Consider the following 140,576-nt stretch of genomic DNA (forward strand, 5'->3'; position numbering starts at 1 on the left):
TGATCAAATTAAAAGGTTTAGAATTAAGGTGGCATTCGAACAATAGGATTATGACTTTTTTGGTAATTATTCCTCAAATCAATGTATAGACAAATGAGGAAGTCTTCAAAAGCTTATACGTATGGTGATAAGTAAATGCTATTTGTGTAAGTTCTATCCTGCCATATGTTTAAGGATAGGGATCCTCTACATTTTGGAGGGATAAATCTTTATGAACTTCCCTTATTTAAAGGAGAACACGCACATTAAGTATCCAATGTCCACCACCACACTGTAATAGCTTCACACCTTCGTCATCATCACCTCTATCATTTGCCGCCGTGTCCTCCGGTGGTGGCTTTGATGGGCATGCCAACGACGGAGCTGTGGTGGTCAATGGAGCTAGCTATTTAAAGGTAAAGAGGAAGAGAGACAAGAGAAAAGTGAGAGAAATGGTATAGACATTTTTCATTAATGTGACCATATTTTGATGAATTTAGGGTATTTTTTGTGATATGGGTTAGTGATGTCTCGATCACTAGGTGAAAGTATATTTAAGATGTAGATATAGTCACTAAATCTAGAGCGTTGTAATCTTTGATGTTGGAGTTGGCGAATATTTTGGGGACCTTTATTTTTCATATCGGACACACCCATGTGAGCTTCGAAAAACTGAAGTATAAACCGACGACATATGACCTATGCGCATGGAATGCGAGGGTTCTGGGATCCCGCTGCCTGGTCATCGAGCGGGGGTTTGGGGGCAGCGCTCCCGAAACAACAACGGGTTTGGGCTGTGTTTAAGTTGGTCCGTTTGTTGTGGGATCAAAGGGATTTGGATAAGCTTAGGTTTTAGATCCATTTTTTAGGTCTTATATATTGTGCCTGTATAAAAGATCATTGTAACGAGTTGTGCGGCTGTAAACCTAAATCATAATGAAATCTCTTTGCGGGACGTAACCCTGTTCCGGGGTGAACCTGGATAAATAGTGCATTATCTATTTTTCTATTATCTGTGTGATTGTTTTGATTCAGATTAGGATACAACCCATCATTTTATAAGCGGTTCTTCTTTAAAGAAAAGCTTTTGCGTAATCTTAAGCAGCAAACTATATCTACTCATGTTTTGTGGTGAATACTATTGTTTCCAAACTCTAAAGTTAAGATGTCATTTCGATTTTGGCCTCTATTTTCCTCCATTTCTAATTGAATGAAATTTTCTCTAACCACGCCTCTGATTATTGCTTATGAAATCCAGACATCACTCTCGTGCAAATATAACTAAATCCAAAAGTGTATGACAGTCCAAAATTTGTAATTCACCCGTCAGAAGGGTGGTTTTAAGGTGCCTCCACGTGCATTACCAGTGATCTGTTGACCAGGTTGTGAGTGTTCAATTCCAAATGGAACATCATCACCAGAGAAACTTTCAAGAAGAGTCATGAGAAGATGCAGGAATCCTAGTGCAATCATAACGTGTCATGATAGCCATATTGAAGGGAATGGCGTTCCGAATAGGGAATATTCTAATTAGCGGAGCGAATGATGTCTTATTTGTTGGTCCTTAATTGAGGATGTGAGGGCAGATCTTTCGAAAAAGCTAAAGTGTTGCTTTGACTGAATGCCCGCTCTTTTGTCAAGTCTCATTGTTTGTTCTTTTCAACAGTCAATAGCTTTTTCAGATCGTGGAAAGCGCCGACTTTGATGTCTAAGTATGCGTTGCTCTCTTGTTGATTTGGCATTAAAATGAGAGCACAATTGATGGATCACATCAAGCCATCAGCTTGAACAAAAGGAGCTAGTTTGGAGAGCGAAGAGGAGGTGATCGGACCATCTCTTCTAAGCTTATTACGGGGACTCCACACACCCTTAACAAAATGTTCGACTTACAAGTCTACCAAATCCGGCATCCTGTTATCCCCAACTGGGACGTCGTGCATCATAGTCATGGAATGAACTCTCGAGAGATCTATTTGAGATGTGACCTCCGACCATACGAAGGGAAACCACTAGAAAGTAATTCTTTGTCCATGGTTGACTTTTAAGTTATGTACTTTCAAATAGGGTTAATACCACGAAAAACCCCAAACTGGCACACATGTGATAAATTTACCCAAAATTAATTTTTGATCACTAAAAACTCTAAACAAATACACCTATGACAAATTTACCTTTTGTTAGTTTCTATTAATTTTTTTTGTCAAATTGCAGAGTTTGATGACTCGTGGTAATTGATTGCTACACCAATTTGGGGTTCTTACCCTCCATTTGTCTCATGTATAGAAATTTGAAATCTTTCGTGGTATCAACCCAATTTAACGAAAACTAACGGAGGGTAAATTTATTACAAGTGTACCATTTTAAAGTTTTTAGTGGTAAAAATTAGTTTTAAGATAAATTTATTGCAAGTGTGTCGGTTTGGGGGGTTTTATGTGGTTAAAAAAAATTAGTTTAAGATAAATTTGTCTAAAAAATTGATAAAAAAAGTCATAAACCTATTGCACTTTTGACAATTCAGTCCTAAACCTTTTGCATTTGTGCCAATTCAGTTCTAAACCTTTTGTATTTTTGTCAATTCAGTCCATCCAGCCAACTTTGATTGATCGACGCCGACAAGGCAATGGTTTAATAATATTTTAATATTTTAAAAATATTTTTATCTATTTTTTTATTCATTTTTCTTTTTCTGGTTCATCTTCTTCCTCCAGCAAGCGAGGGTTGACCTTGCCGGCCATTGGCGTCGTCGACATTGGGTGAGCTTGGCCTCGCCCAACCATGGCATCGTCGTCGTTGGCCGGGGCTAAGCTTGCCTAAATTTGGCAACGTTATGGCTGGGCGAGGCTAAAGCTCGCCTAGACATGTTGTCCCCCTTGTTGGGAGATTGCTGTTGCCGGGCGATGTCAAGCTCTCCCGATGATGGCGACGTGATTCCATGGATGGGCGAGGCCGCGTTCGTCCAGGGGCGGCGGCGCTAGTGGCCGGCGAGATCGAGCCTCCGCGGCCCCCGCCTCAAGCCGATTGCTACGGCAACCGGTTAGAGGAAGAAGATGGACAAAAAGAAAAAGAAATAAATAAATAAATAAAATATTATAATATTATAAAAAAATTTACCGTCAACGCCGGCCGGTCAGAGTTGGCTAGATGGACTAAATTGGCACAAATCCAAAATGTTTAGGATTGAATTGACACAAATGCAAAAAGTTTTGACTGAATTTGACAAAATTAAAAGCTTTATAATTGAATTGACAAAAGTGCAATAGATTTAGAACTTTTTAAACAATTTTTCTTAAATTAGTTATAGGTATACCAATTTGAAATTTTTTGTGGTATTAATTTTTTCTAAATATCCATCATCTAAAAGTAATTATGCAGTAAACTTTTGTGTGTCATGGCTCCATATTCAGAGTCCCACGTGATTTCTGGTATGTTACCAACTTCTCTGATGGGGGAACGAAAGGGAAAAACTTAGCCCAAGAGTTGAAAACCCGAACGAGCCGTCGGCGGGGCTCAACTATTGAGCGGTCAAAGTTCAATGGCGGAACGCAATCAGCCATCCTTTTCCAAAGGCGATGGATGGGATGGTTGGATCCTCAGGGTAGGGGAAGTTTCGCGGTGGACGTCGCCATCCGACCGAAGATCGCAAAGTCAGACGCAATGTGGAAAGCAGATCCCTTTCTGGGTTGGGGCGGTGGGATGCCAAAAGTTAAAAAAATAAAAATAAAACACTACCAGCGGTGCAGAATGGCGCCGAAATTCGTTCGGACAAGGGGCGTGGAGCGCGTTCTTGAGAGCCGTCGAATCGTAAGCAGTTGAAAGAAGGGGGGTAAAAAGAAAAGTTGGATTCCGCCAAACCGGAAAAAGGGTTTGGTATCTTGAGGAATCTTCGAGTGCAGCCTCTCAGCCTGGCACGGCACAAACGCAGACACAGTTGGCAATCTTCAAGGCTGGGATTCATTCCTGTGCGTTTAGGCAATATTCCACAATGTGCCTCCTCTCTCTCTCTCTCTCTCTCTCTCTCTCTCTCTCTCTCTCTCTCTCTCAGTTTCAGCACTTTAAGAAACGAGGTCGCTCATCTTTCTGGGTCTCTCCCGTTTTTTATGGCACTGGGAGTCCTCATCTTTCCAAGTTAGAAATGTTCCGCTTACGAGTGCGATTCGAGTCGCCGTTCGAGAGTACGGGGAGGAGTACGGGGAGGGTTTTGTAAGAGAAACCTTAACTCGGCACGAGCAAGAGGCACAATTATATCTCGAAACTTTTGTGAATCGATATGGTTTTTGTTGGGAAAAAAAGTAATATATGAAGGTGCAATATTTCTTGAAATACAAACACACGTCAACGTATTGGAAAAACATATGAGACCGTTTGTTGTTTAATAATAATAATAATAATAATAATAATAATACTAATAATAATAATAGCTCATGAGATAACTATGTAAATAAAGATCATGTAAATGAGTAAGCCTTTCAAATGATTCTTCGATACAAGTGAAGAATACACCAATGCTACAATCAAAATAGACTAATAAAGACAGCCATGAAATTGTAACAAATTAAACAGGAGGTGAGGTACGACTAATCAAATCTCCTTAAGGCGGTTGGTTCCCGCCAATGGTACTGGGCAGCTTCGCAAACTATGCCTCCTAAGATGCAACACCTCGAACCCCGTTCGTATTAGCTCTATACAAACAAGACTCAATTGAACACTTCTCGACACCGGCACACTTAGAGGAATGACTTTCTAAAGAAGAATTGTCATTCAATATGACTTGATCTATCAAGAACTACTTTTCGATAATTTCTCTAAGAAATAATCCCCAAAGAATTGAATAGACACGTCCATCTCTTAATACCAATAACACTTCTTATCGTGAACTCAAGAGCATCTATTAATGCATCCATTAATGTTGCTACGCATGAATTGAAGAAGAGCCGTATCCGTGAACTGAAGAATCATTATTAGATCTTTAGTGTTTAGCTAAAGAGAAGTAACTGCTGCACGAAGGCTGAAGAAATGCGTCAATCAACACGCCCATCAGCTCGTAAATGTGTCTGTAAACTGCTCCATTGAAGCTGCTTCACGTGAATCGAAGAGACATAGTTTCTGCAGAAACTGAAGGTACATTATGGGCCATGAACACCCATAACTGCAACAATGACTGTTCGTTTTGCTGTAGGAACTGAAGAGACGTGAATGAAGTAACGTCTCACTTATGTTATGCCATTAACACCCATAATTACAACAATCCCTCACATAATGGCTCAACAAAACATTTTTTACGCGAAGAATTCTAAGTGTGCCTAAGGAAATCTACTGAATCAAGATAGGTAGCTTTCGTTTTGACCATTCTTTAGTGAAAGCCTATCGGATATACTTAACCGGTCGGTGAACTTAGCATTGAATCGCTAGTTGTTGATCTAAGCCTAGATAATAGACCTCACACAAAGTATCTCCAAGTAAAGATTGGATCTCAATTGTGTTCATTTTTTCAGCCTTGAACCTCTCGGGATTCATGCGTGCTATAGAAAATCTAGCCTTAAAGATTTTCATAGAGTCGGTCAACTTCGCACATATAAGTGCATTCCTATTAAAAGTATCCTATCATACCTCATTAGGATATTAAAATCCAAGTTATATGAATCATTAAACGCATAGCATACCCTTAAAAAGATGTAGGAAGCACTGTTGCATCATAGGAATGGAAGACAGTGCGTACTTTAGAGTTTCCAAAATTTGCATTGTCCTATTAAACCTAGCCCATGGGATCTCCAATTGCATAGGTTAGGTTTTTACCATGGAAGCTCATTATTGGGTTAAGGGTTTTAATCCCATTCCCCACAATGCGCAGTTTAGTTGCTCTCTCAACAAACCTTAGCGGATCCGTAATGTTTTCCTTTGACTTTACAAAGTCTAAAGAAATTATTCCATTCGAGAGCAACTGCCTTACGGTATTATGTCTACGACGAATGTGTCTAAACTTACCATTATACATCACATTCTATGCTCTTGCAATTGCTGCTTGATTGTCACGGTGATCGCATACCGCGAGCACAGGTTTTGGCCACGGAGGAACCGTGACATCCCGAATTTTCACTATACTAGAAATAATTAGAAAGTAAAATAAATCTTATTGACATATTTTTTAAGGAACTTTTAGAAAAGGTAATTCCTAGCTTGTCAAGAAAGTTATTTCGATATTTCTCGGGAAAGTTATTATTTGAATTATTTGTGAAGTTTTCTGGAAAATTCTACAAGAAAATATGATACAAGAAATAGTTCTTGAATTATACTTATAAATCAAGTAGAATAGGGAAGTCAATTAAGTCTTTCTAAAGAATAAGAATAATTTCATTTTCAAGATATGATAAGAATAATGTCGCTTTCGATAGTAAAGTCAAAGAAATATAATTGCGACATCCACGATTTTAGCAATTCATAGATCGTATAGAGATTGTATTTCTGATTAGCTATGATTAATAACATATTATAAGATGAGTAAGGATGAGACGGATCGGGGCGAGGACCGCTAACTTCGCCCGGTTTAGCAAGGTGATACTGGTGTCACGCCCCACACCCTTCAGCACGTCAACATCCCTACCCGGTCGTTAAGTTGTGACCACCCGGGACGCATCACCGACCCATTTAGAATTTTATGTTTTAATTAAAAGCGCGCGGAAGCGACTCACTTCCCCAGACAAAACTAACAATAGGGATAAACAGCAGGACATCACATCAACATCGAAAAAAAAATCACTTTTATTTATTTATATCATTAATCCTGGGAAATATATATATACACAAGCCCTATCTCAAGGCCACTTCCTACCACCACACATAATAATCCAGTTTAGGATCGGGGTTAACACTACTCCAAGCTACTCCAAAAAGAGATCCACATCCTTCTCACAACCATAACTGCTTTTCCAAGCTAAGGATATGAAATTTGGTTAATAACAACGGGCGAGATATAAAATCTCAGCAAGTTAAAGGCCTAAGCCTCGATTAGGAGGTCAACTCGGCTTGGATGCATTTAGAACCTGCAATGCAATACTATATATATATATATGCACAAATATGATATCACATAATCATAGGCAACGTTACTTGCCTTGGCACGCGCCTTGCACGTTATAATCCAGTATACACAATTCAATGCAATTAATTCAATAATGCAAACAGAACACATGTCAACTTTCTCGTGCACGGTGCGCTCAAGCATACTCTCATCATTATGGCCACTTATGGCACGCCCGTTCTCACACGGGGGCCTTTCGATCATGCTAGCATCCGTTCGTTCGATCAATTACAGCCGATCGAGGGAACACTTGTTTTTCTATAGGGTTCTTCCATAGGAATTTATCTAGTCTATCAATTATGGCCGATCGAGGGCACGCCCATCTTTCTGCGAGGGTCTTTCGGGTTATTCGAAAATATTTTCAGTCAATCAATTATGGCCGATCGAGGGCACGCTCGTCTTCATACTAGGGTCTTCTAACTCATTCGAGTATTTATCCTTTCGATCAATTACGAACGATCGAGGGCATCCCGTCTTCATACGGGGGATTTTCCGACTCATTTGGGTATTTATCCTTTTGATCAATTACAACCAATCGAGGGCACGCCCGTCTTCATACGGGGGTCTTCCGACTCATTCGGGTATTTATCCTTTTGATCAATTACGGCCAATTGAGGGCACGCCCGTCTTGTACGGGGGTCTTCCGGCTTATTCGAGAATTCTCGAATTAATGCAACTGTCATGTCGTGTATGCAGTAAATAAATTGCACTTGATCACATACACACAATTCAATCACCAATTTAGCATACTTTCCTATGCTTACATCACCGAGAATTGTCAATTAATTAATTACATAAGCCAATTTATATGGCTATTCCCAATATTGATATCTCCAAGAGCATATTAATAAATAAAATGTCTAATTGCTGAAAGTTAAATTACTTAATTAGAGAATAATATTAATCAAAATAATTCGATAGCTTATTATAAAATATTTGATAGCTTTATCATAAAAATACCGATAGCTTATCGTAAAATACTTGATAGCTTATCATAATAACATCGATAGTTTATCGTAAAATACTTGATAGCTTATCGCCAAAACCTCGATAACTTATCACCAAAATATCGATAGCTTATCGCCAAAACCTCGATAATGTATCGTCCAAACCTCGAAAGCCTATCATCAAAATCTCAATAGCTTATCACCAAAATCTGGATACCTTATCGTCCAAACCTCGATAGCTTATCGTCCAAACCTCGATAGCTTATCGTCAAAACCTTGATCGCTTATCGTATAAAATACAGATAGCTTATCATAAAAATAGGTGATAGCTTATCATTAAAATAGCAATAGCTTATCAACTAAGGCTAACTAACCCAACCATGGTTAACAAAAGTAACTATGGTTAATTAACATAACCAAGGTTAAATAACTCAATCATGATCAACTAACTCAATTATGGTCAATTAAATTAGTACTAAGCATATTTAGACTAATCTAAACACATCGTAATCAAGTTTAACATACTAATCAAGGGATTAGAGCGATAACTCACCCGATCACAAATCCGAGGACATCGGCGGCGAGGGCTACGTGTGGCTTGGCCCGAAATCAACACAGAACCACCGAGGATAACCGACCAACAGCTAACAGAATCGGATGGGCTATTTTTAGCTTGATGATGCTCGAATCGGCACAAAAACGACTCAAACGAAGTTCGTATGGTAACGGGAGATCACAATGGCTCTTGGGGGTGATTCTAATAAGCAAAACAATAGCAAAAGAGGGTGATATGGTGCTGGTATGAGGGCTGGACATGAGCAACAAGGGAGGGGGAGTGTTTGGTTAAAAAAAAAAGAGAGAGAGAGAGAGAGAGAGAGAGAGAGAGAGAGAGAGTTATCACAAGAAGGCTTCTTGAACAAGCTTATCCAAGATAGAATCCCCTTCATTAATGCCAAGCCTCAAAAGTCTTCACCATCATAAAAGTTTCTTGTCTTTTGCTAATAAAGCAAAAAAGGTATTTTGGTCATTTCACAAGGCAAGGGTATTTTGGTAATTTCACAAAGTGTAGTATGAAGTACTATACGCGTATAAGAGCTAATATTTTGTACAAATTTGTATAAATTAGAATTGGGCTTAAAAGAGTAGAGTTTGGGCTTTAGAATGACTTAATGGGCTTTAGAATGCTTAATAGGCTTTAGTAAGCCCACTTAGCTTGCTCTTGGACCTAGATGGCCGAAACACACTTGGGCTTGAGGTCCAATTTGTCCTTGTTCAGCCCGCTCCTTCATAGGCTCCAAATCTCGACTCGTCGATCCTTAAACCGAGAGTCTTGAGAAAATCAATAAATACGTAGCTCAATGAGGCGACGTCCAAAAGTTTGGTTGTGAGATTATCCAAGATTTGATACCCCTATTTGGATTATAATCCATGTTCAATCATCAATTGATTGCAACTATAGTTCATCTCGAGCTAACGGGTGACTTCCGGGAGTTACGCGTACTCAACCCGTAGTTGATTTGATATCAATCTAAATTTAAGCTTTCTCAAACTATGGACGACCTCGGTTATCATGTAATTGTGAGAGGTCAATCACTAGTTCCAATTTACTCGATCATCAAGAATTGGTTTAGGATCATTCGTAATCCGTACAATGGTTAGGTGGAACCACCCGTGATTCGATTGTATACTATTGTCAAAATGTTCTATGGCCGTTCCTTGATCGATCTTTAATGGTACAAAACTATCCCTCATCAATCCTTATGGTCGAACCGTCGGTTCATGGTTGAGTTCTCGGGTCGAGCATACTTATATCCTTAATAGCCTCTCTTTTTGGTTAGCTTCTCATGAGTGATCAATTCAGAGCGAAAATTACTAATAGTGCATCGATTAAAATCGTCACCTCATTACATCCAGAATAAGATCGAATTTGAGGATGTCACAACCGGGGCACACGCTCGCCCAGCGGTTGCCATGCCTAGTCGACATGGTGGCGGATTGTTTCGTTTGGCACCTCCCGACCGTCCGCCCACTTGGCCGACGCCGACTGCCTGGTTGTACCTCCAAGGTTTCGTCTCCGTGCCGATACTCTATAGTCAAAAGTCATTGGTTTAAAAATAAGCCAATGCATATGTCAATTGATAAATTAGTATTCAATTCAATGCAAAATTAATTAGATAAGAACAAGATTAGTGTCATTTTCAAACATTAAATGTTAGGATAATATCAATGTCATTTTCAAGCATTAAATGTAGAGATAATGATCAATATTAACCATACAAGTGGACCAATCAAGTAAGGATAAGTGGTTACTCTAAGATCTAAAATGACTAGCTTAAACAAGTAGACCAATCAAATAAGGATAAATGGCTATTCTAAGACCTAAGATAGCTAGCTTAAACAAGTGAACTAATGAGAAGTAAGCTCATTAATGAAATTTGAAAAAGAAGTTAGAAAAAAGTCAAGATGAATTAAATGCATTTCACATTAGAAAACTTTGGGAGCAAGCTAGAAAATCACTATAACTAAGGGTAAGTTCTCTTCAATTTTTCCATAAGCTCATTCCCTCTTTCTTTTCCTCTTCCCCTCTAGCTCTCATGCCTCTCCCTCTTTCCCTCACACTCTCTAGTTTTCATGCCTAGCCTCCTTATCTCTCTTGTGTTCTTGCTTGTTCGGCCATGATCACACTCATCCTCATGTGTTCTTGGATAGTTTCTACATCAAAAAGGTAGGAGATTACTAGTTTTGACATAGGGATGTTAGTTTAATTTTTGATTGATGTAGATGCATAGTTATTCTTTATGAATGAGATGAAATGCATGTCGAAACGTTTCTATAAAACTTGCTAAAGATAGTGATGTGGACATCGAGCCCTATCGAGGAGGAGGTGCTAGGGACCCATTATCCTATCTGCTAGACCCCATCACTCGAGCCAAAGCAAAGGAATTCAAGCAAGCTGTCGGCGTCATGGTTCAAGATCTTTGGAATAGAGACAATATGGATTCGAGACTTAAAGATTCTGAAGCTACTTGGCGCAACAATATCACTTTTTGGTTACAATGACTTCGAGACGCTTGGAAACGAGCCACTAATCAATACTTACTACTTTAGTAGTGATTGACGATGTTTTTTAGCGTTTCGGAATCATTTAGATGGACTTTTAGGCATTTTTCTATTTTTAGGCAAATTTTCATTAATTAAGGATATTTTTGTAATTTTGCCTTATTAGGGTTAGCACACTATATAAGGGAGCTTATAGGTTTCTGATAACGCAACTTTGATTCACAATATTATACGGAGAGGTTTTCTTCTTTGAGTTCTCTTGAAGACTAGATCTTATCAAGATTTCCTTGTGGCGATCGAATTCAACTTATCGAGCAAGATTGCGAATTCTCTTGTTCGTGGCGTTATAGCGTTGATTGGTTGACACATGTTCGTCAACAGGTCGCGTTCATACCGAGATTACCAATCACGGGTTCGATTGGGGGTTGAGATTAGCAAATTCGCAACTCCTAGATCTTCGTAGAACGATCAACTTCCACAACGATTTCCATCATTTGGTATCGTAGCTGGTTCTACAAGGTCAAGTTATCTTACTTTTACTGCTTTTTGTTCAGCAAACTAGGGTTTATAGAATTAGGGATTCGTTGTTAATCGAATCAGAGTTTTGAATCTATTCTTGCTGCATTTTCAATTTTTTTTGAATTAGGGTTTTCGGTCCTAAGGTTTCGTATTGTATTTGAGTTCGTAAAAAAAAAAATCGGCAAAAAAAAAAAAAAAACAACAAGGTCGAACCAAAAAAAAAAGTTTCGGTAAAAAAAAAAGTCGAAAAAAAAAAATCAAGACGGCGACTCGTTTGTTAGTTGGACCGAATTGAAGTTTCACGAGCAGAAATTGAGTTTGAGATTTGAAAATTAGCGAAAGTTGTTGGATTGCTGAATTGAGCGGTATATTGCCGGATTGATTTCTGATCTTGCTTGGTGGTTTAGTTGACCATTGTGAAGAGCTTGAAAAACTGGATCTAGTATGATAAAGAGCTTGTGAAAAAGAAACGAGAGGTAAAAGGCAAGAGTGTGTGAGCTTAATTGAGGGAAGAAAAAGCCGAAATTGAGTTAAGCACGAGAGGAGTGACAAACACCTTCAGCGAAACACGTGAGGGAGTGTTTGGTGAGGTTTCTTTATCTCTAACGTTTTCTTGCGGGTTTAAGTTATGGCGAGTGATCAAGAAAGCGTGAACCGTAATGAGGATGGTTCCAAACAAAGGGATGATGTGATTTTAGCGGGCATCCAACAGTTGAGCTTACAACTTGAAGCACTTAGCAATCGAGTTGTGAGGTGTGAGACGAAGCTCGATGGAGATCGAGAGCCACCACGAGGGAGGCCACAAAATCAGCGAGATGAGCCTAGGGAACAACCTAGATGGCAGCGGCAATTTGAAGATGAATATGTGTCGATATAGAAGATGATCGAGATGGCGGGTTTGGGAGGAGGAATAGACGCCGAGGGTTTAGAAATCGAGAAGATAATGAACTTGGTAACATCAAGATGAAGATTCCATCTTTCCAAGGAAAGAATGATCTTGATGCATATCTAGATTGGGAAAAACGAATGGAGATGGTATTTGACCGCCAACGATATTCGGAGCTCAAGAAGGTAAAAATTGCAGCTGTTGAATTCACCGATTATGCTATAATATGGTGGGATCAACTTGTGACTAGCATGAGACGTAATGGTGAGGCGCCGGTAGAAACGTGGGATGAGATGAGAGCGGTGATGAAGAGGCGCTTTATACCAAGTCATTACCACCAAGACTTGTTCCACAAGCTGCAGAATCTCACACAAGGCAATAGGAGCGTGAAAGAGTATCATAAAGACATGGAGATTGCCATAATCTGTGCTAATGTGGTAGAGGATCGTGAGGCTACAATGTCACGATTCTTGAGTGGTTTGAGCCCGGTGATTGGGTCCGGGTTCATATGCGCACAGAGCGTTTTCCCGAACAACGACGTTCTAAGTTGTTACCGCGAGGGGATGGACCATTCATGGTGTTGGAGAGAGTCAACGATAATGCCTACAAGCTTGATCTTCCAGGTGAGTATGATATTAGTGTTACTTTCAATATTTCTGACTTGACTCTTTTTGATGCGAGCAATGATTTGAGGGCAAATCCTTTGCACGGGGGAGGGAATGATGTGGACATCGAGCCCTATTGAGGAGGAGGTGCTAGGGACCCATTATCCTATCTGCTAGGCCCCATCACTCGAGCCAAAGCAAAGGAATTCAAGCAAGTCGTCGACGTCATGGTTCAAGATCTTTGAAATAGAGACAATATGGATTCGAGACTTAAAGATTCTCAAGCTCCTTGACACAACAATATCACTTTTTAGTTACAATGACTTCGGGATGCTCGGAAACGAGCCACCGATCAATACTCACTACTTTAGTAGTGATTGACGATGTTTTTTAGCGTTTCGGAATCATTTATATGGACTTTTAGGCATTTTTCTATTTTTAGGCGAATTTTCATTAATTAAGGATATTTTTGTAATTTTTCCTTATTAGGGTTAACACCCTATATAAGGGAGCTTATAGGTTTCTGATAATGCAACTTTGATTCAGAATATTATACAGAGAGATTTTCTTCTTTGAGTTCTCTTGAAGACTAGATCTTATCAAGATTTCCTTGTGGCGATCGAATTCAACTTATCGAGCAAGATTGTGAATTTTCTTGTTCGTGGCGTTATAGCGTTGATTGGTTGACACGGGTTCGTCAACAGGTCGCGTTCATACCGAGATTACCAATCACGAGTTCAATTGGGGGTTGAGGTTATCAATTTCGCAACTCCTAGATCTTCGTAGAACGATCAACTTCCGCAACGATTTACATCAGATAGGTTGAGAAATCAAGCCATTCTCGTGTGTAAAAGTAGATATTGCATGCAGTATAGGATTTTTTTTAGAATGTGTGGATGGTGTGATGATCATAATCAAAGATAATAAAAGGATCATGCGTGTGTAAGCTTGTGTATGGCATTAAAAGACGATGAGTGCCTTTGTTAGCTCGAAAAGCTACGGAGTAGGGGCTTGGGGGTAAACGACATATTTTAAAGTGGTCGTTGCTAGGGACAACGGAAGTGAGTACTGTCATTTGTCAAAAGTTTATTTTAGGCGATGGCATGGACGTCGTTTATCAAGTGATTAAACTAAAGTGCCATCGTACACGTGTAGTGATGACGTAGTTCGGTACCGGAAGTCCCTTTATAACCTCAAGAAAAGGATGCCCAAAAAGTGAAAAGAGAAAAATACATATTGTTTTTTATTGATTGATGCTTGGCATTTTATTCGATGTTGGACAAGATTGGTTTGGAAAATAAAAATCCGAAATTGAAAAGAAAAGTTTATATCAATTATTAAGTGTATGATGTTATGACTAATGTCGTGCTTGATGAATTTGAGTAAATGGATCACATGATAGCTTTGTGGTTCACGACATCAAGTGTTATAACTACTATTCTATCTCGAAACTAGTGCTTTTTCCTACTGGGCTGTGTGCTCATCCCTTCATTTTTCAAGAAATTGATAGGTTTATCACGAGCTCATCTGTTCGGCCAGCCTACCCATATGCATATGTAACTTCATGACATTGTGGGAATGGAGATTTGTGATGTGCATGTGGAGTCGTGTAATGTGGAGATAGTAGGCGAGAGAATACGAAAGCGAGTAAGTAGCTACCTTTGAATTTTGTTTGTAAAAGAGTGAACGGGAGGTCGTACGTGATGTAAGAAATAATAATGTGTATGTATGTATGTATGTATGTATGTATGTATGTATTATATATATAGAGGATTACGTGTGTTAATGTTTGTCTTGAAAGTTGTTATGTCTACTATTACCACATGAACCCAACGATGCGTTTTCGCAATATAAAGGTAAAGGAAATCTAGTTTAAAAATTAGAGAAAAGATTTAGGTCCCAATTAGATAGAACATCTTACTTTAAGTATCCCTTGAAATTAGTCTAATGAGGGTTGTTAGAAAGTTTATAAAAGAGGAAGACCATTTGAGAAATAATTAAACGATTTAGATAAGGAAAAGAAAAGAATAGAGGGGTCAAGTCTTGGGGTCGTTATAGAAACATCTTCTAAAAATTGTCGAAGTTATTCTGCTTCTTTAGCAGCTTTATCCAAAGCAATAAACTCGGATTCCATCATGGAGCGCACCATTAAAATTTGCTTTGAAGATTTCCATGATATTGTGGCACCTCCGAGCATGAACACATACCCGCTAGTCGATTTCGATTCATTAGAGTCAGAAATCCAATTGGCATCACTATAGCCTTCCAATACAGCTGGATATTGACCATATTGTAAAATATGGTTTTTGGTATTTTTCAAATACCCTAATACTCTCGAGAAAGCATTCCAATGCTTGTGACCAGGATTGCTTGTTTATATGCTCGGTTTTCTTACCGAATATGCAATATCCGGTCTAGTGCAATTCATGATGTACATGAGACCGCCAATTACTTGAGAGTATTCCAACCGTCTGACACCTCTTCTAGTATTCTTTTTTAAAGTTAGGTATGGTAGAAAATAATTATTCACATCTTTAATGCCGAATCCTTTAAATCTCTCAATTACCTTTTCAATGTAATGAGATTGTGTTAAACCTAAGCTATTCAAATTCCTTGGAATTTTGATGATGAGTATAACATCCGCAACGCCTAAGTCTTTCATTTCAAAGTTCTTCTTGAGAACATTCTTGGTGATTTTAATAACCTCAGCGTTATCTCCAAGAATAAGCAAGTCATCGACATATAGACAAATAAGTACACATCCAGTGGACAAAGATTTGATACACACACATTTGTCACATTGATTGATTCTATATCCATTTTGGATCATCACACGATCAAACTTCTCATGCCATTGTTTAGAAGCTTGTTTAAGTCCATACAATAATTTGACAAGTCTACACACTTTGTGTTATTGTCCTTTGACCTTGAATTCTTTAGGTTGTTCCTTATAAATTTCCTTGTCGAGATCGCCATTCAAGAACGCAGTTTTCACATCTATCCGGTGCATCCGCAAATTGTGTAGCGAAGATATAAAAATCAACAACCTAACTGATGTTATTCTTGTTACAGGTAAATAAGTATCAAAGTAGTTTAGACTCTCTTATCAATGAAACCATCAGCTTTACGCTTTTTCTTGAATATCCATTTGCATCCAATTGGTTTATTTCCATATGGAAGATCAACCAATTCCCAAGTATGGTTGCTTAGAATAAAATCATTTTCATTGTTGATAGCTTCTTTCCGTAAAGGGGTATCTAGAGTTGACATTGCCTCTTTGAACGTTTGAGGCTCACCTTCTAACATGTACGATAGAAAATCAAGTCCAAAAGATTTTGCAATATGTGACCTCTTGCTCCTTCGAAGCTCGGCGTCCTCAGCCTCAACTTCATCATTATCATATTTTGAATTTCCAAATCACTTATGGAAAGGTTTACCCTCATTTTTCTTTCGCAGGATATATATCCTCAAATAATTTAGCATCCCTTGATTTGAGGATAGTATTGGCATAGATTTCCGCATTTGCAGATTTGTGAACCAAAAATCTGTATGCTTTGTTATTTTGAGCATAACAAATGAATATGCAATCCACCGTTTTAGGTCCTAACCAAGTTTGTTTAGGAGGAGAAATCGTCACCTTGGCTAGGCACCCCCACACTTTCAAAAAAATTGTATGATGGTAGCATTCCATTCCATAACTCATATGGAGTCTTACCCATTTTCTTGTGGGGTATTTTATTAAGAATCTAGTTCGCGAGTTAAAACGCCTCTCTCCACAAGTTCTAAGGTAAACCGTAACTTAAGAGCATGGCGTTAGCCAATTCCTTCAAAGTTCTGTTTTTTTGTTCAGCAATTTCATTTTGCTGCGGAGTATAAGGTGCAGTTGTTTAGAGAATTATCCCTAAACTAGCACACAACTCTTTTAAATCAGAAGAACTATACTCTCCCCCTCCGTCAGACCTAAGCATTTTGATTTGTCTATCAAGTTGGTTCTCGACCTCAATTTTGTAATTGATAAACATGCTCATAGCCTCGTCTTTGCTAGTTAAAAAATAAACATAGCAAAATTGAGTATAATCATCAATAAAAGTAATGGAGTTTCACCTCTACTTTCTATGAACTTTAAATCACATAGATCACTATAGATTAGTTGTAGAGGATCACTCATTCTTTCAATGGATTTGAAAGATTTCTTAGCAAACTTAGCATCAACACAAGTTTCACACTTATAATAGGCATAACCCCCAATTTTTTTTTTTTTTTGGTCGAAATGAGCCCCAAGTTTGCTATTTTCTTTATTGTATCATTAATCTACCATGCCATAGATAAGGAGACACAACAGTGTAAAGAGAAGACTTCTCTTTTTAATAATCTACCATCTTCATTTTTCTATCTTGTTTGGAGTTGGAAAACTCAACAATGTTGGCCTTTGGTTTCATAGGAGGGTTTTCACTCCTCATGTTGTCATCCTTGATTCTGAGGTGCAAAATGAGATATTCAAGGCTCATTTCTTTTCGTTTGTGCTTCAAATAATTTATGAACTCCGACCAGCCCGTAGATAACTTCTCAGCCAAAACTACCACTTGGAATGATTCACTAAGTATCATTCCCTCAGCAAAGATGTCGTTCAAAATTATTTGCAATTCATGAACTTGATTTATGACAGATTTAGGATTCACCATCTTGAAGTCTAGGAATTTGGCAACCACGAATTTCTTGGTACTTGCGTCCTCAGTCTTGTATTTCTTGTCTAAGGACTCGCATAACTGTTCGGCATTTTCAATGTTACAATAAACATTATATAGGGAATTTACCAAACAATTAAGGATATAATTCTAGCATAGGAAATTCCCGTGCTTCCAAGCCTCCAATGCCCCAAGCATTGTAATATCTTGCTCATCTAGACTAATTATCGAGCACGCCTTTGATAAATACTTGACCAAATTCAGTTTGTTAAGATGGAAGAACATCTTTTTCTGCCACTGTTTAAAGCCGACACTAGTAAATTTTTTTGGTTTCTCATTCGGTGTATGAGATGGTATCATCAAGGAAAGCAAACCCGTTGAGAAATAGTCGTACCACCATAGGTGGTCACAGCTCAAAGGCTCGCAGCATTCGTTGCCACGACACCAGGCCTCGAGGTATGAACCTCTCCACCAACAATGGTCGGATTGACCATAGGAGTGTTTCTGGACATTATTGAGTAGTTGATCATTATCAGCCATCTCGTTTTTCTAATAAACCAACAAACAAGGAGGATAATTGCCTTAAGACTGTTGGGAAAAAAAGTAATGTATAAACGTGCAATATTATTTGGAATACAAACACACGTAAATGTATTGGAGAAACACGTGACATTGTTTGTTGTTTTATAATAATAATAATAATAATAATAATAGTACACAAAATAACTGTGTAAATAAAGATCATGTAAATGAGTAAGTCTTTTGAATGATTCTTCAATACAAGTGAAGAATACACCAATGTCACAATCAAAATAGACTAATAAAGATAGCCATAAAATTGTAACAAATTAAACAGGAGGTGAGGTACGGCTAATCGAATCTCCTTAAGGCAATTAGTTCCTGCCAATGGTGTTGAGCAGCTTCAAGAACTATGCTTCTTTAGATACAACATCTCGAACCCATTTGTACTAGCACTATACAAACAGGACTCAATCGAACACTTCTCGACACTGGCACACTTAGAAGAATGACTTTCTAAAGCAGAATTGTCATTCAATATGACTTGATCCGTCAAAAACTACTTTTCGATATTTTCTCTAAGAAACAATCCCCAAAGACTTGAATAGACACGTCCATCTCTTAATACCAATAACACTTCTTCTTTCTTCTTGTGAACTTGGGAGCATCCATTAATGCGTCCATTAATGTTGCTGCACATGAGCTGAAGAAGAGACGTATCCGTGAACTGAAGAATCATTGTTTGGTCTTTAGTGCTTAGCTAATGAGAAGTAACTGTTGCACGAAGGCTGAAGAAATACGTCAATCGACGCATCCATCAGCTCATCAATAATGTGTCCATTAAAGCTGCTTCACGTGAATCGTAGAGACATAGCTTCTGCAGAAACTGAAGGTACATTATGGGCCATTAACACCCGTAACTGCAACAATGACTGTTCATTTTGCTGTAGGAATTGAATAGACGTGAATGAAATAACGTCTTACTTATGTTGTGCCATTAACACCCATAATTACAACAGTTTTATCTAACTTTGATCTAACATTAGGTATTAGAGAGAAATGAGAACATGCAACTATAACAAAGGATATGGGTCTATGTGCTTATTTGAAATGATCATATGCTCTAAGCTCTGTTTCTCAAAGACTAATGATAGATTCCTACCTCAACATGGTATTAAAAAACGCAGGACAAATTTCATGATAAAGGAAATATTCTTCATGAAATTTAATTTTCATATGTTTGATGATTTACGGAAAGTGATTTCCTTTTTACCGGAAAAGAAAGTAGTTTGCTCTTAACCTAAATTTGTTATTTTTTATCTTTAAAATATGTTTTCAATAAAAGGGTTCATACTACAAAAAAACCTCAAATTGGTGCACATGTGATAAATTTAAGTCGGACTATTTTTTTTTACTACAAAAAATTTCAAACTAGTATACTTGTGACAAATTTACCCCAATTATTTTTTTGACCATCAAAAACTCTAAACTGATGCATCCGTGACAAATTTACCCCAAACTGGTATACCTGTGACAAATTTACCCCAAACCGGTATATATGTGATAGATTTACCCTATTTTAGTTTTCTGTTAAATTTTACCATCAAATTATCGAGTTGGATAACATATGACAGTTGACGAGTAGCCCAGTTTGGGGTTTTTGCCCTTAATTTGTCATAGATGTGTCGGTTTGGGATTTTTTATGGATGGATAAATTTGTCACATGAATATCAGTTTGAATTTTTGATGGTAAAAAAGTTTAGTTTGAGGTAAATTTATTGCATGTGTACCAGTTTAGAGTTTATTATAGTCAAAAAAATAATTTATGATAAATTTATCATATGTGTACCAATTTAATTTTTTTGTGATAAAAATAATTTAGGGATAAATTTGTCACATATTTTACCAATTTTGGATTTTACATAATATTAACCTCAATAAAATGATTAGTTTTCTATTATCCAAACACTGAAGAGGAGTTCGACCAAGAAAAAAGAACACTGAAGAGTAAGTAAACAATTTTGCGAAAACAAATTTCCTTCAAAAAAGTGACCTGAGTTTCAAAGCTAAGGTACTATAACAAACCTTCATGAGAGTTCACAAGCCCCGATTCCAAAATTCCCTGAAACATTTACAACGGCCAGTAGGGTATATAGCGTCATTTTAATGGAGTTGCTTACATTACGTCAATGACAGAGTGGCTGTTCCTTGAAGAACCTACGGTGATGCTCTCTTGCGAATGTACTATTGGCAAGAAAAATCAAAGTAATAGCCGTCACAGAGAGAGAGAGAGAGAGAGAGAGACGATGACGTTTGATGCTAAAATTAGATCCTGCAGAAATAAATCTAGGTCCGATACCCCGCCCAGCAAATACTCGATCAACCTGACCGCTACCCGGAAGTATTTTGGGGTGGGGTTTTTTCATTTACTATCAGAAACATTTCAGTCTACTCTCAAATGAATTACATCTCGGTGTTTTACGACTCAGATTACACTTTACAGATCAGCTCATTGTTGCTAACTAATTCTCCTGTCAAGGGAACTAACTAACCCACATATAGCAGCTTGTGCATTTTTTCAATTGAACGGCCCCGCATCCGTCCTTGCCCGATCTTTGGATTACTGCCTTGAAGTCTTCATCCGATCTGGGACTAGCAATCCGAATCCCATACATCATCAACCTTGTTTGAAGCGACATATGAGGATTTCTTTGACTTTTCCTTTGTGTTTGAATCATAGTTGGAAATCTGGAATAGTCTCAAGTACACCATATATTCAACTTATAAGCCAAGCAACATGTAATATCCTCAAGAAACATAAAATCTGTATACTTTCCTATAATAAACAGGTGAATAAGTACAGTTTTCAAGAACGCTCGACCTACTAAGACTCGTCTACTAAATTTGCTTGGTAAGCAACTTGAAAGATTCATTTTAGGTATTTAATGGGTCTACTAGCTCAAACAGTTATTTATAGATTGTCACATCATCTAGTATGCTAAATTTTTTTTTTTGGTCGGATCTCATATGCTAATTTACTAGAAGAATATTAATATCTCTAGCATTGCTCATATAATTTAAAGGTTGGAGTGAGGTCACTAACCCATCTCGACTATGAATGATCTCTTTCTTTTTCTTTTTGGCTTTAATCATAGTAGGAAATTTGGAACAATCAAAATTAGAAGATATTCAAGAATAAATGGTAAGAACTTCTCTAATCCTTCATTACACCTGCTCTGCAAATTGCATCCAGTCACAGGTTCCTCTGGTTAATCATACATGAGATGGAACTCCCATACTGAAAGCCCCAAAAGTGAAACACTATTTGGCGAAGAGAGGTCAACAAATGATTTTACGGAAGAACTAACAAATGCTCCTCGAGAAGGCAGCAACAGAGGAATACATCTGATGGGGACATGAAGAAATTAGGCTAGCCCATCAGAAAAAAATGGAACCATTCGTTTGTTTCAAATCGTATACCCTTTCAATCCATTGATGCATAAGCACGTGCTACTCAGTTGTGTCATGGTATGAGAAAGTTGCAAAACTTTATACGACCATTCTCTTTTGAACTTGATTGAACTTTTATTGGCCAGAACAAACATTGAAACAGTGAGCAACAGCTAACGGCTGTGTCATATGTAATGAATTAATATTATAGCGAAAACAAAGACTTCTTACCTCAGTAGCAATTCTTAGTCAACATCAAAAGGCTGAAATTTGGGATGGCGTTTCTCTTTACGAGATGATCAACCTCACAATTTGTCCCATATAACGAAAGGATTTTGTTGCTTCTCTCAAGCATTTATTTTTCTCATCACGAGACCAGTGCTGCGTCAGTATCAGCAAAAACATGCAATACATTATTGAGAGGCAACTGACGTTTGATTAAAAGAAAATGTGGCTGTCTAGGCATTTACCTCTCCAAGCATGTTAAGCTTCTCTCGAACACCTTTCAGCGATTCATGCACATCTCCCTCCCATCGACAGAATTCCAAATGCCTTCCTTCAAGTATCTTCTGAGAGACCTAAGACGTCATATATATTTAAGAAAGTTGGATCTTGGTTAAGCAGTGTAAAATTCAGTTTTAGGGAGCTCAAATTTTTCAACACATGCAACATGCAAAATACTTTCCATCTGAAAAAACAAAATGGGAATATCATACATGAAACCTTATTGAAACAAGATGCTACAACCTTTATTATTACATGAAGAAAGTACCAGAAGGAAAAACAACATATAAAGAATGGAAATCCAAAGGACAAAAGGACTAATATGATGTAAAGAAGAGCCAGGGTGTGAACAGTAACCATGAAAGAGATTAAGAAAATGGCATTCGTATAACCTGCACTCTGGCTCGTTATTCAAAATCATCAATATGCTTTTATTTGGTTGAAGATAATCCTTGTACTTTCTAAAAAGAACATTGTTAGTCACTCCGCCAAGTTCTTCACTAGAGAGCCGCCGTCAAAATTGCTAATTTGGATAAAAGGACATTTGACAATTTCTGATTCCATCAATTTCAGGGACACGACAAAAACAAGACAACATGTTCAACGTTCATCGAAACAACATAGAAAAGCAATATGACATACTTTAAAATGCCTTGCCAAAAGCATCACAATTCGTTAACTTTTCTTTTTTCCCTTTTTCAAAATCTCCAGGTGCTCTATGTAAAGTTAAAGCTTGGAAGATGAGATCAGTTTTGGGTAGCACCTACATGGAATGATTCGCGAAGTAGATTTCCAAGATGAACTTGCACTCTGCACAGGACTATATAGTGGCATATGGAGTCATTTAAGAGAGCAAAAGTAATGCCATGATGTCATTTTGGTCTGTTTAGAAGCCATCAATAGTTTTTCATAGCCACGACGGAGAAAAAGTAATAAAAAATGCCATGACAAATTTTCCATTTACTTAAAACTAATGGACCTAACGGAGATGATTGATTGCATAAAATCTAAAAAGTATTAGGACTTGATTGCATAACTAAGAGTTTTAAAACCAGATTTCATTATGAGTATAAGTGTTAGAACTTCTAGTGCGCTTATTCCTAGGATTTTCCCTTAAAAATGAGTTGATTCATTGCACAAAACACTAGATGCACTTCACCACTTCATCCATACTGCTTGTATTCCATATAGTAGTTCTCGTCATTTTCCGTCATTTTTGCAGAATTAAAGGAAGATATCACAACTCTAGAAGTTTCTAGGACTTCCTGGTCTCCAAATGCCACCATCCTGTAACTTCTACGTTTTACTGAACTTTCACTCTACATACTCTTATATTGGACCAACTTACATGAAACCCTGGAAAACCAAATTTCCCTCCAGAGATAGAGTTTCTCAATAACTCCAGTTACATTTGCAAAGGTATGCATCAAGGAACATCATCTTAATAATGTCCCTCAAACATCGCCCATCACCATTTATAGTGCAAAATAAAAAGGACTATGGTGGAGCCCCCTGAAGTATTTTGCTAAGTATCATTTATATGACAAACAAGCGTGCACTATATCGAGGATCTCATCAGCTAAAAGAATCATACAAAAAGATAAGACTGTCCGAAACGTAGAAGGGTCCAGTGAGTAAAAATCATCTGCAAACACTCAACTAAAAACTCATAAAGGCATCCTTCTTTCCACCTTGAACAATCTGAATTCAATTTATGAATGACTGGAGAATTTGCAGACCTCTGGTCACGGACAACTTCACATCTACTCCCCACTGACAATAATCATTCTGTAAAATTTCAGGAAATACTGAAAACTCAACTCTGCTGCTTCATTTTTCAAACAGGTGGAATTAATTCCGGAGAACCTAACTGATTCAGGACTAATGCTCTTATACTTATAAAGCCAAAATTTATGATTTAGGAAATTATAAAAACAGCAAAAGAGAGGACGTACATGCCAAGATTGATTCATTGTTTGGACAACATGGAATATCAACATTCCATGAGCAATATACAGCACAAACTTAGATTTTCATAATACGTACTATATAAGTATTTCAATATCAGTCTTGTCACGCTAAGCCAAAACTTACCTGGTTCACAATCAATTGACCACCTGCTATGTGGGAGAAGTATATGTTGTAAAAATGAGAAAGGAACAAAGGGGCACTTTTTTCTGCAAGCTCCTCTAAATACTTGGAATATGAAATCCCTGCATTGCTAGGTTCGGGCATTTCAACATTCTTCTGGGAAAGCCATTCTAGATCTTTTGAAAGGCCTTCCGAACGTTCCAATCCAGTTTTCGTGAAGTAGGCATCTGCAAGTACAGGAAACCATAATGTTGAGCAACTATCAAGAGGAACTGCTTCACTAAAAAAAATATGGTTTTCAATACGTTGTGCAAGTAAGATGCTGCTTTATGACATGATTCACTACAGTCGGAGATCTAGATGGGTGCTGTAAAAACTATGATAAGAAGACACAACGGTCTCATAGATTATGGACTATACATGCTTGCAACTCACATCTAAGCTGCTCCAGCTTCATGACAAAACAGCTTTCGTATGCGAATTTTCAAAATGGCATAGGCATTGCTTGGAGCAATGCCCTTATATGAGAACCTCTCAAACAACACTTGAACTCGGTCCAAATCAGAGGGGCAACATACCAATTACATCTACATAAGTCTAATTTTCTCGACTTTACAGTAACTCCGAATTCCGGCAAAGTACATAGTTATTAAGCCACCACAATCCACGACGTCAAGCAGCCCAGAGTAATTATCGATACAGAAGCCTATAACAAGGTCCACAAAATGGAACCCGTGACATACAGAAAAGCAACCAATTAGTCAATTACTAAACTAGAATGCTAATAGTGACAGAATCAATAACTTCAGAAAACAATAAATCGGGAAGCTTAAAGGAAGGGCCATGTCATGTGAAAAGGGCAAAAGAATTACTCACAAGCAACATCGCTCGATTCATCGACGATTCTCTCGACGGTGTCGAAAACCAGCTTGCTATCAACCAAATACTTGACGAAGCCTTCCAAGCTAGGGATCCACGTCTCCCCACTCTCACCGCCATCCGACGGCAATCCACCTTGCACGTCCTCTTCTTCTTCTTCTTCTTCTTCTTCGCCGCTCTCTACATCCCCAACCTCGCATCCGCTGCCACCATCGCTTCCGCCGTTTCCACTACTATTGCCACTCCTTTTGACCTTGTGCGTGTATCTGCCGCCGACGTTGCGGAGCCTCATGGCGACGAACCTCATCTCCTCGGTGATGCCCTCGGTCTCCCCCGGATAGAGCTTCCGGTACCTCTTCCTCTTCTTCACCACCGGCGGATTGGTGGCGACGCTCGGTGAGGCGGGGGAGCAGCGAGGAGTGAAGGAGAGCTTGGTTGTCGCTCGCTTCGTGTCGCTGAGAAGCGGAATGGAGCATGGCCTGGAAAATGAGAAACGACAGAGGAGAGGTGGTGGAGCTGATTTGTACGGCGGTGGGGAGGTCGAAGGTGGTGGTGGTGGTGGTGGTGGTGACCACAAAGGCATTGCGGCGGGCTGAGGAGTCGGAGGTGGAGGGAAGGTGGGGGATGAAACTGCAGCGCCTCGGCCCGCTTTCCCCAACAGCCAAACAGTAAGAGTAAAGATAGATGAAAGTGAGTCGAAGTTTGAAAAGTGCATTTTTTAAAAGACAAATATTTATATTGTTTTTTTTTAAAACTAGTTCACAGATGTTTTTTTCATAATTTTCTGGATAATAAAAATATTTTTTATTTATTCATTTAATAAGTAATATAAGCTATCATATTGAAAAAAATATTTTTTAAAATTTATTTATCTTATACCAAACCGAAGAAAATCATAATTTTTTTTTTGCTTGATTGCATCGGTGTGACATTCGCTTTTTTAACTTAAAATTTTTTTTGGCATAAAGTTAACAATTTAAAGAAAATATTCATACATAGATTGTCAGCGACACTTTAACTTTGTGAATGGAGCTCTCAATTACAATCAAATTGCATCAATTTCTAATTTCAGAAATGCCATCGTCAAATGAAAAAAATGTACCTAATAAAAAGGTCCGAAACAACAATAAACACCCATCATATGATCATTGTTTAGCACATTGCACAAACACAACTTATGAACAGAATCAAATCTTTCCATTTCCTTATCCTCTCTTACAAAGTTAATGTACAAAGATTACATGCTGCGTATTAGCTTCTCCCGAAAATGAGATGGCTATTGCTAGAACATCACAGGAAGCAGAAAACTTCTGATACCTAACACATGTACAGCATGGGAGGAGTACAAAAGGGATCCAGACTTTTCAAGTTGCCCCTCGGTGCAACTCCGGTGGACACGAATATCTCGGCACGGCAACTTTGCCGAGCTTGACAAAGGAATCATGTCCTGCAAAGCGCAAAACATGGAGACGCTGATCGACTTCGTGTGTTCCCTCACTAAAGATGCACCGTTGAGAACAAAAGAATTTGGCCTTGTTATGTACAAGATCACCGTCAGCTTCTCTCGGAGCAGCCGGAAATCATCAGATCCCCCGAAATTCAATAACTATGATCATTTATGTGTATTGGGCTTTCAGCTTGCGCAGAAAATCCAATGTCTCTGTATATGAAGGATCAGAGCGGTTAACCGGTTTGCATGAATTTATATGATCTGTTGACTCCAGTACCTGTAACAAAAATTCAAGGCAAATCATCAAGCTGCAAATTTGACTTAGACACTCAACCAGAGTTCTGTCAGGACAGGGAGTCCCAGTCAAATGCTCCAGATAGTAGCACTTAGACATGAGAACAGATCTATTTGGGCAAACATCTGCTGTCAAAAGAAGCTAACAAGATCCAGAGCTGACAAGAGGTACACCATGTAGAGCACGCACTAACACAAACACAGAAATCCCAATATTTTCAGACTCCAATAACTAGCATAAATTGCCTTGAGGTCCATGTATGTAAGCAGTACTTACAACAAGTTCACCAAATCCAGGATATGCCGACTCGATTGACACAATTTCCATCCGGAAGGCCCATCCTCCATAACCTTCTACAATTGGAGTTACCTTCGTCTGCAAGACAGTGCTATTTACCATACAAGAGATGTCTACACATGAGGAAGCATTTGCACGTCAAAACTCAAAAAGCTGACCTCACAGAAACTCAACACATCTAGCAGTCCCTTCTTGTTCCGCTGACGAATGAAGTCGTTTAACTCTATTAATCTTGGAGACCCACTTCTTAGCTCTCCTATCTATTGTCAGCAAAAGAGAGATGCTTTTAGGAGCCACAAGCTCAGTGATGAATTAAACTACAAAGAGCTGGCTGCATCAAGAAGTATAAGAACAATCTCCTTGATAATATTAAAAATGATATACTAACAGTTGGGGCTGGGCGAAGCACAAGACCCATTCGCCAAGGCATGTCCGCAAGTTTGCTTCCAAAGTGTGGACAGCTGTAGAACACCTGATCAAGCGACATGAAATTTTTTTCAGTGAATCTAAATATTCTACAATGGGAAGCCAAAGTTATATGAGAGAAAAGTTAAACAAAATAAAATGAGATTCAAAAGCATAGTTCGATGTACAGAAAAACATACAACTCCAACAGTATTCTTCACCAGGTTGTCAATATTTTCTGCCATTGCTTTGTGGAGCATCTGCTTGACAACTAGGCCACCCATGCTGCCAAAAAAGATGAAGGATTTCGTGATGTATGATCAATCAACTTTCAAAGAATATAATACTGTTTTCCCCCTTTGTTTTCGCTTTCCATTTGGTGCATGTGGTGGAATGCAACGAGGGCGATAGGGCTACGTGAAGAGATACTCTTATGAGGTGGTTAAAATAAAAAAACAAGTGAGCTACTGTCTGAATCTATCTGAAAAGAAAAATAGCAGTAGAAACTCTTCAGCCCCTCATTTTCTGATCTTCATATGCGTAATGATAGTATCTAAAAATGGTAGTTTCTCATCATAATGAAAACTTTGAAACTACAAAGCATGTTCTAAACTTAGCCATCAGAAACTGAAACAGCCCAAACAAGCAGAAGATCAGGAGGAAAAAAAAGGGATTTCACATTAGAGCTTCAAGAACAGATACAAATGCCAAGTCGATAAGGAAAAAGGGCCAATGCCTAAAAGAAACATACCTGTGAGTTATGAACACAACAGGACGATCCCCAATACCGGCAGCAACAAGCTTTTGCAAAAGCATGGAGCTCACTTCCTGCTCATAAAAAGCAAGAACATCAGACAGATGCTGCATTAGCTCCAGTTGATAGCATTTATGCATACAGAAACCAACAGGAGTATTTAAAAACTGAAAAATGATGACGATAGAAAATTTAGCTCCACGAGTAATTCAGGATTAACGTAGCTTTACTTTGATAGCAGATACTTTCTTTGATTTTATTATACCCCTCAGAATAAATATAAGCTATGCCACGCTACAGATGCTAGAAAAAAATTCACATACACTGCCTAGCGGACAAACAAAAATATATGATAATAGACATGATTAAATGAGCTGAGGTATTCGAATATAGCTCATAATATCATTGCACTATTGTAATCCATGCTTTCTAGACCTAAGCAAGTCCTTAAAAGGTTCAAGGAGAGACAAGGGAGGGAACTCCACAGTAGAGTAGAGGGATCTCCCTGTAAGTTCTTTCCGTATTCCCTCTCTTCGAGGAAAAAAAAGATTCGAAGGGAACTTAGGGGCCTTTGGTAGGGGAAGGTAGACCCCTGCTCAACTTCCCTTGGCGACCACTGGGTAGGCAGGTATAGTAGCCTCCCGCGCCTGGAGTCACAAAAGCAAAGTTTCGGCCTCTTCCTAGGTGGACCCATGCTTCTCACGGTGTCTGTAACCGACTTTGTCCACCTAGTATCAGTATTTTTTTGGGGCTATTCGAAGAAGCAGTGGACATGGTGGTAGAGAAGAATATCATTGCACACTTGTAATCCATGCTTTCAAAGCACGTAATGGGCAATTAGTGCTGTGGTTTTGGGATACAGAAAAACCACACCCTGCTGACTTCTCCTTATTTAGTATTGGATATGATGGAGGACCCTCCTTTAAATTTTCAACCAGAACCAATATACCGATAGAAAGAAACAATACATCAAGTATATTAAGACTGTTTTACAAAATTGGTACACTAAGTAATGTAATTGTTTGCTGGGTATTATAAATAGCGCACTCGTTTGTTTGCCCTTGCAGTCTGCCACATCACTTAGAATACAGATACTGTAAACTAACGTTAGTATACTTAGCATTAGTCAAAAAGAATAATGAATAGTAGAAATCTTCCTTTAATACCTTATAAAAATTGTCCTTTCTTGCTCATTTAAAAAGAAGACAAAAGAACAATTCGAGAACGAGGAAAAGTTCCTTCCTTACTCAAAGAGTGAAAAGTAAAAGACCCACCAAAATGAAGATGCTCTTAGTTAAGGGACAGACCTGAAGAGGGAGGGTAGCTCCAGACCACTGGGTAAGATTTGTCTGCACATAATATTCGAGTGTGGAGTTATATATCACAGAAATTTTGCAAGTTGATAGGGACCTTCAGAACTATTCGTTAAGAGAGAGAGAGATCTAGGATGAAGCTTAACAAAAGTACCCCGATAAAATGGAAAGCTAGAAAGCATTAGCTATTTCTATATCTAGCACAAACCTTGTATTTGAGAGTATAGAGACGTGCTTCAGGGAAATCAGTAGAAAGCCATTCACCTGGCCAGAACGTTCCTTGCTTCCCTGCTTCCTGATCAATCCTCTCGACCAAGCCAGACTTTGTTGAAGTTTTGTCATCTGCTATGCGCCATGACTTGAAAGGCCCTCCTTGCAAGCCATGAACAAAAATAACATCAAATGGAGGTAGCTCTGAGTTTAAGCCACTGTGAGATACATCACCAGATCTTGACAGGGTCTCCTCCTCGGAAGCCCTTTTCCCAGGTGAGTCCTCGAAATTCTCAGAATTAGGACCAGCCACAGATGAGTTACTATCAGGAACAGCATCTCTACCTATCCTTTTCGAACACTGCCAGTGAGGCAGTTCAGGATTGATTAGAAATATCATGTCACTGTAACGAGGACATATGCTGCTTCCACCTGCATTGCCAGAGCCACTCGAAGAGTCTTTATCCACCTCGTCATTGCAAAGCACATTCAATAGTGTTGCCCTAGCATAGCTCTGTAATTTAAGGTCATTGCAACCTGGAATTTTCCCATTGGCACAATCTTCAAGCCATCTACACCAAGTATCATCCTTTGCAATGACCTCCCGGACTTTTGGCAGAAGTGAAAGGAAGGTTAAAAAACGAGCTGCATGCTTCCGAATGTGACCAGTAGGTGGTACTCGAGCATTAGAAGGTTCATTATTTTCTGGAAGTGATGATTCTGCAGGAGCATCTGAGATCCTCTGCGCAATTTGTGTGGCTCTTGATGCATCATCATATGCTTCAATAGCGGCTAGTTTCTCATAATCATCACATAAAAGAAAGCGCCTTAACAAATGTAATACACCGTATTCTGTTACTCTGTCCTGGGAGGAGACATCTTCTACACATAATTCAGTAAGTGCTTTAATCCCTTTAAGGGTTGCCAACGCAGAATCTGCAGCACTAATTCGAGGGCGAGCATCTTTCTTGAAATTTTTAGATGGTCCAACAAAAGGTTCAATAGACAGGAGATCTGCCAATGGAAGTGTGTCAAGAGACTCGGTAGCCGCTTCCAACTGATTTCCAGCTAAACCAACAACAGCACCTGCCAATTGATTAGCTATTTGTCCAGCAGAAACCATATTCGACTGATCTATTTGATTCTGCAAAATAATAGATTCTAATTGTAACAAACACTCCACCAACCCGGTAGGCAAAGAAATTATCTCAACCAAGAGCTAGAAACACAAATATTCCAGGGAACGGATTTGTTCAAGGTGATTAACACTCTTAGGTTTAAAACATGTCCTCATACATCATCCTGAAAAGATCAAATTACTTCAGTAAATTAAAAAATGCAACGTAACTTCGGAATGGAATACAAACAAAGAAGAGCATCACCGAACCTTCACTTTGTCGCTCTTGGGTTGAGCCTTTCCTTTTACAGATGATGCTTTGCTGAAACCCAGAATTTCAGATAACAGGATAGCTAACCAGCCTTGTGAAATTGGCACAGAATATGGTCCATAGTCTTCCAGAATGCGTGAAAGGACCTTTGTCGCTGAAGATCGAACCATATCAGACGAACCTCTCCCACATACCCACTGAAGCAATATCGCAGACCATCTTTGACTCTCTTCAAGAGATAAATGAGTATTCCCTGTAGAAAGCAAATCCAATGCCTTTGCCAGTGCTTCTTGCACTTGTTTGTGCTTAGCTGTCCTCTTAACTATATCTCTCAACAGATGGAGCCCTTTCTCCATGACGACTCTTTGTGCCTCAGAGCTTCTTTCAACAGAAACGAGAAATGCAGATAATGCCACCAGAGCAAGCGGAATGTCTTCATTTTTGCTTGCCTGATATATGGTGGAAAGGAGGCTTGAACTCCATTCAGGAACAGAATCATTTAGAGGCAAATTACGATCCTCCAGTAGCAAACAAGCCACCAGACTCCCATGCCATTTGACCGATCGCTCAGGAGCTCCCAAAGCAGTCATGACAGCATGCCCATCTTGATCCAGCTCTTGAATATGCCATCTATTCTCCTCAGATGCCAATGCCCAATTTGCTAGAGCCCATGCAGCAAAAGGTACAGCAACATGTTCACAATGCAGATCATCCCAAAGTCCAGGGACAACAGCGGATGACAAATTGCCTGCTACTGAATTATCAAAGGTATGCTGCAAAGTCAACTTTTTGGGTGCAAGCCCTGCTCCTTCACTATGGCCAACATCTAAATGCTCCAGATTTGTTGGTTCACTAGTTCTAGCAAGTCCTAAAACTGTAGTGCCTTCTAGGATCTTGATCCCAATTCCTTTCATACTATCATCACCATTGTCATCATCATCATCCTCATTTCCATCCATATGCAGTGCACCTTCCTCAATAACCTCAATGGCAGCAGCGATATCTCTCATTTCCGCATTTTTTGGCAAGGTAGACTTAACTGATTTCTTATCCAAATCATCGCAGTTAGACGTAACAATGTCCATTATTGCAGCAACTAGCATGCTCCTACCTTTCAAAGAATCAGAAATATCGAATGAACTACGTCTCGTGTGCTGCTCGCAGAAAATGCGATATATCAATGGCAAAGCATAAATTAAAGGCATCAAGAAGCTCAAGAGAAAATGCCAGAATGCAAAGAGAAAACGATTCAAAACATATAAAAGACAGAAACTGACAGAAACCATTATGGTAGGTTTCACCTCATAATTCCAAGCCAAGATTGGTTGCTGCAATGATACATTTATCCCATAGAAATAGACCGGGAAGGCATGTTGAAGCATCAAATTAACACTCGCTATATCTAACATATTCTTCTTAAAAAATGACTAATTGAACTGCAACGGGCCAGATGTTTTCTTGTAAATGTCAACTCATAAAAGTTCTTCATTTGTTGTCCTTCTACAAAAGCTTCAAGGGACCCTCTGATCTCGCCTCTAGCCAATTTCGAGAAAATGTAAAGTACATAAAGGTATGCAGAAGCAGAATAGGCTAAGGTTACTTTGACATTGCCTAGATCCCCAAATTTTACCTCTACAAAAAGCCCAAAAATTTCAGAGGAAGGAAAAAAGAGCCTTATTTCTATCTACGATGCCAAAAACCTGTATAGGTATTGCAACATGCTTCAGTGTTCAAAATTTGAATTTTCCACAAAAGCCTCGAACAAACATGAAGCAATTGACAGATTGGCACATTATCTTCAATTATTAGACGTTACTAATAGACAGCCTTGTGCAAACAATAAACTCGATTACTCAATCAGGATAACGACTTCCACAATATAGCCATGCGTGATATCAACACTGCTGGGTCCGATACTCACAACTGCAAACAAAGGTGACTCACCTTCTTGGACCGCTGAGGATGGCATGAAAAAATAAACCTCAGCAGATTAGGCACAGCTCGAGGCCTTCCCAAAACAGCCTCACAGACATTCGGATCCGCAATCAAGTAAGCGAGCGCCCTTGCAGACTCAGCCTGCGTCCCAACCCCCACCCCAGGGGTCGCCACCGTCTCCAGCAACCAATCCACCACCTTGCCGCCCCCAGCGCCGACAATCGCAGCCCTCCTCCCAGCATTCGCAGCCGCAATGTCGGCGAGCAGTGCAGCCACCCGGAGCTCGAATCCCACCCGGACCTCGTGGTTCGCCGAGGAGAGCACCGACCTCAGGGACTGCCACAGCACGGAGGCGGCGACCCCGGTCTGCCTGATGTGGTGATAAATCCTCCTCACGGAGTCGCTCGATCTGTGAACCGCGCTCTCAGCCGCCGAGTACAGCGGGTTAGAGCTACGCTCGCGGGCCGAATCGGGATATCCGGCGGCCAAGGAGGCGACGATGGCGGCGAGGAGCGTGGCGGAGAGCGCGAGCGCGGAGTTGCGGGCGAGATGGGATGAGGAGGGGGAGGCGGGGAGAGGGGAGAGAGGTGGGGGCGGGTGGAGGACCGGCGAGGGAGGCGCGTTGTGCAGTCGCCGAGGATCGAGCGGCTCGTCGATCGGATCCTTGGGCGGAGCCGAGGAAGAAGAGGAGGAAGAGCAGGAGCGAGGGCGAGGGGAGCGGAAGCAGCGGCGAGTCCGGTGGAGACACAGGCGAAGCATGATGGAGATTTCCACAGAGAGAGAGAGCGAAGATCGAGATTTGGCGGTGGATTTCGGTGGCGTGTTTGAGTTTAGAGAGTTGAATTGAAGAAGATGAAGATGAAGATGATTTCGATTTCGTGCAGCAGGGGGAAGAGTGGCGGGAGGAGGAGAATTCGCGACTTGTGAGGAGAGACGGACACTAGAGAGAGAGAGAGAGAGAGGGATTATCTCGGTGAAGATGCGAATCGTTTGGTTTTTATTTTATTTGTTTATTTTTATTCGGGAGATTGTAAATTGTAATTTTTTTTATTTTTTTATTTTTATCTTCGGACATTGTAGATTCCTGTCGGATGGCTGTTCCGGCTGTAAGGTTTTGGTCGGGCAAGAGGGGAGGATAGGCACTTTGATTGAAGAAATCTAGAATGCCAATAAATTTTTAGAGAATTTCTTTCCATTATATACCACTTTAAATTTGTTTAAAATAACTTCTAAAAACTGGTTATTTTGATGTGAGGTTTTGCTTGGAGCAATTTATAAAAAATTCGAAGTATGTTAGTCAAATATGTCTATTATTACTTTCGAAAGCGACTTAATGTCAAAGAGGTTATTTCCCCTACAGCGATGGTGTTCTCTTGTATTGTTAATATTTTTTATCTTGCAGCTCGATTAATCTTCAGATACACACGAATCGCCGCGCTCCCGTTTACCATGGCCTTTCACTCCCTTGAAGTTCACCGTGGTAATGGTTAAACCCATCGGCAGCTCCCTTCCTCTACTGACTTTATTTCTCCTTTTGGACACCAAGTTTCATGCATGAAAGTTGTGCGCAATGTTCATTACAATTTTATGCTTATTTTTCATGTGAATAGCGTCCAATTATGAATTTCGACGACGCAAATTCAAATGTAATATAATGCGGGGACAAGATTTTTGAACTTATATTTTTGCATATCATTCATTTTGGGGACCTTTATACATAACTAGCAAAATCCAGGGGTTGGTTAAAAACATTGTTGTAGGACAAGTTGACATTAACCCAAAATTAAATGGGAGCAATAGTTCCTTAGCTCATATAAAAGTCAGAAAAAAAAAATCAATGCTAGATACCTAGTTTCTAGTATTTGGGAAACCGATTCTCTCTTCAATGGTCAATTCGCTTAGGCATGCTTTTAGAGCGATCATTTTGAGAAAAGATGTCACGTTCGTAAAAGTAGAAGCACACCTGAGCAATGATCTTTAGCCCCGATACTTGAGTTGATCCATATATATAGCACGAAGCATCAATATGTTTCTAGACTATTCATGTGACATCGGAAATTTTCTAAGTTTAGTAATGAAAAGAATTATTCATCTTGGAATTTTCTGATTGCATGTAGGTCGTTAATCTTGTCCAGTGTGGAGGTGCGCGGGACGATTTTCCGCGCCCATAATCATCCCCAATCCAATGTGGTGGAATTAAATCGACAAGTGTTGGACATATACGATGATGGTGCAGATTGATGTTAAATTAATTTACCGGCATATTAGTTGTCGATTAGGACGGACATTCTTCGGATTATATATGTTTAGTGATTTTTCAAGTTTTAAATTTACCGAATTAAGATTTTTTTTTAACATCCGATATTGCTTACCGATAATTTTAGGGGATTCAAAATATTTTTCCGACTTATCGGTGCTTAAGATGGACATTGATTTTCTTGTTCACGTGGTAATTTTCCAGATATCTTGGTGACTTGACAAAATTTTCAAGTTGGAATGAGTCATTGGTCTCTGTTTAATATATGTACTCACCTCTCTTCGTTTTCCTATCAAGTATTTTAACTCGTACGATCTTGATTTGAGACATGAAATTTGGCCGACAATGATGTCGTGGGTTGCACTATCTATTTTAACCTTAGTTAATCGATATTAACGATGACTTATATTCACTTACTTGGCTGAAGGAGAAAAGTTCGCGCTCTCTCTCTCAACACACACACACACACAAAATTATCACCTTCAACTGTTCTAATTAGGTTAAACGAATTTTTGCTCCAGAAACACTTCTAGAGCAAAAATTGTAATTTAGAAGTGCTGTCGTGCGCGCCTTTAACTCCAAATCATCACTTTTTAACCTTGGTTGGTTATTCTTCTCTTGTAATAACTCTTGAATAATATTCTAAAATCATTTTGCCTTGGCTGTATAATTCATTTTATATCTTTAAGCTTCAAAAGGATTTCGATTTGTTCTTGTAAAGAAAAAGGAGACCCCCCCGACACTTTCCCTCTACTATTCCCATTTTATGATCCATAGATTGAAAAGCAAGATTCCATCTTTCAAGAGTTACAAGGCAGTGAAAAGCTCGGGTTATTCAAGTTTTGTTCGAAGTAAGTTAGGTTGATCTACTTAATATTCTTGATTTGGTTGGTTGATGTTTGTTAATTTTAGTCTTTTTCGAATACGATGCTAAGTGTGAACAAGTCTCAGCAGTGTATGTCGAGATATTGTGATGATTTGACTTGTTTGGATGAGCTCTTACATGCCTAAAGGTGTTTGCTTTATTTACATGAAGTGTGATCGCAACTAGGCTTGGAAGTGTTATTTTCATAAATTTTGATTTTTAGTATACCCAATTGCCGATTTCCGAAACATGTCACTGTGGCTTGCACGAGAAATAAAAAGAGGTAAGCTTGTCACAGTCATTACCCACAAAAGTGATCATTAAAAAATTCCGCTACCCACAGTATAAGTGGTGACGATACCCCGTATGTCGAGATGCCCAATGAGTTGGGATAGAATGTTCAGGATGACTCAAAGTTGAGATATCCTGTGAGTTGGGATGCCTCGAGAGTGTCCAGATGAGAAGAAGTAGCGAATATGACGCATGTTCATGTGTATGCATGTGTATGTTCACATGTTTTTTTTTTTTTTTTTTTTTTTGGGGGGGGGGGGGTCGGAATAATAAACTTTCATTGCTAAGAAATACCGAACAAACCAAGCTTTTCGACATCAAGACATAAAATAAGCAAAAGGGGTTCGGGGATGGAATAAAGCCAAGTAGAGAGAAGAGTGTCGGATAAGCGGGTTTTAGCGATCCAATCAGCGGCCCTGTTAGGATCGCGGGGAGCCGAAGGAGATTTCGATGTTTCTTCAGCTGGGCCAATAATCTGCAGCAATCCTCGACAATCGTCCGCACAGCCCACTGGCTTTCCTTCAGGCCCGATACAACCTCAACCACCGATAGGCTATCACGAGACAAGTCAATGGGCAGATCAATCATCAGTAGGAGACTTTAGATCTGAACTAACTTCGTTCTCGAGCATTCTTCATTCTTCAACCAAGAGAGAGCTTCTCACGGGCCTTGGGGCTTCTGTAATAAGAGGTGAAGAGGCATGAATCAACTTCGCAGAGCCATCAACGATGATTCGATGTCAAACAACTTACAGATAGCCCGTGTCGCCAGAAATATCCGGGACGAAAGATATTTCGCCGATTTTCGATGTCAAACAGAGTCATATAGTCGATTCGATTTCTAAGTTCCGGCTATTGCAATCAAAGGCTACTCGAACACCATCCCTCTGAGAGCATAAGCTTCAGCCTGAATCGTAATGGGGACAGTCCCGCTTGGATTGGATGCAATGGACCGGCGATAAGGCAGGAACATGGGCATTCCGACTTGGAGGTGCCACCACTTACAGAGTGGATCGTAGGAATGTTGCCGGCGATTATGATGTTTTGCGAAAACGAAGGATGCAAGTGAATGCACTCAGCTCGGTAGTGCGGCACGAGCACCGGGCAAGGCATCATCAAAGACGTGCACCATTTGCCATCCTCGTACTACCATTGAGATCACAGGAGGAGGGGAGCTTTTCCCAATCCCTTCACCTAATTTTCCTCACCTAACATTCTCAGCAATTTTCTGGCTAAAACCAACGATCCTCAGATATTTTTTGGTGCTCTCCAGCGTAGGCCAAATTCGTCAAGAGGGAAATGAAAAGGCATGGCTCGACTGGACAAGCATTTGGTCCCATGACAATGTCTCTGATTGCTCCAGGAATGACCACACTTTAGGACCGTAATTACTGTTGCATCACCAGTATATATAACGACGCTCGACCGGTGCTAGAATTAGCCTCCTGTCTTCGATCCTCATACTTTTCTCGCTGAAATGGAGTACGAGAAATTGACCCTGAAACCTCCGACTTATGGGAACCTTATTACTGTTCTCAGCATCGACGGAGGCGGCATAAGGGGAATGATTCCAGGAGTCATCCTAGCTTGCCTGGAATCTGAGTTACAGGTCATAATGCCCCATGGCATGACACTTTTTATTACTTTTGAGGAATGTGTCCTGTGAAACTTGGACCGGTAATTGGTTTTCCCAATTTCTAAAATGGCTAAATTGAGGATCACATCGAAACAAAGGGAAGAAGGAAATTGTTTCCCTAACACTTCCTGATGAGCACCGCAGGTTCTTATTCGACAAAATTGAAGTTTCCTCTTCATTCTGGTCATGTGTTCTCTTTCTATGATGCAGAAGTTGGACGGCGAGGATGCAAGGATCGCGGATTACTTCGACGTCATAGCAGGAACAAGCACCGGTGGACTTCTGGCTGCCATGCTGACAGCACCAAACGGCAAAAACCGTCCCCTGTTCGCCGCCAACGACATCAAATCCTTTTATTTAGACAATGGCCCCAAAATATTCCCACAAAAAAGGTGCAGGCGCTGTCGGAGATCATCTTTTCTTTGTTTAACCTTAAAATTGCGATCTAGTTCCATCTTTCTCTTCAGTAAACATTCCTAACTGTCCTATTTTTCTGTTGCATTTCATTTCTGAAATAGCTGCTTGTTTTCCTCCATTATGCAATCGGCAAAGCTTGTGTTTGGGCCAAAATATGACGGCAAGTATCTGCACAACCTTCTGAGGGCAAAGCTTGGAAATCTGCGGCTACATCAGACTTTGACCAATGTTGTTATTCCGACCTTCGATGTTAAGCAGCTCCAGCCTGTCATCTTCTCCAGCTTTGAGGTGTACTTTCATTTTCTGCTAGAATAATTATGCGAAAAGCGACCCTTTACCATAGATTGTAAGGCAATTGACACTGCTTTTGTGTGTTCAGGTGAAAAGGAGGACAAGACTCAATGCTATAATTTCAGATATCTGCATCGGTACTTCAGCAGCGCCGACTTACTTGCCGGCCCACTTCTTTCAAACTTCAGACTCTACAGGTGCGCGGAGGGACTTCAATCTCATCGACGGCGGTATGGCGGCTAATAATCCGGTGCGCTGAAAGTCCTCAAGCCCAAGCCTTTCAACTTCATCTCAACCCATTGTTCTTCTTGACATGTCTTCTGTTTTCCTTCCAATTAGACTCTGATTGCTGTCAGCGAAGTGACAAAAGAGATCACCAGGGGATCCCCGGCTTTCAACTCCATAAATGCATCGGAATTTGGCCGGTTTTTGGTGATATCCTTGGGAACTGGATCGGCGAAGGTCGAGGAGAAGTATGAGGCCAAGTCAGTGGCCAGATGGGGTGTCTTTAATTGGTTGATGGGAGGCAATTCGGTTCCTTTAGTGGATGTGTTCATGCAAGGAAGCGCGGACATGGTTGATTTTCACCTTTCTGTGGTTTTCAAATCCCTTAATTGCGAAAGTAACTATCTCAGGATTCAGGTGATACATGATAGGCTTAAACTTCAGATATCTCAATAATAAAAATTAGTTCTTGCTCCTCTTCTTTTTCTGAGTTTCATGTGGAACATCTAGGCTATTAAATAGAAGAAATGTACATCCCTAGCTAATCATAGTTCTAGCTGCTGCCGAAGTATAACTGGGGATTTGCAGGATGACACATTGAGAGGGACGGTATCGACAGTCGACACTTCTACAAAGGAGAATCTGAACAATCTTGTCAAGGTCGGCGAGGAGTTGTTGAAGAAGCCGGTTTCGAAGGTGAACCTGGAGACCGGTAACTTGGAGCCTTCAAAACTGGAGACTAATGAACAGGCTCTGAAAAGGTACAAGTAGAAGGTCCTTTTTTCCATAACTCAAAGCCATATGTGGTCCTCTGACCATGCCAATTTTATAGGTTCGCAAAGCTGCTTGTGGAAGAGAAGCGCGGCCGTCACGCCAATCATTCCAAAACTCTGTCAAGCAAAGCATAGTATAAAGCTTCAAAGCAGCTCCTACATCACGTAGAACGTCGTCCACAATGTGTGAAATCAGGGAAATCCCTGCCCTATGAATAAGAACCTGGTCGGTCTGAAAGAATTTGCAGTGATTTTGTGAAAGAACAATGATCGATCCTAGTCGTTTAGTATTAAGAGTCAGCAATTGCCCTTTTCCCTGTTTTCTCTCCTTTTTCCTGTTTTGGCCGTATCGCATTCGGATGTGGTATTGGTCTTCTCTGGCCAGTTCATTACTCCTTATCGTTGGTGTTATTTACTGATGATCGAGCAGGATTTCTTTTACGCTGTCAATAGAGCTAATCAACATTCCACAAGTAAAGCTGGGCATTGTAAGTCCAAACTTTGGAGATGGGCTTTAGAAAAGTATGCTTCCCCACTCCAAGACTTATCTAAAACCAAGTAGTTATACGACGCAGTTTGACTATGCCTATCAACAATGTGTTGAATTCGATGTGTTGAATGGATATAGAGCTCGGTGTTAAGTACGGTTATCACTCGATACATTTGGCTTAAGTGTTGAACAAAGCGAAGATGCCAATGAAAAATGAAGATGCCAATCGATGGATAGTTAGGTCCAATGGCGACTGAGGAGTTGCAATCGCTTGTGGATAAGCTGGACGTGTGACGATGGAGCCTAAAGTTATAAAGATGCGGTTGTAATCATCAATTTGAATATTAACTGCTTATATGTGGTTAACACTTCGTATTATGCTCTATCAATTTTATCAGTTTCCCGTACTTGCATTTACTTCCTTCTAGATTTAATGTTCTCCGTCCTTGTTACGCAAATTCTATTTATGTTCGAATCGCCACTGAGCCGATTCAACAAAAACCAAAGATCAATTTTTGGTGAAATGTACTTTGCTAGTTCCTTGCAAACCAAGATAGTAAGAAAGTGTACTCATCTCCTTCTGGTTCGGTTCCAATCTTCTTGGAAATACCCCCAGAACAAAGTTATGAATGCACCAGTAGTCTCAAGTGACAGAGTGCACTCTTAAGATTGTAAGATGACGGGGGTTAGTCCAAATGATCATATATGCTTAATTATGTATTGGTAAATTATCGGGTATACAATTCAAACATGTGTTGAGAATTTTTGAGTTTTTCGCTATTTTTATTTTAAAAAGTCGCAATCTTTTTAGTTAAGTCTCTTTAATAACGGTAGAATGTCTTGAACTCTCCGAACATTCAACTAATCAATAAACGGTTTCTTTTTTTCCGGTCTAACATGTCTTCTCCGGTTGATTAGCCCAATCTTGACCAGCAAAATATAGCAGGTTCAGTTTCATCTGATAAGACCATGCGATCGATCGAAAATTTGATCTGTCGAAAGGCATTTTTTTTATTGGTCAAGAAACTACACATCTCTGCATAGTGGAAAGATGGAATTGTAGGGTAAGTACCTATAACTTCAAAACGAATGAACATAGAAAAACATTGTTGTACACCAAATCTTCTGTGACGAATTTCAAAGCTGTGTACAGAATGAATGTAAATTTGTAGCATATATAAGGCGTCATCATATAGTTCCTAGAGGCGACAATTTTCCTCGGCGGAGCTGCTTCTCCTTGGACAGCTTTTCAGCTAGTCTGTGTACAGAAGGTAACAAGAAACAGAAAAAGAGATCAGCAGATATTCAATTGATTATCGATGGAAAAAATCAATTGTGTCACTAGGAATTCTTTGACAAATTGAATTAGGTAGCCATCTCAACAAATACCTCTTGAGAGCCTCTTCATTTGAACCCTGATTTAAAGGCTCAAAGACCCCATTGTCCAAGTTCACCCTGGACAATGGCTTCTTCAACAATGCCTCTCCAACCTTCACAACATTCTCCAAGTTCTCCCTTGTGGCCGTGTCCACCGAAGCCACATCTCCCGTCAATGTATCATCCTGCATCATTTTTCACTTGTCGTTTTCAGATTACACTTAATGAATGTCATACATTAATATAAAAAAGTTCATTTTCAAGGTGGTTTCTTTTTTTCTTTTTATCGGTATAATATTGCAATTCAGTGTACCGGTGTTAGTATGATACTGCTCTTTTTGAAAATCAGACAGTGTTTTACCTGAATGCGGAGGTAATTTTCGCATTTAAGAGACTGGAATACAGTGGAGAGATGAATATCCACCATGTCGGCAGTTGCTTGTGTGTAGACATCAACTAAAGGAGTCGAACCACCATTCGTGAGCCAGCCGAGCACACCCCATTTAGATGCTTTCTTGGCACTGTACTTTTTCTCAGATTTCGATGAACCGGTGCCCAGGGACAGAACCAGGAACCTGGTATAGTCTGTTGGCTTCATATCAGGAAGATCAAAATCCGAGTTCGCATTGATTATTTCTTTGGTCACCTCACTTACAGCCACTAGAGCCTGTGATGCATGAATAATAAGAGAAGCAGTTCAAATTATCACGGCATGCTGTTCTAATTCCACGAAAATCAAAATGGATTTCGATGTCTGCATTGTCATGAACGGGTTCATTTATTTTACTCCTCCACCCAAGTACTTACTCCTCAACGAGAATGGGGATAACTAGTAACATTAAAAACATACATATAGAGATGTAGTTATTGTTATTTGGGAGGCTAACTGCAGTGCTCGTCCTGATGCTTTTGCGAACATGGGCAAGGATTTAGAGGACAAGTTTGTTGTTTTTGATGAGACTCCTTCTGGTCTCGATGACTTTAACTCGAATTGTGGTAATGACTTATGTAGTACGTGAACAATGATACTAGTGGAGGGTATGCCCCCTATTTTGGATATGTAATGTTCAGCTAATTTTAACAAAGTCTTAGGTTTGCCAAAAAAAAATTGGTAGGTTCAAGAATACTTGCTAGGTTCTACTTTAACCAACTCAAAATTGGTGAAGTTCTCTACATATATGTGCCTTATAGTGCAAAAGTTTTCTGATACGAATGAGCCTACCGGATTATTTGCCGCGACGCCACCATCAATAAGATTGAATTCCCTGGCTGATCCATTAGGGTTCTTGGTGCTAAAATAGTGGGCTGGAAGGTAAGTTGGTGCAGCCGAAGTTCCGATGCATATGTCTGAGACTAAAGCATCCAAGCTAGGGTTCTTCTTCACCTGAAACTCGCACAACACGGTTAGATAATCAATTAAAACAGTCACAGGGCAACTCATCTTGCTATCCTTCTTTGTTTTTCACCTAATGCTACTTTTTTGGGGGTTTTGTAAGGTTTTTGTACTAATATTGAGTCAACCTGGAAGCTGGAGAAGATAGTAGGCTGCAATTCCTTGATGTCAAATGTTGGAATAATCACATTAGTCAGTGTTTGGTGCAATCTGGTATCTCCCAATTTCTCCTTAACAAGTCTGTGCAGATATTTCCCTCTGTATTTCGGTCCAGCCACGGCTTTGATCATCCTTACAGCGTTGACAATTTTGCTCGGACATCTGATCCATGAAAGAAGCTGAGAGTCATATGTTGGTCAAATAAAATGATACATTGGTCTCTGAAATTTATTAGTAATCTCATCGTAAGATGCGATATAATTACATATTATTTGCCACTGAATTATCAAGACCTGGGCTGAGGGAAGATCTTAGGGCAGTGATCCAAATAGAAGGCCTTGATATCCTTGCCGCCGTATAGAGGGCGGTTCTTCTTGTCCGGCGCCGCCAGCATCGCGGCGATGAGGCCGCCCGTGCTGGTTCCGGCAATAACGTCGAAGTAGTCTGCGATTCTCGCGTCCTCTCCATCCAGCTTCTGCATTGTGCCATAACAAAAAGGCTTGTTTCAGTCTTTCAGGGGGGTAAATGACCAGACCCTAACATAACCAACTTGTCAAACTTTTTCTTGGGCGCGACGGGTCGGGTGGCATCCGCGGCCAGCTTGAGCATGCTATTCAACCCAAAGTTCAATGATGATGTGCACGATTTAAGTGAACATATAGTTAGCTAGTAGGACTATAGATGCATTCAGAGAAGGACATTTTCAGGATGACCTAATCCTTTGCCAAAGATGCAAGGTGCTATCTTAAATGGTTGACATGACAAAAATCATAACAACAAATTGTAGCTACCTGAAGCTCGGACTCTAGGAAACCCAGAATTACACCGGGAATAATTCCCCTAATCCCACCACCATCAATGCTTAGGATGGTGATCAACTTCCCATTAGCAGGAGGCTGCATTGATGACATGATACCTAAAGATGGAGAAATGAAGCTGAAGAAATTGAACTCTTTTGAGAGGCTTTGTGAGAAGAGATTGAAATTCTTGGATGAAGTGGTTAATCCTATGCGTTGAGCAGTCCATTTATAGATGACCTGATTAATCCTACTGCGATTCAATCCCTCTGACAATTTAATCAATTTGGAGTGTTTTTCAAAGTTTATGCTATGTTGGTCTCACATTTCCCTCTGATTAAAATATATTCTTTTGCCTAACGTTGTTGTTGTCTTTGTCTGTTTGACATGAGGATTGACATGGACGGCCAATCCTTGTCGTCGGAGCCACTTCTCAGCGTACACGTTCTTTAGGCATGAAAGAGATGGAACATTAATCCTTGTAAGAAGAAGCTAGGAAAGACTGATTGTTCTTCTTCTTTTTTTAAATATTGGACAAGATATGGTGATGATACATTAACCTTCGAGTCCCCTCCCGGATTGAACCGGCCCGATTGCTCACATTCGAGTTCAACGAAAAGGGCGATTCTTCCTAAGTCCAAACTCCTCCTTTTGTTCTCGATATATTCCGAATCCGTAATTTACAAGAATTCTTTTGTTTCCCAAATAAAAGACGAGACAATGCGCAGCGTCGAGGGAATGGAAGTTGCACAACCCTTGGGGTCGACATTCAGCTGGAGAATTGTAAGTCTGACCGAGAGAATTTAGGTCAACCTATGCATGGGAGCGAGGTCACGTTGAACAGGCTGATTTATTAACAAATCACCCCACGAGGCCAAATTCTATTAAAGTATTAACCAAATTAAAGCCGTGGTAAACAAGCACTCAGTAAAATATATGTAGTTCGGTTTCCACCGGCGGTCTCTTTGTAAACCCGTTTTATAAATACATAATCCGATAAAATAAGGTATCATAAGCAATGACGAGATGAAGCTGCAGAAAGTCATTGAAATAAAAACTTCGTACTTCTTGAAAGGCGACTCGACAAATACGGTTTGTCGTGTTTATGGTTACGTGAATTGCTTAAACAACTCCAATCAGCCCCTTCATGCAGGCGAGTTGCAGCCTACAATCCGAACCGAGGACGGGTTTTTGGAGTTAGCTCACCCTCGCAAGATCTCGACCCGGAACCTTTTCTTACGTATCTGCATAAACTCACTTTGCAAAAGCTTGCACGACTTTAGATCTAATTCCCTAATTAAAACCAAAAAACTCAAACTTTAGGTCCAATCTCAAATTTACCGCAATTTTTTTTTTGTCTAAAAAAAACTCCAAACTCTAGGTATAGTCCTCAATATGGCCCAAACTTTTTTCCGTTTCAGAAAAAACCCTAAACTTTAGATCCATTCCCGAATTTACCTCGAACTTTTTTTGTCTAAGAAAAAAATCACTAATTTTTACTCTACTATCAAATTTTCCCTCATTAGCCCTTTGTCCAAAATAACCACTCATCGTCCCTAATTTTCATATCTTAGAATAGTTGTATTTTGAAGAATTTCAACAATGTTTATTGGGGTGGAGTTGTTATCCACATAAATTTGCCACGTCAGGCCGTACATATCATCCCATTACTTTGTTGATGTCGTTTTTTTATCGACGTGAAAATGTCACGTCAAGTTGAGAGGGGAACACAATGTAGATTTGAGAATAGATTGAAAGCTTGTGATTTTTTTAGACAAAAAAAAAAAGTTTGGGGTAGATTTGGGACTAAACATATAGTTTTGGATTTTTTAGAGACAAAAAAAAGTTCGGGGCAATTGGAATTGGACCTAAAATTGAGAGATTTTTCTGAGATAAAAAAAAAAGTTCGGGGTAAATTTGATATTGGATCTAAAGTTTGGGGTTTTTTTAGGGAATCTGACCCCCACACTTTATGAAGTTGTCCTGATTCTTTGTAAAAACAATTTTGACACCCAACAAATTTTAAATGGCAATCTCAATCTCTCTTTCCTCGTTTCACCTCTACGCAACATTGCCGCCTCTGCCGATCACAATTGCTTGCGATCGCTGCTGCCAATCACAATAGCAAAACATACAATAACCTGGACACTTGCTCGCATGAAGGTGCTCCCCTCATGCTTCAACATACTTGAAGCCTTAGGACGTGCGGGATCTTCGGTACGTATGGACTCCATTTTTCCTGATTTGAAAGCTTTTCTCTGATGAATCGATGGCATTGAACCTTTTTTTTAAATAAATCAAAGGCCTTATCAAACTAATTAAAAGTTCGAGAGCAATATTGTACATTAAACAAAAATTTAGGAATCTAATAGCAGAAATTGAAAGTCGGGGATGATATTTAATATCATACGAAAGATAAGAGACTAACGTTGTCATTGCTCAAGAAAGAATTGTTCATTACTACCGTTGGATTTCTTCCGAGATCAGGGTCCAGATTTTTTGTGGGACCTATGGAGCTTTGCTTGCACGCAAATCTTCTTTTAAGATTTTCCTAGTCCCTTCTAAAAAGATCGAAATGTCGTAGGTGGTCCCTGTACTTTTGCTCAAAAATTCAAAATCATCCTCGTCCTTAATTTTTGCCAATCAATTTTTGCTGAGTGGAACCGTTGAATTGCTGGAATGGAGGTCGGAGTATACGTGTCATGTTGAGGTTCACTCAAAATTATTACGTGGCGCAACATCAAAAACCATGAAACCTAAAAGAGGATCAATTGAGAGAGAGTGTGTGTGGATCCACCATTCGTGCGATGGTGCAAGAGTTGCAGGTGCAATGGTGATGCAACTGTGTACGTACGCGTGCGCTGCTTTTTGTATTTGCATGGGGTTGATGAGATTTTCAATCGATCTTCGTCCCTCGCAGCTGGGATCGAGCTCTAAGCCTGTTGCCAATGCCGCCCAAGCTCGAGGCCGTGTGGCCAGATATGGAGCTCACCAAATCTCAAGCTCACGGCCGTGGCAACTCGAGCTCGACCAACTCGGCGGCATGGCCAAGCCCGCGAGATTTGAAGCTTGTAGCTCTCAAGCTCGCAGCTGCCATGGTTGCAAGATCTGGGGCTTGCAGAACTGGGGCTCGCAGCAAGGGCCGCTCGAGCTTTGAGCTCACGGCGAGGGGCGCAAATGGTGATTATGAGTGGGGTATTCACGAATCATAGTTTTTTACATTGTTGCAAGGTACTCTAGTTGTGGATTTCTGGTCGAGTTTGGTGGGATTTGAAGGAGGAGGATTCTGCAGTTTTGAGAGCGATTCTGCGGCACTATTATTACAAAGTGGAGAGAAGCTTTCAAATAGAAAAGAAGAGGACCGATTTGAATTTGAGACAAAAAATAGATGGGAAGCTAGGGACATTATGCCTCCTGAAAAGGGTAGCTTAATTTTCCCCAATACGTGGCTATTTCTGTTCTTCTGCTCCTTAAGTATGTGCAAAAACTTTTGAATTAAAGTTTCAAATGGAAAATGAAGTTATTTCGGGAGTTATGTTAATAGGAATGTTCGAACATACTTGTTGAGAAAACTTCCTATGGAATTTTGAAAATGACAAAACAATCAAATGCTACCGGCATGTGTATTTGAGTAGTGGTGACCACGGGCCAATTTGAGCCCCGAACCGGCCCGTTAATCGGGCCCGCCGGTTCTAAATCGGAACCGGCCCAGCCCATATTGGCCGGTTACGGTTCCTATAAATTTGGAACCGGCTCATAGCGATTGGGCCTGGCCCAACAGCTAAAAAAAAATAATAATAAAATTCAAGAAAGAGCCGCTTTCTCGACTGTTGCAAGCAACGGCTCCCCCCTCCCCCTTTTATTTTATTTTTCTTATTTTTCTTGATTTATTAAAACTATCCTAAATCTTTATAAATACCTCTTTCCATCTTTCATGTTTTCTCATAATTGCTCTCAAATTCTCTCCATTCTCTCAATCCGCTTAAATTTCTCAATTCTCTTAATCCCGGCTCAATTATTTTAATTTTTTGAATCTGCTTTCCACTCAATTCTCTCAAAAAATGGCAAGTGAAAGCAGAGTTGGTGATAAGAGAAAGAGCTCGATTCGGATGGGGGAATCCGATTATCTTCATGAATATGATCCTCGTGATTTTGCATATTTGGTAGAAAAGGATGATAATATCAACATTATTCCCAACGTTGAGCACGTCCCAACGCAAGAAAGTCTCCATCCTCCTACCAATGTTGAAGAAATTTCAATAACAAAAGAGCCGGAACGGGATGGTACATCTAACATATGGGAATACTTTACGAAGGAACATCTAGGCTAAAATAAGTATCGGGTAAAATATAACTATTATGGGGTAACATATAAATTTACAGGTGGAGGCAGCTATGGAACATTTAAATCGCATCTGAGGTCGAAACATGCAACGCAAGTAAGGATCGACACCCGCCAACAACAAATTTCCAAGCACGCTAATCTTAACACTTCTCCTTTATTGCGTTACAATGAAAAAGTTTGTAAAGAAGAATTAGCTAGATTTGCTACCATTGAAAGTTTACCGTTTAATTTTGGTGAAAATTTTGGTTTTAATTATTTTATAAACACTGCATGTACTCCGCAAGCACAACTTGTTCCTAGAAATACGCTTAAACCCCAACTTATTGGGCTTTATAAAAAGGGAAAAAAAGATTCGAAAAACTTTTTTATGAATTTTGATGGTCGTGTACATATAAGTAGCGACATTTAGAGTGATCATTAGCAAACTCATTTTTATATGGGTATCACGTGTCATTGAATAGGTAACGATTGGAACATTCAAAAAAAAGTTATTGCATTTCGAGTTTTTGATGATAGACATACGACCAATAATACTTATAGAGTAATTAGGCAAGTTTTAGAAGAATATGATTTAATTAATAAAAAAATTTCAGTTGGTTTTGATAATGCGGTGACAAATACCGCTTCAATTCTCGATTTAAAAAAGATTTGTAAGCCCACTTTTGGTGGACAATTTTTTCACATTAGATGTGTTTGCCATGTTTTAAATTTATGTGTACAATATGGTTTATGAACTTTTGATACTTTTCTGAATCCAATAAAGAGAGCAATTCAATTTTTATGGAAACATCCCCAAATTATGAGAGAATGGGACAGATTTTGTAAAGCAAATAAAAGAAAACCAAAAAAATTTCCACAAGATGTTCCGACTCTTTAGAATTCTACGTATGAGTTGCTTAATCAATCTTTTGCATATAAAGATTTATTATGTACATTTATTTCGAATAATGTTTTTGAAATTAATTTATTCCCACAAGAGTGGGATATTTGCAAAAAAAAATTTACATTTTTTAAAAGTTTTTAACGATGCAACTTATACTTTATCCGGTGTTTATTATCCTATTATGCATTTATTTTTAATAGAGTGCTAATATTGCTGGTGTTTTTGAAAAATATGAAAAGATTATCAATTAACTTCGACTATTATAGCAATGTGAACAAAATGGCTGCATTATTATACTCACATTCCTCTTATTTATTTGGTTGCTTTTGTTTTTGATCCACGTATTAAATTAGATGGTTCAAGTGATTATCTGAATATGTATTATGAATGTTTACATTTGAATGCAGTGGTAAATGTTAGAAATATACAAGCAGCGGTTAAAGACGCAATAGTAGATTGTATAATGAATTTTGTAGCAGATATAATCTAGTAGGTAATAATGGATTTTTCCAATATAGTGACGTACAAAGCGAGGACCTAGGTAGAATTAATAAAGGGTACAAAATGCTGATGAGTAGGCAAAAAAGATAAAATGGAGCAACATGTAATATTTCTAAAATAGAGACCTATTTAACCATTTCTTTCGAGTTTGGTGATTTCGAAAGTGGCACAGATTTCAAAATTATAGAGTAGTGGAAGAGGCATTCAACCTAATTCTCAATTCTCGCTCTCATCGTAAGACAGGTTTTAGCAACTCTTTATTTAACCGTTGCGGTTGAACAAGCATTTAATGCTGGAGGCAACATTTTGGAAGACCGACGTTCAAGATTACATCAGGATTAGTGGAGACTCAAGCTTGATTGGACAAAGGCTAAACATCGACAACAAAAGATGGATCGCAATAATGAAGCCGATTTCTTTAATAATGATAGAGATATTACCGCCACGGATACTAAAACAGGTAGTGACGATTGACGATGAGATAAGTTGGGGTTATGAAAGGTAAAAGAACTACATGAGTTTTGATTTTTCTATCCCCAAGAAGATATGTAAATGCTTAATTATAACTCATTAAGTGCAAGCTCCTTCCCCATCTCTTTTTTTCCTCCCAAATTTGATTACAATGTATAATTTGATTACAATTTATATTTGATAATTTATTGTTTCATAATTTCATAATTTTTTTATTTCATAATTCATTATTTAAAAATTAAATTTAAAAATTGAAAATCGGAACTTGAATTGGCGGTTCCATTTTCGATTTTGAACCAAAATCGACCCTTGAACCGGTCCGGAATCGCCGGTTCAAAATTGAAACCGGAACTGCCCCTTAAGGTTACGGTTCCGGTTCACAGGTGGCCATGAATCGGAATTGTCGGTTTATGAATCGGAATCGGCCGGTTCCAAACCGTGGCCACCACTATTTGAGTGTGAAGAAAATTTAGGAAATTCTAGGCTAACTAACTTAATTCGAGCTCTCCCAAGCCCTACCAAATCGCAAATTAAAGATTTAATTCGGAGTCGCCACTAATCTATGTAGTGTAAGTCGATTAGACACTTAAGTAAATTAGCGAAAGAACTAAATTACTATTACGAACCGGAGATATAAAGTCTGGAAACTTGATTACCCTAGATTACTCTAACGCCCTTTGGATACCATTTTATTTCATGAAAAAATTTTGTTAGGCAACATTAATTGATTTTAACCTAAGTTGCTAATAAAGGTTATCATGTGGGTGCACAATCAATTTATTAAACATCCAGAAATCATTATAGACAAGGGAGCATGCGCCACACGAAGAATTTATCCTTTATTTTCGATTTTTTTATATGAATGCATGAACCTATTCTAAATGATGCAATGTCTTGAATTAAGTACAAGACTAAGCTAACATGCTACCTAATATGACATGGCAAGAATGATGACGTGGCAAGGATGACATGGCATTGATGAAGTGGCAAATATGACATGGCATGGATGACATGGCAAAGATGATTTTTTTTAAAAAATTTCGGATGAATTAATTACCTAAAATAGAACTATGCCAAAACAATGTTTATCTTGCATATTTTAGAGTTCAAATTTACCTAAACCCTAATATATTAAAGATAAATTATTTTAAACATAAGATTCTATTTTAACATGCAATTTCTATCCTAAAATGCGATCTAACCTAAATATTTTACAAAAAAGATTAAATATGCAATTATCTACATAATGGAATCTTTAAAAGATATGCAATTTTCAAATATGGGAAGTGAATGAATGCAAATCTTTTATTTAAAATTTTCGAGATTACATCATGCGACCGATATATTCAAAAAAAAAAATACAACAATCAAGCAATTCGATCAAATGAGGAAAGTGAATATGCCCATCAATGTCAATCAAGAAAGTGAATATATCAATCAATTTTTGAAAGTATTTCACAAATATGTGAATCCAATCTTTAATTCGTAATCCTACGATTAACGATTGAACCTAAATCAATGCCTCATCGAACATTCCATCAATAATCCTAAAAATGGACTTCCTCAATTATATGGCAAGCTGCGGATTAGGAAAGGAAATTTTCCTAATCAACCCGTATTTTTAAAAGATATCCACTTTGATGAAAATATGCAAGATATGATAGGATATACAATATATGCTTCGAGATTTGCAAAATATTTCAAATAAGGCAATTGAATTATTTGGAATCCATTAAGATGAGAAATATTACCTTATCCGATGAATATTCTCTTTCCGAAGTTTGAGCTTCGGACCTGTCGCGATGGTCTCGGGATGGACTTGCGGACAATGCACGTTGTTCGCAGGATCGCTTATTCACGGACAAGTTTTCGAATTGCTCTCGGTGAGTATTCGTGAAAGGTGATGACACAGCAAACTTGAAACCTTCTCCTCACCAATCAATTCTCACTTTTACCTTGACCGTGCATCTCACTACTGGAAGTAGCGCAAGACTGAGCAAGGAAGTCAAAGAGCATATGTGGCTTCGTCGCTTAAGAGGATTTCTAGTCGGAGATAGCGGCTCGATCAGCAACGTCTTGGCTCGGGCCTTCTTCTTTGTCGAATGGCGAAGAGATGGCTGCGAGGTGCAGCGACGGGGTGAGGCACCAGCGACGGACGGCAGCGGCTAAGGCTCAACTGTGGGCACGAGGGGCAACAAGGAAAAACGATGCTTCGATGATGGTGCGATCGGGTCGGTCACGCCTCGGTGGTCAACTGGCGGCTCGCGGTGGATGCTGGGATTCTGCACAGAATTGAGGACGTGATGATGAAGAAGAGGCCACTAAGCTTCCATCATCGCAAGTCAACCCCAATGGGTGTATCACAGAAGTCTTCTCTCTCCCTCAATCTCACATATTTTTTGGTCCAACCAATCTCCTTTTCCTTACGAGGCTGAATTCAGATTTTTGTCCAATTTTGTCCTGATTACAGAACATTTCGTGCACTAATTTCCGATCACCATGGGCTTGGTACAATTAATCAAATTTAGAATCATCGTCTTGCATTCGTCCGCCACCGGTCCGATTAATGCAAAATGAAATGTATGAATCCTAGAAATCGACCTATATGATACCTAAAACTTCGCGAAAATCAATTAATATTTTTGGTAGGGACTAAGGTTAGTCCCTGATTTTTTATGCAAAAATTAACGACTAAAAAATTTAGTCAAAATTTAAGTATCAACAATATAGATGAATCGGACGCAACATAATGTTGAAGACAAGACATCCAAAGCACGAAAAAGGCTTTGCCGCGGCTAAAGGGAGAACAAGCTATTCTTTGCGGGGAAATGTGTCTAAGGACCTTGGCCAAAGCTTTGGATGAAGGTGAATAACCTACCGAACGCGGAAATGTCAATTTGTTTAGAAGAACCTATTGGAAGAAGGTCTGAATACATCGTATCGCGGAAATTCGCGAGAAGTCTCGAATGACCATCTTGGAGAAGTAACATTTGAAGCAGATGGCTTCATATACAAGCCTCTATGATCTTAGCGGGAAGACATTTGTAATCTAGAAATAGCGCGACATATAGTTGTGAAAAGAGCTATAGTTTGTAAAGGCAACTCCTGAAATTCCGAGGAGCTGCTGCACCTCGTACAAAACTGTAAAATTTCAACAGTTACATGGTGGATTCCAATCTTAATGAGACTGTTAGAGCTAGAAGAGTGGAACGGGCCAAGTACAAAGCTTGACCATTATAAATTTGATTTGCGTCTCTTTATTGATTAAACTCTTTCAATTTTTTATTCGATTGAGACTAGGTACACCTACTACATGTTGTTCATCACATTCTACGAGAAAAAAAAATTCTTAATGTGGGATTTGAGAAAGAGAGAGAATAAAATTTGATCAAAAACACGGTTGAGTTGGGGAAGACACGGGCAAAAATGTATAGGATGTAAATTATTAAGAAGAGGTTAATATTGCGAAAAACTTTAAATTGGTACATTTGTGATAAATTTACTCTAAATTAATTTTTTGATTACCGTAAATCTCAAATTGATACACTTATGATAAATTTATCCTCAAAATCTCAAACTATTACAACCGTGACAAATTTACTACTCGTTAGTTTTATTATCACGAAAAACTTTAAACTAATATATCTATAACAAATGGAGGATAAGAACCCAAAATTGATAGATTCGTCAACCGTTACGTGTCATCCAACTCAGCAATTTGAATATAAAATTTAATGATTGTCACAAGTGTATCAGTGGTCAAAAAGTTAATTTGAAATACAAATTTCACAAATATGTTAATTAAAATTTTTTTGTCTAAATTAATTATTTAGAAAACTATATTCTGGTTTGCCTTTTTATGGAACGCTAGGAGCATTGACTTCAAGTTTGCGGGAGTGAAGAATGAAGATCCTGTTGACCGGCGCGACCGGATTCCTCGGCGGGAAGCTGTGCGACGCTCTCTTGACCGACGGCCACTCCGTGCGCGCCCTCGTGCGTCCCACCAGCGACCTCTCCTCCCTCCCTCCCCCCGCCACACACGGCGGCGCCCTCGACCTCGCGTATGGCGACGTCACCGACTACCGCTCCGTCCTCGACGCCGCCTCCGGCTGCCACGTCATCTTCCACGCAGCCGCCCTTGTCGAGCCTTGGCTTCCCGATCCTTCCAAGTTCATGTCGGTGAGCAAAAAGAATTCGAATCAGCATAGTCTTTCACTGGGTTCCGCGAATTTTTGTTAGAATGAAGTGAAAAGCTGAAACTGAACGGATATGAGTTGTGGAATTTTGCTAGGTCAACGTCGGAGGCTTGAAGAATGTATTGCAAGCGGCGAGAGAGACGAGGTCCGTCGAGAAGATCGTCTACACGTCGTCGTTCTTCGCGCTTGGACCGACTGACGGACACGTCGCCGATGAGAGTCAAGTATTGCGCCTCTTCGATTCGATTGGATTGGATTCTGCGATCTAGGTTTTCTGGTCGTGCCTATTTTGTTTAACCTAATCGGCGATTTGGTAGCATCAGAGCTTGGGTTTGCGATGGCAGGTCCATCACGAGAAGTTCTTCTGCACGGAGTACGAGAAATCGAAGCTCGTCGCGGATAAAATCGCCCGGCAAGCGGCGTCTGAGGGGTTGCCAATAGTGATACTTTATCCGGGAGTCATTTATGGCCCCGGCAAGCTCACGGCCGGCAATGTCGTCGCACAATTGGTAGAACAAAACATCTTTGGCCTCATCTCTGTGTCATGTGAAAAGTTGAACTGGCTGTGCCATTTGATTTTGGTCCATAGTAATTGATGATAAATGGAGTATTTTGTCAAAGTTTTAGGTCCCGAAGCTGGTTAGCTATCGTTCTTCGAATTCGGTTGCTGAATTGACCAAATGTCACTGTGTGATTATGCTTTGTTGTGGGGAAGAGAATATAGTTCTTGGCAGGCTTTATAGTTATTCTGATATAGCTTCGTTAGCCGATGATATTAATCTGGTCTTCGTACTTGCTTGCCATCGCTGAAGTGTATGAATCTACAGTTAGTTGCGAAACCATTGTTCCTTTCCACTTTACCTCCTGATTATGGTTTTCATGACTCAAACTCACCCAATATGACATCGGTGATTTGAGCGCTCTTAAGATAATAATTCATCCTAATTGATATTTGATCCCCGGTGTTCTCCTTGTTCAGTTGATTGAACGCTTCAGTGGGAGGCTCCCTGGTTACGTGGGCTATGGTAGTGATAAGTATTCTTTCAGTCATGTTGAAGATGTCGTACAAGGGCACGTTGCAGCAATGCACCGAGGTCGGCCTGGTGAAAGATATCTACTCACAGGAGAAAATGCTTCGTTCATGCATGTTTTTGACCTGGCTGCCATTATAACTGGAACAAAGAGGCCGAGTTTTAATATCCCATTATGGATGGTTAACATGTATGGATGGGTGTTAGTTTTCTACTCCAGGATTACAGGAAAGCTTCCACTAATTAGCCCTCCGGTAAGCTCCATCACTTGTACCAGATCTGCTTAAACTGAAGTCTTAACTTTGTTTGGCTGTGTGTGACTTTTTTGGGAGTTTCTTGCTGAGAGTTTTAGAGTGTTGCATTAGAGAAATCCTATGTGTTGTAAGAGCTCTCATAAAATCTGTTAACAGATTATCAGGGGCAATCATTGTATCCTCTGTGCAAGCAAAACTAAATATCTTGTTTTTGGCTTCCTCGTATGAAGATATGATTTAACTCTCAAACAAGCAATGATATCTGCATTTCCAAGTGATATAGTAAGCAACTCTCATTGAGGATTTAGTGCGTATACCATTGCTTGTCACATTAAGTCTCTCGGTCATCTTTAACATTCCTGCTTGATGTCTCGATGCATAGTTCCAAGTCTTTTATCCTAGCCTCATCTCTATTTTGTTGATGTTCTACTGTTGTGTTGTGGCCGGGTAAGCCACAACACTTTGTAAATCAGTCTTATATCTAGCATTATTCTCTGTGAGGAGTGTTCTTAAAAGTGTGTTTCCTTTTGCAGACTGTTCAAGTGTTGAGACATCAATGGGCATATTCTTGCAACAAGGCCAAAGTTGAGCTTGATTATAAGCCCAGAAACCTGAGAGAAGGGCTTGAAGAGATGCTTCCTTGGTTAAAGAGCCTGAGTTTAATAAAATACTGAAAAACGGGGGACTTCCATGTGAAGAACAACAAAGTTGCTTGCCATTGTTTTGGCTGATAGAGATGGCAAACACTCGAAGGCTTCTTGTGCAGCCTTCCTGAAAGGCTGAATCTCTGCTGTAATCTTTGCCTCTTAGATAATTAATAGCGCATATTGAACATGCACATACAATTGAAGAGGTTAAGAGGCGTACTGGACATTCTGGTCCACGTCTTTGCAAGAAAGAGATGGGTCGTGAATAGTGAAACTCAGTCTTAGAAAATCCATCATGTCCTGGTTGACAGCCACTGGGATTGAGGTGGGAAAAGATGGTTCAGTGGCATGTTATTCTTGTGATCTCGTAACTGAGCCAGTGGAGTTCATGCTTCATGCCGAGGATGCGTATTTTCCAGCAGCAAGAAGATGTTTTCCATATCATGTAAGGCTATCTTTTAGTATTCTGATAATATGAGACAATCTTGGACTCTAAGTCGACGTAAAGAATGCTTGTTTTGTTGGAAGCAATGAACTTAATATGAGATAAGAGAGCTATAACGAGATCTGTTGATAGATGGACAAAATTAAAATGTTAAAGACATGGAATCCCCTTGGTAATATCATTTATTTGGGAAAGAAATTGTCTGGAACCAAATTTTGCAAATTTTAGACAAAAATTTTCTTTAGGTAAAAGTTATATAGTTTTTGGCTCAGGAGATTGATATACTCAATTGACTTGTGACTTTTAAGGTTCATGTATTGTCAATTCTTACTGTCAAGCTCGTTGAGAAGAGTCCTATATAATCTCGACTGCCGCATCTAATTGAGAACAATGACATCAATGGTCCTTGGACTTTAGCTCAGTGTATAATATCATCCTTGAACTTTTAATTTGAAACTTTAGCTCAATATATAATATGGTCTTTGAAGTTTTAATATGTTCAATGTAGTCCATAAACTTTTAGTACATGTTCAATTTAGTTCTTGGACCTATGAAAATATTCAATGCTCTCCTTATACTAAGTCAAGTTAACGGAATATGATGATTTGATTTCCAATCCTTTATGTTTGAAGGGTGGACAAAAAAGGAAAGTTACATGTGCATTATTCACATAAGAATTCAACTCATATTAAAATATAATGATTTTTTTAATTTGTTCAATTTGGAAAAAATGATTATCCATGTGATTTGATCATGTGCATTATTGTATCATGATTTGAGTTGAATATCTTACTTATATTTTTTTGTGCACTATACAAACTTAACGGATTGAAAACCAAATATGTAAGTTTCATTAACTTGAATTGATGGGAATATAATATTTGATATTTTCACATAATCTAGGGACTAGATTGAACATTACGAAAAGCTCGATGACTACGTTGAATAAATTATATATTTAGAGACGACATTGCATATCGGATTAAAGTTAAGAGGCTACATTAGAATAAATTAAAAGTTTCGGGACGGTATTATATAGTGGGCCAAAGTTCAAGAACTACGTATATTCAATTACCGGTCATTCTCATGAAATGACGGGTCTCTTTGCTTCGGTGTCACTAATAGCTAAAATTGCCTTTTCATAGATCGTGGAACTTTTGTTTAATTTGGATTTAAAAAGTCCAAATGCTTGATCGGCAAGATTTTAATCAAAGTTAAGGTAAAAGTAGCCTACAAGTGACCATAATTCCTTTTTGATTATGGAAGAAACTATCGTTGTTGTGCATAACGACATTTTAATACCGAATTACTAGAAAAAGAGCACAGGAGTGGCATGCGGAGAGAATGGAAGGAAAAAAAAAAAATGAAGTAAGGCTCCGTTAGATTGACAGAAAATGATGTGTTTCTGATTTTTTCTTTTTTCAGAAAGTCATTTTTCTGTGTTCGGCTGAAATCTGAAAATGAATTAGAAAATATTTTTCGCTTTTCAATATTAAAAATGGTTCCTCCATTGCACTGTTTTTTAATTTATTTTTTTCTTTTTATTTTTATTCTTTTTCTTTTATTATATATATTTTTTGTCTTTTCCCTTCTTCTTCGATCGCAGGCCCCGGCAAGTTCAAGGCTCACCAACTAGCGCCTTGGCTAGCGCTTGGCCAAGAAGAAGGAAAAAAGAAAAATAAATAAATATAAAATATAAAATTATTTTAAAATAAAAAAGAATTATTTAAAATTTGGAATTTTTTTAAGAAGAATTAAAAAGAAAATGAATGTGAAAGTGTGGAGGGATGAAAGATGAAGGAACACGTTTCCCTTTCCTCAAAAAAAGCAAATCATTTTTCCCAATTTTAAAGTTATTTTTCCATGGCTGAAAAATATATTTTTCTCATTCATTTTTCGTAGGGAAAAATCCAAAAAAGGGTCCGAAGTCCTCTTGTTTTTTCAAATAAGGGCTCCAAGTGAACTATATTTCAAATAAGAATCCAAAGTGACATAGTATGTTTCAATTACGGGCCCGAAGTGGCCATAATGTTTCAAAACAGGGTTTGGCTTGAAGGGCGTTTTCGTCATTTTACATTTTAATTTTCTTATTAATTTTTTTTTCTTTTCCCCGATTTAAAAAAAAGTCACACATAGGCGGGAGGGCTGCCCCTCCCGCCTGTGGCCATCGGCCCACCGCTGGCCCTCGCCAAAACCGGGAGAGGGTTGGGCCCTCTCCCGGATCTGGGTGAGGGCCGGCGGTCCCCGCCCAGATCGGGGGCCGTCGGCCGTTGCCTGGGACCGGTCAAGGCGACCCCCCACCAGCGACGGAGTGACGGCCGGTGGCCCCCGATCCGGGCGGGGACCGCCGACCCTCACCCGGATCCGGGAGAGGGCCCAACCCTCTCTTGATTTTGGCAAGGTCGCCGGCGCTCCGCCGAGGCGCCGGCCTTCGCCGCCCCTGCCTACCACCCCCCGGCCGGAGGGCGGTGGCCACGAGCGAGAGGGTTGCCCCTCCCGCCTGTGAACGTCCACTTTCTCTCTTCTTTTTTTTTTTTGGTTGAGAAAACAGATAACAAAAAGTATAATAAAAAAAAAAAAAAATCAAATAAGTAAAAAGACTAAAATGCCTTTGAAATCATGCCTTTTTTTGAGATTTTATGGTCATTTCAAGCCCTTATTTGAAACAATGTTCACTTCAGGCCTTATTTGAGAAAATGATGGCATTTCAAGTCTTTATTTGAAACGGGGTTCACTTAGGGCCCTTATTTGAGAAAACATGAGGACTTCGGGCCCTTTTTTGGATTTTTCCCTTTTTCTTAAATGGCATGCCGGAAAATACTGTCCTAAAGGTTATTTTCTGCGAAATGAACGGAGCCTCCAGTAGTCAATTATTGGTCGGATACCTCTAACTTGTTATAATAGGTTCTTTTGCAAACACAACTATTCGTTCAAAACTTAGGGTAGATCTCCAATTAGAAAACCTAGAAGATCGCACGATACTCGAATTGCACAAAATAAAGATAAACGATCATAAGAATGCGAAATCTAAGAACCTTAAAAGCGAGCGGTTCAGCTTGAAATGGTGGCCGGTTCCTAAAATATTAGGGTATGATTAATTTCGTTTGTCATTCGCAATCGTTATGTATATCCTACTAGCAACTTTTTCTGGCCAAAAATAAAAAACAAAGAAGGGGAATGTGATAGTCCTTAAATCTTGGAATAATATGCAATGTCATCGTTGAATTTTAATTTCTTTAATGTGATTCTTGAACTATTTCTTACTATTTATTATAATTCTTAAAATTTCAATTTGTTCAATCTAGCCCTTCAACTTTCCATAACAGAATAAAATCACTATTCACAAGCTTTCAGAATTACACCGTTGCCTAGATTTTAATATCTTTTCATTGGGATAATTATCCAAAAAGTGTTAAATATATTGTACGACCGTCAATTCAGACATAAACTTTTCAATTAAGCCAAATTTAGTCTTAGACTTTTTGATTATTTGTTCGTGTAGACAATCGGATCAATTTTGGCCAAAAATCGCATAAGTAGATGGCTGTCGTCCTATATGGCACAATGACACGGACGTGGATGATTTTGCAATTTTATGTAAAATATTCTGATTTTTCCTTTTTTCCAATGGACAAGCGGATATGAAAAGGAGTGACATGTGTTGAGAATGATTCCTTAACCAAAGTAAGAGTGATCATTCGTGGAATGAGAAGGTATCGGCCATCGTTCATTGAACACTCGACCCCGCAGAAGGATTTCTACAGCTCATTGGGTAAAATCGCAACAGCGTTTTTCCATTCATCACCGTCTCCTTTTCCATGTAAGCACATTGACAACACTAACAAGTTCTCAATTTGTGAACAATAGTCACTGTACGCCAGGGGTGAGCAGTTCCAAAGTCGGTCCGGGTTCCACCTTGAGCCTACTCGTCTGAAGCGATTTTATAATTTTTGAAACTTGAAATCTACTTGCATACCTTGAAACCCGGGTTCCAACGTCAGTCCCGAGTCTATCCAAGTTTCACATATATTCTTAATTGAACGATTATAATGAATCATCACTTCTGAAAACCACTATGCGTTGTTATAATCCACTGACATAACTCATATTTAGAAACAAGAATAATATGATACATTAACAAAGTAAAAGTCTTAATAATGAATATTGCCGGAAACGGAAGCTTAGACTGGTGTCTCTAGAATACACACTCATCACTAAACCCGTGGAATATCGCAGGACTGCACGAAAACATAGAGCAAGATAAACATAAAGACTTGTTCTAGGTTCTAGATTGACTGTCAGAACCGATTCCTCGATATTTAGATCTTGGAACAGGCTCTGCATACCTAAGAACCTAAAATCGGATCGGTAATTCTTCATTCTATCTTGGTACTATGCTCACTCCCGCTGCGCAGCTGTTACTCTCACTTGATCAACGAATAGTTCTCCTGAAGGTGGAAAGAAGTTGCTCCGAAACAACGTGTCCATTGGAATGAAGAGAAACGGGAAGAGGAACTGGAAGATTGAAGTCAACTGATGCCCACGAAGTCCTGAAGTCCCCTACTTTGGAAAAGAAAGTGGAAGACTGATGATCCAGCGTGATCTCTGGGATGGATGATGGAACACATCTAGAGGGCTTTCCAGCCGTTGACTTGAAGTCAAGTCATGCTCCCAAAGTCATAAAGTAACCCCACTTTGCAAAATACAGTGGAAGGCTGATGATCAAGCGTGATTGGTTAGCGGGTCATCGTCATTAACGATTGTCACTTGACTAACAACAGCTTAGCCAATCAGAATCATCTCACATCTGATGGACGAACTTTTCAATTTGGCCGGCCAGATTTAGTCCCAGGCTTTTTAACGATTTGTTCGTGTGGCCAATCGGATCAATTTTGGCCAAAAATCGTAAACCTATATGTCTGTCGACCTATATGGCACGATGGCACGGACGTAGACGATTTTGCAATTTTATGTAAATTATTCTCATTTTTCCTTTTTTTTTTCCCTTTTTTCCTGACCGGCAGAGGGAAACAGAAAAAAAAAATAAAAAAAAAAAAAAGAAAGAAAAAATTGAAAAAACCAATAAATGTAAGAAAAATTCCAAACAACATCCATGTTAGCACTGGATGTACCATGTAGGATAGCTGATAATGATTGGACTGCCACGCAAATGATTTTCAATCAAAATTAATCAAAAGGATTACAATGATAAATCGTTAAAAGGTTTTGGCTAAATTGGCCAAAATGAAAATTTAGAACTTAATTGACCGTAGTACAACAGTTAATGACTTTTTGGACATTTTTTCTTCATTTCATTTCATTTACTAAATCAACATAAAAGATGACATATTTTTATTACCTTTCTATTCATTACAAATATCAATATAATTTCACTAAAGTATGTTGTAGCTTATGATTTCTACAACAGTTAGAGCTATATCGTGTTGATATTCCACAAACAGGACTAATCTATGTAGAAAATAATGGTACTTATATGAATATAAAAGCATGATTAATTTATCTGGTTATATCATTCTAATGTTATTCCTAATTATATATATATGAAAAATTTCTCGTGTTTCGAGATCGTTAAATATGTAAGATAAGAATTTAAAATTGCAGGAAAGCAGATACAACTCTAAATAAATTCTATTTTCACTATTATAAAGATCATAAGCTAGAATAGATTTAAATGGAACTATATATTTATTTGCTAATGTAGGAAATCAATTGAAACGAAAGTACATTCTAATATGAGCAATAATGTAGCTATGGGAACTCGTGGATAGTACCAAAGACTAATTTGACTTTGTTATTGAAAAGTAGAGGATTAAATTAAAGAAATCGAAAGTTTAGGGATTAAATTGAATATTTAGAAATAGTTTAAGAACCACATTGAACAAATTAAAAGTCTTAATATGACATTGCACATTGAACTAATGTTTGGGCATTGTTAGTGTCATTTTTCCATATGTAAACATCACCTATTGTCAAATTCCAAGTTGAGTTAGGTTGAGAGAACAGAAAAAGGAGAAAAATAAATAAATAAAAGTAGACTCTTCCAGTTTTAACTCCAAATGCAATTCTATTTCTCTCTCCCTCTTTTTAAACGTTAGTAACTTAAATCACATTTACTTAATGTAAATCTCGAAGAAAAATGTGACCTTTCCTCACGCAACGAACGTGACATTGTGTAAGCACTTGTTACAATTGAAAACACAAATTCAACATTAGAAAAGTTGAGGTTTGTAATAAAAGAGGATGAACATGGGGGGTTATATCTCAATAAGAGTTTTTTAGCATCTTCAAGATGGTTAAAATATTATATTTTCACACCAAAGGCATTATGCGAGTCTTCTACTAGAACTAAACTCAAGTGGATCATGTCGAAAAATATGCAAAAGATTATATATAAAAATCTAGACTTCACGCATCATTGAGTAGGACATAATTAATGAACATTGCTGTTAGATGTATACCCTAAAACAATCATGTAATAGTTACATGAGAGGAATTTTAGTTGTACTTTCAAATTTAAATTGGCAAAGACATGTTCATTCATCTATCCAATCATTTGGATGAGTGATTCCATAAGATTAGTTGTGACTGAACATATTCTTGAGATGTCAAAAATATGTGTGACAGATTCACATTTAGACCAAATCTTTAAATTGTTCATGATCAATGAATCATTGAGTGGATATTAATGATCCCGTTGAGACCGGTGTGTTTGTAGCTTCGCCATTAAGTATTGGATACTTAAGGGATGACAAGTGACAAGTCATTGGGTATTGTGATATCCGAGTTAGAACACAAGTGTTTGTACTGAACAAGATCACCGAACGTGAATGATTAGCCACATGGAAGCTTCGAGTGTGGACAATGTCTAATCATTCATGCTTTGGTCTCGTGTAAATAATCTTTAGACTTGAGGCACAATGTTGACTTGTGTGTTGGATGGCTAGGGTTCACAAGTACGCATATTGGCGATTCATTAATCCGTCTCTATACTTGATGGTCATAGTTCATTCACATACGAAATTACATGTGTGCACAAAATAGAATCTGTCTCATTGTTAATTGTAAGATATGATAATGATGTCCTATGTGATCTAATCGTGACATCGCATTGAAAATCCTCGGTCGAGGCTGTAATTGAGAATGAAGGGTTCATGTCTCTTATAAATGCATGTCAATTAGATTTTTGCATATAATCGAATTGTTGGCTTGACAAATATTTCATGGCCTTTGTTCGATCGGGACATGATAAGACAGATGGATTGAATTACATCGTAGTTAAAGCCGACAAGTTCATGATATGCTTAAAGTATTCATATTGTCTACATAGCCATGACATATTAAAGATGGATGGATTCATATTGTTTGTTCGATCGGGACATGATAAGACAGATGAATTAAATTACATTGTAGTTAAAGTCGACAAGTTCATGATATGCTGAAGCATTCATATTGTCTGCATAACCATGACATATTGCTAGATGTCACCCATGACTTGTAGGACCTAAAAGTTGATCATGACAGTCAATTCTCTTGGAAATACTAATGTATTAGTGCATGTCTTAATGTCGGTTCGGTAATAAATTTAAGGATGTCACACACCATAACCAATACATGATAACGTTGAATGTGAAAGATGATATTGTAAATGTGTTTGTGATCACGACTATCAAATTAGTCGTACTAAAATTAAATTAATTCTTATTTTTTATCATGAACATATGTGCATACGATGCACAGATACGCTCGAAATAAACACATACTGATATGCCTGATCCACCTGAATTGAGCATTGCGGACTACGTTGGTCAGCAGCGTACTGACCAAGCGGTCAGCAACGTGGTCAAACCAACGTGGTCAGCAAGGCTGACCGAGCGGGTCCCCTCTTGGTCAGCGAAAAATACATTGACCCGACCACGTGCGTTGACCTTGACCGGGTTTAACTAATCGACCGACCATTCCCACGCTTCTCCTTCTCTCTTTATCTTTCCTTCTTTTGCATCTCAACAGCGAAAAGTACATTACTTTAAGTAATTAGCGTTCTCTGCCATTGCTCAACCGATGCCCGGAGATCAACTCCTTGTTGTTGTTGTTCTTCTTCTTCTACATCGGTCTTTTAGCATCGCTGTCAAAAAAAATCAGTGCACCATCTCTTGTGGCGAGATCACGTACATAAGCCACCCATTTCGTCTTAAGGGTGACCCACAGGGCTGTGGTGACCCTAGCTATGAGCTAGCCTGTACAAATAACCACACCGTTCTAGATTTGTACACGGGCAAGTACTATGTACGGTACATTGACTATATCAACTTCAGGATTAGGATCGCCGATGTCGGGCTACAAAAGGGCAATTGCTCGTCCCTTCCTCTCCGCCCTTTCACCCATTGCTACGTCAACCATCTGGGATGGTACAGATGCGAGGAACACACGTCCAGAAATCCCAAGTTATCCAAGACCGTGGCAATTGTGGGCTGCGCGAAGGACGTTGATTCTCGGCTTTACATCGATGCTTCGCCGTGCCTCGATGGGGTTGAATATTCGAATTCCTCCAGCACCAGAAGGCGATCATACGCCATAGTAGATGCGGAAGCCTCGGATGTGGAAGCTACATGCACTGTAGAGTTTATGGCACGGATACCAGGGTGGGTTGATGGCAATGATCTTCGTTCTTATGCGCAAGTTCATGAACAGATGGTTTATGGGTTTGAGCTTCCATGGCTTCGAATTGCGTGCGAGATCAATTGCAGACAATATTATGGGTGCGACATCCGCGACAAGCGCCAAAATCGGTGCATGCTCAGAGAAGGTAAGGATGGTCAAAGAGTGTGAAATTTCATTTAAACGTGTAATTGAGCTCGATCATCGTGTATATCTTTTCGGCTTTCTCTTTTCACATATCAATTTCTTTTGCAGAACCTACTATAGCTGGTGAGCTCATCGACTTCTATCTTGTGGTTCTCCTCATCTATGGAATCGGTACATTACCATAATCTTCTTATTGAGAAATCGTTTTGATGTTTCTAAATTAACACATCCACAACTTTCTTGCGTTTCCCCCAATACACAGTGCCTTTCATGGCTGTGAAATTCATCTTGGGAGCCCCATGGGTGATGATGTTTCTAATAAAGCAATGGAGGAGAAGACACTTAGCAATGGATCAACAAGTGGAAGAATTTCTACAATCTAACAATAACTTCTTGCCAATAAGGTACTCCTACTCAAACATCAAGAAAATCACAAGCGGTCTCAAGGAGAAACTAGGTGAGGGGGGGTACGGTTCCGTGTTCAAAGGAAGACTTCGAAGCGGCCGTATGGTAGCGGTAAAGATTCTGAAGAAAGGGAAAGCGAATGGGCAGGACTTCATTAGTGAAGTGTCTACCATCGGAAGAATTCATCATGTTAATGTGGTTGGGCTCATTGGTTTTTGCTTTGAAGGTTCAAAACAAGCTCTTGTCTACGATTTCATGCGCAATGGGTCTTTGGATAAGCACATTTTCTCACAAGGACAAGGGAGTTCTCTCGATTGCAAGGAAGTGTATGAGATTGCTCTCGGAGTAGCTAGAGGGATCGAGTATCTTCATCGAGGATGCAATATGCAAATTCTACACTTTGACATCAAGCCTCACAACATTCTTCTTGACGAGGATTTCACCCCTAAAGTTTCCGACTTTGGGCTCGCGAGATTGTATCCCACGAACTACAACACCGTGTCTTTGACAGCCGCGAGAGGAACTTTAGGATACATGGCACCGGAGCTGGTCTACAAGAACCTTGGGAGCATCTCTTATAAAGCCGATGTCTATAGTTTCGGCAAATTGCTAATGGAAATGGCCAGTGGGAGGAAGAATGTGGACGGGGTTGCAGAGTGTTCCGGTCAGATTTACTTTCCTTCATGGATTCATGACCAGCTTAGTGCGGGACTCGACGTCCCGGTGGAACAAGTTAGCGAGGAGGATAGGAGAATAGTGAAGAAGATTATTATAGTTGCTCTTTGGTGCATTCAATTGAATCCTAGCGATCGCCCTTCGATGCGCAAAGTCTTGAAAATGCTTGAAGGAGGACTAGAGGGTCTACAAGTACCTCCCAAGCCACTCTTTTATCCAACAGAAATGTCAACAGGGGATGATGGAACTTGGACCGACGAAGGCAATCATACCATATCCACTTCATCAACTAGTGCAGTAACTCTTGAAGATTCTCATATCGTATATGTAAGTAGTAGTATTACACAAGCATAGACACATAGTAATACCATATGTTACCATGACATAAGTGGCAATTAGAAGCTGGATAGTAATTATGATGTTTTATGTGTACCTCCTTTTATTGTCTATGCCTATGACAATACCAATGTGTCTTCATTACGACTGTATCATCTTTAGCGTTATCATATTAAGGATATCATCAATCATAATTTAGACTTTCGGATTCATTGGAAAACTTAAAGGTGGTAATACGAGTCACCAACCCATTTTTTAACTCATTTATAGTGGGCCAGCTTGAATATGGGCTATTGAGATTTAAAAAAAAGGTCAAAAATGAGTTTGAGACGTTGAAGCCTAACTTTATGCGGGTCTAATATGGATTTGTATCAGACCCATATTCAACCCGTTTGAGATATTAGCTTTAACCCAAATATGACTCGGTGAAATGAACTCTAACGGGGCTTGTGAAGCTCCCGGCAAGATACTCCGGTTGCCGATGTTGCTTGTTTCTCGAGAACCGCCATCATTCCCGTCCGTCGACGCTCGCACATCATCCCCGTTGCTCGTTGCTCACATCGTCACGTTTCGCCATCGCTCATTGCTGCCATTGCCCATCCCTTCAGCACCGCGGCCACTGCCGGTGCTTAGATCTCTCTCCCAGACTCAAAATCTCTCAGATTTGATTTTGGCAAAAGGTTCGCGACCATGGATTAGAGGTCTTAGACCTCCAGGTCAGCGAAGATGGAGGTTCACGACCTCCGATTTGAGGTCAAGGACCTCCGCCGGCTTCAAATACGACGCCGTGGACCTCCACCTGCTTCGGCTGTGGCGTTGAGCTCGGTTTTCCGAGAGTCCTTGAACTCAGGTTGAAAAAAGACGACGGCCTGAGGAGGGTGGCAGCGCGATAAGGGTGGTCTTGGCGTGACAGTGTGACCAAGACTATGCGGAAGAGGTGGCGTGTATCTCCTAGTTGAGGAAGAAGACGACACTCTGCAACAGCCAAGCCGTGCAGTTTTTTTTCTTGTGTTTCAGAAATCTTTTTTTATTTTCATTTATTCTAAAAAAATTAGATTTTAAACTTTCATGTTTTTATTTAGTATTCAGTATTTTCTTTTGCCACTTGAGCGCATGGGACTAAGAAAAAGGTAATTTCGATAAATAAATAAAAAAACTTTACTTTACAAATTCATTAGACTAGCAAACTTCATGTTCGTAGCCGAGCGTCGAACTCGTGAGGTCTTGCTCCACCAACAAGTGATCTGACAGCCACAATTTAGTAGTGGTGACAGCTTGCTTGTGGTCGGCGAGAGTCGGTCGGCCATCGCCAAATTTAGAAGGAAAAACGAGAAAGAAAGAAAAAAAATAAACAAAATACAAATGTATAAAAAAGACATATTTTTTAAAATTTATCAAAAATATCAACTACATTTGAATTGCATAAATTTTCTTTTACAACACAATTTAAAACAAAATAGCAAATAAGTTTTCCTAAATTGAATTAAATTTAAAAATATTAAAGTAAAACGAGTCGGGTATGGATTGAATATGGGTTGGGGTCGGGTATAGGTCATTAAATTTGCACTATATAAAAATAGATCAAAACTGGTTAAATGGGTCGGAGGATATTCAACCCGATCCACCCATTTGACACCTTTAGGAAAACTTAGTGACAACTTTCAAGGTAGTGTTACGAGGTGTGAGTTTGGGTTTCCGAATCTTTACTTAAACTGCGCAATCCACGTTACGCGGGGCTTCACGCCCACTTTGGATGCCTAAGCACCTTCTTACAACGGCCAAGTTGGCATAAGTTCTGCTGACTTAGCATAATTTTTGCTTAGAGCCACATATTGTCGCTGAACAAATGAATCACTTCATTAAAAGCTAAGAAGTACCGACATTGACATACGACATGACACGACTCATCGACACGTCATTTCTAAAAAACAGAAAATTTCAACATATTAAAACACGTTACATATTAAATAAATATTTTTATGTATACACAATAAATTATCATGTTTGTATAAAGATATCCATGGTGAGTTTATTTTCTTTTGTTAGGGATTCACGATTATTTTTTTTTTTGCTGGCTAAGTATATTAATTATGGGGTGGTTGGGTATATAACTTAAGTATATATATATTTTTATAAATTTACATCTTGACTCCTAATTTTTTAAAAATACTTAAAATTGACCCCTGTGTGTTAAAATAGCATGTTGAGATGCTAGACTTGGGTGTCTAGAGTGCTTAACATGTGCCGGTCGTATGTTAGTGAGTGTCGAAAAGTGTCGGATTGTCGAAAAGTGTCAAACATGAAGGCCCTTGGAGAGTGCCAATGCTTCCTAGATTAAAAGCACATGACATGAAAATTTGGTTAGCGCAAGTATTAAATTAATCTGTATTTGGGGATTTCAGGTACTTGATCGTATAAAAAAAAGGTTTACTTACTTGATTGGAAAATGAGTCAAAATTCGTTTTCAATATTCGATTTTTACTTCTAGACAAAAACTGAGATTAGTCTTGATCATAATATTTGCATTTCGCCATGGATTTGTCTCATATGCCTGACCAATTAGTTTATTGTCTCTATGCATTTATGTCTATGCACGTAAATAGTTGGACCAAAATAGTCTACCCATACGTTGCACAAAACTGTTTCCCAATAAATGCTACTCCCAAATAAAACACAAGGTCAAACATAATGGTTTTTAACTTTGGTGGTAAATATATGCTATTATGATAAAATTTCAATCTATTGCTTAACCACATGGTCTGCAAATTATACTACTTTGACAAAAAATGAAAAATTTACGAACTTATGTGCACGTTTGGTACTAATGGTTTTTAACTTTGGTCCAATATACAATGTCATCCTTGGAGCTTCAATTTTTCCAACGTTGTCCTTGAATTATTCCTAGATATTCAATCCATTACCTAAATCAACAAATAGAAAAAAAAATGTTATCTTTTTATAATTTTCTCACATTTCATGTCTCTACAAATATTACAACAATTCCATTTAAGTATATTTTAGTTTATGATTTTCAAAACAGTAAAAGAGAAGCCTTATTTAAAGTTATATCAGGTTGATGTTTCTGTCGTTTTACGGATAAGTGTTTTTCGTAAATATAGTTAAAAATTATATTAGTTTACACGTAGATATTATATTTACATAATGTAGACCTTGTTCCTAGTTCTTTAGATTGAGGAAATTAAAACAGCAGAATATCAATGCGATACTACTCTAAACGAGATTCTACATGTACTACGATAGACGCCATAAGCTACAATGTACTCAAACAGAGCCAACCGTAATATTTATAAACGCCAAAAATGCCAAAAGGCAATAAAAGGATTGCGTAATTTTTTGTTGATTTAGATAATTGATTGAAATTAAAAAGGTACTAAAAAATGGAGATAGTGAGATTACGAAAATTCGTGAATAAAATCAAAAGATGACATTTAACATTTTAGTAACATTTGAAGCATTACATTGAACAAATTAAATATTAAGGGATTGTATTAAATGTACAAGAATTGTTCAAACTTAGAGATTGTTATTGTTAATTTTACATGATTCAATGACCACTAAATGGAATCGGAAAAGCAAAAAAAAAAAAAAAAAAAGGCAGAGAGAGAATGTGAAGATGTTGTTCCGACAACATTGGATTTTATTCTAGTCCTAACCGAAGAGAAGGATTAATACAAGATTTATTAGTGGCCACCCAACGGTCGACTGACTCAACTCTCGATTTCTGCACTCCACCCTCATCACGTCGAGTCCTTTTCCCTTCTTTCTTCTTCTTCTTGTTTTGCTGCTTCCTGTTCTTCTTCGTTTCGCATCCTCAAACCTCTCTCACTGAACTGAGAAAAGGGAAGGACGAAAATGGTGGCTACTAAGCCGAAGATATCCTTCGAGGAATGCCGTCGCAAGAGGCTGGAGGAGAACAAGAAGCGGATGGAGGCTCTCAATCTCCCTCAGCTCTCTCAATCTCTCCGAAACTCCTCCTCTCCCAACTCCACCCCTGTAATACTCTCTCTCTTCTCTCTCTCTGTCTCTCTCTCTCTCTCTCTCTCTCTCTCTCTCTGCTATTTATGTTTCTGTTTCGTGTCACACTGTTCAGATGAAGCAGTCCAAGCCACGCACAGTAGAGAAGCAGATGGTGGTGGTGAGGAGGTCCAGTCGCGTCGCGAACATGCCCGCTCCTGTTTATAGAGAGGTCGCTCCATTGGACTCTGCTTCTTTTGCCCAACTCTTGTTTCTTGGACGGGTCCTCGGACATTGGAAAGGAAACAGAGAAAAATCTTCAATTTTGGCGCAATGTATAGCGGGGTCTCTAAAATATTAATTTATTCACGTGCTCTCTCGACTTTACCCTAACGTGCAATGCGGTCCAAAGGACAATATTGATCAATTTCATATAGTTCAGGGATTAAATCGATTATTGTCCTAAAGAAGAAAGAATTCAAATCAGAAGTTCAGTTTTGCATTTTGTTTCATGGAAGAAGATCACTCGATCGTATCAGACTTAGATAAGGATTGCTTGCTGCGGTTTCTAGCCAGTATTGACCATAAAGTTTCAAACTTTGTTCTTGGGTTCAGGTGGTGGTTGATCGGGTGGCAGTGCCCAGAAGGTATTTTATCATTGCCTTCATATTTTTTTTCTTTATACTTTTGCGAAATGTTTTCTAAGATATTAAAAAGTCGTCATGTTTCGCTACTGAAAATTACCAAATTGTTTATGAAAATCGATAGGATTTATAAGAGGAGGGATCCGATCAACCTGGTGTATGCCTCTGCTGAGGCCAGGGAATATGCAATAGAGAAGGCAGAGCAATTGCAGTCCACTCTAGAACCTCACTATCCCACCTTAGTCAAATCCATGCTCCCATCTCATGTCTCTGGTTGTTTTTGGCTGGTAACAAAGTTTAATTCATTTGCCACTAAGATTTGGTTGATTTCGATTCCCTTTGCTCGATTTGTCCCGATACATGTGGTGTCCTGGAATTTTGAGAAGGGATTGTGCGACATTGATCGACAATCTGGTTTTCTCTTTTCTCATGTCATTTTATCTGCAGGGCCTTCCTGTCCACTTTTGCAAGACAAGCCTTCCTAAGAATGACGGGGTCATGACGTTGGTCAACGAAGATGGTAAAGAATTCCCGACAATATATTTGGCGCGGAAGACAGGACTCAGCGGAGGGTGGAAAGGGTTCTCTGTGGCTCATGAGCTAACTGATGGAGATGCTGTAGTTTTCCAGTTAATTAAACCAACCGCAATGAAGGTAGTAATGAGACTGTATTTGAGACTTGAAAGTCATTTTTCTTGCTTCCAAACCTTTTCGTAGGATTCATAAAGGCTTAAGAAGACCACGGATAGAGATTTAAGGGGAGATGATGTGTCTTTGGCATTCCATAGTACAAACGGCCATCACCATATGCTGTTATAAACACAAGCTTAAATGTGAATAGCACATGTATCATTTCCTATGATATTCTACTTCCTCTTGAATGGTGCTATATCATTTGGCTTCCTTGTAAGTGAAGCGCCGTTTACATTCTCGTTTTCAGGTTTACATCGTACGAGCGGATGGCTTCGACAAGAGTGAGGAGCCCTAAGTAGATTAGTAACATGGTTGCTCTGCAATCCCATTTTGGATATAACCATGGTAGGTAGCGAGTTTACTTACATGCCTATAGGGTAAATCAGTACTGTGCTTGTAGTCATTCTTTGGATGTTCCCCTGTAGTTAAGTGACCAATCTCCGATCGTTAGCCGCAAATAGACAGATCTTCTTTTGGTTATGTTTTAGCATCTCCAAAATAGACTTCACTCATGTGTATTCACTTTCTCTTGAAAAAAAGGAAAAATCAGTTTAGACAAGCAGAAGCAATGTTTGTAAAGCAAAAGCCTCTTACAGTGTTTTGAACCTCAGAGTGCTGATTTCTTTCAAACATGAAATTCATTCCATTGAAGTTCCTCCATAAAGTGTCTTTCCTATCTGGGATAGTGACGGCAAGGATGGATAGTTCTCGTGTCTGAACTGACTCGACTTGTGAGCTTTTTCTAATGCTTTTACTTGTTTTAAAAGATCGCTAAGGAGGATCTGATCATTTTTGGTCTATGATCAGTCGATTACCGACTAAAGTTGACCTGAGACTAGACCCCATGACACCAGATTGATCCCACCTTTGCGGGAAATCAAGCAAACAACCACCCCCCCAGGTAGTTGTGAATTTGGGGGCTCTATATATGTTGCAATGGAGTTTAGCCGCAGCTGCTTAGAACTTCAATTTATATTCTTTTTTACGTCTGAAGTCGTGTTCCCAGACTGAACTTGTTGCATTTTGAATTGCTCTCTTCCTGGCAATGTTGTCACTGTTGGCCTGACTTGATGACACTCGTTATCAATTTCTTAACACTTCAGCAAACCATTGACCTGAGTAGAAAAGGTTTCATTTTCTTTAACAAAAAGAAACGAAGAAGGAACAATCTCTCACTGTCAATATGTGTTTGCTCTGATGCAGGTTGCACGTTGCATTGTAAGGTCGTCCTGCTACGAGATTTTGCCGTTGGGTTGGTCCTGAATTCGGTCACAGGAGGCGAAATGTAACTTAATCTAGAGATAAGGCACCAAGCGGTTAAATCAGCTAGTCAATTCGTTGTGCAGTAGGTCTGTTTTTTGGCTTGTAAATTGAGCATACTATTAGTATTGCTCTGCTCGGCGGTTGTGTAGTCTAAAGTTTCGCAACTCAGCAGGACATTGTCCAAGAATTCAATTGCAATTCCCAGAAACAGTCAACCCCTCAATGCAGCAGCAGTATGGCATCTCCCTCGTTTGTTTTTTTTTTTTTTGTGAATTTGCAAATTTGCCTCCATCTGGAGTTGCTAGCTCGAGAATTGGTCAGATTCGCAGGCGCCGCACCACGACGCGAGGCTGTTCGACAGTCTAGATAGATCTCGCTAGAGTCTGAACATATGCAATAGACAAGAACACCTGCGTTTGACTGCTTTCATCTGCTTGTTCCTGCCTGAGAATGCGGAGAGTTTGTGGTGGTGGTGGGGGTGGGGGGGGGGGAGGGAAACAGGCTGTTTCGATAGCTCCACCTAGCTTTGTCAAATGGCAGGCTCCGTTCACTTTTCCAGCTAAGGGACGGAGAACGTGCGTGCTCGCCACCAATCTTTGTGCGCTTCACGCTAATGCCCATTAAAAAAATACATTAGGAAAAATGGACCGATGTTAGAAAGATTGGACGTGTTGAAATGTATCAAAACTTATATTTAAACAAACAAAAAAAAAAACTGTTTGGACCCATCAATGATGTCGTGAATTAGACGTAAGTACGGTCTGGATTTTGCATTCGCCACTCGTATCGGGCTAATTTGCATGCAAATAATCACGTGGGTCGATTCGGGTCGATTCGAATGTGACCAATTGCGACAAGCAAGACAGCAACGTCTGCGCAATTGTCCCCCAGGTTACACAAAAGCTGGGAATGAAATGTAATGGAAAGGCAAAAAGGAGCGAGCGGAGCAAAGTAACATGAGATGAATGAACCGAGGGACATCTCTCTCTCTCTCTCTCTCTCTCTCTCTCTCTCTGTCCCAGCGCGAGAGGTTTGGTCTCGTCTTACCTGGCACTCTTGGTGGGGTCCACGCGGATTTCCAGCCCCGCGTGAACTACTAGCGTCTAATCGCCCTTCGCAAAGAAATATCAACTCTCACGCGCGCCCTGAGAGTTAATAATAAATATACACTTTTCGGTCACGTAATTTAGTGAATAATATGTCGACGGCGAGAAAAAAATTCTAGTGACGACACATAAAATTCGATAGCATCACGTGAAAAATTCAAATAAACGGACATGTTTATTCCGATTCGGCAGAAAAAAGATGGCACAATTTGCTCGGGTGATTGTCTTATGATGAGAATTGATAAGTAGTAATGAATTTAAGAAGCGTGAAGTCTCGAGTTCCGTTTCCCGCTTAGTGGAGCCGTTTGATATTAAGAAATGAACAACTCCTTAACATGATTGATCCATAGTCTGATTGGATCTAGAAGGTGGACTAAGTCTAGCATACGAACAAAATGTTCAATATTTTAAAAAGGATGTGTCAAATGTTATGTGGTATAAACAAGCAAGGAGTATGTTATTCTCTTGATTTCTTATTACATAGTAGGAAGTAGAGAAAAAAAAATTGGTCGAAAGAAATAGAGAAAATTTAAGAAGCGGTGAAATCTCAAGTTCAAGTCCTATTCGATATGACTATTCGGATTTGAATAATCCATCGAAAAGTAATTTTCTTCTAGATCTTCCGGTCACGAGCATTGATGACATGTATTTGATTGGACCGAGGAGGCAAACTTAATCTAGTACGTCTAAAATGCCATTCGATCGTCACAGGAAAGAGAGAGAGTGAGAGAGTGAGAGAAGTTTCAGTTACTAGACACCGACATTATATTTTTGCCCATTTTTTAAAAATTTGTATTGAAATGACAAAGTGCGCAATTTACAATTGTTCAATTTAGGCCTAATCTCTTCCACATTTTTCGGGACAAAAGACGACGAGAATCCGTTCGTGCCCGATATCGCGTGATTCCGTCTCGACGGATTACTTCGTCTATATCGCTTAAGGTCTGGATCGGAGGTCGGAGCCACCGAAGTCCATCTAATGACGTCGACGGTTGCTTCCTCCGTGGTGACCACGCGCGGGGGGATGGTCGTGGGCCAGGAATGCCATTCGGCGTGGGGTACGGTCCTTTGCACGGTCTGATTGGCGCCGTTGATTTCGGGGTTCCTGGTGCCCCGGGGGTCAAGGGGATTTGTTAGTCCGTCCTATGAAGGGGAGGAGACCGGGCAATGTGGGGCCTCCGACGTGCAATCTCAAAAGCCCGACATTATCCAATTTTAATTGTTCTTTTCCACCTTAAGTAAAATACCCCATTCTTTTATGCCCCCTTAAAAAAGGGGGGATGAATCGATTGGGAATTCGCACCTCGATTTACACGAGATCTCGAATCCGATCCCTCTTTCAACCTCTCTCGATCGAGAGTGTCCGTGAAGGATTTGCTTGAATGGGTGAGTCGAGGCCGTGGTCGAGGCCAAATTTACTCCCCCACTCCATCTATTTCCATGCGTACCCACTTTTATGGCATCTCAGCCAGGCTTGTCGACAATGTAGAAACAATTTCCCCAAGCCTGCTAAGCATGTCTTCGTCCTCAAATAGGTATGATTGATATATATATATATGTTGAGGTAAACTGTATGTAAATCTCCTAACGTTGACTTGCTTCCGAATTGAAAAGGAGGACACAGCCTGATGTGCAAGAAGCTCACGTAAAATAATAAATCTTAGCTCGCCGCAACAATAAAGATGATGTAAAGATTTTTTTTTTTTTTAATTAGGTCTATTGACGGAGAAAGTAGACAAAATTGTACACGGTCGCTCTTTGGTTTACCTGATCTTTTAATGAGCGACGTGTACTCTAGAGAGCTTTAGAGAGAGTGTCTGGACGCAGATTTGTCTTAGGCAAGTGAGCGTGGAGTGGATGGAGATTTTTTTGCTCATTACTTTTACTAAATCCATCCATTGACTTTGAGCGATAAAAATGACATCTTTTCGTGAGGAACATCACTAAAAAAAAAAAAAATTCAAATAAGATTTACGTAGTCAATTGGGACTAGCACTTCTTGCAAAAAAAAAAAAAAAAACCCACTTACCAAATCACCAATCGGATGTTCGACCAAAAAAAAAAATTACATCAACCGGAACATCCAATCAGGCCGATATCACTAGCGTGTTAATTGGTGATGAAGAGGTCATTTGTCCCCACGAAAGCACGAGTTCGATTTCGTGTTGCGAGTAAATTGCTAAGTGTCTCGTTTTACATTTCTAACCGCAACCTAGCTCATATAAAGAAACTTTTTGGCTACTAACATTTTGATAGGGGTAGGGGCGACACACCCATAGATATCGAACTTTCGGGTCATCGATAGTGTTAAGGTAACCACGATTTAAACGAACATTCCGCAGCGAGTGTGGGATTATTACGTTAACTTCTAGAGGTCGCACCTCCCACGCTTTCAACTATAAGATTGGTAATAATGGTACCTAAAAAAGAAAAAGGTGATAACAAGTTCTAACTTTCGCGACGTAAATAGTCATAAAATAAATTGGCGCACGATGATTCTCACGAAAGAAAAACTTAGGTCATCGGTCACAGCATGCGAAAGCATCCTCGTAGCGTAGTCGACGTGACGCACTGTTCGGTGTCTTCGGTCGATGATAACGTGTAGCTTAGTCGACGTGACGCACTGTTCTGAACACAGCCACAAGATTTTTCAGCTGTCACTCACCCATGCAAAAAAAAAAACAATAATTTATTTTTCTGGGTACGATGTCTTTGTCAGCGCAATACAACAAGAAAACAAAATTGGTGTTTTTTTTTTTTGGGGGTCAGAACAAAATTGGTATTCAAGAAGTGGCAATTAATTATTATTATTGTTATTGTCATGATTATTATTTAAGATTAAACTTTACTATCATAATAATTTTTGGGTGACCGTGAAAAATATGAATATATTATAGGCCATAAATTTTTAAAAAAGTGAACTCTAAGATAATTTTTAAATTTTAATTTTTTATGGCCTAAATCAAACTATTAACACGACGGTCGTCCGAAAATTATATTTTCATTGGGACTTGCTTGTCCAATTCTTTTGTACGATGAGGCGGTCGTGATTGACTGAGTTCCCTTGTCGTCGCGCACTTTGCACTTGGCCCTTCTCCAGTTGACCGGCGCCAGCCTGTGATTTTAGAAAAAATATAGATTATTATGTTTTAAGATATACATTTTTTTTTTCTGTATATAAAAAAAAAGATTATTTGGACGTCCACTAAAAAACCCAATCACAGCTGTTCCTTGATTGGCTGATTGAGTCGGCTTTTTCAAGATATGGCGTGGTGGGGTCCATCCCGTGTTGTGACCCCACTTTGCTTGATTGACTCTTCTCTTCATTTTCTTTTTTTTCTTTTTTTGCCCCCAATGGAAATAGTTATTTGCATTTGCAATATCATCATTACGTCATTGGGGAATAATGGTGCAATCTATATGCTATATTTACAGACACATAGATATGTATATATATGAAATGAAGATTTGATCGATCGTATGCATGCATAAGTTTAAATTTATATTTATATTTCGAGCTTATGCAAGACGGGCGATATTGATTTATACAATCTGATATTTATACAAATGAGGTGCAAGCGGAAAAGCTTAGTCGTGTAAAAAAAGGGCATCATCAATTTCTTAATTATCCTTGTTAATTTTTTTTTCCTTAATTATTGAACCCCAAAAAAAAAAAAAACCAAATATTGCAGGCTCATGGTAGTCATCATGAGGCCGCAATCATGCACACCTTTTTCCCCCTCAACTTCCATTTTCTCCCAAAAAACATGTCAAAAGCGTCCACAAAGGGAACGGAAAGGAAAGCAGCTCAGCGCCTCCGCTGCTCTGACCCCGTAAGGAAAACGGAAAACGGCCCGAACGAAAACGACCGCGTTTTCGGGCCCCGCCACGTCATCGGACCGGCTCGTGAAAGACATAATGAGAGCAAAAACGACCACAGCACAGCAGCTCCTGCCTTCTATTGCGCTTTGTATGCAATCCAGCTTTCTCTCTCTCTCTCTCTCCTCTCTCTCTCTCTCTCTAAAAAAGATGGAATATTTGCAGCTCGCCGGGATCCGCGTTTCTCGATCACAGCGACGACCAATCCGCTTCGCAATCGTCTCCCTCGCCGTCCGCGCTTGATCGCCGAGTGAAAATTCCTTGGTCTCTTCTCCCTCTCCCTCTCCCTGTTCTTCTTTGTTTCTTCCGTACGCCGTTCTTTTGATCTTTGATTTCCTCGCTCTCGTCCTCCGCCATTGGCGGATTCGCCCCGGTTTCCGCCAATTCCGTTCGCGTCGCGCGTCCGGCTAATCCGTTCTTCGCGTGCATTGGCTTTGATTTTAATGTCCGGGGCGGTTTCTTCCTCTCGTTCGGGTACATTCTTGTTGTTGCTCGTGGGGATGGTTAATATGCCGTTTTGCTAATCGTTCCGTCTAAGTTTTGATCGCCGAATTGGGAGGTCGTGTGTGGTTCCTTGTCATTGTTTCTTTGAGATCTCGGAATGGCATTCTCGGAAATCCCGAGGTCCTTTGGCAATCTGATAGATCGCTGCTCATTCGGCGAGGAGCCGCGCGTGCCAGCTGTTTGATCGCTGTGTTTTGTTTTTGGTGTTGTAGGAGCTGCTTTGGGTGGAGAATAACAAAATTTGAGGAGCTGGTGGATGTTATCGCGCCCGACCGTCCGAGACTTCTGAGGAGAAACGAGACAATGTCGACTAGGAGTGACCATCAGACGGTGCCACTCTCAGTGTTGCTCAAGCGTGAATTAGCCAACGAAAAGATTGACAGACCGGAGATTGTGCATGGGCAGGCTAGCCAGAGCAAGAAAGGGGAGGACTACACGCTGCTCAAGACCGAGTGCCAAAGAATTGTTGGAGATGGGGTCACTACTTATTCTGTTTTTGCTGTATGTATTTCTTTATCATCCTTGTGCATTTGAGACGATACACTTTTCCGATGCTTTTAGTCTGTGTCCGTGATCTAAAAGTGCTGTATTAGTGCTTTTATTTTATAGGTAAAAAACTACTATATTAGTCATTATTCTTGTAAAAACATGCATGAGTCTGTTAATAGCAGCAGTAATAAATAGGAAGATAAGCAGGTAGGACCAAAGGGTTGTCAATTGGAAGATGATACTCTCTGTCCTCCCCGGGAGTCCTGCTTGATAGACAACTGAATTTAGCCGCAGCCCTATGCAGGTGTTGTCAAAATTTTCTCTTTTAGTCCGTGATTTTGGCTTCATATGTGAGGTTCATTGTTAGGTAACAACTATGGATGACAACCAAAATGGACTTCAAGAGGGAATCCAATTTCTGAGATGTTCTACTCCATACCTGCTTCGTTCTTTCCACGTGCTCTTATTTTCGTAGGCAGATATGACCTGAAAGCCATGAAACTGCTTTTTATTTTTTTGAACTTTTCATCTCGGCTGATATGTTTTTAATTTGCATGCTTTTGTTTTGGGATTGGTATTCAGGGTCCATATAGATTACTGGATTCTTCTTTTATTTGTAGAAACCTGGGAATAACCTAATTTCCAGCAGCTGCTCTAGATGAACAACCATCATGTTGCTGATTAACATATCGTTTTGACTTCTCATTTTGCAGCTATTTGATGGACATAATGGGTCTGCAGCTGCTGTGTATTCGAAGGAAAATCTCCTCAATAATGTTTTAGCAGCGATGCCATCAGATCTTAATAGAGATGAATGGGTAACTGCTCTGCCGAGAGCCCTTGTGGCAGGCTTTGTTAAGACAGACAAAGACTTGCAAGAGAAAGGTAGGAGTTTCTTTGATAGTAAATTTGAGTGTTCAACAATCTGTAGAGCTGTGGTTCAATTTGCAAATATACTCTTATATCTTCACAATTCGGTATCTGTCACAAGGTTTCATCTTACAGCTATTAGGTACTGTAGGGTTTTGCTGAGGTGTTATTTCACGATCCATGATCTGTTTGGACATGCAGAGTGCTGTTTCTTTTTGCTTTTTGTTCGAGAGATACAATGATGGGTCTTTTACTTTTCGTCCTTACCTTGCAGCACAAACTTCAGGAACTACTGTCACCTTTCTAATAATTGAAGGGTGGTTTATAACCGTTGCCTCCGTTGGTGATTCTCGTTGTATACTTGAATCTGCTGATGGATCTATCTACTATTTGTCAGCAGACCATCGGCTTGAGTGCAATGAAGAGGAGTACGTTTAGACGCAACTTTATAATTTTTTAACTGTCATTCATGCTGCTGGGATAATGTATCTATCTTTGCCTGATCTCTGCCTCTTCCATCTAATTTTAATATTGATGGTATCTAGGAGGAATCGCATTACTGCAAGCGGAGGTGAGGTGGGTCGGCTTAACACTGGAGGCGGTGCTGAGGTAAGATCTCTTCAGTCTTTGTCATTCTTTATTGTGATTGCGCAATTACCATAAGCAGGAAATGGAATGCAAGCGTGTCTTTGCATGTCTTGCTAATATGAAGGTGGCCCGCTGATTGGAACTGTAATTATGCAGCGTCGAATTTGGTGTAAATAGAGATTTTCGTCTTTAAGATTAAACTTGCATATAACCGTTGCACACAAGATTGTGTCATTGAAAAATTATGCAGATCCGGGTTCCCCTTGTGGACTACGTAGCGTGCATCACCTTGAAAGACTCTCTCTGGTTAATTTGACTAACCTCATGTACTTCTTCCGTAGATTGGTCCTTTGAGATGTTGGCCTGGTGGCTTGTGTCTTTCACGATCTATAGGAGATATGGATGTGGGCGAGTTCATTGTTCCTGTTCCTTATGTAAAGCAAGTGAAGGTTTGTTTTAAATTTTTCTTTTTTACTTTTTCAGTTTTAGGTGTTCCACTACTACTTTAGCTCTGTGCTCAATGTTTATTGCCTTTGCTCAGTGCACATGGGTTGTCCTAATTTAGCTATTAGATAGAAATTCTGAGGATTTTTTTGAAGAATTTTTTATTTATTTGAAGTGTTGTTGATTCTGCTATATTTCCATTCTAATATAAATAGTCATACGTGTTCGATGCGTAAGTGGTTGAATTGACTCCACATTGTTGGATCATCAGACATATCTGCTGGGAAGGTGGGTAACTCATTCATAGAAGACTTGAGTTAAAAGAATGCTTTCTTGGAGGATTTAACTTATCCATATGAAAGAGATTTAACTCGTGTTTCATCTATATAATGCAAACAGTTATTCTACAATTGTTCGAGTCCGATATAAGTATAAAGTTGAGCTAAGACTAAAAGTTAGATTTGTGAAAACACTACTTGAGGCTCCAACAAATCCTACTGTCGGCAACTTATATCTATCACCTATAAGGATTGGCTGAAGATTTAAGTTTCCATTAGCATAGGAATCACTAAACAGAATCTCTCACTGTTACCCCTCTCCCTCATAGTTGTGGGATGAAGAGATGAAGCATCTAACTGTGAGGCTGTCGTATGTACATAATGTCTTCTGTGGATTGATTGGCTTTGCCTCCATTTCATCATGCTTATAATCAATGAGTTTGATAACACTTTCACCTATATTTGTTTTGCCTAAAAGACAATATTACCTCATTTTTCGGGGAAAGGTATTTCACTGAGTTGCTATCGTGATGGAACTATTGTATTTTGTAGCCTATTAATTTCTTGATGCCATCATTATTGTCTATTTGCATCACCTTTGCTTTATTTAGAATCCTCTTGTGGACTGAATATGTAATTCTTGGGGCTTTCATTTTCAAGCCGTCCTCTTTCCCATTTACTTCCAGTAAACTGTACTATAGAGCATGCTTGGCCTTCTAATTGACCATTATAAAGTATGCGCCATGCATTTTTTGTGGCGGTTTTTCATTTCCTTTCCGTTCAAATGATTTTTGCAGCTATCTACTGCTGGAGGTAGGATAATCATGTCCAGTGACGGCGTTTGGGATGCTTTAAGTGCAGAGGCGGCACTTGGTTGTTGTCGTGGGATGGCGCCAGATGTTGCCGCTCCGCAGATTGTCAAAGTATGATTGCAGTCCAACTTCTGCCAATTTTATTTATTTATTTATTCATTTATTCTTGTTTGGATTGATAAAAGCTACGTATTAAACAATGCTAAGTGCTATGTGCCTGCAAAAATGATCTTTATCAGCTGATGCCTCCAGTTTCTACTTACCACACATTTCCGAGGAAAACGTAACTTTTAGTAATCCGTACTGCAAAATGATAGCCAGAAGTCAGAATCTGCAACAATTTTTCACGCTGCATGCAAAGCCTTTGCATTGATGTAGCTTAAACATGAGAAGATTCCATGTAGCTAACATGTGATGCCTTTCGAACCATGAAGGGAAGGGCTTCTGGTCAGAATTTAAAATTATCATATTTTCTGTCTGAAACTGGTTCAAAGTAATGTACTTCTGGTTTAGTGGCAACATGGTCTGGGTACATGATTGCAAATAAGTGTAAATGCAGTCTACACGTACTGCAATATGTACTCTGAAGAGTTCCTCAATATACTCTTGTAATAAGGTTCTTTTTATGCCAAGCCAGTGACTATATTGCTAAAGTACAATAATTGTAGATATGTATTACCTTTTCTTTTTTGTTTTGATTCCTCAATGGGCACTCTACTTTTTATCAAATTTTTGGTAGGGTCAATTGCAAATACTACCTGGACCTTTGGTGTTAGTTGCAATGTCGACCCATCTTCTTAATTTTTCGACGGTAAATGTCACATGACAAGGTTTAGACATTTGAATGGGAAGCCTTTGGATGCTCTAGTGAGGAGATGTGGCTATGAGATGTAGACGCAGGTTAAATGTGAAAAGGAAAGACATAAAAAGACATGGGAGGAGATGATAAGAAAAGATAGGGATCACTTAGATCTTACGGAAGTCTTGATACATAAGTAAGTGCAATAGCATTGGAGGAATTCATATGGCTAACCCTACTTAAGAGGATAACGGTTAGTTTGTTTGTGGTAAATGTTGTGTGGTGAAATTGTTTTTGGCATGTGACATAGACATGGAAGATGATGATAGAAAAGATAGGGATCACTTAGATCTTACGGAAGTCTTGATACAAACGTAAGTGCAATAGCACAGGAACAATTCATATGGATAACCCTACTTAATGGGATAACGGTTAATTTGTTTGTGGTAAATGTTGTGCGATGAAATTGTATTTGGCATGTGAGATTGCCTCACAGCCTCTTCTATTACAGGAATCTTTACGGGAAAAAGGACTTCGAGATGATACAACATGCATTGTCATCGATATATTACCACAAGAGAAAACAATGGCTCCTTTGCCACCACCGAAGAAGCCAGGAAAAGGAGTATTCAAGTCTATGTTTCGTAGAAGGTCATCTGAATCATCTTCTCAGATTGATCAAGAATATATTGAGCCAGATGTAGTGGAGGAGTTATATGAGGACGGATCAGCGATGCTCTCAGAAAGGTCTACACTGTGAACTACAATTTCAGTGACGACAATAGATCTTTTTTTCAGTGGACCACTCTTGTATGCCTAACTGTGATTGAGTGATGTAAAAGTATTTCTTTGACAGTTAAATGGCCGATGTGACAATGACTGAGAAATGTCTGTAAATGCAGGCTAGATACAAAATACCCCATATGCAACATGTTTAGGCTGTTCATGTGTGCCGTATGTCAAGTAGAGCTAAAGCCGGGAGAGGGTATATCCATACATGCTGGTTCATCAAATCCCAGAAAAGTGAGACCATGGGATGGACCTTTTCTTTGCTTGAGTTGCCAAGAGAAAAGAGAAGCCATGGAAGGGACAAGACCATTTGGAGGTGCTCTCTCCTTTGTGCTTCTAGCACCAGTTCTACTTTTCTGACAAGTTGCTTGATAGAAATAATGAATCCCTTTTACATCACGTTTTCTTTGAACTTGCTTTCAGATGGGTCATCTAGACATAGTAGTGGAAGTGATGAGTGAACCCTTTGACTATGCAAGTGACTGACAGATGTCCGGAAGTGTATGCCAAATGGGAGATGAGCTAACTTCCTTCAGTATCACTTTGAGCATTCACCTGGTGAATTTTGGATTTCACTTCCGAGCTCATTGGGAGCTCAATGTAAGGTTCCAAGGACCGAATCAGAAGATCAGGAGTGTTGATAGTTTCTTGAATATCCAGTTTCTGACTTCAAAACTGAGAGATGAACTATACCAGCCTCTTTGCAGGGTTTGTGGACAGCTATCATAAGTTTGGCTGTCCTAATGACACGTCAGAGGTAATTAATTTTTTTATTATTTTGAATTTACTCCGCTGTACACTGTTTCTTCCAATTTTAGAGCTAACGTTCGAGTTTACCCAATCTCCACTGTAATACCGTCGTATAGTGGGCTTGATGAGGGGTCATATGTCCAATCGGCTTCCTGAATGATTGGTGCTTTATTCTTCCTTTTGAGAAGTAGGGAAGTCAGTTTGTGGAATAGATATGGGGAATTGATAATTCCTGGCAAGAGGCGCATCTGTATGTACTTATGTTGGGTAGTGACATTTTTTCATCAATAGAAATCAGGCTGTTGAAGCTCTCTCGTCCATTCTACTAATGCTGCTTCTGTTGCTTGGTCCGTTAGTCTATAGCTTGAGGTTATGGGCATCTAAATTCATGAAATTTGTTTTGCATTGTTCAATCAAATCTGGTGAACTCGATTCCATCAAAGCACTTTTATCATCTGTTATTTTCCCCTTTTTACTGTCATCTCTTAATGTAACATAGTTTATCTCAATCTGGGAAGAGCATTTATCGAACACTATTAGTAATGTTGGACGTCGTGTAGCATCTGTATCCTATCTGTATCCTTTGCGTGTCTGATAATGGAGGATGTCAGAGTGACATTTCCAATGACAACAATAAGGAAGGCTCAAAATCGAGTAACATTTACATATGCTATTCACTAGTGCGTACTTGGATTTGTTGGTAATACATCCAGTTCAAAAGATTTGATCATTGTAGGAAAATTTTTTTGTTCCCTTTTCAGACGCGAAACAGGATTAATAAGCCCCTGAACTGGCTTGTGAAACTTTTTAACATTCGACGACTAATTATCAGCAGCAGCATCCGCAGACTGTGCTATGATGTATCTTGAAATCGCTAATGTCTGTTTGGTTGCTTCTGGTTGGGGGATTGTATCTCCTAACAAGATATCATCCACATTCACTCCCCGACCAACTATAATCCATCAGATCACCTTCGCTAATAAAGTCCGAGGGTTACTATGATGTGTTCGTTTGGTGATTTCCTAACGTGGTTGTCGTGGCCTCTGTTCCCATTAGTTTTCAAGATGGAATGACTTAAGTGGTGGCTCACTGATGAAGTTGGAAAAAGATGAGACATGTCACCATCTTTCCACGGTGCAGTGGCCCCAATGATTGAGCTATGATGCTGACCCTGTTGACTTGGCGAGCAAAAGTTTCCTCTCTGCTCCGATGCTTTTCCATTGTACACGTGCATGGATGGGTCCACCATCTGACCCGAACATCAAGATTTCTCCGTCTTCGATGCCAACTTTAAAGTCCCACTCAAGTCCAAATAATCCTTGTTGTTTTCTCCCAGGAATCGACGTCCTGGATATGTTCCAGACCCCCACGGCATTTCGTTTCCCTCCCTGTTGATGTGTAGACTTCTGAGGTATGAACGCAGACGCACGCACCCCTGCTTCTGTTTCGTGATTCAGGACCGGTCCTCCTGTCCCAGGATAAGGATTGGACCTTTTTGACAAATCGTGATTGATGAGTTCTTTTGCTCAAGTGGGAGGATCTGTTTCGCTCCAAGAGGTCCATTAAGTTTAGAAAAGCTTGTTTCGCTCTCGTTGACAAAACCGGGTCGCACAGTGCTCGGAAAACGGATTTTTAATCAGCACGATTGCGATCCTCGTATGGAAAATTCACAGCAAACAATCGAAAGCGGTCTCTGTCCTCGCTTTGCGTTCTTCTTTTTCAAAGATTCCTCCCTTGAAACGTGTGCTGCTGCTGCACCTGCACATCTCCCTTTGTCTCTGAGGCCGTGACATTCTCGCCAAAATTAGCTCGTGCGAAAAGACACGTACCTGATGCGCACTACCAAGTTACCTTTTCGACGGTCCAAGCGAGAGTTCCTCAAGTCAATTTTGGATCTTTTCTGCAACCCCAGGTCTCCGAAATCGAAGTACCAATCCGGTTTGCCGTCTCGAGGACCCACCTTCATCTAAATCGTGCGACTTTCAACTTCCTTTAATCTCGAAGTGCCTGTGGCGAGTCTGCTGACGTACGTTTCACCAAAAAGCATGTCACCATAATAAGCTCGTTACGTGTTCCATTCTTGCTCGTTTTGCACAGGGGGTTAAAGTAGGACATGAAGTTTGGAGTAATATACAATGTGGTCCCAACTTTAATCCCATGACAGGGGGTTAAAGTAGGATATGAAGTTTGGAGTAATATACAATGTGGTCCCAACTTTAATCCCACGTGAAATGTCATTTTCGAACTTTTAATTAGTTCAATGTGGTCTTTGAACTTTTGATATATGTCCAATTTAGTTCGTGAACTATATAGAAATGTTCAATCCTTCCATTAATTCCAGTTCGAGAACAATATTAAATATTTTCCACAGTGTAGAAATTAAATTGAACATATAGCAAAAGTCCGGAAATCACATCAAATAAATTAAAAGTTCAGAGATGATTTTACATATTGGGCTAAAGTTTAGGGCCATATTGAATACATTTAAAGTTTATGGGCCATTTGTGTGATTTATCCTTTGCATTAAAGCATCTTATTCTATGATTGTGTTCAAAAGGCAAAAGGCTTCTTTCTCTCTCAGTTGCGTGCCAAGAGGATGAGTATCTTTTGCAGTTCCGTCACAAAGTCTTCTCAATCCTAATAAATCCATAGGGAACCCTGCAAGAATCTCTAGTAGAGGAGTGTGTGAAGTTATGGAAACCCATGAACAGCACAACCTGAAAGCAAGAAAAGGGATACCAGAATCACGACAACACTCACCAACATCCGCTACTATATTCTCCTCCTCCTCGTCGCCGCCGCCGCCGCCTTCTTCCTCACCTTCATCATCTCCGGAGTTCTCCTTTGCCATCTCTCTAAACCCTTCCTCGACCACGATCCCCAGTGAAGCCTCAGTGGCAGTCGACTTGTCGCCAGCAGATGACATCTTCTTCCATGGACACTTGCTTCCTCTTCAACTCCTCTCTCCACTTACCTCACCGCCACGCCCCGCGAGCCATTTCAACCGTTCGGATTACCCCGTCACCGAATTTGATGATCGGAGCACCGTCGGCGGTAGCAATACTTCCAGCGGCAGCGAGAGCACGGTCGACGGCGAGAAAACTCAGTGGACCAAGATTAAAGGCGTGATGCAGAGGAGGAAGAGATTCTTATCCTTCTTCTCATTCGAATCGTTGAGGTCGGCGAAAGGACATAAATCTGGAGAAGGTAGAGAATGCAAGGAGAAGAGAAAGAGATGGTTAAAGCTTGATCATCTCAGGAAGGCTTTGAAGAGGTATTCCAGAATGACCGATTCGCTATTTTCTGGAGAGAGCAAAGAAGATATCGAGTTCGGACTGGAGCCTAACTCATTTTCAGGGAGTTCAAGCTTCACGGATAAGCAAGCAAGTTTCTCTGTCCCGGTATCGATGATGGCATCCCCAGAAAATTATGGCCTTCGTCTTGTTGCGAAGACGGAAACTGACCGGAGCACCATGGAGGAGTTGCAGGCGGCGATTCAGGCTGCAATTGCTCATTGCAAGAGCTCCATGGCCCTGGAAGAAAAGCACAACACCTGATATTGTGCTTCGCAATGTCAAAAGCCGCCGCTTTGAGCTCGACAAAGTTCACCCCTTCGGTCTTTTTGGAAGCAGGCCATTCATGTTCAAATTCGGAGATTCGTAACGGATTGCTTCCCCTCGTGCTTTGGTCTTAAACAGGTCATGTCTATATTTGTGAATCTTGAGGTGAATAGCCGTGGCAGCATATATGATGGGCTAACGCCTCGGCGTTCCGAAGCCGATTCCTAATTTGTACTTGTTTTAATCCATTTCCTTACGGTGTAATTCAAGCAAGTTTGAGATTCAAGATCCCGGCTGGGAGTTTGGTTATCGAGGGCGTTCAGTTCAGCACTAATTAGTTTCGCAGTGTTTAGAATCGACCGTCTCCGTTACTGTTCCTTTGTAAGATATGCCCTCGGTTTGTATGACATGTACTCCATCTGTTTCATGAAAAATCAACCATTTTGAAAAGGGTTGTCCTGATTTTGATTGTTCATGTCGCATAAGCAGACATTTAGGCAAGATTGGGAGCTAAAGTGGCCGGTTTTAAAGCCGAAGCAAGCATCGACGTATACCCTCTTGTTGTTTCGGGCTTTGTGGCTGCGGAGGCGAAGATGGTGACGATGCGTTGTAGCATACTTCATGTGAGGATGTGATCATAGTGCTTCTTCTTTCAGGAGATCTTGATTGGTATCCATTTGAAACGATTCTAATGCAGTCAATACAAAGAATTCTCCTCAGGGACTAGATTGAAAAAGTTTAAGGAAACCGGGACAATTGTGGAATTTCCCTTTTTTCTTATAAAGGACACAACTTGAGGTAAAAAACACAACTTCAAGAGGACCAAACAAGATATATCGACGGAATATTCCGAATGAGCTAGATCTGTGCCAAGGGAGAGTTCTTGTCGGATAAACCCGCAACTAAAATTGTGATAGAAAAAATTAGGCAAGCACTAGCAGAATAATGAACTTTCATTGTGGCATGTTTGAGAATCTCCATGACTTTTATTTACTAGTCCATGTTAAGTTATTTTTAATTTTTTTTTTTGTATACTGCTTTAATTATGAATAATATTTTCATTTTACGTTCAATTTTCGAAGCAAGTGTAATTGTAGGAAGCTAGTTTATCATGATGAGTAATACTTTGTAAAAATCTGTAGTTTAGCCTGTTACTTAAACAAGTTCGGTGGCTTGCAGGCCCATCCTATCCAAGCCCAATTGGAGCCTTAATGGCTCTAACACATTTGGGCCGGGCCTGGGTAAATGGAGGAAACCCGATTCGCCCCTATTGGGCCCAATGCATGCTCGACCCGCTCTAAAGATTCGTAGACCTGAAAGGTCGGGCCTTTCGAGCCTGCCCAATGATCACTTTCATCTGGGGGCATGGATTCTTTTGTCCCAATGTTCATTTTTTTCTGGGTCAAACTTTGTCCCGTGTTCATACCTAGAAAAAACCCTACTTCGGATGCCTTATTCCAAACCATCAATTTAAATAGTTGAGGATGTATTAATTCGTTGCTGATAAAACAATAATCAAGAGTCATTAACACGGATTAAGTGAAGGAGCGTCGCCACCTTTTTACAGCATTATGAGCTCTGTATCCGATGCCCGTGATACAATATTGGGATCGGGCGATAAAGATCGCTCCTTTCGCATGAATTCATCAGTCGCGGGTGTTCATCAATAGCGGGTGTTCTGGGACTCGTGTCCCTTTTGATGCCTATGCAAAAGCATCAGATCCGACGAGGCTGAACCTTGAAGGAGAGTGGAGAGTGGAGAGGGGAGGGCTCAAGATGAGACCGTGGCCGTGCTGACCTGACCTACTTTTCACACCTTCTCTCATTACAACCTTCGGTCAACCTGAAAAGAACTTGCCAAACCGCATCACACGACGCTCCATTTTCAAATTCGAACCTCCCGCTCTTCTCACATTCCTCTCTCTCTCTCTCTCTCTAGCTAAGCTCATCTCTTTCTTCGTCGAATCGCCGACACAATCAGAATATCCAAGATGGGTGGTGCTCAAAGCCGCGAAGATCTCGACCTCTCCGACTCCGACTCCGAAGACACCCGGAGCCAGCGCGAATCTGACCAAGAAGACGACGCCTACGAGGACGCGAGAGAGCAATCCTCCGCGGACCGCGCGTCGGCGAAATCCCCATCTTCGCTCGACGAAGTCGAGGCCAGGCTCAAGGCCCTCAAGCTCAAGTACTCGTCTCCCTCCTCGGAGAAGAAGCCCAATCTCAAGAACGCCGTGAAGCTCTACCTCCACATCGGCGGCAACACCCCCAAAGCCAAATGGGTAATCTCCGAAAAGCTCACTTGTTATGGATTTGTGAAAACTAGTCATGAGGGGGAGAGCGATGGCGAGGAAGAGGAAGATGGGGAAGAGGGTTGGTGGGTTTTGAAGATTGGTTCTAAGGTCAGGGCAAGAGTCGGCGCCGGAATGCAATTGAAGTATTTCGGAGACCAGCGGCGGGTCGATTTTGTTGCGGGGGGTGTGTGGGCAGTGAAGTTCTTTAGCAATGAGGACTATAGGGCTTTTGTGGGTAGGTATCAGGATTGTCTGTTTGAGAATACTTATGGTTGTGAGGCGACGGAAGAGAACAGGATCAAGGTGTACGGGAAGGATTTCATGGGCTGGGCTAAGCCTGAAGCTGCGGATGATTCCATGTGGGAAGATGCGGAGAGCAGTCTGTCAAAGAGCCCCGGGTCGGCGACTCCGCTTAGGCCAAGTCAGGATCTGAGGGAGGAGTTCGAGGAGGCTGCAAATGGGGGAATACAAAGCTTAGCATTGGGTGCGCTGGAAAATAGTTTCCTGGTGGGGGATTCGGGTATTCAGGTAGTTAAAAATTTCAGCCATGGAATCCATGGAAAAGGTGTTTTTGTCAATTTTGATAGCGGGAGTAGTCATAGGAAGGGATTAAGTACGACCTATTCCACGCCAAAGAAAGCTCTTCTCATGAAGGCTGAGACTAACATGCTTTTGATGAGTCCCATTAATGAAGGAAAGCCCCATGCTAGGGGCTTACACCAGCTCGATATCGAGACTGGGAAGATTGTTTCAGAGTGGAGGTTTGAGAAGGATGGTACTGATATTACCATGCGGGATATTGTAAATGATAATAAGGGAGCTCAGTTAGATCCCACAGGGTCAACATTCTTGGGTCTCGATGATAACAGGCTTTGTAGGTGGGACATGCGAGATCGGAAAGGTTTGGTTCAGAATCTTGCTGATGCAAATACTCCTGTTTTGAACTGGACACAAGGGCATCAGTTCTCCAGAGGAACAAACTTTCAATGCTTTGCCACTACTGGAGATGGTTCCATTGCCGTCGGCTCTATTGACGGGAAGATCCGGTTGTACTCGAGCAATTCAATGAGACAGGCAAAGACTGCTTTCCCTGGCCTTGGTTCGCCTATTACTCATGTGGATGTAACTTTTGATGGAAAATGGATTTTGGGCACAACTGATACATATCTGATTCTTATATGCACTCTCTTCACTGACAAGAGTGGCCAAACAAAGACTGGTTTTAATGGTCGAATGGGAAACAGAATCTCTGCTCCACGATTGCTGAAGCTGACTCCTTTGGATTCACATTTAGCTGGAGTTGATAATAAGTTCCGCAGCGGCCAGTTCTCATGGGTACGTTGAATGTCTCCTATATTATGTGTGCCACCAATTGATTTGGATATAAGCTGCTAATCTGTCATGTTGGCGTCCTATACATTCTGTTTATGTGTTACATCTTACCCCCAAAAAAAAAAAGAAACAGTTAAGTTGTCAATCTTTGATTGGTAATTTGTGGATTGACGTTGTGCCTGTTCCTAGGACTCAAACTATGCTGTTTAGTGCTTCAATGGACAATGGTTATAGATATGTATCCATTTTTAAAGTTTTCAATTTGGATGCCAGTACACGTTGACATATCAGATGCTTGCAGTCTTCTAATTTGGGTTGGACTTTTGAGGTTCGAGTGCATATCGTTTTATGCTCATGTTCTTGCTCGCTGCGGTATCATGATTGTCCTTTTTGAGACAATATCCACATTATGAAAATCTAGCTGATTGTTTGTTCTATTCGGGTCTGGTGAATGCGGATGAGTCTAATTGAATTTTCTAGATTATGCATCTTCATGAGATAAGTTGATTAAGACAGTTATATTGAACCTTGTGATTGTTTGTTTAGAAATTCTGGTAGTGCTTAACTGGAAGAATTGGAGGTTGAGTATTGACCAGAAATTTGACAACTCTAGTAAGTGCTCGCATCTGGCACATCTTCAGAGGCTTGTAAGAATGAAGAAGATCTCCTCTTCATCTCATAAAGGACATGCATTTTCCTTTGAGATTTTATGTTGTTAGAGATTTCTCTGGAATATTTGTTATGAATGTTCTGTGAATGGATATGTTACATGGAAGGGTTGCCATTAGAATGCTGCGAGGTGACAATGATAATTCCTATGAAGTAATCAGTACCTCCGGCTTCCTGTTTCATTTGCAAAATTTTCATTCAAATTTGGTTTTGCTGCCGCCACTAAATCCTTTAGTTTCTTTCATTGCTTGCTATGGTATGAGTGTTTTTAATGGAAGGCTACACTAAGATGCCTTTGAGTCGATATTCTTCAAAATCTTCTCAATTTCATGTACAACTGAATAGCATCTCTGCTTCTGCTTATTCATCAGACAAATGATAAAGTGCTTAGCCAAAATTTTAAACTGATGTTTCCAAGTTGGGGGATGTTAGTTTTCATTCTCTCTAAACTCTTCAGGCTTTTACTTGTGCATTATCAAGTCATGCACAATGCGGAATCTTGATTTTCTTAAAACGTTTTGGGTACTCTAAAGCTCGGAATTTTCTCCAATTCTTTTTTTTTCTTCGAAATACTTGTCATTTCTCTTGTTTGTGCAAACAACATGGTGCAAGAAATCTGGCTCTTTTAGTAAGCATCGCACAGAAGAGATTGCTATCTCAGCAAGTGATTCGCAACTTGGTAATGCCTATAAAAAGGACTGATTGCTCTAACCATGACGTTTTATACGAGGCCAGGTCACAGAGAATGGGAAGCAGGAGCGTCATCTGGTTGCCACCGTGGGAAAATTTAGCGTGATATGGAACTTCCAACAGGTGAAAAATGGCTCTCACGAGTGTTATCGTAATCAAGAAGGCCTGAAGAGCTGCTATTGCTATAAAATAGTCCCTAAAGATGAGTCCATAGTGGACAGTTGTTTTATGCATGACAAGTTTGCTGTCACAGACTCTCCCGAGGCTCCTCTGGTCATTGCAACTCCGCTAAAAGTCAGTTCATTTAGCATATCCAGTCATCGCTGATAATGCAAGGCGTTGACTCTTGCTTAGTCTCTTTCTTTTTCTTTGTTTGATCTTTTGTCGCCAGGTTTTAAACTACTTTATGTAGTTCCTTTTTTTTTTTTTTTGGACGGGATCTACTTTATGTAGTTCAGTAGGTGATTTGCTGGAAGTGTAGTTCTTCTACTTTGATATGTCGTACCCCATATACTGTACCTGTTTGACTGCAACAATATATCATTGTGGAAGCCATAGCAGTACTGCACTTTGTTAGTGTTAGTGGTGGAATGAAAGATGATAAGGAACCGCTATTTCATTAGCATGAGCTCTATTAATGTTACTTGTGGCTGCCTCTTGTAGTTGTTTTTATCTTGTTTCTTTCCCCTTCTCAAAGGTTTTCAGACAATAGTAAGTTTTGCTAGCTTATTACCTTGCCAATAAGAAAGTAATGAACAAGTCCTGTTTGGCATGGTTTTATCTTTGGTGTCCCAAGGTGTTTGTGTTTTCGCAAGAGATCTACTTGGAAAGTCCTCTCTAAACAGAAACAAACGGAACGGTACCCTTCATATGAAGAGCACCTACATGAGTCTAGACAATGAATCAATTTAAGTTTTGTCTCCAGTAAGAAGATCCAAGAAGTACAATTTCAAATGTGCCAAAACCATTGCCAGATCCATTCTAGTCATGTGAGCCAATTTTTTTTTTTTTTTTTTTTTGCGCCCTATCCAGGCAAACAGTGTGAACGAGATACGACCAATTTGACTCATTAGGCTAAGACTCCTGAGAAACTGATCCCAGCAATTCACAACTCCTAATGATGCCGAATCACACTATAGACAGGACTAAAGCTGTGGTATGTATCTCTTTTGCCAACCAGATATCAGATTTAATCTGGTTGCTTATTACAACACAACCCACCTGTTGCAAATAAGTCATGTGGTGGCCAAGGTATATCTATTTACTGTATAGTAGGTTGTTAACATCTACCTTCAAGAGGTCTCCCAAGTAAAATTGCCTGCCTGAACTGAAAGTCACAAAAAGAAAAGAAGTACCAGTGGAGTATTAAGATGATGACTTGGATGAGTGTGCCTTTCTTCTGCCCAAAAACAGTAGTAATCGTGGAAAGAGCGATCTCTTCTTTTTCTTGACAGCCTTTACTTCAGGGGAGGATTCAGGCTCGGTGCTACTCCCATGCACATATGGCGATGGACTCGGCATATAGTTGGCATGAACAGCTGGTTCAGGTATCCTTATAAAATTACTGGGCTCTCTCATTTCTTCGAAACCGTTGGTTGTGGTTGATACTCCTTGATTTGGTTCGCTTCCCTTGCGTCGATTTTCATGTTCAGCCCTCCACTTCCTCAGTTCCTGTTCTATGCTCAACTTTCCCTCCTGGGCCTTCTCAGCCTTGTCCATAGCGTCTCGTAACACTTCCTTCCTCTTAGCCTTCTCGTCATTCACTTCTTCCAACATCTCCAAGCTTTGCATTTCAGATTCCTTGGCCACCTCGATTTGGGAAATAGCTGCTGCCACTCTCATGTTCGCCAGCTCCTCTGCCTCGTGGGCCCGTCTGCTGAGTTCGTAGTACTCCTCGAGAGAAACTGTTATCCTCGGGGATTCATCCATACCGTCGCTGCTCTGAGCCAATTCACTCTCTTGCAGTGCTTTAATGGCAGATAGTGCCAATTTCTCTGAAGCTTTGGCAGCCTCAATCTCTTTTAGAACAGCTTGTAATCGAGTTTCTGTTGCGGTTGCCCCAGCTTTGGCTAGCTCCGCCTCTTCCTTGGCCTTGTTCATCTCTTCATGAGCCAGCTGAGCGAGCCACTTGGCCTGATCAGCCTCTGGTGCTGCTTTCTGTAATTGCTTGGGAAGCTCCACCATCTTCTCTCGGGCTTCCTCCTCTTTTTCCTTGAGTTTAGATATTTCTGACCTGGTTCGGTCCAACTCTGCCTTGAGGGACGCAACAGCCATTGCTGCCATTTCTTCTCTCTGTCTAATGTTTGCAAGATCCGATTTTTCACTTTCCATCTCCGATTCCAATGCCGCAGCAGTTACCTTCAAGCAGTTCACTTCCACATTAGCTTTCTCCATGTTAAGCTTCACCTCCTCAAGTTCTTTCTCCGCAGAAGCAACCATGGCTTGCCAATTGGCATGGGTTCTATTGTCCCCCTCCGCCAAATCTCCTTTTGCCTCTGCTTCCATTTCTTGCTTCAATTTCGACTCCATGCACACTGCCAGTTCAGCTTTCAAATCCAGGAGAAAGGCCGAGGCAACATCGAGCTTTGACTTAAGATCTTTAGCTGTCTGAACTTGATGGTTCAGATTATGGAGTTCCTGTTCTGCCTCTTTTAGTTCTCTCTCCCAACTAATACAATCTTGTTCTTTGGCCATAGCGGCTCCTATGCGTTGTTCCTCCGCCTCTAGATGGGCAGCTTGTGCGGACTCTAAGGATTCCTTTGTGGTAATTAGCTCAATAGTGAGATCCTCCACCATCTTCTCCACTTCCTTTGACATGAGAACCGCCTCTTCAGCTTTCTTTACGGCTACATCTCTCTCCTCTACCAAAGAACTATATTCCTTTGCAAGGGCTTCTAACTCTTCCCTCACCGATTGTAGCTCTGAAACTGCAGCTGTGTGTCTAGCTATAGCTACTTCCACTTGTGCCTTGGCCGCATAGCTAGCTTCCTCGGCGATCCCTTGTTCCATCTCTTCGACCCTGAGCAAGGCAAGCTCGGAGTCTTGCCTTGCCTGATACTCTTCTGTTTGTGCCCTCTCCAGGTTGAGCTTTAATTCTTCAATGAGTCTCTTACCGTTGTCTAGCTCCTTTAGGACATGCAGTTTTTCCTCCTCGGCATGTTCTGATCGTTTCCTGTATATGGGCATCTCCTCCTGTGCCTTCTCAAGTTCTTCTTCGACAAACTGGCGTCTCTGCATCACGAGATGAAATGATGACAATTATTGCAGCTGCGGATCTAAACGAGGCTCCAGTGAACAGAACCTAATTATCTGAGTCTATGAGAGTACTAGAGGAAGAAGAAACAAGGCCCTCCTAAAGACAACAGAGACACAAATTGTTTTGCATTGAACCTAATTGTACAAATCTTCTCCTTTGAAAAGAATCTGCACTAGCACAAAATACCACAGAGTGTCTCTGTGCCATCATATGGGAAGCTAGCTAATACATGGGGAAGTGTCAATATAAAGAGTCTCACCACAGATATCTCACATGGCCAAGCAAATAATTGAAAGGAAGGAAGCAATTATAATTCTGCATGTAGCTTGAGGAAAATGTTTCTCCGCGGTCATAGCCTATAATAATACAGAAGATGAAAATGAGGAGCTCTACAATAATGCAAAAGTTTCAACTACCTCCACGGCTTTGATCTTGTGAGCTTTCCAATCGAGAATTCCTCCAAACTTGGAAACTGCTGCTTTCACCGATTCAAATGGAGCAGCTGTATCGATAAGGCCTCTGCCTTCTTCAACTTTCGTAACATTTTCCGGAGTGCCGACAAATACCGTTGTATCGCTAAAGGCACTCCTTGCATCCTGAGCGGGAAAAGAGACATCATTGGAAGCTATCAAGTGGCCTTCTCCTTCAGATCCTTCCATTTCAAAAGTAGGGTTTATTCTCAAGTTGTGGACTGGAATAAAGCCGAGTCCCATTAAATTGCTGTTTGAAGATTTCTCTTCACTAGAGGGATCTGTTACTTCTCCAGTATTAGGGTCATCTGCAACTGCACGTGGACTATCAAGCTTAGTATCATATACAGGATGAATTTCATCTCCTCCCAAGACGAGGTCCTGTGGGGCGCCATCAAAACCGGTTTGTGCACCTCCAGTTGTTCTAGCTTCTACGAAGATGCCTTCGTGGTCAAATTTTGCTTCATCAGCTTTAAATGCAAAGCTAGAAGCAGAGCTGCTTGCTGAATGTTGACTACGTCCTGATGCATTGTCATCTGAACCATCACGGACCATAAGGTTCTCAATGTTTTCAAATGTCGGCCTTTTAGGGTCAGATTCCACTTTCCTCTCTGCATTTGGTTCCTCTTGTTCTGCAGTGTCCATAAGGTCATTCTTGGTGGATGGATAAGCCTCAGCCTTAGGTGAAGGCATCTTGTTGGCGACTTTCCCATCTTCCATTCAAACAAAGCAGCCTTGCGGGAGAATGTGCCTAATGGAATCACATGGAACCAGCAGTTGAACTTGTCAGGTGAGAATCAAAATACGGTTAGGCAAGATTAATCTCGGACAAATTCTGGAAAGTCCAAATGATGGTCTCCCAGGGAAGTTGTATTACAGCCATTTGTCAGTTTAGGCTCATTGAATAGTGGCTCCTCGACGCTTGATAAATGCGCAAGTTCAGCAGCCCTACAAATCCTTTATCCCAACATCTCAAATCGATCAAATCTCAAAAACAAATGACAATTTTTTTTCCCTCCTTTGGAAGACTTATCGCTGCAAATGTTTTTTCTTTGGTCGGCTATTGCTGCAATTGTTTGAATGCCTAGATCTGTAGAGCACTTGGAAGTCCTCTCTAATTCTTCCTGTTTAAATACCTCAATCTGCAATCTTTAATATTCCTCATTGCAAGTACGCATGCATAAGCACACAGAAGAAAAAGTCGCAAGACAAGTCTTTATCCGAAATTTCAAGACGTAAATAATGACTAAGCAATTTAGCTGATCCTGAAGATGTCATCGTAAGTGCACTTGGCAGATGGAGTATCTTGAAAAGTTTCAGGCCACATTTAGCCAGAATTGTTTCTTCGAACAAAAAAGAAAATAAGAAAAAACTCTGAACAAGACATGTCAACCTTTCAGCATGAGAAGGAACATCACGGCATTGCTCAATGGCAGGAGCAACTTAACATTTCACAAAGAAGCACAATCAAAAGATCTTTTATCTCAACTTTCACATATTTATTTATGATGATCTTCCTCTATGGTAGGTGTCCATTGGAACAGCGAAAGTTCATGTATTTCCTAATTTTCTCAGTTTATCATTAGCCGCCATAATGAGGGAGATTTGAAATCGATCAGAATCCGAACTTCACATGCATTCGGAGAAATTTTCCATTAGTGTGGTGGCCGAATAAGTTTCGGGAAAATGAACAATGGAAGTAAAACAATGGGAATGACTTCATTCAACCAGCAGAACCCCACAAAGCTCCATCATGAATCATTTTGATGTACATGGCAAACGACATTCATGACCACAAGCGCCCCTAAGCAAGAAAGATTAGCATGACATACATTCCCGAAATCACGCGAAAATTATTGAATTCAGGAATTGGTCTCACCCAGGATCTGATTTCCAAAACCAACTGCACAAAAGGGAACTTGCATCCAAACTCATATTAACCGAGAAAAGCTCAATTCTGTTCTTCACAGAGGCAATAATCCCACATTCCAGCACCAGCTCCTCATCAAAAGACAATGCAGAACTCCAAATCACATCAAACAGAGAGAAGGCAGGAAAACAGAGCATACCCAGAATTGGAGGAAGAAACGAGGAAACCAGTCCAGCAAAATGGGCATCAAGAATCACTGTGAGAATTCAAAGAGAAGGAGATGAAAGAATGGGAGATGGGTTCATCACAGACTATGAATAGAAGGGTGGTGAGATTCCAAGCGGGTGCTTAAATTAGAAAGAGAAAATAACGGTGAAGCTCACACCTTCTCTCTCGCAGACAAAGATCTATCTGTCCGCTCTGACTCTCTCTCTGCCTCAAGATTTTGGCTCTTTTTATTTTTAAAAATTGCTTTTCTTCTTTCCATTTCTTTCCTTATTTTTGTCCTTATGCATCTTACGTAGGAAAATGGAGCGATTTGGCTGCATGTCGATCAGTCCTTTCTTTCATGCGAGGACAAAGAAGACAAACCTTAATGTTTTGACCACAATTTGTCGGCCAAGCAACGGTAACGAATTTTCAATGGCTTTATATCATTCCGTTTTGCAACCGCTAAAGATCATAATGTAGATAACATGGTCAATTTTTGGGTATACATTTTATGAACTATTCTGTCTAAAAGTTACGCAAAATCAAGAAAATATATCGCCACAAAAAAAGTTTTCGGAGGGATGAAGCCCAAAGAAAGAAAAGAAAAAAGACGACTTTAAGTTATAATTTGCGAGTTCAGTCACCAATAATAAAGAGGGCATAAAATAGTCTGGAAAAAAAAAAGAAAAAGAGATAGGGCATCCAACAGAATATACGTTTGGTATCGGTTTCTCTAAATTTATCTTAATTGTTTATTTCATGGGAATGAATAATTTTGAAAAATATTAGACTTCAAAATGATCGCTTATATAACTTGAAATAATTAGTCAATGTCAAACGTTTTTGTCGTCAACGACAAATTATCGTCGAAACATTTTTGTGGATGGCCGAAATATTTTTCCTACATTCCTTTATATAACCAATGGAACTGATTATTTTGAGAAAATATTTTTCAAATCATTCTTTTTTGTTGCGAAATAATGAGCCCGATTCCTTGGCCACGACCAAATGGGATTTATTGATGTGGTCGGATTTAATGGGTAATTCCGTGAAGTGATTGTAATAGGCTATTGTTGCCAGGGATTACTCAACTTTGATGCGCACGATTAATTAAGACAAGGTACTTGTTTCGTTGTCAGTATATCGGCTGAACGAATGCGCATCTTCAAGAGCGCGTCGATGGTGTCGGTTTTTCAATTGGTTTCTTAAAGTGGATCAACTAATTTCTGGGCTATTTATAAATTTCTCCGTAAGCTCGGGTCAACTCAGCTTGTGATATTTTTTTTTTCCTTGTCGAACGACGCATCACTCAGGCTCTATTTGTTTCGCGAGAAATAAATGATTTAAAAAATATTTTCCTAAAAATAATCGCATGTATATCTTGAAATAATTAATCAATAAAAGTATTCTCGTTACCAATAACAATTTGTGTCTAAATATTAGTGTAGACTATGATAATATTTCACAGTTATTCACTTTTATAACCGACATACGCGATTATCTTTTGGAAATTATTTTATTACTATTTATTTTCATCGAAACAAACGGAAAATTTATAAGTTAAAACATACGCTCCGTGAATCCGGTACCATGAATTCCTATAGAGAATCGAATCGTGGGAAACTCGAGAAGCTATAGGTGTTTATCTTCGTTGCCATTAATAATTGGATGGAATCATATAAACATGCAGTCGGAAGCGCCTGTAGCTCAGTGGATAGAGCGTCTGTTTCCTAAGCAGAAAGTCGTAGGTTCGACCCCTACCTGGCGCGTCGGCGGAGAAGCATTTTTTGGTTCTGCATTTTTTTCACCGTCCGTCTGTAATTTTCCTTTCTGGTGAGATCAGAGCCACTCTCATCGGGGGTCTGGCCGCACGAAAGTTTGCACCGATCTGCATCGACAGTGGGTGATCACAACCATTCAATTTCATTTCATTTGAAGAAATTTCAGCTAAAAGAAGGGGAAAAAGTACCAACATCGCAAAGAACTGGGCGCGCATTACCTGTCCGAATGACGTAAAGATTCTAACGCAAGGTGCTTTCTTTTCATGAAAGAATAGCATGTTAAAGGAAATTGGCTAAACAACAGATTTGGCTCTTTCGTTGTGCAGCTGTGAGCATAAAAATGATCGGGAAGTAGTTTTTCGACGTTCGGTTTTTGCTTCCCAAAATATTTTCCTGAAGAATAGATTATGTAACGTTATTAAGCTACAAAAAAGAAAATATGATAAGAAGAGGCGGTAAAGTCTAGTAACTATAAACATGTATAGAAGTATTCAATTTCTTCGTTCTTTTTCTCCGGTTTCGAAAGAAGTGAAGCGGTAGTACAATCTACTTTGACAATTTAACAAACACCTTATGTGCTCTTCATTACTGTGCCATGAAATAAAGTCTGGAGCGGAAAAATCACAGACTGGAACTTTATTTTGTAATAATGAAAACAATCTATCAAATAAGGAAAAAAAAAGAAAAAGAAAATGCATTGTAAAAGTTAAAGAGAGATGAGAGTTTTGCTTTAAAAGAGAGGAGAAATTTATTCAAGCTCTAAGCTTGATTGAAGTTCCTTGCTGTCCTGTGACATGGAACAATGAGAAATTTTGCTTCCTGATTGTAGCTGCAAGCATTTTCTTTAATTGGAAATGCTTTTCACTTTTTTTTTTTTTTTGGATATGTCTTATCTCTAAATCTCATCTGACTTTTGTGATGCCACTTTGTAGAACGTTGAAGTTGAACCCTGCATCCTCATCCCCACCCCCTAATTCCTTTACCGGCAAGACGGTATGCCTACTAGCAAAAATGCTTTTCACTTGCCTCACCAATTTCAACATTTCAGACATGGCAAAATCTACAAGAAAGGAAAAAAGATTCACTGATTATTTTGAACGAAACAAGCACGCCTATCATTTTGTACAGCAAATGAAATTGCATCCTCCCGAATTTAGTGCAATATTTTCGATTCTCTTGTCAGTGTCAGCAGCTGTGGATATATGTTCAAAAATGGTAAGAGATTTTTGGCCGGTGAGGTATCCTCTCATGCTATTAACAGCCTTGACTGATGGCACAAAGCTCCTGTATCCTCTTCATCACACGAAGATCCAGCAACATCAGACACTACGATGTCTACCTTCCCTGCTTTACCGTATGTTACTTTTAAAAAAGAGAGCTTCATTTGTGACTGTTACTATTCATTATTTATAATTTTTCGAGAACGCTACTTTCATATGAAGTTCCAACGCTAGAAATTGCAGCGATCCCTCCAAAAGCACATTGTATCGAATGACGGGTATAGCAGAGATTTGAGGATATTGTTGGCACAAGGGCGTAGACAGCACCGCAATGGAGATCATAAAGGGGAGGGCAGAAAACCTACAATAAATTGTACACAGCCATTGCACAAGTTCCATTTTGCAGTACCTCCACATGTTTCGACTTTTTTCGGCAGTTCACATTTTAGCTACACCGCTCCTTGGTCATTCTCCAAGCAATGATTTCCTGCACCATTTAGCCTCGGTGGAGTCCAGTTCATCTGAATGTCAAATAAGGAACATGCGTATGTGAGAGAGAGAGAGAGAGAGAGAGAGAGAGAGAGAGAGAGAGAGAGAGAGAGAGAGTCATTAACCTGCCCAATAAGGAGTTTGGGAATGCCAAAAAATGTCTGCTGCCAGATCCCTAATATGGTCAGTAGAGGGAATGCACATAATCACTATGATTTCACCACTTCTTGGATGTGTTGAGAATGGCTTTTCCCTGGTGGAATGAAAATCAGATCTTCCCATCCTGAATTCTTCTCACTGATCTGCATCATTCATAACAGTCTTCCAAGTAAATCCCATCTGTTTAACATTTCAAGCATGAATTTATTGAAGTAATCAAGCAATCAGCATTCCACCTCCATTTTTCTGAGAACGTCTTCTAGACTTCCAACCTGTCAAAAGAGTATTTGACTTGGTAAGCAAAATAAGAATGAACTAAGGAAATACATCAGAAAGAAAGCAATCAGCAAGCCCTCTCTGGGGAAGGAAACAAAATTAATCATGATGACTCATGAGCAATCAAAAGCAACACTCCAACATCTCTGATCACTTCCGGTGCGGCAGTGCTTCCTTGATCACAGCAATAGTAATGGCACTGAAAACAAGCACATTAGTGATTACCGTCTTGCATCTTCAACAGACGCTGAGTCCATATCTCGAATGTATTGATGTATAACAAGCAGTTTAGCATATCCACTAAAACAACAGTTATTCCCAAGCTTTGCTCCAATTTAAGTGACACAATCATAAGTAACATCTACAAGATACAAGGTGCATGCCAACACCAACACATTTAGCAGAACACTTCATATATACATCTCCATTTTCACATCCTCAGACGCAAGTTGTTAAGAGTTTTAATATAGATAAAGTCAAGGAAAGAAAACGTGCTTGTAGAATATAACAATTATGCCTTTAGTGCGGAAGTATCAGCGGACAATTTGACAAACCAGAGCACCCCTGAAAAGGATCTAACCAAGATTTAACCATCCGGAGCTTCTTTCACCAAAGCAATCTCCTTTTTTATAGGTTGACCACATTCATAGAATCACAACAGCTAAGGAAAGTATGGGGAAAGCTAGAGTAAGTTAGAAATGCCTAGTCAGTGGTACCATGATATGCTGAGATAAACCTGCTCCCCTTGATGGCCTGGAGACCATTGACAACTCCTTTTCAATATCTTCCTGCATCACCGTGTCATGCTTACAGATCATGTACTTAACTGTGCTAGCAATAGTTCTTGTACTATGAAAAGAATAACACGATTAAGAGAGCACATGTCAAACTAACCTTCCGGAAATATATTGGGCAGAAACGTCTGTTCTTTTTCTTGACAACCAAAAGATCAGACTGCAGATGACAAGAAGATGAGAGAAGGCACTACCAATAACTAACTCTAAATTCACATTTGCTAATGTGCCAACGTGTACCCTGGTCACGCAACAGCAGTTGAAGGCATAGTCCTCGTAAGGCCAAATATTCCATGTTATTTCCAGGCACTGTTGAACTAGAGGCCAGAAAGAAAGTATGGCCTCTTAAGATCCTCAGGAATCTACTCTTTCACACAGAATAGACATTGATTTTCCTAGAAAGATAGTTTCATAGATTCATGACTCTAAGATTGCATCATTACTTCAGGCTAATACTTGTTCCACCACAAGTGCAATTTCAGAGGCTCATGAGTATTAAATGATTCAAGTTGCCTTCAACCAAACTTAATTAAGCCTTAACACAGCTGACACAAAGTGACAAGTAACTAGTGACCTATCAAGCTTATAAAAGGTGACCTAAGAGAACCAACAGAGAAAGGGCTGCAATTAGCGTACCTGGAAAACTGGGACTCCATCAAACCCACTTTTTGTATCAGTTGCTTTCATCTACCAATCCAATTGAGATTAAAGTCAGCACATCAGTTATTTATTGCCAATAGCATCTTTCACAATTTTTTAACGAAAAACAATAGCATGATATTGTACAACAATATCCTGCACTACACTTCTTCACTTGAAGAAAAGGCTCAAGGCAAAAGCTGAGGGCTAAGGCTAGTTTGGGCTTTTAACTTTCAAAGATGAGCTCGGTATTAGGTCATTTTCTCCAGTAAGTAGCCAAATGTCAAACATGGCGCTCAAAAGCCCAATATATTCTAGTCAATACTCTCAGGAATTTGACATAAGATCGCCACTTACTTCAGAGCACATGATAAACATGATTTAGCCAATTGTGGGGTGGCATATTGTACAAACAAATTGGACCGAATTAAAGTTCCCACTGACCTCCAATGCATTCTTTATTTGCACTGGATCAGGCAAAAATCGGAAAGCAATTCCTTCCACCTTTAGCATGTATACCTACAAGTTGACCGAAGTAAAGAAAAAACATTAGAAAAAGAATACCAAAGTACGTGTCTGTAACATAAAGAACTAAAATTGAACAATTAAGCAGATGCAGCAGCGCACTAGAGAAGCAGTTATTGGCTTCATCACCACACATGCCATTGCGTGCGTGTGCAGAGAGAGAGAGAGAGAGAGAGAGAGAGAGAGAGAGAGTTGTCAAAATTTTCAACCTACTATCCGCATATACCATGATGCTTATTGAGACAGATGGAATTGGAGCCTTATAGGGCGAGGTAAACATTTAGCACCTCTTCATATTGGGAATGATATTTCAAATTTGCCTGTCTGTAGACAATGCAAATAAAAGGAAAGCAACTCTGGGATGTCTGGCTGGCATTAGTGAGCAAGAAGCCAAGATCATCATCCATTTATTGTGTTCGTGCAGATAGGTATGTATTTAATATGTACACATGTATGCATACATGTGTGTAGGCATGGTATCTGCATGGTCGGGCTAGCACTGTGTAAGGAAATCTCAGTCTGCAAGTCCATTTGCCATGTTAGGGGAACCACACCTACATTACGCTTTTGTGATACCAAGTTATTCACATTACATAGCGATATGAGCATTTGACTATTTAGATCGCGACCACGATTTCCCTTTTTGCTATATGCGCCTTTTGTATGAACAAGCAGCAGTTATGCATTCCAGAGTGGCAAACAGTACTTGTCACACAACCATGAAAAGAAGCAGCTACTAGCCAAGCTTCATGTTCGAGAATGACCAAAACAAAAAATCATCGAAACTGTTCCTCAATTTGTGGTTCTTGGGATATTCAGCTCTCTTAACTGGAGATGAACTCTAGGCTGTATATGGTTCCTAGTATGATCAAGCTACTTAAGTCATTTGTTTGTTTTCAATGAATTCTTGCTTACCTAGCAGAAAAAATCCGTCTACACTAGGTTCAGGTGGCAGGCGAATTACAACAATTCCCCATTCACAGATAAACAATACAGTAACATGTCCAAACTTCAAGCAATTTCGAGGCAACTAATCATCCACAGAAACAGCAAAGTCCATGATCTAGATAATGAAGGAACAGTCACCTGGTCAAGAGTGATGGGAACAACCCGAGCCTGACCTTTCAGTTCTCTTCTCCGCAACCGAACCTGGAATTTCGGTAAAACTCGCTCAATTGAGCAATGCATCAAAGATAAGCGAATATAAAAAATTGCGCGCAAGAGAAGATAACACTAGTCTATCATTTCAAAGCTTCGTTCGATTTCCTGAACCTACCACTCTGTTTCATCACCGACATAGCAGAAAGAAAGTTAACTGAACGATAGAGCACACTAACTTGAGCAAGAAACGATTCTGCATCCTCCTGCCGAAAGCAAAGAAGTCCTATTGATTTGGTTCCATCGGGATCAGAAACAAGCACGAACTCGTTGTTCGAGTTGCTGACAGTATACACGGCCGTGCCGGCGAGGGTCCTCGCGACGCTGGAGGCCGGCGACGAGGCGGTTTTGGCTTGCGCGACGGACGCGAACGGAGGGGGAGGGGGAGGGGAGCGGAGGAGCCGCCTGGTCGCCGGCGGCGGGGGCGACGGGAAGTTGGCGGCTAGGGTTCCAGCGAGGCGCTTGGTCTCATCGAGCCGGCTGGAGAGCTCGGAGCCGAAGCGGAGACACTGCTGGTGGATGAAGGTGGAGAGGGAGAGGAGAGGGTTTTGGGAGGGGTAGCGTTTCGGAGGAAGCTCCATCGTCGACGATGCAGCCCTTGGCGTTGGCCCTGAGCTACGGGAGAAAAGTGAGCGAGAGGGAGGGAGTATGCTGAGGTTTTGCATCGTCACCCCGAAAGTAGGTGATGCTAAACGACGGCCAGTGAAGTGATGACGCGTGTAGAACGGCGAGATCGCCAGCCGTGTATAACTAGACATAGCCACGGGCCGATTTGGGCCCGGAATCGGCCTAGCCCCTAACGGGCCTGTTATGATTTAAAAAAATTCGGAACGGGCCCAAAATGGGCTGTTTCGAGTCGATTCCAAATTGCCAAAAAAAAAAAAAAAAGGGCGGGGGGGGGGGAAGAGACGTGGGCCGTTGCAATGCAATGGTCAAAACACCATCCCCTTCCTCTTTTTTTTTTTCTTCTTAAATTTTTTTATAAATACCATTCTCCCTTTTATTTTTTCTCACAATTTCTCTCAATTCTCTCAAATGTTTTGAATTCTCTCAATCCCGACTCAATTTTGTTAATTTTGTGAATCATCATTCCGCTCAATTCTTTGATAAAAATGGCAAGTAGAAGTAGAGATGGTGATAGGGAAAAGAGTCCGATAGGGATGGGGATTCCTTTCATGGCCGTAAAGGCCTCCCCGTTGTAGCCAGAATTGCTCTCCCGGATACACGGTTCTTAGACTACCAGCATGCCCGTATTGGCACAATCCAGACTACTTTAAATCTTTGGGAGGTCTTTGTTACTTTGTTTCCAAATTTCAACATGGCACTAGCAGATCCGGGACTACCGTCGGCCTTAAAAGTTCAATCGCAAATCACCGGAGCTCCCCGGACTCCTAATTCTTTGGTCGCTACACTCCATTATCGGATGGTTTATAGGGTCCAGAATCATGCCATTGATCTTAACCATCCCACCTCGGATGATGCCCTCATCATCTCAATAGACCATGACTAGACATCTTGTGTTCATGTTCCCAGGCAAATACCGAGAGAACAGCTCATCAAACTTCTCCCCGATAGTTGGGTCACCAATTATGAAAAACTTCACCAGAATACAAGGCTAGTTCGGTCAGGTGAACCTCACCTCACAAAAAAGAAAGATGGTACTGTGACCATCAAGTTTGCAAAAGAAAAAGAGGACTCCTCGTCCCTTTTTCCTTCTTTCCCTACTATTCTCTGTTTCACCCCATGTCCATCCGAAACAGTTAGTATGGAAGACCCAGATCCAAAGAAATTCGTCCGGTCTTTTGGTTCTGATGGGCAACCGATTCATGCCTTTAAGGATTCTTCAGGTCATTGCTTTTGGGATCCAGCATGTTCCTGTCCTTCTTGTACTTCTCCTGTTGAAGAAGACGACAGACCCATTTCAAAAAGAAAGAAAAAGAAGAAAGATCCCTTGTATCAACGGTACCTTGACGGTGATCCCACCGTAGGTCCTCTTGGCGAAGACGGCGGAAATTGGCAATACCTTGTTCAGTATGGTGCCCCTCCTATACTTCAAATTCTTTCTCCATCCTCTTGTAAACCGGACCCCCCAAAATATCCACCAACACCGCCTCAGAAACCCGTTACCAGTCCCTTTTATAAACCCATCCAAAAATGGATCAAGAAAAATCCAACTTGCTCCATTGATCTCCCAAAACCATATACATGTGTTCCCATCCCCGAACCACTTCCAAGCATCCGTATGTTTCAACCTGGCAATTTCCCTCCACTCCGGCCTAGAGATGAATCTCACTCATCCACTTTAAATTTTCCACCACTCAGAAAATTCTCTGACCCTCGGCAACGGTATTATCATGCTCCTAAGATACCCGCACTAACCGAGATTGACCCACATGGGAAAAAGAAAGGTCCAACTCCAGTTGAAACTGTTCTCAATTGGCGGACAGAGAATGCATTAGCCCAAAACGTGGCTCTTGAGAAAGTTTCCACTCAAGTAGATCGAGTTGATCAAGCTTCCACACACATCCGCAAGATGCTTGCAGATTTCCGGAAGAGAGTCTACATGATGGAAAATCAGCGGCTCCATCACCATTACCTAGAAGACCGGACTCCTCAAATAGAGAAGCTGAAGAGACAGATCCTCATTCTTGAAAATCAGAAAGCTCAACTTGAGTACCAACCACATTTCTCCTCATTTACTTCCCCTATTTCTCCATTTCCCTCCCATACACGTCCTACTACTCGTTCGTCCCAAGCTTCTAGCCAAACTTCTTCGACCCCTTTCCAAGAAGTTCTTGAGACAGTACCTTCAGATTCGGGTATAAACGTACTCGCTCTTCGAGCTCGTCTCAAAGCAATCAAGAAAGCTGAAGCTCATGCCGAAAGAACAAAATTCTCCGACACATCATCATCGGTTCCTACTTTTCCAATTCCTCCCACAAGACCGCCGTAACCTCCCGACTCACCTCCACATTCCCCTTCACAGAAGCTACCTTCATTCATGGTTTCTAATCCCATTGAAAGTTTTTTGAGGAAACAAATTCCATCCATTTCCACAGTTCAAGCCACCGAGCAAGATGATTCTTCTTCAACATCATCTGCACCACCATCAGAAACATCTCCTTCTTCAGAATCCGAAAATGATCCCGAACACATTTGGGACCAAATCCCAGCCATTATGATGGATGCGGCGATCCCAAAAGAAGAAGATGAAGAAGTGGAATTTGTCAATCTTAAAACCCCTTCGGATCCAAGTCCATCATCTCGTCCAGCCCATTCCTCATCAAGCACGTACTTTACTCTTGATGATGTTCCTTACCATCGTTGGCCCATGAAAATCCAGGAGTTCCATACATGGCTTGTTGCCGTAAATCTAGCTGAACAAAGCACTTATGAAGTTCTCTTAGAATTCACTAGCAAGTTCATTGGAACCCCGAAAGATCGGTGGATCTCCATCTCGGAACAAGACCAAATTGCTTTTCTCCCGATGAACTTTAATCGGCTATGCGAGTCATTCACCCGTATTTTGTTGGTCAACCCACCGGTGAAAGAGAACTCAAGCGAAAAGAGTTCTTTGAAAGAAAATGCTGCTCCACTTCTCGAAAGGATCTTGACAGACATTTCAAAGAGATGATTCGACTCTTTTATCATCTCGGAGCAGACATCAATCTTAAACCAATCTTTTTAGCCTCCATTCCTAAAGAGATTGCAAATGAAGTTGATAAACATCTTCAAAGGCCTCTCCTTGAATCCACACTCGGAGAAATACAGCAAGCTGTTCATATTGCCATTGAAGAAAAATGCGAAGAAAAAAGACAGGTTCGACCGGGTTCTTAAAAGAAAACCGTAAGTATGACAAGAGCGTGAAAGGCCAGAATGGAAGATCAAGTGCACCAGAGATCGTAATGATCCGTCTTGCTCGGGTCACAAGAAGAAAGTTCATTTCAAGAAGTTTTCATTTGCGAAGCCTCGCAGAAGCAAGTGGAAATTCCTCGAAAAGAAATCACGCGGTCGTTCCGCAAAGCACCGCAAAAAACCCAAGTCGGACAGATGTTATATTTGCAACAAGAAAGGTCATTTTGCAAAAAAATGCCCCCAAGCAAAAAAACAGGGCAATTACATGATCCGGAAGATCTCTCAAAACACTGGGATCTCTCTCGGTGATGAAGACGTTGAATCCATCTTCTCCATTGAAGAAGAGCCGTCTCCAGACACCTTGTGTGCCATTGAAACTTACTCTTCTGATTCGGACTCAGCCCCGGGAGATATTCTCTCCTTCTTTCCTCTTGCTGATTCTTTCGTAATCCACTCCCCAACATTCCATCCCCCACATTTTCCAGTCCAGCTCCACCTTCCAGACAACACCAAATCCATCCAAGTCATTGCCCTCATTGATACTGGCGCATTTGCATCCCCGCTAGATACCAAAATCCTTCCGTAAGAATACTGGACACCATATACCGGATACTTCCAGGCAGCCTCGGGAGAAACTTTTACTACCAAACTGCGTAGTAAACCTCCCACCATTCATATTCTCCCTGGTTGTGAAATCACCACCCAAATCCTTGGATGTCCATCTCATGACAAGGATCTCATCATTGGTTGGGATATTCTTTCTAAGCTCCCACAACTCAAGATAAACCCTAAGGGGTTAAAATTTCAAAAGAAGTTCCAGGAGTTTGTTGAAATCCGGAGACTCTTTCTCATCCAACCCGAAATCCTTGATCCCATCTATCAATCTCTCCTTTCTCATTGTTGCGAATCTCACCAGCAGTTTGCTCAAATTTGCTCCAACCCTCTTTGGCAAAACTCTGACTTTTTTGTCAAAATTCCCTTCAAGAAAAATGGAGAAATCAATCCCACCAAAGCAAGTCATTCGGGCATGAACCCATATCATCTTGCTCAAGCACAAGCAGAATGTGCTCGGCTTCTTTCTCGGGGACTCATTGAGCCCTCTGACTCCCCTTGGGCATGTGAGGCCTTCTATGTCAACAAAAGAGCAGAACAAAATCGTGGAAAGCTACAGTTAGTTATAAATTACCAGCCTCTTAACCTGTTCATCCAAGATGACTAATTCCCATTGCCCCATAAGAACTCTTTGTTCTCCAGCCTTGCCCAGGCCAAGATCTATTCCAAATTCGATCTTAAGGCAAAGCTTCGGCAATTAGGAATTCATCCCTCAGACAGATTCAAAACTAGTTTCTGCATCCCTAACCAAGACTTCCAATGGAGAGTCATTCCCTTTGGACTTAAAACTGCTCCGTCCTTATTTCAAAAGGCTATGTGCAAAATTTTCCAACCCATCCTTGCTAATGCCCGGATCTACATTGATGACATTCTCCTGTTTTCCCATGATGAACATTCTCATGCAAAACTCCTTCAACAATTTGCTGAAATTGTGCATACTCATGGCATCATGCTGTCACAAAAAAAGATGATCATAGCTCAATGAGAAATTGAATTTTTCGGCATGCGATTGAAAAATGGAACCTATTGCCCAGGTCCACACATTGCAGAAGATCTCCAGAAATTCCCGGATGAAAACCTCTCGGTTCACCGGATCCAATCCTTTTTAGGAATTGTCAATTATCTCGTAGATTTCATCCCAAAAATTTCTCAGATCCTTTCTCCTCTGCAAAAGATGCTGAAAAAGAATCCTCCTCCTTGGTCACAAAAACAAACCACTTCCATTAAGACCTTAAAAGAAATACTGCAAAATTTGCCCCCTCTCCGGATCCCTTCCATTGGAACCATAATCCTTCAGACGGATGCCGGTGACAAGCACCGGGCAGCTATCCTCCTTCAAGAAATTAAAGGTAAGCGAAGAATTTGTGCATACAAAAGTGGAAAGTTTTCACGAGCAGAAATGCATTACCACTCCACTTTCAAAGAAATTCTTGCAGTCAAAAATGGAATAAAAAAATTTGAATTTTATCTCATTGGTCATCATTTTTTAGTCGAAATGGACATGTCATCTTTCCCTCGGATGCTCAAATTCAAGCAAAAGCAAGTTCCTCATCCTCAACTCTTGCGTTGGGCAGAATGGTTTTCTAAATACTCCTTCGAGTCAAAACACATTTCTGGAAAGAAAAATATTTTGGCTGATTTCTTCTCTAGGCCAAAAGAACCTTTCGAATCCATAAACATGTTTATTCGAAAAGAGTTTTCAGGATCCTTCAAAACCCGGAATATGCGTGAACACCGGTGGCCATCACACCCGTATCCACCTGATATCCCTCCACTCCTCAAACAGAATTCCCTCTCCGATAATTTTCACAGATTATTTTGGAATTATTATTATGTCATCTTTAAAGATTATGGTGGATTATTCCTCAAACCAGGTCTCAATTGTGATTATCCGTTCATACATCCATTAAGATGGTCTTCTACCATCCCTTTCCCTTCTGATTTAAAATGGATGTTTTGGTTTACGTTTCACCTCTACCAAGTTGCCATAGAGTTCCCTTTAGACGAAATCATTAAGGTTTTGTCTGATTCCCTTTTTGGAAATTATCGGGACCATCCCCGGAAGTTCTTCCTTGATATTCTCACTTGGTTCCAACCCCTTTAAGCATGGAAACACTTGTTCATTCTTCAAAGACAAGTTGGTCGACCCGTAACCTTGCGACATTACGTTGTCCTTTTTCATCATCCCTGGTCATTCATCGGACCCTCAGGAGACAAAAGATCCAATGCTGCAAAAAGAGGCACTACCACCTTCAAGCATGTACTCCAAGATCAAGTCTTCAAGATTCACAAAACGTACTCCAGGATCGTATTTGATATTCCTTATGAATACAGAGAACTCCAGCGAATACTACGCCAAGAGAATAAGGTTATACCACCCGAGATATGGCCTTACAACTCGCCGAGTTACTCTTGGGATACACCCAGGACCCATCCTCATGTATTCGAAGCACTCTAAGAGTACAACAGCAATCAACCAAGCTCTTCCATGGACACAGATACTCAGTCCTTTGATCCATGGGGCGGACAGTTGTCACAAGATCCATATAGCTACCCACAACCCGTCATGCCCGACGTCCCTTCCTCATCCAGAAGCACCTCGGGCGTTCCACATGATCCGCACTTAAACCAGATCATCTCGGACTATGAAAAAGAGCGATTATTGCGAGCCTACAGAAGTCAGAAAGACGGCCCCTCTGACTATGATGGACCGCATAGCTCCGACTCGGACGACGCCAATTATCATCCCGACCCGGACAGGAAACGATAATGCCACCTGCTCCATCAGATCCATCGGATCCATCAGATCCATCAAACACCTCCATCTGACACCACCCGCTCCACCAGACAAGGCCATGTGCTCCATCGAATATCAGAAGCCCGAAGAGTTGTGTGTTTACCTGCTCACCTGCTCCACTTTGTAAAAAAAAAAGGCAAGAGTGGCTGCAGAGTTTGTTTGTATGTGTGCTTTGTAGCAATAATGGCTTCCTCGGAAGTCAATGTTGGTTGTGTGATTGTGAGACCTCAATTATGAGGACTCCTTTGTGTTTTCGCCTATATAAGGCATGTTTACCCCTTGTAACGGCCAAGACTTGGCTTCCTCTGTGAAATCCAAGTAAGAGTTTGCTTCATAATGAGTTTCTAAAAAACTTCCTCTTTTCTCTTCGAGCAGATACTTCTGTGCTAAAATGTCTCTACTTCTCTATTATGATGGTTGGTTCAGTATGCTCTCCACTTGCCACGAATTCTGTAATCATCCGTAAAGTTTATTAGATCTAGTATTGGGTTAAAGCACGTGTAGAGTCCGGCGGGGCCTCTCTCCACTTGTTGATTAACTTCACAGGTGAGTCTTGGATCTATCCAATATTTGATCGGGATAAATCTATGGTGGTAATGGATAGTGGATCCTGTGGATTAGAAATCGATGTCTTAAAGGATTAGTTCCAAGAGCGAGATCTGGAAACTAACAGGAAATCCCTTGAGTGGCCGGAGAGCCCGTGTGGGATAGCATAATTGTTTCAGATTAAGTTCTTGCTTCCGCTCCTTTTTGGTATCTAATCCTCAATCTCATGATCAATATGATTCTCGTGAGTTTACATGTTGGGTAGACGCCGATAATAATATCAACTATATTTCCAACGTAAGAAAGTCTTCATCCTCCTACCGGCGTCGAATAAATGTCGATAGTAAAGGAGCTGAAACGGCAGGCCTAGGAGAGTATATCCAACTTATGGCAACACTTCGACAAAGTACATGTAGGCGGAGACAAGTATAAGATAAACTGTAAATATTGTACGAAATCATACAATTTTAATAAAGAAGACGATTATGAAACATACCGTCGGCATCCGATGCAAAAACATGCAATTCAAGTAGGGATCGACACCTGACAACAATAAATTTTTGGGTATGCCAACCTAATACTTCTCCTTTATTTCGTTTTAGTGATGAACTTTATAAAAAAATATTAGCTCAATAAGTTGCCATTGAACATTCATCATTTACTACTGGTGAAAAATTTGATTTGAATTGTTTGATAAACACCGCATGTACTCCGCAAGCAAAACATGTTCCGAGAACTACTCTTAAACGCGAACTTTTTAGAGTTTATAAAAACAAAAAAGGGCTTTGCAAAACATTTTTATGGATTTCAATGGACGTATCCATATAGGTGGCAACATTTGGAGTGATCCTTGGCAAATTCATTCTTATATGGGTATCACATGTCATTGGATAAGTGACGATTGGAACATTAAAAAAAAAGTACTTGCATTTCGAGTGTTTGATGAAAGACATATCGTCAATAATATTTATAAAATAATTAAGCAAGTTTTAGAAGAATATAATTTGATTAATAAAGTTTTTTCGGTTGGTTTTGATAATGTCGTGTCAAACACGCTTAGGGTAGATTAATTAGAGTAATTAGTCATTAGGTTGTTTAGTAGATAATGAGGGTCGGATTAAGTTAGAGGAGGGTCGGATTAGGTTAGAGACTTAATTTAGGCTAAATGATCATAATTAACTAAGTTAGTTTGATTAGTTAATAAGTTGTGACTATTTGATGTTAGATTGGATTGATTGGTTGATTGATCGCCCGATTGCCGCTTATTGACCGCGAGTGAGCGATAGGCTAGAGCGTAGGGAACGTTTCGCGATCGGACAAGTTTGGAATTAATATTTATCGATAGAATAATTATACGTGCTTAATTAATCGTGGTAATTAACTGTTTGTTTGGAATGCTTGCATTGGTCGTTGGATGTTATGCGTGAGATTAGGGGTGTCAATCACCTTGCGTTAAATGCAAAGTTTAAAGGATAATACTATGCATTCATATCACTACGTGTGAAACCAAATGGCATGATTTTGCATGAAAATGGCTTTGGGCCAAGTCTTTGAGCATTTCTACATGAACATCCGACTAAAAGTAAAGACGAAAACCGATTGAGTGTCGAATGTGCTTGAGTGGTCATATGTTGGAGTTGTGGTGAGATTCTTGACAAGTTCGTACCGTGTCGGTTGTATGGAACCACACGACTTGTCAGATGCACGTTAATTCGTGCCCGTGCCAATCGTACGGATTACATGGATTGTTGGATGCCGGTTGCGGTTTGTGACGGATAGATGCTCCTTTTAGAATGTCTGTTTGTCATGCCGTGCCGGTCGTACTAGATACACGACTTTCGGTCGCCGTCGCCAGAAGTAAAGGATGATGCATGGTCCCGCTAGTAGACACTGCCGGTCGTAGTGTTAAGTCACACGATCGTGTGCGCCTATCACGCCCGTCACGTGGGTTATCCGTTAATAAATGGACTTCGTGTGATGTCTTATGCATGGAAGTTGATGTGATGCCTTGCCTGTTAATTGCTTGTTGTGACTATTGGGCTAAGTCGAGTATTGCATTATGTATGGCCGAAGATTGGTAAGCTTGCGTGTGATTGACATATATACTGTGATTCTATGTTTAGTTTGTATGATATTACGAGCGAATCAACGCCCTAGCCGGGCTTGTGCGTTGGCTCACCGAGATTATTCTTACCACTTTGTTTAACACTTTCAGGCTCTAGGTAATGAAGAGACATGTTCGATTCAGCGTGATTCTATGTTTAGTTTGTATGATATTCTGAGCGAATCAACGCCCTAGCCGGGCTTATGCGTTGGCTCACCGAGATTATTCTTACCACTTTGTTTAACACTTTCGGGCTCTAGGTAATGAAGAGACATGTTCGATTCAGTGTCCGTACTAATCGGTCTTCTTATACTATCTACTATTCGGTCATGGGCACGAAGCCTGTCCGGGAGCACCACTTCGTGACCATTTGGGTGGATGAGGGGTTTCTGCACTTAGTGGCGCACCTCTCTAAAGCCGGGTTCTTTCGTAAGGGGCACCGGGTCTTTGGCTTGCTTCGTAAATTTGAGGAGCCACCTAACCCGATCCCTCATGTCTTCGCTTAGAATCTGATAGATTTGGATGCGCCCGACGGAGCGGTAGTGGACCCCGAGTTCGACATGGAATCCGAGCCCTCCATGGCCACACCCTCTTCTAGCTAGGACTCGGTGTCCTAAGAGCGTGGCAATCCCTTTTTGAGAGCTCTATTGATGAGGATGAGCGAGGGTGGTGTAGCCCCTTTTTGGAGTAGATGAAAGTTTAACCCCGCTTATCCTGTGTATCTTTTTGAGGTCATAGAGAGTTGCCCCGAAGTGTGAGGTTGTACATATCTACCGATAGCTCTGTATGGTTAAAAATCATCTATTCTTAATAATAAAATGAAAATGTCTTTTGACCGATTGATTGTGTTGAGTCCTTGCTTTACTATTCCTGTTGTTGTGTTTGTACGGGAGTGTTTCGTTTCCTCTTGCGCTTAATAATAAGATAAAAAGAATGGGTCAATAACGTGCTTGGGACATTATCCTTCATGACTATGGCGTCTTGATAGGGATATTGTGTGTTCAAGAGTCGGGGTGTGACATGAACTAATTTGGAAACATTGGGCAATTTAATTTATACTTATTATTCTGTCTGGTTTTTTGTTCTAAGTCTGATTTTATTAGTAGCCTTGATAGGGGCTCCACACTTGAAGATCACTTCTCACTAAGTCAAGTTAGAGGGGACAAAGTAAGCAAATAGGAGAAGGAAGTAGGATTCTTAATAAGAAGAACTTCCTTTATGCCATACTAGCTTGCCCGCATCCCATTTCACTTTTAATCCAAAGAAAGAGGATATATTAATAAAATAAAGATCAAAGAAAGATCTAACCTCTCCTTAGAGAGAGGGGATGAATAACTTTTTTTTATATTTAAAGGTATTTTCGAAAAAAGAACAAACTCTAAAATAGTGTGATGGAATATTCAATTTTTTTTTTTTATATCTTAAGACTTGGTTTCTTTTTATCATACTTGTTTCTTTTTGTTTTCCACAAAAATGAAATCATTAAGAAAGAGTACTTAACTCCTTCTTTTTCATTCCTTTTTTTTTTTTTATAACTTAGCACCTTCCTTGTACAACCATATGATGACATACCATTTGACCGCTCTTACGTTTCCATTGGTTGCAAACCCAAACAATGAAACCGGGAAGAGCCAGAGGAAAGACGTCAAGGAAACAAGGAATGGATCACTCATTCGTCCCCTAGGAACAGGTGCACGAATGACAACTCCAAACTTTTTGGCCTTTAGTTCAACAGTGCCTGGAAATAACATGCATCATTTGATGGACCTATTGATTGGCCATAAATGCGAACTCCCACACCCGTAGCTAGTATCAGCGACTAGTCTTCGGGTTACAAGGTATATAAGGCAAGAGCATGCTAAAGAATTCAATAAATTGCACTACACTCAGTACGTACTTATTTCCGGAACCCTTTGATTCAGCATACAACAGCAAGCACACATCTTTGCGGTCTTTAGAAAAATTAAAGAAAATGAGATTCAAGATGTAAGTCCAATAAAAAAAAAGAAGTTTCGTAATCCCCCACCGTTCTTCTTTTCCCAAAGTAGCTCATGGGGGAGGCAACTCAATACAATAAGTAGCTCAAGTCGACAAAGAAGCTCGAGCCAGGCTCAAGGGAGGAACTATTCGTGAGGATTGCTTAAAACAAGGCCAGCCTCGAGCACCATCGATGTAAGAACATCACGATCTTTCCTACCCGATATTGCCCCTTCTCCAAAACATTGTTCATGTCTTCTTAACATTAAAAATGAATCCAAATCAATCCTTTTCTTATAGTAGAGCAAGTTGGGTTGGGGTATAGAGCCGTAAGCGCGGTGGGGGTGACAGAGGACGTGCTCCTATGGTTCGTCGGTGACCATTTCTTCTTTTACTTCACATAGCTTTTCGTTTCCTTAATAGCTGGAAGTTCTCCAAAAGTATACCTAATTTCTTCTGCGAAAAGCTAACAAAAGTAATTTTGGAACCACTTGAAGGAGCAACAAGATTTACCTCTCTTCAAAAGTTAAAATCATAAAGGGACAATCCGCCGTCGGTGATCGTCGTCCACTTTCACCGGTGACCGCCGTTCACCGTCGCTAATCTCCTCTAAACGATAGTAAGTAAATAAAAGATATCAAAAAATTCTAATAATTTTTCACTAAATTTGTATTGCATGAAAGTGTTTTAGCAATATAAGTTTTTAAAGAATTATAAGAAATAGACGTTTCATGATTTGGTTAAGTGACATCCCACAAAGACACAATCATGGCAAAGTGGACTGAGCAATTAATCACCGTTCGTTGTCACCAGTCTCCTCTAATTGATAATTTAAAATAAATTAAAAATGGAAAGTACTAAAAAATTATAATAATTTTCACTAAATTTGTATTGCATGAAAGTATTTTAGCAATATCATTTTTTAACAAATTATAATAAATGAATATTTCATGATTTGGTTGAATGGCATCCCACAAAGGCACAATCATGACAAAGTAGACCAAGCAATTGACCTAATTATTTGTAAGCATGATGGTAGACAAAGTTTAAAAAGGGGAATCAAATCACCTGTACCTACAACAAAGTAGGGTGGAATAATATTCAGTGCGAATCCAATAAATAGACATAAGCAGAAATTTGCATTTAACTTTTCTCGAATAACATACATTTTATGTTAGGATCAATAATTTTTTGTTGAAGATTTTGTGCTATTTATGTTCTAGCAGTAGAAATTTTTAATCGTTATCAAATGAATTTCTGTTTCAGAAGTAGAAATTTTGTCTTGTTATCAAAGACTTTTCTCTGATCGGAAATCTCCTTTTAAAGTAGAAATAGAAAAATTGACTTCCACTTAGTAGCTGAGATAGAAAAATCAACTTCTGGCCATAAGTTAATTTTTGAAGCAGAAGTGATGCCATATGCGCCCTAAGAGGCCAATTGCTTTAAGATCCAACATTGATTTTGATGAAACATATTTTAAAGATGACGAAGAGCATGATGAAGAAATCGCTGCTCATGGTAAATATATTCAAAAAAATGACCAAAAGGGGGAGGTATTTCAAAGGGAAAAAAAAAATACAAACAATATGAGTAGAAAAAATCCTTCAATGACAAATAAGAAGGTAAAGATGTAATCTATTATGAAGGCCAAAAACGTGGTCACATCAAACCAAATTGTTCACTCTTAAAGAAGAAGAAAAGCAAGTTCGAGAAAATGAAGAAGGCCTTAAAGGTAAAAACTTGGAGTACCACTGAATGTGAAGACAACGATGATGAAGATCACACACATATCTATCTAATGGTTGAATCTGATTCTGAAGGAGAAACTGGGGTAACTCAATCTGAAGTTCCAAAAGAGGTACCGAACTATATAGTGAGTTATGCTTGGAGTATAAATCTGCTCTCAAATTAGTCTGTGAGTTTAAAACTGAAATTCAAGGTTGAAGCAACATGAACTTTTTCAAAAGGATACAAATGAATTTTTGCAAATGATGGAAAGTCGAGATTTTCTTGCAAAGGAAATGATTCCTTGAAAAAGGTAGTTTTAAATATCAGAAAAATTTCTCTCGGTGAAAAAGCTCGTGGATATATACTTTCCATTCAAGTTCTATATTACAATAGATTTGGAGTTGGCTTTGAAAAGGAAAGTAATCTTCAAAATGATTTTCTTATTGCAAAAGAAAGACTCAGATAAAGACCCTCAAAACGTGCGTATAGAAATCATTCTCAAAAACATTTTACGAACCTTATTAGCCGAGATCTCCTCGAGTGTTCAAACTACGGGAGTTCAAATCATGTTAAGAATAATTGCCCAAAAGTTTGGAAATCAACTTAATGATTTTTTTTTTGGACAAAAAAAAAAAAAAAAACTTAATGAGTTTTATTGAGAGTGACAGAAACTAATAACCCTAAAGGACCCAAGCAGATTTGGGTACCAAATCAAGTATAAATCTATTCAATTTTTGCAGGTACCTAAGAATAAGAACACATGGTACTTGGATAGTGGATGCTCGAGACATATAATTGGAGACTCAAATAAGTTCAGCTTATCAAGGTTAATGGTGGAAGTGTGTTTTTCGGTAGTAACAATAATGAAAAGATTATGGCAACAGGACTGTGAAGATAGGAAATCTAACTATTAAAGATGTTTCTTTGGTAAATGGACTCAACTACAATCTAATTAGCATAAGTCAGCTATGCGATATTGGCTTCAAAATATGTTTTCAAGAAGACAAACACTATGGATCGAGTATGGACAAATCACAATTCTTTATTGGCCACATAATGGAAATGTCTATCTTTTGGATGTAAAATCTAATGATATTAAATGTCTTGTATTTATTAAAGATGAGTCTGAGCTCTGGCACAAAAAACTGCGTCAGATATCCATTAACCAAATCTGGAAGCTTTCTTCCAAGAAACTCGTCCGGGGATTACTAGACATGAAGTTCAAGAAATCTGACATGCACAACTGGGAAAACAATTTGATGAGAAATTATATGAAGAAATCTTCCTTGGATACTCCATAACAAGTAAAGCTTTCTTATTGTGGAAGAATCAATGAATATGAAGTATGAGGAAACTGGTCGGACTCAACTAGATGTGTGACATCCTGTATTCCGACTTATTTTCAAAGTTTTGAATGAATGAAATGTCTCATTGATGTCTTTCAATCGAATCTCACTCGGAATTGATCTCTCTTGAGAAGACTAACCAAATGGGAATGGCTGCCTAAGAAAATCAAGTATGTGAACCTAAGAACTTGATCTTGGATTGACTCTTTGGCTATGAAAATTGTCGAGGGAATATTTTGGACCAATATAGGCCGATCCTAGAATGGTTAAGGAACGATTTGGATAATACCCTACGCTTGATCACGGGTGATTCCGTTTGACCTCGTATGGGTTTCGAACGTCCCTAAATTATTTTGTAACGATTGTGTTCATCGGGACTAGTGATTGACCTTCGCAATTAAATGACAACCAAGATCGCCATGGATTGATAAATTCTTAAACGTGATATTAATCACGGGTTGATACGCGTAACTTCTAAAAGTCACTCGTTAGTTTGAGATACACTGAAATTTCAATTAATTAAGATTGATCGCGAATCGGACTTTGAAATTAGACGTTGGACCTTCAGGGGTTCCAATAATTAAATTTTGGACATAACCTCAACCAGAGCACAATTACTTCGCGGTTTGCCCCAAAGGGTTCATGAAAATAAAATTTGGACTAGAAATGGAAAATGACCCATTTACCCTTGGAAAATATCCATTTCTTCACTTTGGCCCAAGGGCATTTCGATCAAATATCCCTAGTGGCCAAAATTTTGACTAGTCTTTGGTAAAGAAAATTATCAAATTGCCCTTCTTGCATTTCAAGAACAAAAATGAGATGAATTATTGGTGGACCTCACAAATTTCTCTCTCATCTTTTGAAGACCAATAATTCAAGACCAAAAATATCTACCAAAAATTTCCTAACCTATTATCTTGAATATTTCCACCATCTTCTTCATTATTAGCATTACTTTCTCTCACTTCTCTCTCTCTCTACCCCACCTTGGCCGAATTCTCCCTTCACCACCACCACCATCGCTAGATTTTCACCAAGTCACCATCGGCCTCACCTTGAACCGCCGAGGCTGAGCTACCACCGTGAGCTACTCGGAGTCGCCGGATTACCGTGGGTTAAAGCCGGCCAAGAGAGGACCACCGTAGTTGCCGTTTGGATCAAATTGCTCTCAACTTTCTTGCCGACGAAATTGCTAGATTTTGAAGTAAGCTAGTTCCTAAACCTTGATTAGGTAGTTAGGATGCTAAGGACTTAAAATTGAGTAGTTTTGGTGAAAAAATTGGATGGATTATGCTCTTACTTGCCATGGCCAGAAATGGAGGAGAGAGGAGAGAGAAAATTTGTGTTCTTGAGGTGAATAGTAGTCCATTATTGAAATTGGATGGCCAAGATTGAATCTCGCTTATGATGCTTTAATTGGATGGCCTAGATTTAATGTTGCTTTATGAAGATTGATCACATGGCTAGGATTAATTGTGGCCTTATTATGCTTTAATCCTATGGTGGAGATTAAATGCACGTTAGGATGTTTAAATCGTACGGTCCCGATAAATTGCCACATTAGTGTAATTTAATTGTATGGAATGTACAAATTGTACGTTAGCGTAATTTTATCGTACGGTAAATATTAATTGCTACATTAGCATAATTAATATCGTGTGATGTAGATTAATTATTGCATTAGCATAAATTAATCGTGTGGTGCCTATTGGCCGGTGACTTAGTGTGATTTAATTGGGCGGCCCCGATTTATTAATTATCTAATGTGACTGAATCACGTGGTACCGATTGAATATTTCTTCGGTATAATTTAATCGAATAGTCTCGTTTGAGCGGTTGGGAAAAATTAGCAAGATCGTATGGTCCCGATCTTTTATTAGAGAAAATTTGGTGAGATTGTGTGGTCTCGATCTGCTAATCGGGAAGTTTAGCAGGATCATGTGGTGAAGATTGATCGATCAAGAGGTTTAATGTGATCGTGTGGTATTAATCGAGCGATCGAGGGGTTATTATTATTATTACATGGTCTTTATGAGGAATAATTGAGAAGAAATGTGAAATTTTACCCTGAAACGTTATTACACGGGGTTGTATTTATAAGACCATATTTTATCATGAGGCGTTATGACGCGGGGCTCTGTTATTATTTTTACCTGAGGTGTTAAACACAAGGTGTTGTTTATTATTTAATCATGAGGAGTCAAATACGGGATGATAACCCGAGGCGTTATTACACGGGTTATATCGACCCGAGGCGTTATTACGCGAGTCCGGACTATATAATGGCCTAAGACGTTATTAGGTGAGTCTGTCAATTTATATTATAGCCTGATACGTTAAACGCGGGTTTTAGAGTAACGTGGAATTTTTTTTATTAAGGTGTAGCAAGTTGGGAGAAAGAATGACGTGTATTCCGGAATTTATTCTGTGAATTATTGACTAAGGAAGAATTTCTTGAGAATTGCTCACCTAGGTTGTGTCCGGAGGCACTAGCACCCTAACTTAGGATTAGAGACTATCTTATTGAGATTTATTCTCACCCCATCGTGGGTAATCTCTTTTCAGACCCTCCGCCTCGACCATGAACGATTCGCCCCGGAGATTCGGAATCCCCCGAGATATGGAGACAGTGGTGACAAAATATCCAGTAGGGGTTGATAAGGTTTATTATAGACATGCTACCACGATATGGATAGACGTAGGAGAGCTTTTCTAGAAGTCCCACGTGTACTTGGTGTGGACGTACCACCACGGGGATATGTTAGTCGGTCCATTGAGAGGCTTTGATATCCCCTATGACGGAGTTGGGCAATGGGACCCCACTCGGGCTGCTCCTCCGCAGGGCGTGGTCATAAACCCCGTGGCTGGTCTTGAAGACTCAGAGTCCGACCCGGAGGTCTTGGTGCCTGAAGAGGATGTGGAGATCGTCGAACCCTCGGATGTGGAGCTGCCACCTGAGATAGATGAGGAGATGGAGGAAGCTTTAGGGTCTGAGGCCGATGATAGCGAGGATGGGGCCTAGGGTAGTTGGCCTCTTGACTTTTTGTGAGTACTGTTTTGTGGGAGTTAGTCATCGACCACTGGATCTTTTTGTTGTAAGTGGTCATAGACTCGTACAGTGGCCTCTGAAGCCTTAGGTTTGAGAAACCGTAAAGAATATGCGGATATGTATATAAGTTTATTTTTACCGTCCCAAGTTATCGTGTTGTTACTTATTTTTATATGGGGTTTAGTTCTGCTTCTGCAAGAATTTGTTGGCCTTTGGATCCCGTAGAACCGTACTTAAGCGTGACCTGGTGGGATGTCGACGAGCTCGTAGGGTTCGGGTTGTGACAAGATGACTATGAATATCCTCAAATAGATGCAAAATTTTCAAGCATCTGAACAAGTTCAAGCATCTAAGCACTCAGAATTCTGAAGACAACCAGAATCCTTCGGTAAGTGTATGTCTAATCAACCAGAGACTACCGAACCTAATGAAGAACTGAATGAGAGGTTCAACAAGAACTAGAAGCACAAATTCAGTCATCCCATGGAGCTTGTCATTGGAGATCTAAACGATGGCATTAAGACCAGATCCAAGCTCAAGAAAATGATGAGCACTATGGCACTCATATTCGAAATAGAACCCAAAGGAATTGATGAATCACTCATTGACGTGAGCAGATAGAAGCAATGCAAGAAAAACTTCACTTGTTTAAAGTCAATGAAGTGTGGAACTTGTGTCAAGACCGAAGGATTATCTAGTAATTGGAACTAAATGGGGTATTCAGAAACAAATTGGATGACAAAGGCAAAGTAACCAGAAACAAAGCAATACTTGCAGCTAGAGGATACTCTCAAGAGTTCATTTGATTTTACGCAAAATGAATCAGACATTATTAATCCTTTTGTTTGAACTATTTGAAAGACAGGTGAAAATACTCACAGATCATATTCAGACTCAATTTTGGATAGAGGATATCCAAATTTTGGAGATGCACAGAATTTCACCATCTGAAGTTTCTCATTCAAATTTTTGGCGGGTATGTTCTATCATGGCAAAGAAATCAGGTACTCACTCTAACCTTCCTGATAAAGATATCTGAATATCTTGAGAATTTTAGTGATTCAATTCTTTCCAAAAACTGCCATTTTTCAGTTAACACTCTTTTCCGAAAATTTCGGATCAACTTTCAAATCTATGAAAATTGTCAAATTCATTTAACCTCCTTCAGGCACAGATCCGTCGCTTATTTTACATCCTCCCTCCCCCTCAAACCTTCAAATCAATTTTCTTTTTCTCAATCGCCATACTGGATCTTGTCGTTCAAATCGTGATGGGTTCTAGGGTTTCAGAAGGACCTACGCACTCTGATATATCTGACTCTGACGAAGAACAAAATGTTGGCAACAATCAAGCACAAGAGCCTCAAGCTGTCCTCCCGGGCAATCCTCTGCCTCCTGTAGACAGGAATGTGGAGCATGCTAATTTCCTTAAGAAAACTATAGAGTTCTTCAGAAGGAAAGATGCTAAAGAGAAAACCATTCTCGTATAAAATGCCGTGAAGGAAACTTTTCCAAACAATAACTAGAAATGAATGAATTCTCTTTCTGGTCAATCGGAAATTGTAATTCCCAATCTGGGGAAAATTCGATTTCTAATCATTTTTTTTTTGTAAAATTGATAACACCGAAGTGCAATTAAGGTAAAAATGAGTTGATTTAGAGATTTTTTATTCCTTTCATTTATTTAAAAAAGTTGATCAAGAGTTGACTTCAATACTTTGAGAAAAAGGCAATTCTGAAGACTTTCTTGGATTATTGGTGAAATCAATGTCTTGACTTAGACAGAACACATTGGAACTTGAAATTCTTCAAAAAACACTAGAGCAACTCTTTTTCTCTGATCATATTCTTGATCCAATGTGGAGACAAGGTATGTTCATTACACCCTTCATGACTCGATTCAAGTTTGAATTCCATCGAGAATATGGAAATTATTGTTTATAATGATAGACAAATCAAACTATGGACTTTCTCAAGCTCAAGATTTTTATTCATCTACTTTATGAAACGGGCTCTGTCACGATCCATTAAATGACTTGCCAGATAAAATTAGGTGTTAACATCCCTCCTAACTGTAGAAATCTTTTTCACTTTTCCTCAAATCTCGTTGGCCGTTGAAAAAGGGTCATCTCGAGCAAGCACGAGCGCTTGACATGCTATTTTTGGTGCCAAATGAAGGGCAATTGGGAATTCCCAAAAAAGTTGGGCCTCACTCAAGTGCCACAGCTTAACCCTTTCAAAAAGGAACTAAAATCTCCATTGATGCAACTTGGACATAAAGTCAATCGGCTAGGGTTTTGCAGACACAATTGAGAGGGAGAGAGAGAAATGAATCGAGAATATTTCTACCTTTTGGGAAGAGGGTCGTCACAAAAACCTCCCCGACCGACAAGAATCCAGCATGGCGTTTCCTAGCATGCCAAAGAACAAGGTAACCGCGAGATATTGCGGCTCCTTGTTTATTTCATTGGTCCTCCGATTGTTGCAGAGAGGAAATGGCTACGGTTTCTTCAGGTGGGTTGATCCATTATTTGTGCTCGAGGTCCCGAATCATTCCTGGGTTAGTAAGTAGAATCTGAGGCCTTGAAGCTGACCCTCGTAGGACAAGAAATTTAGGGAGGTGGTTTAGCTAGGAGGGCTGGTGATTTTGCGGATGGTGATGAATTTTATGTGCACTCTAAGGGGTTTTTCAACTATGAAGAGCTAGGTTCGGGTCTGTGATGTTTAAATTCATGCAAGTATAGGTTTACTTTGTGATGTTTTAGGTTAAAGAATCGAACTGGGGACTTGCGGTTGTGTTTACGTACTCTGTGAAGGGGGAAGTGTTATGATGTAAACTCATGCATGGAAGTAATGCCTTTTGTTTCGATGTCAACGGATGAGTTGTGTGTCTGTTGTTTAAGCAATGTAATGATGTCTTGTCTGGTTCAGATCATGTCATTATCACTGAAGCTTGCAACTTGCACTGCATTTGCAAGCTCAAACATTGGAAATGCAGTTGCGATTGCACTACGTTGGATAGTGCACAAAAAAATTTAGCGCCTAATACCTTAAAAAAATTTCTAACTTTAGTTCTTTTTCTAATTTCACCTTTTGTCTCATAAAAAATCTTCAACTTTAGATGCAATCTCAATTCTACCATGATTTGTTTTATCTCATAAAAAATCCTCAATTTTAGGTCCAATACCGTCTCTACCCTAATGTTTTTTTGTCTCATAAAAATTTCTCAACTTTTAGTCCGAGTTTCAATTTTACTCTATATTTTTTGTCTCATAATACATTGCAAATTTTTACTTAAGTCCTAAATCTACCTCCATTAAGCCTCTGTCAAAATTGCCCTTAATGATTTTGCTCTCGGTTTTCGATCTCTTGTACTTGGAAATGTTCCATCTCTCACGATTGGAGAGCTCGCGCTAGGGACACTCGAATAGCTCTTGCTTGGGAGATTTCTATTTCTTGATTGTCAACAAGAAATTTAGGACTGAGGGTCAATGGGGTAGATTTGTGACTCAATTGTAAAAATTTTGATGTGAAGTTAGGACTGGACTGTAAAATTTGGACACGATCTAAAGTTGAGAGCTTTTCATTGGACAAAAAAAGTTTAGGGTAGAATTGGGACAAGATCTAAAGTTGAGGATTTTTAATGGGACAAAAAAAAGTTTAGAATATAATTGAGACTGAACTTAAAGTTAGTGATTTTTTGAGACAAAAGGTTGCGATAGGAGCTAAAGTTGAATGTTTTTCAGCCAAAAAATGTTGTGTAGTTGGGCTGCATAATGCAGGGCTGCACTGTTGGTTTTTTGGTTCTTTTCTGAAATACCTATGTCGTAGCTGGCAATCATATGAGTGAAGAGCTTAGAGAAGCACATTCCTTGCATATCAGGAGTCCCCATGACAAACAACCGGGGCAACAATTTCTGCTGGTTTGGTATATGTTTACGTAGATGAGTCGCGAATGTGTTTCCCAGACAATAGGTCAAGTATTTCAAGAAACACAGAGAAGATACATGTCTCAATTTTCTATCTTATGGACTATCATTAGCTCTACTGCTAGTGTAATTATTTTTTTTTTTATACATTTACCATGGAAGGGACGACAAACGGATGAATTCGGTTACATGACTACCTTGAGAAAATTGTCAAAAAATCCATAAACTTATTGCACTTTTGTCAATTTAGTTCTAAACTTTTTAATTTTGCCAGGTGAGTCCTAAATATTTTCACGTTTTGCCAATTGTTTCCATCCGATCAATTTTGATTGGAAATCCCTATCGTGAACGCCGGTCGTCCTATGTGGCACGATTGATGCTGAGTAGGTAATTTTTAATAATATCTCAGTAATTTTAGATTTTTTTCTTTTTTCATTTTTTTCTTACTATGGTCAGCGAGTATCATGGCGCCTCGAATCTAGGCGAGACGGGCAAGGCCGCGATGGTCTAGGCAAGGGGGTACCTCGGTGGCCCTTGTTCGGTGGCCGACGAGGGCCCGACGACCCTCGTTGGCCATAGTAAGAAAAAAAAAAACAAAGAAAAGAAAAGAAAAATTAAAAAATTAATAAAAATTAGAAAATATTAAAATATCATTAAAAATTGTCAATGTCGGCGTTGGCCATGCCACGTAGGATAGCCAACGTCCACGCCAGCAATATCCGGCGAAATTGGCCGGATGGACTCAATTGGCACAACATAAAAAGGTTTAGGATTCAATCGTCAAAATTAAAAAGTTTATGTCTGAATTGGTAAAAGTGCGATAGGTTTAAGGTTTTTTGGACAATTTTCCTGATGAATTCAGCTGCATAACTATCTCTAAGTGCACATATCATCAATTCAACGGGTGAATACATAAAAAAATATTTTGCACTGTCAGTGGACCAAATGAAACTCCTTGATATAATTGGGTTGATCTTGTATTTCAAGAAATTAAAATCTATCATGATTGGCTTTATACACAATCAACTGAATGAATCTAAATCGCATTTCCCGAAACAATGTCATTGTGCAACAACTAATACTCGTAAAAGATGGAGCTTGTAGCTCACAGAGAATCTTCTAAGATATGGCATTGTTCGTTCCAATCAGAACCAATCCGAAAAGTGAAAAATTCCCATCTAGATGCGGGGTTGCCTAGCCAAGCCAACCACATTATCTTCAACTTCAAGCACTCTTCCCTCACAAGTAAAGGTGACAAAATATTAAAGTTTCCAAACAGTAAGATCAAAGTTCTTAACTATACATAGACCCAACTTCTGTTACTTCCTCGCTCAGAATCGCAAAAGTAAAAATCCTGTCCTATAAATCGACTCTTCGTACAAAAGAGGCTGTCTCAAATATTTTTCTGAAAACTCCATATTGCTAGAAGCAAATGGGTGGCCGTGGATGTCTAATCGCTTTCCGTAGGCACAAAAACGTGAAGGCCGAGACTGCCCGAAATCTGAAGGAGTTCTTTGGGAGCTTCGATGTCAACGGGGACGGTCGGCTCAGCTGGAGAGAGCTCACCAACGCTTTCCGAAAGCTTGGAGCGACAGCACCAGCTTGGCGTGCCCTCCTTGCACTGCTCCGGGCCGACGAGAACGGAGATATGTGCATCGGTGAGCATGAGCTGGGCGTGCTCATGGAATATGCTACTGAATGTGGCTACGTCGTTGTAATGGAGAAAGAGTAGTGCTATGCCTCGTCTGTGAGGTTGTACTTTTTGTGCATCTTCTCTCCTTTTTTTCCTGATTTCACTTTGCTTTTTTGGTGGGTTTTTCTATGGTTGCAGCTTGCTTATTTGTTGTGGAGAAACAAGAGGAAAACAATCTATATTACTCTCCTCTCAAGTTTCCCCTCACAAGAAGCTGCAAACCCTGATGTTTTAACCATAGTCACTTTGATCTGCTATGATTTGTAGAATAATTAGTATTGTATAAACAACTTATTTTTAGTCGTCTTTGCTCATTCTTTTGCTCGGTCAATTTGGCTTTCTTTGAGTCTTACTTTTGACTAAACCCCAAATATGGATAAACTGATTCTGTGGATGATATGCTAGACTGTTGCCAAAAACAAGCGATCGAATAATCAAGAATGAAATAAATCTGACAAATTTGCGTAATTAGGTCATAGTGGCCTAATCCACAGGGAGAGAGCATAATTCCACATGGATCAAGAATATTCCAATCACACTCGAGTTACTTAAATATTCTTATTGTTGTTTGATCCTCAGTTATATCTAATAACTCACATAGTATTTAGCTCTCAATTTTTAGCAACACAATTTCTCCATCTTATTAAAAATTCACAAATCTTATGACAAGATTTATCGACTTGGACACCCAAAGCTTCTTTTGCATGCATTTCAGGGAGAACACTCACTTTCTATGCAAAAAAGTTTTGGATCGAAAATAGAAAACCTATTCACAATAGCCATTCAAATTAGAAAACCTATTTGCATCTGGTTCTTGTTTCCAATATCGGTTTAAACTCAAGATGTATTTTCAATCTCCACCTTGACTCGACATTCGAGCCAAGTTACAATTGTTTTAATTGAAGTTGGACTTCACTACTACTTTGCCACAACCCTCATAGGCTCAACCACCACACACATTTTTCAAGTCCAAGTCACGCTTGAATTTCATCACAACCGTGAATATTATCCGAACACCAACTCCAGTTGTACCTTTAACAACTTCATAAGAATTCACAGATACAACTCCTTTACCCCCATATAAAGAAAAACCACCATTATATCCATGTCTAACATGAGATCGACCACACACCTTGTCCAACTCAATAGCTACAACGACCATTGGCTCTATACTCCACCTCACTGAAAGCATAATCTATGTCGATTACCATGCAAGTACCCCTACCTCATGAGTTTCCAGATGTAAGTCCACCTTAAGATGAACATTGTCTAGATCTATATAAATATTACCGAAACCACTCCTACTAGAGGTATTGAAGGCTTGTCAAATGTAACTTATCTGCTAATAACAAGTGAATTAAATTGCGGGCACCGCAATCGGTAGCTCTACTCACCTTGTACGTAGCGTACGAATATGCACTTTCATGCCCTCCCATTGAGCTTACCATTACTTGAACATGACATGAGCAACCAAATTAACAATAGAATAATCAACAATGTTACCTGTCCACATCTTTGGGAGTCGAACATTCAGTTGCAATCGATGGAGATCTATCCACCATGTAGTTCAGCGAACTTAGCGCATCCATTGGGATTTTCCCAGCCATACCAACACCAGAAAGCTATTTATGGGTTGTCTTGAGTAACGTTCTACTCATTGACTCTACAGAATTCATTTGTTAATTCCGAGCAAAACTTCATGCTACTATTAGTTTGCATATGCTTAATCGTCTTACTAGTCTCTATTTTAATAAAAGCTCTCAACTTCCTAATCTTGGCAACAACATCAAATATGTGCCTAAACACAAACAATCAAGTCTTTCTTGAGTAGCCATTCACGACTTTTAGAATAAATCTGATACTTTTCCTTGAAGAAAATTGCAACAACCTGCGAACCTCTAAGTGAATTAACTTTGCAGTCTCCGTGAGTTCTCTGATAGTCACAACACCTACATAAATTCAGTTCTTTTACACATCATACTCCTTTCACTCGGAACCTTCAAGCTTTTTTAGATAATGTGCCCCAAATGAATATGCCACAATATAGACTCTCAAATAGACGCATTTGAAATCTCTACGACAGAATCTCTCACTACCTTTCATTGAATCTCGTACAATCCAATATGCTTGATTTCTCTTATTATCATTGGTGCAACTTGAATGAAATTCAAATGACACCTTTGTGAAGTAAACCTATACTTAGCTGAATCTAAGGTAATCAAGAAAATTAGGTGCTTCTTCAATGCCACAACATGCCTAACTCCAATTGATGTCCTCCCTATACCATCATGCCTTATAATTCTAACATCACAACACTACTATATCGCACTCAATGTTGCTCTTCAACTGCTTTTTTACTATTAACCGCGCACCGATAAGTAGTAAACCATTTCTTATTTGGTGTAGTGTGACATGAAAAATAGGAATCCATAACCCATACGTCAAACAACGAACTCTTAATGACAGACAAAACATAATTAGTACTATCTAAGATACTGTCACTTATAGCTACACCATCATTATAAACTATACTTTAATTTCATCACCCTTCTCAATCTTTAGTTTTGGGCAATCTCTTTTAAGATGCCCCTATTGCCACAATTCCAACATATAGTACCATCGGTTCGAAATTGACTTCGTTTGTCTAGGTTCGCACTACACCTATTAATACGAGTACTAGTTCTTCCTCTGCTTTCACCTATTAAACAAACAAGCATGGGTTAACCAAATTCTCTTCTACGATTTTCCTCACACAAAATCAAATTTTGAACCTCATAAAAAGTCAAGTTTCTTGACCTAGAGGAATAATGATAGCAGTGACAATAGTATTTTAACTATTAGGCAACGATAATGATATACTCAAAGCACGTATTCATTATCTATGTGAATCTCAAGTGGACCAACGACCATATTAAATTCATCGGTATGCTCAGCAACCAACCCACCTTTATCTTGAAGTGAAACATGATTGCTTGAAGTAGACCTTGTTGACGTAGAGGGCTTCTCATACATGTTTGAAAGGGAATTCATCAATGCTACAATAATCTTCTCGTTCACATGTTAAATGCAACCTTATGAGCCAACATCGGTTGAATAACATCTAATGCTTGTCTATCTTGCAAATCCTAATTAACTAGCTTCATTGACTCTAGCTTCTCACTTGGTGAGGGTAAGTGTGGATTTCTCTATTACAAATTACTTAATCTACATATTCCATAAACCAAAATTCTTTATATAAAATCTGGAGATTTTCACTTTTCCTTTTGCCATAGCTATCTGCGTGCTTTAAATCAACCGAGCCTGGCTCTAATAACATTTGTTACGAAAATCAAACAAAAAAATAATAGAATAAATAGAACAAGGAAATAAACCGAATACCGAATTTATGCGGTTCGATCGGTGTGACCGGTTCCATGATGATCATACATGATTGCACTATAGATCGGTAAATATAGTGATTATAATTACATTCATGTCACCAAAATATTTTGAGTAGTTTTTGACCAATTATACCTAATAACTAACACAGTATTTAGCCCCACAATTTTTCATGAAATAATCTTTCAATCTCGCAAGGGAGTTCACAAATTTTACCGCAAGATTTATCGGCTTGAACACCAAAAGCTCCTGTTGGACTCAATTCACGAAAAAGACGGCTTCTTATATAGAAAAGATTCGGATGCAAATTAATAATACCCTTTTTAGGAAACCTAGTGAAATTCGGACTTCTACTTAAACTAGAAAATGCACGTGGTTCGGTTTTTTTTTTTTTTTTTTTTTTTTTACGGACTCAAACTTGTGATATATATCCAACATGGATGAATCTAATCACAGTAGAAAAATCGTTTGAGAACTTATTGTTTTAAGTGTGATTTATTTGTGGATTGTATAGCTCATTGATATATTGATTCCACATTCTAGTGGAAAAAGTTAACAGAATAAAATTTTCTCATGGCGTAATGGAAGAAAAGTTAACAGAATAAACTTTTCCCGGAATAAGTCAAAAGCTCCTTTTCAATCCAATTCACGGAAAAGACCACTTCTTATATAGAAAATATTTGGATCCAAAATAGGAAAACCTTAAAACGTACTCAAATTAGGACTTCTACTCAAACCAGAAACTGTACTTGGATTGAATTTCCTTTTTCTTTTTTTTTTTAGATACTCAAACTCGTGACATATATTCAAATATAAAAGTCGTGTAAGAGCTTATGATTTCGAGTGGGATCTATTTGTGGATTTTACTACTTCTTGATATATTGATTCCCATATCCTATTGGAAAAAGATAACAGATTTAACTTTTCTCTATGATGGCGCATTGGATGATGCTATTAAATCTTACGCAATTGATGATGCATTAGGTCCTACGTGTGCACACATGATTAAGGTAGATTTGCTCGGCAGTGATCCGTTTGGGAGTTGGCACACGGACATAGGGATTGGGATAGATTTTGCTATCTAGGCAGGACGATGCCGATCCTCGTGTCCATGTTTTCTGCGATTCCGCGTCAAAGTAAATATTCGCAATGTAGATTTTAACATATTAAATAATCAAAAGATGCACTCATGATTTATAACGAGAATTTGCTTTAATATTCCCCTTCTAGCATAAATAACCTGAATGTGCAAGGACCACATAAACTTGAGAGTTACGCTATACTTTCCTTGATTCGACCCTTCAATAGGGCTATAGAAACTTGAGAGTCACACTGTACAGGTGCCTTTGCCTTGTGGTTTCGTTATTAATAATCCCTCTTCAAAATCATTATCTCTTGGGAACTTAAAAGGAATAACGGGATCATTATCATTCTTAAAGACTTCGCCACGTACTCCTATGAGATCTTGAATTTGCTAGAGAAAATTAAATTAGGATTCCTTGCGATCTATGATGTCCATGTCTGTGACCCACACCGATAAGAAGAATGATTTGCATAAATTTACTTTACATAGGGATGGAGAAAAATGCCGTCCTTAAATTTTATGCATAGCACCATCTTGACTGCACGCAGTAGGTCAACATAAACTTCACAAGTTATATCTATCTTCGATAATCTTTCTTTGCAACAATCTCCATGGACCTTACAAGTTCAAAATGGAACATGGTATACGAACATGTTGGATCATCTAAAAGTACTAGTGTAGCTTCATGTACCTTTTTTTAAGGTATGACACACGAGGAAATTGGATTTTCAAAGGCTGAGATGTATGAACTCGTTTTTTTTTTTTGGTGTGGTTATTTTTTTCCTTTTCCTTTATTTCTTCTTCCTCCTTCTCCTAATGAGCTCCTCCATGTCCGCACATGGTTGCCATTGCATGGTGGCCAAGACATCACCGCGATCAACTTGGAAAAGTGAGTATTCATTGATGGTTAGAAAGAAATTGCCCATAACGGCCCATGAGACATTTTTCGTGGATTACCAATTTAAAGCGAGCTTTCTTGTCAAGATTAATATACTCGAGAACCTTAGATTATAAACATCTGTTGGACTAAAAATCTTCGAAAATTTTTTCAAAGTGATAAAAAAATTTGGAGTATATTCATTCGTGAACTAATGAATTTTCTTTGAGTTCAAACTGATACGTTCTTGGAACTTGAAAGTGAAGGTATATGTCATTATCACATTTACGGAATTCAGTCAAAAGATGAGCTTTTACTTTTGGACTTTGATCGACTTTAGGAATTTGCTTGACTAGCATATATTCTCATTTCCACCGTCCTTGGACATGAAGTTTTCCCACCAGAGCAATCCTGAGCCTCCTAAAATAGATAAGAAGAAACATGCCACATGCTAGGGAGCGAATTCCTAAAATAATTGAGATAAAGTGGTAACAAGACGACACTTGAAAAAAATCAAGGAATCAACCGTCCCCTGCTTTTGAAGAGATTCTCGTACTGCCCAAGTTGCCCGTAGACGATGAGGTAACGACAATTTATGACACTGCTTTTGAAATGCCCTTTGGAGTTTTTAACCCCTTAATACTCAGGTACAATAGCTTAGGTAGGTACACCAACAAAAGATTGACTAAACTGAAAAAAAAACCTAGTTGAAGGTGCTTAAATAATCTATGTGCTCAATCAATAACTAGTATCAAACTTTGAAGGACTAATTATTCATCCATATGAAACGGTTTGTACGTTCTTGAAAAAAAAGATTCATCCAAAATTTCAGACGATTGGTCTCGTTCTATCAATTTATTTCTTAAATGAGATTTCCTTTTGCCTTCTCATGATCCTGGTGGTTTTCTTGGCTATTGTGTATGACAAGTAATCAAATCACGGAAAGATCACATATTACTTTTCAAGATTCTCTTGATTGACCTATTTCTGTAGCAAAACGCAAATGCGACCCTAACGCTTTGCCTCCTCCAACCTAATCTTCACACTTTATTTTTCTGCTTACTTTGCGACTCGTGAATCATGTCAACTTGGTGGCATTATCCATCTTATTCTATCTACAGGGCATTTTACTGTTTCTCTCTTTTCCTGAAACGTGAGAGAAAATACCTTGTGGGGCATGTGTATATGAAGTTAGGCAATAGGCACTTTAGTGGGACGCCTATAGGATATGTCGCCTGTCTATAAATTCCCCCTAAACCTTGTTTAAGTCCTCCCAAGCGAGACCCTTCAACGAAGTCCCCCGTACTCATCCCAAACTTAGAGTACACCTTCTCTTTCCAAAAACCCTGAGCCAATAACATAACCGCAAAAGGAAGAACAAAGCCAAGTCATATGGGTCGTGCACTATTGCATCTGCCTAAGAAAAGACACGCCCCTTTGGCTGACTCCGTGGAGAATCTGAAGGAGTTCTTTCGGCGTTATGACACCAACGGAGATGGCCGGCTCAACTGGTCCGAGCTCAAGAATGCCTTCCAGAGGCTCGGTGTGCCGGCCCCTAGGTGGCGGGCCTTGCTCGCGTTACACCGTGCCGATGAGAACGGAGATGGGTGTATAAGTGAGCACGAGCTAGACATGCTCCTGGAATACTGTCTTGAGCATGGTTACATCGTTGTTGTGGCCCGCAAGTTGTCTTAGAGAACGACTTTCTTTCTTTTTTTTTTTTTTTTTTTTTTTGGTTGAGCTTTTCAGCTTTCGTTTGGTCTTCTGGTTTTCCAAGGGTCTGCAGCTCTCTTATGGGTAGTGGAGAAAAATCAGCAGAGTAATCGAGTCCTGATTGTATCAAAAGCTTCCCCTCATAAGAAGCTGCTCAACCCTCATGTACAATTCGACTTTTTATGAACGAATTGACCTTGTGCACATCTTTCTTTGTTTTCTTTTGGTGAAACAGCTTTTTAACTCTCACTCGACTACGATTTGTGGAGATGTTCTCACTCGTGAGATCCTTTTTTTTTTTTTTTTTCCCTTTCCCGTTAGTTTGATGCTAGAAAGGGTGTGTTTTTTCGGTTGATGTTCTCCAGTTACAATCTATTGCGAAGAAACGCGGAAACTAACAGATTCTGCAATTCAAGACTAACGCGAGCAGAAGAAATTATCAGAGAAACCAACGAGTAAGGATAAGGACACCGAAGATTAAAAAGGTAATCGGAGTAATTTTACTTGTTTAGTAAGTGGATAGTTTTCTTTTAAGATTAAAAGAAGTGGGTAGTTTAAACTCGACGTTTTCACAATTTTAGCCTTCAAATTATACAACTTAATTCCATTTAGGGAAAAAGCCACCAAAAACCACAAATTATATCCATTGTGACACATTTACCTTAAATTTTTCTTTGTGTCACAAAAAATCCCAAACTTTTATCCATGTAACACATTTATCCCAAACTTATACTAGTGTGACATATTTACCTCAAACTTTTATTTGTGACACTAAAAATCCTACACTTGTATCGGTGTGACACATTTCCCACAAAATTTAGAGCAAATATGCCACAAGCCTACAAGTTTGAGATTTTTTGTGTCACAAAAATATAATTTGGGGTAAATATGTCACATGAGTACAAGTTTGGGGTTTTTGGTATCACAAGAAAAAGTTTAGGATAAATATGTCACGGTGAGTATAGTTTAGAGTTTTTGGTGGTGTTTTCCCTTCTATTTATACCAATATCTCCGAACTATTTACCATGAGTAGCAAGTATTCTTGATTAGATGAATGGTGCATTGTCATATCGCATATAAGTGATATATAGTAAATAATTTCTTCAAGGAAACCACTATTATTTAGGCTCCCTTTGTTTTATGGAAAATGAATGATCTCGTAAAATATTTTCCTAAAAAGGATCGCTCATATCGCTTATGAAAATGGATCAAGGAAAAATATTTTTACCATCCACGAAAGTGTTAAGACAATAATAGAAACATCTTTCATTGGCTATTTCAAGTTATACAAACGATAATTTTTCGATAAATATTTTCTAACTCATTCAATTTTCGTGATAAAAACAGAACCTTATTGTTAGGGAATCTCCATTGTGGCATGTTTATCCATCTTAGAGACGTACCACAAGCAAAAAAGATACCTGTCCTAGAGAGGGTGGCTGGGAAGTGATTCCGACATTTTGGCTCCGTTTTCTTCGCGAAAAATGAATGATTTGAAAAATACTTTCTTGAAAATGATTACTTGTATCATGGTCAACGAAAAATATTTTATTATCGATAACAATTTATGTTTAACTATTTTCGTGGACGATTGTTGACATCTAAATTTTGACTAATCTTTTTTATCATTAATTTGCATAAAAATCAGGAATTATTTTTAGTTCCCACAAAAAATAATTGATTCATCATTCATATTCAATTTTTTTCATTCACGCATTGCATTTTGCATTTAATTGAACTGGCAATCGAAACGGACTTGAGCTAGTCGTGTGGACATGGCCCATACATCTCGCATATTCATCGTGTCGATGATTGATGGACTTAATTAAACGGTTTAGAATTTGATTAATTGGAATGAGCCTATAATTCATAGGTGGACTAAATCAGACGTGGGTATTCCAATATGGAAGTGGAATTTTTGCAACTTTTGGTCTGTTGACCAAGATTTGAGGGAATCAGCACATCCCGATGATGTCCGTATATGATCATTTACTTGGGGGAGCAAAGCAGGAAAATCGAGAAGAATGAGAGATTTGCGGGACTATTTTATTTGCACAATCACATGAAAACAGAAAGAGAATATGCGGTGCCTTCAAGGGGAAGTCAGTGAGCGAGCCTATATAAGATAATGTTCGCATGAAGAGAAGGGGGGCTGGTCCAGAAAATTCAGAATAAAAAGAGAGACACACGTTAGAATACATAAAAAAAAAAAAGAGAGCTCGACGAAGAAAAAAGGGGCCTTCGAGAATCAGCTACTGCACCACAAATCCTCCTACCCTTGCCGTGCGACACTACAGGCTGCACCTAGCTTTTTTTTTTCTGTGGCTATCCACTGCTCAGAGTTGCTGTTTTGTCTCTTGTTGCCGCTGCACCAAAGAGAACCAGTAATCCGAACTGAATTCGTGCGCTCCTCTTTACCGCCGAAAGTCCGACGTAGCTGCAAACCAAACGCAAACCTTCACCCCGACGATCAGTCCAAGAACTTGGTCTACAAGATCGTGCGAGTTCGATCTCAAATAAAAAAAAAAGCAAGCAACTTCATGAGATTAGGTAAATTCTGTACTCCTCATCACTTGAACACGTACTCGCCTAATCTATTGATTCGTACATTGTTTTTACATGTCTGAATATATCATGGGATGATTCTTTATCATGGATTGTTTGTCGTTGCATTGAAAGTTGTAGCTTTTGAACATGCCTGATTGATTAATAAGGAGCTAACTAGATTTGTGATTCTTGCACGAAGATTTTTGGATGTCTCTTCATTGTTGTTGCAATTTTCGAAATCTGAATATGCATTGGTTGGAATGTAGATCTTGCTTCGAGACTCCAGTCATCATGGATGATTATCTTGGCCAACTTGTGTTTTGGGTTTGCACAATTTAAAAATTAATTGGATAATCATGAGCCTGAGCAAACAAAAACATAGCACTTAATTAGTGGGTTTCTTAAGTTTTCGAAACTGATAAGGGAATGCCTCATCTGAGTTTTCGATGCTTGAAGCTAAATTTGTGGTTATGTGGGATTTCTCGGTTTTGGTTGGATTCGTCAGAACATTGGATGTCTTTCGCGATTCAAATTTGAGCACACCTCAAGTTTCGAAGCATATTTTACAAGATATCGTATTTAGTTTGAAAAGATTATATCATAATGTGAATATTTTTGAAATCTTTACGATAATCTCGTGGTGGTCCGTAAATCTTTTTGAATATATTCAAGATATCCAAAATCCTTCAAATTGTGATCGATTAGGAAAATATCCTAATCCACAACCGCATACATGGAAATAAGTCTATCTATCGGGCTTTAGATGTAATTATTTCCATAGCGGGAATTTCGAATTTTTAGGATCGATCCGTCGGGCTTCGGACCAAAACTTAATT

General features: G+C 39.7%; 12 protein-coding genes, 1 long non-coding RNA gene and 1 other non-coding gene across 23 annotated transcripts; 8 read left to right on the top strand and 6 right to left on the bottom strand.

Annotated features, from left to right (window-relative positions):
* Positions 1-20,587: 20,587 nt before the first annotated feature.
* Positions 20,588-25,888, bottom strand: LOC115747884 (probable inactive heme oxygenase 2, chloroplastic). 2 transcript variants are annotated; one of them, XM_048274874.1, is made up of 5 exons: positions 25,197-25,888; positions 24,324-24,547; positions 22,196-22,303; positions 21,957-22,106; positions 20,588-21,033 (listed from the first exon to the last, which is right to left on the bottom strand). In XM_048274874.1, the coding sequence occupies exons 1-4, from the start codon at positions 25,780-25,782 to the stop codon at positions 22,014-22,016; spliced, it is 1,011 nt and encodes a 336-aa protein (XP_048130831.1). In that variant the 5' UTR covers positions 25,783-25,888; the 3' UTR covers positions 20,588-21,033; positions 21,957-22,013. The 2 variants fall into 2 exon arrangements, with proteins under 2 accessions (XP_048130831.1, XP_048130832.1); XM_048274875.1 differs by lacking the exon at positions 20,588-21,033 and adding an exon at positions 21,688-21,867.
* Positions 25,889-26,377: 489 nt separating this feature from the next.
* On the bottom strand, positions 26,378-34,178 carry LOC115747867. 4 transcript variants are annotated; one of them, XM_030684185.2, is made up of 10 exons: positions 33,256-34,178; positions 31,311-32,465; positions 29,922-31,067; positions 29,708-29,749; positions 28,398-28,474; positions 27,847-27,931; positions 27,630-27,713; positions 27,400-27,501; positions 27,221-27,319; positions 26,378-26,926 (listed from the first exon to the last, which is right to left on the bottom strand). In XM_030684185.2, the coding sequence occupies exons 1-10, from the start codon at positions 34,003-34,005 to the stop codon at positions 26,816-26,818; spliced, it is 3,651 nt and encodes a 1,216-aa protein (XP_030540045.1). In that variant the 5' UTR covers positions 34,006-34,178; the 3' UTR covers positions 26,378-26,815. The 4 variants fall into 4 exon arrangements, 3 of the variants coding, with proteins under 3 accessions (XP_030540045.1, XP_030540046.1, XP_030540047.1); XM_030684186.2 differs by having other exon boundaries at positions 31,311-32,422; positions 33,256-33,425; XM_030684187.1 differs by having other exon boundaries at positions 31,311-32,418; positions 33,256-33,388.
* A 3,899-nt stretch (positions 34,179-38,077) lies between these two features.
* On the top strand, positions 38,078-40,985 carry LOC115747868 (patatin-like protein 2). Its single transcript, XM_030684188.2, has 8 exons — positions 38,078-38,267; positions 38,505-38,686; positions 38,813-38,999; positions 39,091-39,252; positions 39,342-39,644; positions 39,816-39,988; positions 40,060-40,241; positions 40,889-40,985. Exons 1-7 carry the CDS (start codon positions 38,136-38,138, stop codon positions 40,133-40,135), a joined length of 1,215 nt encoding a protein of 404 aa, XP_030540048.1. The 5' UTR covers positions 38,078-38,135; the 3' UTR covers positions 40,136-40,241; positions 40,889-40,985.
* Positions 40,986-41,678: 693 nt separating this feature from the next.
* Positions 41,679-44,321, bottom strand: LOC115747885 (patatin-like protein 2). Its single transcript, XM_030684216.1, has 7 exons — positions 44,211-44,321; positions 43,713-43,894; positions 43,389-43,581; positions 43,090-43,251; positions 42,229-42,534; positions 41,880-42,052; positions 41,679-41,748 (listed from the first exon to the last, which is right to left on the bottom strand). Exons 1-7 carry the CDS (start codon positions 44,319-44,321, stop codon positions 41,679-41,681), a joined length of 1,197 nt encoding a protein of 398 aa, XP_030540076.1.
* Positions 44,322-45,353: 1,032 nt separating this feature from the next.
* LOC125313887 lies at positions 45,354-65,589 on the bottom strand. Its single transcript, XR_007197577.1, has 3 exons — positions 65,579-65,589; positions 61,392-61,396; positions 45,354-45,451 (listed from the first exon to the last, which is right to left on the bottom strand). It is a non-coding gene; the product is annotated as an uncharacterized LOC125313887 (long non-coding RNA).
* LOC115747865 (putative dihydroflavonol 4-reductase) lies at positions 54,282-57,094 on the top strand. Its single transcript, XM_030684179.2, has 5 exons — positions 54,282-54,595; positions 54,708-54,836; positions 54,957-55,121; positions 55,592-55,897; positions 56,431-57,094. Exons 1-5 carry the CDS (start codon positions 54,320-54,322, stop codon positions 56,569-56,571), a joined length of 1,017 nt encoding a protein of 338 aa, XP_030540039.1. The 5' UTR covers positions 54,282-54,319; the 3' UTR covers positions 56,572-57,094.
* A 43-nt stretch (positions 65,590-65,632) lies between the features above and the next one.
* Positions 65,633-67,246, top strand: LOC115747886 (rust resistance kinase Lr10-like). Its single transcript, XM_030684217.2, has 3 exons — positions 65,633-65,813; positions 65,921-65,983; positions 66,075-67,246. Exons 1-3 carry the CDS (start codon positions 65,633-65,635, stop codon positions 67,244-67,246), a joined length of 1,416 nt encoding a protein of 471 aa, XP_030540077.2.
* A 3,598-nt stretch (positions 67,247-70,844) lies between these two features.
* LOC115747866 (B3 domain-containing protein At5g42700-like) lies at positions 70,845-74,021 on the top strand. Of its 5 annotated transcripts, XR_007197576.1 has the most exons (7): positions 70,853-71,242; positions 71,340-71,435; positions 71,819-71,850; positions 71,972-72,134; positions 72,295-72,501; positions 72,788-72,885; positions 73,744-74,021. XR_007197576.1 is itself a non-coding variant. In XM_048274877.1 (6 exons), the coding sequence occupies exons 1-6, from the start codon at positions 71,102-71,104 to the stop codon at positions 72,833-72,835; spliced, it is 687 nt and encodes a 228-aa protein (XP_048130834.1). In that variant the 5' UTR covers positions 70,852-71,101; the 3' UTR covers positions 72,836-73,043. The 5 variants fall into 5 exon arrangements, 4 of the variants coding, with proteins under 4 accessions (XP_030540043.2, XP_030540044.2, XP_048130833.1 ...); XM_048274877.1 differs by lacking the exon at positions 73,744-74,021 and having other exon boundaries at positions 70,852-71,242; positions 72,788-73,043; XM_030684183.2 differs by lacking the exons at positions 72,788-72,885; positions 73,744-74,021 and having other exon boundaries at positions 70,845-71,242; positions 71,972-72,113; positions 72,295-72,746.
* Positions 74,022-78,722: 4,701 nt separating this feature from the next.
* On the top strand, positions 78,723-85,425 carry LOC115747863 (probable protein phosphatase 2C 12). Its single transcript, XM_048274873.1, has 11 exons — positions 78,723-78,879; positions 78,954-79,038; positions 79,505-79,793; positions 80,495-80,666; positions 80,926-81,079; positions 81,197-81,260; positions 81,581-81,688; positions 82,759-82,884; positions 84,084-84,319; positions 84,475-84,677; positions 84,785-85,425. The coding sequence occupies exons 1-11, from the start codon at positions 78,828-78,830 to the stop codon at positions 84,820-84,822; spliced, it is 1,527 nt and encodes a 508-aa protein (XP_048130830.1). The 5' UTR covers positions 78,723-78,827; the 3' UTR covers positions 84,823-85,425.
* Positions 85,426-87,697: 2,272 nt separating this feature from the next.
* LOC115747920 (BRI1 kinase inhibitor 1-like) lies at positions 87,698-88,961 on the top strand. Its single transcript, XM_030684246.2, has one exon. The coding sequence runs from the start codon at positions 87,805-87,807 to the stop codon at positions 88,666-88,668; it is 864 nt and encodes a 287-aa protein (XP_030540106.1). The 5' UTR covers positions 87,698-87,804; the 3' UTR covers positions 88,669-88,961.
* A 1,515-nt stretch (positions 88,962-90,476) lies between these two features.
* Positions 90,477-94,065, top strand: LOC115747858 (protein CYPRO4). The gene is made up of 2 exons (XM_030684166.2): positions 90,477-92,300; positions 93,702-94,065. Exons 1-2 carry the CDS (start codon positions 90,663-90,665, stop codon positions 93,981-93,983), a joined length of 1,920 nt encoding a protein of 639 aa, XP_030540026.1. The 5' UTR covers positions 90,477-90,662; the 3' UTR covers positions 93,984-94,065.
* A 670-nt stretch (positions 94,066-94,735) lies between these two features.
* Positions 94,736-99,668, bottom strand: LOC115747857 (protein WEAK CHLOROPLAST MOVEMENT UNDER BLUE LIGHT 1-like). Of its 2 annotated transcripts, none has more exons than XM_030684165.2 (3): positions 99,452-99,668; positions 97,329-98,133; positions 94,736-96,887 (listed from the first exon to the last, which is right to left on the bottom strand). In XM_030684165.2, exons 2-3 carry the CDS (start codon positions 98,100-98,102, stop codon positions 95,022-95,024), a joined length of 2,640 nt encoding a protein of 879 aa, XP_030540025.1. In that variant the 5' UTR covers positions 98,103-98,133; positions 99,452-99,668; the 3' UTR covers positions 94,736-95,021. The 2 variants fall into 2 exon arrangements, with proteins under 2 accessions (XP_030540025.1, XP_048130479.1); XM_048274522.1 differs by having other exon boundaries at positions 99,215-99,668.
* A 1,490-nt stretch (positions 99,669-101,158) lies between these two features.
* On the top strand, positions 101,159-101,231 carry TRNAR-CCU. The gene has a single exon. It is a non-coding gene; the product is annotated as a tRNA-Arg (tRNA).
* A 1,535-nt stretch (positions 101,232-102,766) lies between these two features.
* Positions 102,767-107,146, bottom strand: LOC115747859 (protein TIC 22, chloroplastic). The gene is made up of 9 exons (XM_048274523.1): positions 106,683-107,146; positions 106,432-106,494; positions 105,265-105,339; positions 104,818-104,868; positions 104,282-104,341; positions 104,104-104,175; positions 103,348-103,383; positions 103,078-103,254; positions 102,767-102,984 (listed from the first exon to the last, which is right to left on the bottom strand). Exons 1-8 carry the CDS (start codon positions 107,082-107,084, stop codon positions 103,162-103,164), a joined length of 852 nt encoding a protein of 283 aa, XP_048130480.1. The 5' UTR covers positions 107,085-107,146; the 3' UTR covers positions 102,767-102,984; positions 103,078-103,161.
* Between the last annotated feature and the right edge of the window lie 33,430 nt (positions 107,147-140,576).

The sequence above is a fragment of the Rhodamnia argentea genome, chromosome 2 (assembly GCF_020921035.1).
Source record: "Rhodamnia argentea isolate NSW1041297 chromosome 2, ASM2092103v1, whole genome shotgun sequence".
Taxonomy (NCBI): domain Eukaryota; kingdom Viridiplantae; phylum Streptophyta; class Magnoliopsida; order Myrtales; family Myrtaceae; genus Rhodamnia; species Rhodamnia argentea.

What these genes read in the sequence shown, in the direction of transcription:
- LOC115747884 (XM_048274874.1), bottom strand. Translation starts at nt 25,782, where the DNA reads ATGCCTTTGTGGTCACCACCACCACCACCACCACCACCTTCGACCTCC. An exon ending in TGAATCGAGCGATGTTGCTT is followed by an intron (nt 24,548 to 25,196) that starts GTGAGTAATTCT and finishes CTGTACTTGCAG; the next exon opens with ATGCCTACTTCACGAAAACT. An exon ending in AGCTTAACATGCTTGGAGAG is followed by an intron (nt 22,107 to 22,195) that starts GTAAATGCCTAG and finishes ATACTGACGCAG; the next exon opens with CACTGGTCTCGTGATGAGAA.
- LOC115747867 (XM_030684185.2), bottom strand. Translation starts at nt 34,005, where the DNA reads ATGCTTCGCCTGTGTCTCCACCGGACTCGCCGCTGCTTCCGCTCCCCT. An exon ending in GTTGTGTTCATAACTCACAG is followed by an intron (nt 27,932 to 28,397) that starts GTATGTTTCTTT and finishes CTTTTTTGGCAG; the next exon opens with CATGGGTGGCCTAGTTGTCA. An exon ending in CTGGATTTGGTGAACTTGTT is followed by an intron (nt 26,927 to 27,220) that starts GTAAGTACTGCT and finishes TTTTTGTTACAG; the next exon opens with GTACTGGAGTCAACAGATCA.
- LOC115747868 (XM_030684188.2), top strand. Translation starts at nt 38,136, where the DNA reads ATGGAGTACGAGAAATTGACCCTGAAACCTCCGACTTATGGGAACCTT. An exon ending in AAAATATTCCCACAAAAAAG is followed by an intron (nt 38,687 to 38,812) that starts GTGCAGGCGCTG and finishes TTTCTGAAATAG; the next exon opens with CTGCTTGTTTTCCTCCATTA. An exon ending in GTATGGCGGCTAATAATCCG is followed by an intron (nt 39,253 to 39,341) that starts GTGCGCTGAAAG and finishes CCTTCCAATTAG; the next exon opens with ACTCTGATTGCTGTCAGCGA.
- LOC115747885 (XM_030684216.1), bottom strand. Translation starts at nt 44,321, where the DNA reads ATGCAGCCTCCTGCTAATGGGAAGTTGATCACCATCCTAAGCATTGAT. An exon ending in TCCTAGAGTCCGAGCTTCAG is followed by an intron (nt 43,895 to 44,210) that starts GTAGCTACAATT and finishes GGCACAATGCAG; the next exon opens with AAGCTGGATGGAGAGGACGC. An exon ending in AAGATCTTCCCTCAGCCCAG is followed by an intron (nt 43,582 to 43,712) that starts GTCTTGATAATT and finishes TTCATGGATCAG; the next exon opens with ATGTCCGAGCAAAATTGTCA.
- LOC115747865 (XM_030684179.2), top strand. Translation starts at nt 54,320, where the DNA reads ATGAAGATCCTGTTGACCGGCGCGACCGGATTCCTCGGCGGGAAGCTG. An exon ending in GCAATGTCGTCGCACAATTG is followed by an intron (nt 55,122 to 55,591) that starts GTAGAACAAAAC and finishes CTCCTTGTTCAG; the next exon opens with TTGATTGAACGCTTCAGTGG. An exon ending in TTCCACTAATTAGCCCTCCG is followed by an intron (nt 55,898 to 56,430) that starts GTAAGCTCCATC and finishes TTCCTTTTGCAG; the next exon opens with ACTGTTCAAGTGTTGAGACA.
- LOC115747886 (XM_030684217.2), top strand. Translation starts at nt 65,633, where the DNA reads ATGGCACGGATACCAGGGTGGGTTGATGGCAATGATCTTCGTTCTTAT. An exon ending in TCGGTGCATGCTCAGAGAAG is followed by an intron (nt 65,814 to 65,920) that starts GTAAGGATGGTC and finishes TTTCTTTTGCAG; the next exon opens with AACCTACTATAGCTGGTGAG. An exon ending in TCTCCTCATCTATGGAATCG is followed by an intron (nt 65,984 to 66,074) that starts GTACATTACCAT and finishes CCCAATACACAG; the next exon opens with TGCCTTTCATGGCTGTGAAA.
- LOC115747866 (XM_048274876.1), top strand. Translation starts at nt 71,102, where the DNA reads ATGGTGGCTACTAAGCCGAAGATATCCTTCGAGGAATGCCGTCGCAAG. An exon ending in CCGCTCCTGTTTATAGAGAG is followed by an intron (nt 71,436 to 71,818) that starts GTCGCTCCATTG and finishes TCTTGGGTTCAG; the next exon opens with GTGGTGGTTGATCGGGTGGC. An exon ending in TCTCTGGTTGTTTTTGGCTG is followed by an intron (nt 72,135 to 72,294) that starts GTAACAAAGTTT and finishes TTTTATCTGCAG; the next exon opens with GGCCTTCCTGTCCACTTTTG.
- LOC115747863 (XM_048274873.1), top strand. Translation starts at nt 78,828, where the DNA reads ATGAGAGCAAAAACGACCACAGCACAGCAGCTCCTGCCTTCTATTGCG. An exon ending in CGTCCGCGCTTGATCGCCGA is followed by an intron (nt 79,039 to 79,504) that starts GTGAAAATTCCT and finishes TTGGTGTTGTAG; the next exon opens with GAGCTGCTTTGGGTGGAGAA. An exon ending in CTACTTATTCTGTTTTTGCT is followed by an intron (nt 79,794 to 80,494) that starts GTATGTATTTCT and finishes CTCATTTTGCAG; the next exon opens with CTATTTGATGGACATAATGG.
- LOC115747920 (XM_030684246.2), top strand. Translation starts at nt 87,805, where the DNA reads ATGGAAACCCATGAACAGCACAACCTGAAAGCAAGAAAAGGGATACCA.
- LOC115747858 (XM_030684166.2), top strand. Translation starts at nt 90,663, where the DNA reads ATGGGTGGTGCTCAAAGCCGCGAAGATCTCGACCTCTCCGACTCCGAC. An exon ending in GCAGCGGCCAGTTCTCATGG is followed by an intron (nt 92,301 to 93,701) that starts GTACGTTGAATG and finishes ATACGAGGCCAG; the next exon opens with GTCACAGAGAATGGGAAGCA.
- LOC115747857 (XM_030684165.2), bottom strand. Translation starts at nt 98,102, where the DNA reads ATGGAAGATGGGAAAGTCGCCAACAAGATGCCTTCACCTAAGGCTGAG. An exon ending in ACAAGATCAAAGCCGTGGAG is followed by an intron (nt 96,888 to 97,328) that starts GTAGTTGAAACT and finishes CTCGTGATGCAG; the next exon opens with AGACGCCAGTTTGTCGAAGA.
- LOC115747859 (XM_048274523.1), bottom strand. Translation starts at nt 107,084, where the DNA reads ATGGAGCTTCCTCCGAAACGCTACCCCTCCCAAAACCCTCTCCTCTCC. An exon ending in TTCCCATCACTCTTGACCAG is followed by an intron (nt 105,340 to 106,431) that starts GTGACTGTTCCT and finishes GTCAACTTGTAG; the next exon opens with GTATACATGCTAAAGGTGGA. An exon ending in ACGTTCTCAGAAAAATGGAG is followed by an intron (nt 103,255 to 103,347) that starts GTGGAATGCTGA and finishes TGAATGATGCAG; the next exon opens with ATCAGTGAGAAGAATTCAGG.